Source organism: Epinephelus lanceolatus, chromosome 3, assembly GCF_041903045.1.
Source record: "Epinephelus lanceolatus isolate andai-2023 chromosome 3, ASM4190304v1, whole genome shotgun sequence".
Classification (NCBI taxonomy): domain Eukaryota; kingdom Metazoa; phylum Chordata; class Actinopteri; order Perciformes; family Serranidae; genus Epinephelus; species Epinephelus lanceolatus.
This window is the reverse complement of record NC_135736.1, coordinates 33,482,956-33,627,134: the sequence shown is the minus strand read 5'-3', so window position 1 is coordinate 33,627,134 and position 144,179 is coordinate 33,482,956. Positions and strand designations below refer to the sequence as shown.

The following is a 144,179-nucleotide window of genomic DNA, read 5'->3' as shown; positions in this document are numbered from 1 at the left end:
GTAGCTCACACAAAATCCCCAAAACACAAAAACGTGAATAGCCCTGTCTAGAGCCAGTGTTTGATATGTCTGTCCTGGGCTACAGAACACCATAGCGATCTCCATGGGAGAAGACCCGCTCCGTATGTAAATAAACAGCTCATTCTCAGGCAATCAAAACACTATTGTTCTCATTTTCAGGTGATTAAACATTAATTAAAACATAGTCATGAAAATCATTTACCATTCCTGCCAATAGATGCACCTAACTCCTATACACTGGACCTTAAAGTATTCCAGTTTTTAATTAGTAATTGGATTTGTTCAGAATGCACTAGTACTCCTTTAGAGGTCAAGAAAGCTCATCAAGAGCTTTCATTACATATGTTAAGAGAAAGGTTAAGCTGCATCTCTTTCACACATAATATTTTGACTCATCATAGCAGGAAAACCACAGATGTTACTAATAACTTAAATGATGGCTGGAATGCCTCAATTAGCCCTGACCATGTGATAGTGACAAGACAATGAAAGTAATACAGCTATCATGTATTCTTTTATTTGCACCTTTGCTTTTCCTACTGTGTCATTTCAACATGTCTGATGTTTAAATTGCCTATTTTAGCGGACCACTAGATTTTAAGCAGCTGCAGCTTCAGGTTCTCCAAACATGGAAAAAAGTACAAGAAACCTTTGATCTTTATACTTTACGTCAGGTGGGCTCATGTGGAGCTTCTGCACAAAATGAACAGTGTAAGTGCCTTTTACTTAAGATCAGTGTCTCAATTCATGAGGTCAATGATAATGCCTGGCATTTATGTGTGTGCGTCTGTGTTGTGTGTTGACAAAGGATACACAGAGAAAATGTTGTACCAGCTCTACTCTACTGTACAGTCAGCTCAGCTTTACGGCTTCTCTGCTCTACATCACCGTACCCTTTTTACTTTTATGCTTCATTTTAATGGACCCCTGGAATTAGCAACAGCCTCAGTGGAAGCTGATGGGGATCCTTTAAACAATAAACAATTAAGCACACTCTATTTTACTCTACTCTAGCGAACAGAGTTGCTTTACTTTGCCATTTTTTCACATTTTTACATCTTCTGTGTTGTGATGAGCTGCAAACACTGCAAAAACTTTGAACAAAAACCGCATTTAAAGGAATACTTCATCCACAAAATGACCATTTGTGTACCAATTAGTTACACTGTGCTGCCTTTAATTTTTAAAGAGAACTCAAGGCAAATGGGGAACATATCCTCCTGAGTCCTGAACTTTTGCTTGGTATACATTTTTAATTTCTCCTAGCTGTTTGGGATCAGTAGGACCCGATAAGTATAAAAACCTAAACATTGTCAACGATAATAAAGTCCCAGTGTCCTCAAACGAGTACTTAAAAGTGTCTTAGCTTGTAACTGTTGCTAAAATTGGTCAAATGTGTCACCATATCAAACTACAAACAAAATGAATACATTTCAACCATACAATGTGATCAGATTTTGGACCTTGTCCACTTTTGTGTCGGGATCGGCTGCAGACTGACTTGGCAAAGATGGCTGCCATCTTGGTTTTACATGGATTGGTGTAATGTGTTCTTACTATCACTAGATGGCACAAAAAGTGTCCACGAATGGGGACGACAGGTGTAAGTTAAGTAGAATGAAAAATAAGGTCAAATGTTAAGTAAACCTAAAATGTGATGTCCACACATGAGGACACACGGGTCGCAGGAGGATATTGATTTGTTGATTGATTGGGGACAGTGTTTAACAGCACTAAAACCTTTAAAACTGAACTGAAAGTGAAACTTATCGATGCCTTTTTCAAAGACACTGTACTGTTTGTCTGTGTTTTTATTGTATGCAGCGCATGAGTCCAAGACAAATTTCCCTATGGGACAATAAAGTGTATTGTATCGTATCGTATCGTATCGTATCGTATCGTATCGTATTGTATCGTATCGTATAGATAGGCAGAAAGATTATTTTTTGGGCTTTTGCCTCTAATTGATAGAACAGTCTTGTAGTGCAGGATGGCACGCAGCAAAGGGCCACAGGCTGGAATCAAGCACATGGCTGCTGCGGCAAGGATGCTGCCCCTGAACATGGGACACCCGCACCATCCACTGAGCCACCAGTGCCCCAATACTACAGTTTTTATAGCGAAAATGCATGTGTTTGTGAAGTACTGAGCATATGACTGGATAAAAATGAGACTTGGATTATACTGCACAAGTTGTGTGAGAGTTGTTTTCTTTATGAATATACGATAACACAGCGTGACTAATTCATTTACAAATGGTCATTTTGTGGGTGAAGTATTCCTTTAAAGACAAATCTGTATTGTGTGTGTGTGTGTGTGTGTGTGTGTGTGTGTGTGTGCGTACCACATGGAGAGAATCATCATGTGATTAACAGGCCACCCAACACGGCTGAGTTTCTGCACTCTTTTCCTGGTTGTCACAACTTCTGACGAGCTCAGTGAGAAAAGTGGCTTTCACACACACACACACACACACACACACACACACACACACACACACACACATACTGCTAAGCTTATAACACACACTTCATTTGCGCTCTGACAGCTCAGTACATGTTCTAGATGAAAGAATTGACAGTTCAAGGTGGCGGCTACCTCCAATCAATCCAGTGTTGCGCTGTGTGATGTGAACTTTGTGTACAGGATTTGTGTGTTTGTGTGTGTGTGTGTGTGTGTGTGTGTGTGTGTGTGAGCACACATGTGTATGTCTCCTCTTTTGTAGTGTTGGTAGGTAGGGGGTAGCTGACAGGTGTCCCTTCTTCTTAGCCATGCAATTTATCACCCCACTGGTGGTAGGGACCTTTGCTAGATTCCAGTGCCCATAGAACAAAATGCTCTTTCTCCCTCCTCCTCTCCCTCAATAACTAAACAAGTAAAACAAGCAAAGATCAAATAATTCAAACCAAAGCCTTACAAATATGATAATATGACTCTGTTATAACATGACATATTCCTCTGCCTGTCTTCTCTTCTCCCTCTCTCATTATCCATACACTGACAATGGCAGCGAATATATTCTAACCAGAAAAAAAAAGTCAAGGCATGCTGAGCAGCCATGGAGATTTTAAATCTTTTGTTCTTTCTGGCTTAATAATAAAAAGGGTTTCAGGGCTCGGTAGGAGCCAGCTGTCAGAAATAAACCATGGCTATCAATATAACTCCCCAGATATCATTATTTTAGTTCTTTTCAATTAATTATGAGAGCGTGGTGAGACGGTACTTTAGATCTCATTTCAGGGCGTAAATTGGTTTGTGAGCATAAAAACCTTTATTGTGTATGCCCTCTGGCACACACACACACCCTCAGACGCGTACACACAAGAAATGGCGTGGCGAGTTTGGATATGGAAGTTAGATGTATAATTTTGTTGCAACATTTTGCTGGATATCGACCAGCTCATCATCAAGCTTTTATTGGAGGTAAAAATCTCTCTCTTGATAGTTTGTTCCGCTGGATGATTTTTTTTTTCTATTGAAATGCACATTCCTCCACTCTCTCCTTGGTAACAGTAGCTTTCTCTGTTGGGGGCCCCCTTACCAACACCCCACCCACACCCACCCCCAACACCCCTCCTATTCTATTCATCCACTGCTGCTGTACCGAATCAGCTGGGGGTGAGGGCTTTAGGGAGGAGCAGGGGGTGGGCATCAGGGTTATGAGGGAAGCATGAAGCATGGTGAACAACACAAGCATAAAGACAGGCCTTAAAGCTGAGATACAGATTTAATTCCTTGTTGTTTTTTTTCACCCTCTCTTCTATTTCTATTGCTCTAGCCTTGCTGTCTTCATCTGCCCCATCTCTCTCTCCCTCCCTCTCTCCTTGGCAGTGGACGGAGGGAGTCAGGGTGATAAATAGGTGGTGTCCGATGTGCTTCTCCTCTCCTGTCGTTCTTTCTCTCCTTCTCTTCCACTCTCCTCCTCCCCGGTCTCGGCTCACCGCACTCCCAGCCCAACAGCGTGTTCATTCCTGTCAGCAAAAAGAGAATCACTGGAACAACCAGATCTACGGCACACATGCGTGCACACACACACACACACACACACACACACACATACACACACACACACACGTTTGTACTTGTGCACACATGCACACATGCACATCACTACAGACAACATAGCAGGGTTGACAAAATAGGGCGGTGGTGGTATGTTGGTGTGTAAAATGCACTCTGAGATTCACAGTGAGCCACAGTCGCTCACTGAGCTTACAGTACATGCACAAACACACTCACAGCCAGAGTCTATTAGTGTTCACAATGCACACAGTCTGGATGAATTAACATCAGTGGTCACCAACATCGACACCGCGCACACACTTATTTATCACAGCCACTTTCTCCGTCCTTACTTCTGTGTGTGTGAATGTGTGACTGTGTTTGGGCGATGTGGTTGGAAAAAAATCCCAATTTATAAAAAAGAAAGAGGGACAGAAAGAAAGACGGACTGAAGGAAAGACGGAAAAGAGGAAAGATGGGAAGAAGCAAAGAAAGATAAATAGATGGAAAGAGACAGAAGGAAAGATGGACAGGAAGATGTAAAGAAAGAAAGACTGAGGGAAAGGTGGAAAAAAATTACCAAAAAGACAGAAAGATAGAAAGAATAAAGGTGAGAAAGACAGAAAGAAACAATGATGGAAATACAGGAAGCGAGATGGAAAGAAAGACAGAAAGAAAGAAAGACAGAAGTAAAGATTGGACAGAAGAACTGAAAAAACTGGATAAAAAAGACGGACAGAAAGATGGAATGAACAAAGCTGGAAAGAAAGGAGGAAAATCAGAAAGAAAAAATGGAAAGATGGAAAGACAGAAGACGAAAAGAAAGATGGAAAGAAACAATGATGGAAATAAGTATGGAAATACAGAAAGCAAGATGGAAAGAAATATGGTAAGAAAGAAAGATAGAAAGCAAGAAGGAAAGACAGGAAGAAATACGCAACGATACAAAGATGGAAAGACAGAAGACGGAAAAAAGTTGGAGAGAAGATGGAAATAAAGATGGAAATACAGAAAGCAAGATGGAAAGAGATTGGAGGAGAGATAGAAAGAATGACTAGAGAGATAGGAAAAAGAAAGATCGAGGGAAAGATGTAAAAACGAAAGTTGGGATGAAAGAAGGAAAGATGGGAGAAAGGAAACAAAGAAATATGGATTGACAGACAGATGGAACGACAGAAGACGAAAAGAAAAATGGAGAGAAAGATGGAAAGAAACAATGGAAATAAAGAGCGACAATTACAGAAAGCAAGGTGGAAAGAAAGATGGAAAGAAAGAAGGAGAGATGGAAGGAAAGAAAGAAATACAGAACAATCTATCTAAAGATAGAAAGACATAAGATGAGAGAAAGATGGAAAGAAAGATGGAAAGAAAGACAAAAAGAAAGAAAAAGATGGAAAGAAAGACAAAGAAAGAAAGATGGATGGATAGATAGACAGATGGAAAGAGAGACCGATAGACATGGAAAGAGAGATGACAGAAGGAATGATGTAAGAAAGAAGAACAGAAGGAAAAACATACATAGAGATGGATAGACAGAAAAAGGGATGGAAGGAAAAAAAGAAAGGAGGAGAAGGAATCCTTAGTAGGAGGAAAGTGGTCAATACCTACCTCAGCCATGATGGATGGAGGCCCTGCAGTTAAAGCTGAATGTAGCTTTATTCCTCCTCCTACCCTCTAGTGACATGTGTCCTCACAGAGAACCATTATCAAAGTAAATGCCTGTATCTCAAGCAGCACCATATATTTAAGCCTATAAGAGCTGGAAATAGAGCAGAGCTCCCTCATCCGTTTCTAAAATCTCTTGAAACGGCCACCTGTCCAGATCTTATCAGTATATCTCAAACGGGAGCAACACATCATACACTGCATTCAAGCTTATAATAACATAGCCCGCAGCGTCAGTTCCCCCTCTCAAAACATTCCCAGCATAGTGCACTTCCCTTGACCCCTCGCTAGGTAAGTGAGTGTGTCACCGGAGCTTTATTGAGGAACAATTGGTGTAAGCATCCCCTCAATGCTGCCATGCATCACCTGTTGTATAATTGAAGAGGCTGAGTGCCTGTTAATGATCCTCTGCTTGACCCTGGGCCTGTATTTGCATTGTTTTTAGCTTAGCACATGGCTAATAGCTAGCCTGAAGGCACGCCGGCCTTGCTCAGGATCGAACACCAATTTCCTCCGTGCCAAGGGCGAACTTACCACATCATTTGGAACACAAGGGGGAGAAAAAAAAAGGCGCATGCCTGCACACAAACACAGCCGCTCGTTCTCTGTATTTCCTGCCTCCCGCAACACAGAGTGTCATGCACACATGCACACAAACACACTGTATAACTGAACCTATATGGCCAGGGGGTGCTTTGAATAGGAACAGTGAAAGGTGCTATTTATTTAGCTGATGAGAGTGAACCTGTTAGCAGAGGGGCTGTGAGGGGGAGGCGCTAACACCTCCAGAGAACTGGCTCCTTCCTTAACCCGGGGAGGCGCTTTTAAAGAGGTCACAGAGGGTGAAGAGCGAGAGACAACATGCTACAAAGAAAATTGAGCCTAAATGGAACACACTGGCAAACAGACCCACCCCACACACCCCGTCATTTTTCTGAACATGCCTTTAAATTGGGTTGTAAAAGTGTGTATCTCTCGGGTTTATACGAGAATCCAATCTGCAACGAGGAGGGGATGAGCAACAGAGCAAGTGATAAAAACAAATAAATCAATTTAGTTGCCGGGTTTATTTTCCGATCACAGAGAGCAGTGAGTAATAAAAACTGTATTACACCAATGCTAAGCTTCGCTTGCATTTTTCATTTACATGCATAGCATTTGCTTGTGTGTGTGTGTGTGTGTGTGTGTGTGTGTGTGTGTGTGTGTGTGTGTGTGCGTGTGTGAATATATTTGTGCAAGACAGTTGCCTTCGTCAGCGACAACAGCACTTTTGTGTGTGTACTTGTGACAGAAATGTGAGTTTCTATTCACCTAGCAGATGCACAATGTCATAACCAATACACAGTAAAAGCCCACTGGGTTCCATTTAACAACACAGAAATATCTACTATGGTATGTGCACGGATATCAACAATGTTATAGCCTCATCCCTGGCCCACTGCTGTCCTTATGCTGTGTCTATACTTCACTCTCTTTATGGCACTTATTATTGGAAAGTCAACAGACATAAAAGACTCAGTGTGAGTAGAAAAGCCCAGCCAATGTTTTGGAGTGTCATTTGGCAGGTCTAGTGGGGAGGATATTGGGAGAAGGGCAGCAAAATTGCCTCAAATCGAAAAACTATACAGGAAATAATTTACTTGGACTGTATGTCTCTAGGCACTCAACATTTAGAATGGGCTCTGCTACTTTAATTGAAAGGGAAAGAGAGACAGGGAAAGAGAGAGGAAAGCTGTTACAAACAAGAGCATGATTTATGAAATCCACCCCTCTGTTCGTCAGAGCGAGCTCATTATGTATGCGCAACAGTGAGAGTGTGAGAAGACGGATGAGTCGTCCCGGTGGCGGAGGAAGAGGAATGGCGGCGCTAAACTCCGCCGGTAATCAACTGGTGAAATTAAACATCAAAAAAACAGGAATGATTGTGTGCGGCAAAGCGATTTGTCTGCAATTAGCGACCGGTCGCATAACTCACACACAGGCACACATAAACACACTCACGCTTAATGGAACAAGACGTGTCACTGGATGTGTATTTGTGTGTGTATGCAGAAATACGGCACAGGATAACCATTAAAACAGTAAGTTAATAAACTTGAGGGACATTAACAGGACCTGGGGCAATTGGTGAACAGCTACTTCATTTGTCAACAGCTCTTATTGAACGTTTTCTGAGAGGTAGCTGCTTGTATTTATAGCCTTGTCTGTGTCATTTGTTTATGCTAGTTTAGTTAATGTGTGTGAGAGAGTGGGAGTGGAAAAGGCCAAGGAGGAGAAAAGAGACATTTTTGTTTGCATGATATTTATAGTTTATTTTCAGTATTTTTAGTGGGGTATCACAGCTACTTCCATGACCTTCAGTACATAAGATATTGCACACCCTCACCTTGGCAGGATGAGACATCTCTGGTGTGTACAAACAAAAACACACAATGCACTCAAGGAACGCAGTGTGTCAGTTTTCTCATATTAACTCCTGATAAAGCAAAGAGTATCAGGTCTGGACATTGTCTGGAGTTTGTTTGTCTGTGTCAGAAGTGTTCTCGCCTACTGGAAATACTCTGTTTGGTTTAGGCGATGGGTGGCACCTGGGCAGAGCATGCCGGAGATAGGACTTGACATGGATTACACCACGAGCACATAGCCTGTTTGTAATTTGGTCATAAACAACAAAGTCTGTTGCTGTTCCTTCAATTTGTCGTATAATTTCGTTCCCAAATCTCGTCATCTCTTCAGTAAAACATTGTCACTGACATCTTTGTGTAAATGACCCTTCTTCTTTACTTCAGATGTTTGTTTTCTTCCACTTTCAGGGAGCCTCATGATACAAACGTCATCAACACGCCAACTCGCTTGTTATGAATTCAGTTCTCTTCACACATGGGCTCAATCGGACATTACATGGGCTTTGAACTAGGGAGCTGGAAAGATAAGTTTGTTTATAGTCTGGTTCAACTGATTTAAACATTAGCATTCTCACACACATCTCCTCTGGGCAATGGCTAGATAATTTCAGGTTTGCAGTGCATGTGTGAGAAGGGCTAATGTCTCAGTTTTTCTGCAACCCGGTCTCACTCCAAAGTCGTCGAAATCCGATGCTTGGGCAGTGACTTGCGGCGTCAGACCGTTAACATTGGTATGATACACAGCCAGTTGCCATTATAGTTTAATGGTGCTTGGCAGTGTCGGGGGAAATGCGGTGGGACAAGAAAGTTAAGGTGGCAAAAGTCCAACTAGGGTGGGTGGGGGGTTTGGTGGATGAGTCCAACAAACACCAGCTTTCACTGCATGGGGAGAACGTTCGTGTTCGTGTCCCATAAGATTATAAAACCAAACCCTGTTCTTTTTTTCCTAAACTATGTGCTTTTGTTGCCTCAACCCAACCACGTGCATTAGTTTTTGGAGAAAATTGACATTGTTGTACTGATATAGTGCTTATATTTTGAAAGAGACTGTATGTAAACAGTAAGGGCCCTATTTAGATGGTCTAAAGCGCAAAGCGCCAGGCATGCGGCGCATGGGCGTGTCCCAATCACTTGCTAGTTAGACAGCACGTTTTCAGACTGTGCGCCATGGCGGAGAGTCTAAAAGGGTTGGACTTACTCTGTGAATTAGTCATGGGTGTGTTTTGGGCGTATCATTCAGTAAGCCAATCAGGGTATCACCTCTCATTCCCTTTAACAGAGGCGTGATTGGAGCGCACGGCGGAGAGCTAGTTAGATGGCGCACCAACTGGAAAGAGTGAGCGTTTTACAGCTGAGGAGACGATAACTGTATCTCTATATCGACTGTCCCGTCACATCTGATGACAGATCAAAGGGGATTGGCACCGTTTGGCACGTTTGGCACGCGTAATGGAAACCCAACCTGATTTGATTAACACAGCTGCAAACTAATAAGTTCACATCCCTCTTAGCCAGCCACAAACAGCCACAGCATCAGATAGGGAGTATATATTCAGCATCTGTCATCTTAGAAAAGTCAAAAGAAAAGAAACAGAGTGAGACTGCGAGAGAGAAAGAGAGAGCGCGCGCGCGCATGAGAGAAACGCTGTCAACAAATTGTACGTTATTCAATTTTATTTTAACCCGGAGGTTAGAGAGCCCAGCTCCCTCTCCAGCATCCTGAACCCCCCTGCCTGAAGGTGCAGGCCGGGCTGGTCCTGTGGCTGCACCCAGGCCGTCTGGTCTGGTGCGCGGGCTGCGGAGCTTCCCCCGGGTGCCCCCGGCTGTGCGGCGGGCTGTGCGGCCGCTGTGCATCCTCCTCCTCCTCCTCCTCCTGACAAGATGATCTTCAGTTTTACGTTCTAAAAGCTTTTTTTTAAAAATATACATTTGTACTTGTAGGGCTATAAGTTTATGTTTTTAGTTCACAGAAGCTGGTTATTGTTGTGTTTATGTCAAAATAAAGTTTATGAAACGTTTTCACATCTTTGATTTTGTGATTTAAATGCCAAAATGATCACAATTCATTTGGGAAAGACAAGTTCATTTTACAGGCTATGCATCATCAGCCCGTGGAGGTCTGCTCGCAGTTCCGTATATTCGGACACTATTATTATTACTGCGATTAGATCATTCTGATTAATGACTGACCATTAAGACGTGTTTCTGATAAATATTGTAATGTGCACAATAATAATCGTTCACATTGTAATCATATTTTTATTTGTTATCTTTTGCATACAGTACAGGCCAAAAGTTTGGACACACCTTCTCATTCAATGCGTTTTCTTTATTTTCATGACTATTTACATTGTAGATTCTCACTGAAGGCATCAAAACTATGAATGAACACATGTGGAGTTATGTACTTAACAAAAAAGGTGAAATAACTGAAAACATGTTTTATATTCTAGTTTCTTCAAAATAGCCACCCTTTGCTCTGATTACTGCTTTGCACACTCTTGGCATTCTCTCCATGAGCTTCAAGAGGTAGTCACCTGAAATGGTTTCCACTTCACAGGTGTGCCTTATCAGGGTTAATTAGTGGAATTTCTTGCTTTATCAATGGGGTTGGGACCATCAGTTGTGTTGTGCAGAAGTCAGGTTAATACACAGCCGACAGCCCTATTGGACAACTGTTAAAATTCATATTATGGCAAGAACCAATCAGCTAACTAAAGAAAAACAAGTGGCCATCATTACTTTAAGAAATGAAGGTCAGTCAGTCTGGAAAATTGCAAAAACTTTAAATGTGTCCCCAAGTGGAGTCGCAAAAACCATCAAGCGCTACAACGAAACTGGCACACATGAGGACCGACCCAGGAAAGGAAGACCAAGAGTCACCTCTGCTTCTGAAGATAAGTTCATCCGAGTCACCAGCCTCAGAAATCGCAAGTTAACAGCAGCTCAGATCAGAGACCAGATGAATGCCACACAGAATTCTAGCAGCAGACCCATCTCTAGAACAACTGTTAAGAGGAGACTGCGCGAATCAGGCCTTCATGGTCAAATAGCTGCTAGGAAACCACTGCTAAGGAGAGGCAACAAGCAGAAGAGATTTGTTTGGGCCAAGAAACACAAGGAATGGACATTAGACCAGTGGAAATCTGTGCTTTGGTCTGATGAGTCCAAATTTGAGATCTTTGGTTCCAACCGCCGTGTCTTTGTGAGACGCAGAAAAGGTGAACGGATGGATTCCACATGCCTGGTTCCCACTGTGAAGCATGGAGGAGGAGGTGTGATGGTGTGGGGGTGTTTTGCTGGTGACACTGTTGGGGGTTTATTCAAAATTGAAGGCACACTGAACAGCATGGCTACCACAGCATCCTGCAGCGACATGCCATCCCATCCGGTTTGCGTTTAGTTGGACGATCATTTATTTTTCAACAGGACAATGACCCCAAACACACCTCCAGGCTGTGTAAGGGCTATTTGACCAAGAAGGAGAGTGATGGAGTGCTGCGGCAGATGACCTGGCCTCCACAGTCACTGGACCTGAACCCAATCGAGATGGTTTGGGGTGAGCTGGACCGCAGAGTTAAGGCAAAGGGGCCAACAAGTGCTAAACACCTCTGGGAACTCCTTCAAGACTGTTGGAAAACCATTTCAGGTGACTACCTCTTGAAGCTCATGGAGAGAATGCCAAGAGTGTGCAAAGCAGTAATCAGAGCAAAGGGTGGCTATTTTGAAGAAACTAGAATATAAAACATGTTTTCAGTTATTTCACCTTTTTTTGTTAAGTACATAACTCCACATGTGTTCATTCATAGTTTTGATGCCTTCAGTGAGAATCTACAATGTAAATAGTCATGAAAATAAAGAAAACGCATTGAATGAGGTGTGTCCAAACTTTTGGCCTGTACTGTATGTGTGGCTGCTCTGTGTGTGTCTGAGCAGAGTGCACGTGCGTTGTGCACCCACCTAGAGACGCATATTACTAACTTGTTTAACAGCGAAATATTGCGGCGTTGACTTTAGACCAGGTTTTTGTTGGTCACTGGTGCATTTGCTTTTTACTAGTCATCTAACTAGCAACGCGCCATGACTGCGCCTGACCACTCCTCATTTTTAGACCAACACACCCAGAGAAGCGCAAATTCATTTGCTAGTTAGACGACGAGGGCGCAGGGCATGAAAATGACAACTGCGCCTGCATCTAAATAGCAATGACACTTGCGCCATGGATTATGCGCCGTCCGCCGTCCGCTTTAGACCATCTAAATAAGGCCCTAAATTTCCTGTGAAAATGGAACTGTATTTTGAAAGGAGACAATGTATGTAACAGCCAGAACTTGACATGGCGTCCCAGAATGTCATCAACCAATGCACCCAGGGTACCTTTCATGTCATATCAGGATGTGGAAGGTCCATGACCAAACGCCGATATGTGAAGAGGTCGGGATGACAATGTGTTGTTTTCTGCAATGGAGAGACAAAAGGAATGCTTACCTCAGCCTCAGAGCAAAATATAGAGCTTGAATTTCAGTTTGGACATTTTGTGAACGCTGCCAGTAGTGTTTACCACAGTAGGGGCGTCACACAGCAAACACCCAATGTCAGTGCTGAAAGTGTTGCAGGATTGCAAAGATTTTTACTGGTCCTTTCTCAGTAGCTAAGAAGCTCTTCTCATATGTCTTTCCTTCTGTCTAATTGAATTCCCTGTGCATCACAGGATTACTAGCTGCCTGAGCTTAAGCTTGTACTTTTCTTAATCTTTAACATGATTGCCTGTGGTTGTCTCAGCTGACAGAATAACCTGCGCCATGAAAACCCAGTAGCCGCACACATCTACTTGTGTAGGATTTAGCAATGCAGATTACTGCGCAGATGTGTTCACTGTAAACAGTCTAATAAATGAGCGATTGAGAGAGCTTAGGATGTTTTGTCATTTTATTCAATAGAGGTTCATTAGACAGGGGTAAAGTCTGTCAGAGTGAACAAGTTTTTTAAGTGCTTGCTAAGTGCCAGTTAGCAAGCTCGTTAGCTCAGTAGAGGAGCATATCTATGATCACGGGGTCCTATGTTCCCCAGCTCAGTATCTTATTATAACTCATTAAGGAGACCCTTCAAAGGTCTTTATGTTCTTAGTATTTTTCCCTATGTCAAATGGTCAATGTATGTTTCCCATGGTCATTATGCTGGAATCACCCACCTACAGCTTATAGCCTACTGATGTTATACTCCTTGAAACCTATGTCCTCAACTTTGTGGGCAAGACCATTTTCTTGACTTTATGCATTGATGTCTCTGCAGTGGCTGAAGGGATTTTACCATTCAAAGTGCATTTGAAACGTCTGTATCCCTTACCAGTCTCTTACAATAACCACCTTCACATCTTACACTGCAGACTTGAAATCATCTAGACATCACCTGGAGGAGCTGTGAACACAAATGTCCGAATCAGATGGACTGAAACAGACTTTATCCTGCCAACTTCATAGGGTAAAGTCCATGTTATATACAATTCAGACCGTGTGTAAATAGAGGAGGTCATTTTCCTGGAGAATTCAAAGTGAGCGAGTGGGCATGTTGATGAAGTTTATATGATTCACGCAAAACTGGAAGAAAACAAACACCTGAGGGTGAAGGAGAAGGGTCATTTACACAAAGTTGACAAGAAAATGTCTAACTGGAGAAATGAAGTTTTTGGAACTTCTGCCGGTAAGGGCCAAAGTTGAAGTCATCCAACAAATTCAAGGAAAGACAATAGCAACACATTCTCACTCTGGTCTGATCTAATATTGACGTTTGATCATGGACCTTCCACATCCTGATACAACGTGAAAGGCACCCTTGGTGCATTAGTTGTTGAGGTTCTGGGACCTTGGTCAAGTTCTGCCTGTTACATGTATTGTCCTCTTTCAAAATACACTTCTGTTTTCACAGGAAATTTACCATTTTCATACAGTCTCTTTCAAAACCAATGCTCTACATCAGTACAACAACGCGAATTGACTTTTTTTTTCTCCTTCCAACAACAATACATGGTTGGGTTTAGGAAAAGAACAGTTCACAGGACATGAACAGTGCTCTCCCAGGTGAAAGTTGGTGTTTGTTGGACTCATCCACAACCCCTACCGCCCGCCCTACTCAGACCTTTGCCACCTTAACTTTCTTGTCCCACCATGTTTCCCATTGATGTTGCTGAGCACCGTTAAATTATAATCGTAATCAGCCGCATATCATAACAGTGTTAAAGGATGGCTTTTATTCATCAGTGTCTGAAGTCACTGCCCAAGGGCCAGATTTTGACGACTTCGGAGTAAGACAAGGTTGGCAAGAGACGCTGGTGTCCATGACCAAATTATGAACTGGCAACAAGACTTAGATGTAGTCCACGTCATGTCCTGCCTCCTGCACGCTCTACCCAGATGCCACCACTCACCAGAACCAAAGAGTATTTCCAATTGGTAAGAACGTTTCTGATACAGACAATCTTCTGTTGAATGCTACATGTATATGAAAGAGGACATCTGCACGATGTCCAGACCTGATTCTCTGGACATCGTGCAGAGTTCATCTGAGAAAATGACTAATGGTAGTTTATATCAAGAGACATGGGACTCTGGGAACATGGGAATAACCCCATCAGGAGATGGCTAGACAATATGTTCTCATGGTTTATTCAAAGCACATGTTTTGCTCTTTTGTGGAGCAGTTTAAGAGGTTAAATAAAAGTGCAATTTGAAACACAGCTAATAAGCTATGATGGCTCCCTCCATTTTGGACTCTCTGGTCACCAAAGTTGACCTTCATGTTAAATTGCACACATTTGCTTTGTCTGCAAATCTTCAAAAGTGTTTGTGGCAGTGCCATCACAATTATATAATTGTGCCATTTTAAATGCTGGTGTGACCAGTTCATATAACCATAATTTAAAATGAAACAAGACTGGACCACTTCTGACCAAAGTCCCATGATTGAACATCCTAGTTGTCCACCAGTGACTCCATTTCATTTGCAGAGAGAGCAAAAGCTTAGCCTTTTCTTTAGATTTTTTTTGCACAAAACAATATAACAGAATTACAACAACAAATGAAGAACAAGTTGTGCAGGTGCAGATTTAAAAAAAAACAACCTTGGGGCTTATGAAGAATCTTACCTCAGTAAGCACAGTGAGCAACAAAAATCATGTAATCAAGAAAAGCCTCCAGCCCTACGAGTCAGATTAAGACTGTCTGCCAAATGAGTAAAGCATCATAGTGAGTCCCTTTACTGAGATCTGAAATCTGTTTTCTTTGCTCTCCTCTGTCCTCTGAACAGAAAATTGCCTTGGTGCAGCTCACTGGGAGGCTGGGCTGGGGTTGGATCAGGGGGGCTTTAGCTTCAAATGATTTGTGTGAATTGCTCACACACCATATGTTGGCCTTTCACCTCGTGCCACCAAGCAGGTGAAATAGGGTTGACCCTAACCCTGCATTTTCGCAGCATGCAAAGGGAAATGGGATCTGATCTGATACATACGCTTTGATAGGGTTCATCGGATCACACAAACTTTAAGGGCCAAATATGAAATCCACATGTTCTTTTGTCTCTTTTTGGACAATGCTCACCCCTCTCGATCTTTATGCCCCCCTGCAGTCTTCAATCTATCTTTTCCTCTTTACCTCTGACCTTTTCATTTTTGAGTTCCTCCATACCAATCTGCTCCTCCATCTTGTCGTCTACACTCTCTCTCAATCCTGCCATGCTACTGACCTTTCAGTTTCATTCTTCCTTCATTTCTCTACCTCTCCTCTCCTTCTGGTCTGGGCTGTAATTCAGCTTGTTTCAGGGCCAGTTAGGCAGCCAGTGGAGTTAATCTGTCTTTTCAGGTCATAAATCACTGCCTGGCATCTCTCTCTCACTCTCTCTCTCTCTCTCTCTCTCTCTCTCTCTCTCTCTCTCTCTCTCTCTCCTTCTCTTTTTCTATCTCTTTCCCCCTTTCTCTTCTCTCTCTCCCCCCCCTTGCTCTTACCTGCCGCATGGACACAGAGCATACTTTGAGGTGATTGCGTCTGACAGTTAATGCTGGTGTTCTTTGCATGCGTGTTTGTGTGCGCATATGTGAGTTTGTGTGTGGTTATCACAGCCTTAACACCCAACAGATAGGGAGTGAAACTGCATACTCTTGAAGTGCCACAGCCAATAAGGAAAGATTGTTGAAATGTCAAGACCAATCAGGAGTGATGCATCTCTCTGTGGTGCAGTTTGGATCTCTCTGTCTCTGTGTCTCGGCCTTTCACGAACACAACAATGGCTGTGGGTAAAATTCATCCACAAGATGAGCAGATTCTTTCAACTTTTAGAGGCTTCAATTAACTTTGTGCCTGTATATGTGTGCGTGCATGTGTGTGCATTCTGACATATCTACGACCTGGCAGGTGCATGGGAAACTGTTGGCCCCCGCAGCAGACAAAACCACATCAGGAACTAGAAAGGCAAAATTGACGGGGGGAGAAATACAGAAGAAAGAAGGGGAAGGAGAGAAAACAGCTTAGCGTAGCAGGAGGGAGGAGAGAGAAAGAGGGAGAGCGCGGGAGGAGAGTAAGGTTGAATAGCAGGAGGGCGGGAGTGGGAGAGCCGGTGAATGAATGTGTTGTGGATCTATTGTGCCCGGCTCCTGAATGGAGTGTTAGTAAGCTAAGTAGTAACTGGTGATTTACAGCTCCGAGGCCATATCAGCTGAAGTGGGCAAACAATACCCTTTCATAAGTGAAATTCAGCAGCTAGAGGAACCATGTAGAACTGTGCTATTCTGGATCTAAAGTGGAGTGAAGTGCTTTGGAAGTCTGTGGTTACATGCGAGAAGACACTTCAGCAGAGAGGAAGAAGAGAGATGGGGGAGAAGCTTGTGAGCGGCAAACACAGCTTGAGAGAGAGAAAGAGAGTGATATCTGAACATAATTTTGATACCAATGTGTTAATTGAGTCTTGTGTTGTCTCTGTTACAAAGGATGCTACATGATGTTTTCATCAAACAATAAAGAGGAGGGCATTATCAGCTGTGTTCAAATTCATCACAGAGCTGTGGTTTTTGCAAGTGTGGATGTTTGTGTGTGTGTGTTTGGGGGTTGGGGTAGTATTGTATATAATCTCCACGCTCTCTCTGCTGGCTGCAGGTTTCCAGAGATTAACTTTCCTTCCCCCCCTGAGCTTTGCACTATGTTCAGCACCTTGAAGGTCCACTGTGTAGGATTAAGTGAGATATATTGGCAAAAATTAAATATATAATATAATACGTATGTTTTCTTTGGTGTATAATCACCTGAAAATAAGAATAGTGTTTTTGTTACCTTAAAATAAAGAATAAGCCATTTACACTCACTGGCCACTTTATTAGGTACGCCTGTTCAACTGCTGGTTAAGGCAAATAGCCGATCACGTGTAAGTAACTCAGTGCATTTAGGCATGTAGACATGGTCAAGATGATCTGCTGATGTTCAAACCGAGCATCTGAATCGGGAAAAAATGTTGATTTTAAGTGACTTTGAACGTGGCATCGTTGTTGGTGCCAAACGTGCTGGTCGGAGTATTTCAGAAACTGCTGATCTACTGGGATTAAAAATATCCAGTGAGCGGCAGTGAGCGGCAGTTCTCTCTGCGAAAATGCCTTGTTGATGCCAGAGGTCAGAGGAGAATGGCCAGACTGGTTCAAGATGATAGAAAGGCAACAGGAACTCAAATAACCACTCGTTACAACCAAGGTCTACAGAAGACCATCTCTGAACCAACAACATGTCCAACCTTGAAGCAGATGGGCTACAGCAGCTGAAGACCACACCAGGTGCCACTCCTGTCAGCTAACAACAGGAAACTGAGGCTACAATCTGCACAGCCTCACCAAAACTGGACAATAGAAGATTGGAAAAACGTTGCCTGGTCTGATGAGTCTGGATTTCACAGGGAACCCTAACCTGGAGACATTTCAGCTGGTTGCAATCTGCATTCCACACCACTAGATGCCACTAAATCCCCCTAAACTTTACACACTGTTCCTTTAAAAGCACCTCCCAACAACTTCAAATGTAAAGACAGACAATAACTTCACTGCTGCTTTGATAACAAGAAGCTGCATCAGCTACAAAATTTGTGACCGTTTGTGTTTGCTAAATATGTTTTCAACCATTTTCCTTCCATCAACGTCTAACCGTCAGTCTATTCCCCCACAGTTGGTGAGAAATGTTGAGACGCCAGTCATTATGAGCAGAGCCGCCCAGCATGGGGACCCTGAACGCAGACCTATCCACGGCATTAGAACAACAAGCTCTGTGACGAATGGGAGAAAATAGAGGAGTCGCGCTGTGTGTGTGTGTGTGTGTGTGTGCGCGAGCGTGTGAGTGTGTGTGTACCCGCAGCTACACGTTTGCCATCCTGATTTGTTGAAAAAGAGAGAGATCCAGGCGGCCATTCTGACTGTATTGCGCTGCAGAATTGTGATAAGGGCCACACACACACACACACACACACACACACACACATGGACACACACAATCATTCACCTAATCAGCAACTGCATTCCATACTGCAGTGCCCATTCTGCTCTGCATATAGATTGCAAGGGAGATAGTCCGTTTTGCGGAAGTGTCATGGGAGAGGGACACTCACAAAAACACATACACACACACTTGCACGTGCACTCTGAAAAGAAACACACACACAAGTGCTGCAGGAGCAACAGTTGGCTCTTGCTCGGCTCCCCAAACCCACGAGACCTCCTTTCAGAGACCCCAGAGACCTCAGCCTCCCTCCTAATGCTCCTCCATCCCTTTCCAATTCATCCTCTCCTCTGTTCCGTTCCTCCCCCTCCTCTGCCCTTCCCGCCCCAGAGAGTTCTCAGTTCTGACAGAACAGTTAATCATATACTCTCTGCAGGTCTCATCCTATGTGTGTGTTTGTGCGCATGTGCACGTGTGTGTGTGCGGCAGGGTGTGCACGCGTGTGTCCAGATGTACACCTTCATTTTCAACAAGACAGAGGATCTATCTCTCTCAGCTCCATTTTTCACTCATTTCTTTGCACTTTTTTTCAACTCTTCTTTGCCTGCCCTTCATCTCTCATCTTAGCCATCTGAGTATTAAAAACACAAACAAGTACATAAAGTAAAAGACATTCTTTAATATTGAATCCCCAGTGCATGGTCGGTGTAGTTTGGGATGACACAGTAATGTAAAGCTTTTGTTGTCTGCTTCATCTACCTCTATTTTGGTACATTTCTTCCCCGTGTGATGGAAGTGACACCAATTAAAGACGTATTCCAGAAATTCAAAGGATAGGTTCACAATTCTTAAAGTCTTGCTTAAAACATTTTTCTGGTGCCTATTTAAACACTGAAACGGGTTTTGCTCTGTGTAATAATTCCTCTTTTTCACACTGGCAATTAAAGGGGAACTGCGCCCCTTTTCAAAATCCAACACATTATTTCTATGGTCTAAGACAGTCCCGGAATATTAGCAAACATGGATAACTCTCTCCCAAATCCATAAACTGGAGTGCTAAAACTCAAACTTGTGATGTCATAGGCTATAAAGTCTGGAGCTTCTTCATAGAAAATGAATTGGGAAAGATGTAAAAGATGACACTGAGAGCACCCAGGGGAATGTTCTGAGTATATGGGTACGTTTCCTGTTTTAGTACTGAGAACACTACAATAGAGGTCATTTGGTTAAAAAAAAAAAAAAAAAATTCTCTGGGTCCACAAAACCAGTCTATGGAGCAGCTCCAGACTTCATAATTGATGACATCACAAGTCTGAGACTTATGGTGTATTCCATATGCACAAATTGGAAATTGGAATTTCCAAATTCAGAGTCGGAAATTTAATCTGGAACACCCAGGCTGCCAAGAATGCTGCTCAGCTACGCAGCCAGTTTTTCCCAGTGGCCACTCATGGTATTGCAGCAAAAAAATCTCCTGCGACCCAAAAAGCATTTTCCCCATAGACCGTCATTGTAAAAGAGGCATCTGTTAAACTGTTGAAAGGACACTTCAAACTGCAAACAAAGCCAATTGTGTCTCTTTCTATTATGAATTTTTGATCCGTGGAGGTTTTATATTTGTAAAACGTTCCTGGAGATGAGAAAAGTGATTCAGCATTTGTATGTGGTTTATAAATTAGCTTAAAAAAATGGTCCCTGTAGGGGATCGTCCACAGGTTCCATATTGGCCACATAGGTGGGTTTACCCAAGTGGGCCGAACATGGGTTATATTACAGCTACCTGGGTACCAAGTGGCTATGGGCCCCAAATGGGCATCTTATCTTGAGCCCACTTGAGTAAAAACACCCATGTGGGCATTTGGCATTGGGCCATTATGGAGCCCTTGAACAATCCCACATAGAGCCCATTTTTCAGCTCATTTACTCCCCACGTGGGCCCCACATACAAATGTTGGCAGGGATGTAAAGTCTATGAGCTGAATGGGAACTTGCGGGCGGAACCAGTGGGAAAAATACTGCTGTGCATATTCAGTGGGCCACATACTGCAAAAGTAAACCTGGAAGCTAGCAACTTTTTTTGGTGTTTGGATGGCAAGATGGTGCCTTTTTATTCCAATGGAGTTGCTCATCTAGCACAGTGTCTATGTATTACTATAGATCAATGGAAACAACCCCTGAAGTCAGATTTCTGTCTCGGAAAGTCATAAGAACCTCACCACCTTTGACCTTAAAATCCAATATGGCTGCTCTGTGCATCAACACTAGTGAAAACTGTAGTGATACACTGATTATTAGCACGTCTGTCCTATTTGTGTCTCAGTAAAACAGTCAGTACTGTCCAGCTTCTATCTGTGGACATGCTGCTGCAATGTTTGAATGCACAACTGCTAAAATGACTAACCTGTCTTGAACTGGTATATCAACATCTTGGTTTTGTGTCTTGTTTTACTGAAACGCAATAGACTCTGGTGTAATGTCATTCCCAGCTCTGACATTCTTAACTCTGGCGTCCGAAGGAAATGAAACACAGCATTACTCTTCTGGTTTCTGGCTCTAAGAGAGTAGCTCATGTTCACCAATGTTGATTGAGCTTTACTAGGCCATGGAAATAACATATTGGAGTTCTTAATTTGATGGCATTCCCCTTTAAAAGATCCCTTCCTAACTTACTTACATTCAGGAAGTTGGGGGATTCACAAGGGTTGTATTTCTAAGGAAGAAGATGAATGGTCAGAATCAATGCAACAGAGGCCCCTGACTTTTAATCCCTACTATCGGCCAAGATCCAAAAAAAGCCGGATCCAGCAATTCCCATTATGCAACTTACTAACATCATTAGTTCGACTCTTCCTGCAGCTCCCCAAAACTCCCACATCTTTCAAGTTCCTGCCCATAGTTTGCAACACAGGCTTTTTGATAAGAATTTGTAGTCTCCGTGCCCAAAACTGAGATAAGCCACAGAGGACATTACACAGCTGTTTTTCACAGGCTGAGTAGTACTCCCCATGGCAAGTAATCTGGTCCAAATATGTAAAATCGGTGGAGCGGCCTCTTTAATCAGAAGTAAAACTCAGGTCCGTGGAGGCTGCTGTTGGTAATTCTGTGTCTGCTATGGGGTATTTCTCCCTCTATACCTATTGTCAGTGGAGAAAGAACCCCTGTTTAAAGCTGAAATCTGTAACTTTCCGCATGTTGTCGCCTTCGCCTGTGGTGAGAGGTCTCCAGCAAAGATGGCCGAGTTGTTACGGGGAGGTTGTGTGGAATCAGCCATTGCAAGACTTGGAAAAATATCTCAGCTAGTGAAGTGTGAACCTACTGGGGCTTATGCTTCATTTTGATGCGTGAAACTACAAATGTGGTGCGAAATGTGCCGCTTTCAGTATGCTGGCTCAGTTTTAAGTGGACTTTATCGGCGCTGTCAGCCAGGACAGGAGCCATGATCAACTCACTTGTGGACTACAGAGTCTCTGTCCAGTTAATGTGCTGATTTGTGAGTTTTACGCTACATCATACAAAATTAATATCTTAACAAATTATGATTTTCAAAGCATTATGGAAATTGGATCGTGTTTTAGAGACAGAAACAACTTTAAAGGTACATTTTAAATCATGAGCCCCAAATCCACACACACACAGAACATGTTAGTTTTTGATTTTTTGGCCTATTCCAGATGTATCTACAGCTGCAACAAGCAATTCAAGAAAGCGATAGAAAGAGAAAACACTTATCTAAGTGGGCAGGAAACACTCTCTGCAACTCTTTGTCATTTCCCTGAGCAAGCAAAAGAGTTGCTAAAGAACATGTTGCTGCTTTGTGCAGTAATGTTAGTATTAGTGACGATTATATGATAATAACCTGCAACCTTCCTCGCATATGAAAAATTCAGGAACCGATTGAGGTCAGTTCAGGTAAATTTAAAAAGAAAATCACACGCCCACTCACCAACCTGACCTCCCAAACCATACTTTTCCATCTCCGACAAAAGCTCCTCTTTTTCATGCTCTGGCATCGAAAGTTGGCACCGAAGGTTAATTACAAAGTGGTTATTTCTGGGAAAGTTTATATTGGAAATTGCTCTGACTGGGTGTATATACTGTATTTCTTCCACTATAGATGAAATACAAGGTAGAAATCACCCAGAGAACCACAAGATCACAGCCTCCAGACATCAAGGACAATTCCAGCATTTTTATACAGACCCAGCCCCCTCCTGCTGCCTCATCTTTGTTTGCAGATTGAGATTCAGGAACAGTTTTGTCCCTGGAGTCATCACCTGTCTGCCCACCGCCGCTAAGTCTCACCACATCTGCCACGCAGACATGCGCTGCCGGACTCAAGTACTACCTGTTACTATTTCATACACAGCAGTCTCTTTTGTTCTCCAGTGGTCAGCTATGTCAAATATACTGTGCATATGATTTAACAATAAATATGACATAAGCAACAATAAGCTGCAGTGTTTGTCTTGCATCTCTTAACATTTGTTTGCCCGAGTCCTTCTTAAACTATCATGATTTTTGTGTCCCTATCAGAAATAAGAAAAATAAAAACACGCTTCTTTACTTTGTCACACTTATTTGACACAAAATAATATGTACAAAAATTAAATGATAGATCAGTTGTTATTTTTATAATACAAACAATGGTATTTTATGTGTTTGTTGCTATATTTAAATTCAACCCTGTTTAATTTCAAATTCTCTAATCAGTCACACACCAATCACAGCCCATTACCTCAACAAGGCGGTCCATTTAAATATGGCCTCCTACTCCCTGATACATACACTAATGCTACCACACACCACTTCTGCTGCTGCATGCTGCTACCAAAGCTTGCCTCCTCCACTCCAGCCTCCACTTTTCTAATTCAGAGTCCTACCATGGCTTAAAGTTTAAAAGGGTACTTTATGTCTTGCTTTTGGGCCCCACTCTTGCACACCCTGGGGGTTTCTGCATTGCACTCCCTGTATTGGTTTAGCATGCTGCTTGTCTGATCCAGGGAGCATCTTCAGAGCGGAGCCATCAGCGCCAAGTGTAACTGTAACTGTATTTCTTTTTGATGCAATAAATGGTTACATATATAACAAGAGTGCTCCTGACTGAATATTAACTTTTCATACAAATGACACATTATTACAATTTTAATAAAATGTGCTGTACAGTATATTAGGATTTTATGTTTTTTTTTTGTTTGTTTTTTTAATAAAAAGAACAACTGTCACTTGGGGTTATTGTCATTTGCACCACACAAAAATATATAAAATGTAAATTAAGAAAGGGTTTTCTTTCTTTCTTTCTTTCTTTCTTTCTTTCTTTCTTTCTTTTCCCAGTATTTTTTCAGTTTTTTTTTCACATCAATTTTGCCATGACATAGAGACAGTTAGCTTCTGAAATAATAAGAAATGAAGGTAAATTTTTGTTAAATCAAGAATGCGTTTATTTACCATAATTTCCAAACAGCTTATACTATTACTTAAAAATAGCATTTTATGTTGTATATTTTGTGTATCTTTAGTTATAATGCTAATATGAACATTAGCATGCTAACATCAATTTGATTTCTTTTTTCTTTTCTTTTCAATGTGGCAAAATGTCATTTCCACAATAGTTTCCTATCACTTTGTTCATTGTGATATGGTTAAGGAAATGACAAAGCGAGCTGCATTCCTCTGTAACACGTGTTTATTGTAGCGTATTATTTTTTGTTGAGTCTTAGTCTGACTGTACAACACTTTGGTCAACTGCTGTTGTTTTTAAATGTGCTCTATAAATAAATTTTGATTGACTGACTGATTGAAAGCCAGTGTTATATTACTGAAATTTCTGTACCAATACATATCTTTAAATATGTGTTACATTTTATAAAAGTTTCCAGACCAAAGTATAGTTGAAGAATGACCCATACAACTGTTGTTTATATGCACCAGATAGAAAGATATTACTCAAATATGTCCTTCTTTGTAAATGTTTTTTAAGTCAAATATGAAGATATGTAACCTTTTTGTACTTAGTTGTTTTTATTGGGAAATAAAAGACTGGGTGTAATAATTGTGTTGATCTCTGCTGTTTAAAAGTAATTTTACAAGTTGTTGTTTTTTCTCCTTTAACTTGTAAATGAGTGTGTGACATGATATAAAGAAAATAAGGAATATAACGTGTGTAAGAGACTTTGAATCACAACCCTAACTTGCAGCAACACCCTATTTTGTAATTTAGAGAAAAAAAAGTTTTTAAGTCAAATATGAAAATATGGAACCTTATTTTCTACTTATTTCTTCATTTATTTGTTTATTATGAAATAAACAACTGGGTCTAATAATTGTGATCATCGCTGTTGTTTAAAAGTATTTATGAGGTTTATTTATTTATTTCTCTTTAAGTTGTTAATGAGGTTCTGGTTAGGCTAGGTTGGGGCATATATATATGTGTAAGAGACTTTGGATTACACCCCTCACGTGTTAGAACACACCTCTGTTCACATTCTCATGTTACACATTTTTCTATAAGTCAAACCATCCTTGTTCTCCCTCATGCTGATATGTTATAGCGACGGACACTGGTACTATCCTTCTCATACACACACACACACACACACACACACACACACACACACCCATCAAGAGCACATGGAAGTGTGGTGGGTGCGAGAGAATATTACAAGTCAGCAATTTTGAGGTGTGAAAATTGCTCTTGCTCTCCGGGATATTTTTAATTTCCTATTAAACATCACTGCACTCGCATGATTATGCATTGAAACCACACCCATGCACACGCACACCTGCACACACACACAGACACACAACTACACACACATATACGCACCGTCTCTCTCTCTGTCAAAGACAAACTCGCCAAGTTCACACTGCGTGACTGCCCATGTGATGCTCATCCTTGTCCACCATTTCATTAGACAGGGGGGCCGAGCGAGCTATTCTGGGAGAGAACGGTAACTCTTTGTTGGTTGCTCAGCTGAAGAGACGTCTCCAATAGCAACTGAGACCTTTGGCCTCCCCCCTGTGGCGTCCAGCTCTCATACTTGTGGTTGTGAGTGTCCATGTCTGTCTGTGTGTGTGTGTATATGTGTGTGGATGTGTGTGTTTGCATGAGTTCAGCCCCCGTGTGTGTTCAGCCTTTTAAGTGTGTACCTGTGTTTTGCATGTGTGTTTGTGTGTGTACGGGCGAAACAGGATGCGATCTATCACTTGTGGATCTATAACAGTGGCACACAGCGAGGGATGAACACGTTAGTGTCAGTTGCAGACGAGGGAGACGAGCAGAGGAGAGGAGTGATGTGACTGTTATCGATCTTGCCTGGTAATTACAGCACGATTTATTACCAGAGAGAGAGGAGGGAGAGACAGAGAGAGAAGGTATCATATTTAGTTTGGGGTTGTAAGTCAGGTTTTTGGCGAGAGGGAACAAGGTCAGAGAGAGACAGAGACAGATCACTTTACCCCTCCCTCCCTTGAGTGCTGTGCGATCTGATCACTGTTGTGCTTCCTGACATCCTCCCCCGTCCTCTCTCTCCCCACTCATTCCTATTTTCTTTTGTTTTTCTTAAATCATCACATCACCATATGATGCAGTGAGCGCTTCTGTTCAACACATACAGACTCATGTTCGTTTTCTTAAACACTCTTGCTTACATTTAGCCGTTCCATGCATGGTGCCTTCTTGCCTGTCAGGAGCATCACGTGTAATCTGTGCAGAGATGAAGTGTTGATATGATATGAAGTGAAGGTGCGCTCTGTCACTCTCACAACAAGCCTGCCAGTGTTTGTGGCTTGTAAAAGTGTGGGAGTCTTGGGTTGTTTACAGAGATGTGTGGGCGTTAAGCATGATCTTGTGGGTATGTGTGCGCATTTATGTGTGTTTCTGTTTGTGTGGAGGCAATATTGTTCCTGAATATGTCAAAAAGCTATGTTCTTATTGGTGTACCACATCCTGTCTTTCAATGAGTCACACAGAACACACACGTACCCGAACGCTTTACTACAATCCTACTCACGTATATGTTTGTTTGAACTGCAGATAGGTGGTGACTTTTTTTTTTTCTGTCCTGACCACTAAGTGTTTTGTAAATATTACACCAGACGCTGTTCTGGCCTAAATAGCGTTGATGTCATTGTATTACAGCAACGAACAGTCATTACACACTAATTTTTTTTTTTTTTTTTTGCTTTCATTGTGGCACCAAAGCCATTTGTGTGTGAAAGTGAAAATAAAAATATATTGACATACTTTCTGTGGAGACACACACACATGTAGGAAGACAAAAATATGAACAGAAAGAGAAGAGAGAGCATCGTGTAGTAACTTTTCACACTAACTAGATGGAAAACAAATGCTCTGTGTCTGTCATAGTTACAGTGGCACCCCAAGGAGGTACAGGGCAGCATCCTGATGCAATTGCCCCTCTGCACTTGCCCCCCGCAGCGAAAATTACTGGAGCAGGGGTGGAAATATAGACAGTGCAGGCAGGGGGCCCATAGAGAGCGGGCACTCTAACTATTTCCCTTTTTCCACTGTCACTTTTGGCTGTACAGAGTCAAGCCATGCACGCAAATTTGCGTTTCCATTATCAGTTTAGATGCACCTTGCCAAGCCACGCTGCTCCAGAGATGGATCTTTTTTGGAGCAGGTCCAAAAGCCAGGCCGCCTGCCCTCAAGCAGGTAGTGGTGACGTCTCACCAACTGCAGCCAACCTCCAATGACCCCACTTCCGAGCCTCTACTCACCTCTGTCTGCAGGAGATCAGGTAGAAAGGTGTTTTTAAAGTCTCTGTGTGTTCAGCTCTCAGTACTTTTGTATCCTCTAACTGAATCTCTGTGGTTTGGAGTTTAGTTTCTCTCCTGCATCCTGTTGGTTGTGTGAACTTGCTGCTCGAAAACTCAAGATTTCCTTATTTTGCTGCTTCACAATAAGAGTTTTTACATCACAAAATAACATGGGACTTTTATTGTGAAGAATCTATAGGAAATTAAATGCGTTTGTCAGTGAATTAGCGGAACTTTGTTAGCGTCTTTTCTTCAATAAAGCAAGTCTAATGATATAACAGAATGTTAATGAAGAGCTGCACGACGGGCTCTTACTGCACCTCTGCAAACCGCTCACCTCCAACAGGTAAACTTCTTCTCCCTGCCCTGCTGTGTGAAGGAAAAACTTTGGATCAGCACTCTGCTTTTAAACATCATCATCACACAAGACAAGCATCATCGGTTTAAGACACACCTTCAAGAAGGTAGTCCTGTTGTGATGGAAATGCAAATCCCTGCTGTGCTGGGCTGATGGCCCAAGCCAAGCCAAGCCAAGCCAAGCCAAGCCAAGCCCATGACTGTCGAAAAGGGGATATATGTTAGAAGGAAAATAGGCCCTTGTGAGTAATTTAGATTGCAACCTTAGAAATATGTCTGTGTTCAAAGAAAAGCTCACATTTAATTAAAATGGTGCCTTGTGCTTTATATGCCTTTGAAAAGGCAAACCCATCTCCACCAAGGTTTTCTTTCTTTTCTTTTCTTTTCTTTTTGTTTTTGGTAAAAAAAAAAGCCAGTAGCAATCTATAACAAAATTTTAAAAAATATACAATATATGTTTCCTCCATATGACCTATAAATAAGATATAAAAACTATTCAATTAAATGATTAATTCCTTATTTTCTTTGGTATTTTTGGCCTATACATACATGCAGTGATGATGTCTGGGTGACACCTCTGACCTCAAGATATCTGAATGACAATGGACTCTAAGGGTTCCCAGGAGTCGGAATGTTTTGTTCCTTACAATCAATGTACTCCTTCAAATTAAAGCACTATATTTGTCTTTTTAAGGAAAAGGGTTACCAACCATCGCCTACACACACATGCACCACAACATAAATGACACTTTAAAAATCATTTTACATACTTTTCCATTTATAAAACATCTGAAAGCAATGAAATACAGAGACAGTACAGTGTTTTGTTAATTTATTTATTATTATGATTATTTATGAACGATTATTTCAAGCATCAGTGTGGGGTTGCCTGTTGTAGCATAGCAACTTTTTTTAATTAGTATTTTTAATCAATATATTACTGAAGGGACATTTTGAGCATATCTGAATACTGAGTAGGATGTATCCCAGGTAGGTCCCAGTGCATACTTTAATTACTGCCTTGGATTATATACCTCAACACATCATCAAATTTCTTAAATTCCCTTATGACTTATGATTTTCTGTGGCCACCCCAAAGAAAAAAAATCCAAAAATTAGATTGTTCATTCTTTTAATAGTTTGTCTTCTTCTTATTATTACTGTAGAGATTATTTCATGTGTAACTCTTCCTACATTACATGCTGATAAAATCCAGGCTCCACTTTACTGTGAATGTTTTTTTTTTCTTTGTATCAAAGCCACACATACAGGGCTGCTATAGGCGTGTCATGTTATACTGGATTAGTTTAAAATTAGGACTTCATCTGGAGCTGCTAAATAAAGACTTGATTTGATATTATTCATAACAGAGTATAGTTTGCTGGTGTATGTTGCTATGGTAATCCTGCTATTGGCAGCATTCCAGTAATAGATTGATTTGGGTCTGGTTATTCTATACACTACTCTCTTTTTCTGCGTGTGCGTGTACATGTGTGTGCTGCCGTGCACGTTCATCTCTGTCTTATCAATCTGCGAGCGCTATATATTGATTGGCCAAAAGATATTTCCTCTAATGTGCTTGGGGGGGATGAGGAGTAGGGGAGGGTAGTTGGGGGGGGGGGGGGGGGGGGGGGGGGGGGTGACAGCTTTCACTTAGCCTCCGAGCTCTTAAGAGAATATCTATCAACATTTCCAGGCATGGGGACGGGTCAGGAGCAGGTAGGTGGTTCGATTACACACACACACACAGACACACACACTCACACACACACACACACACAGAGGAGAAGCAGCAGGAATCATTAAAATAGCAACAGCATCAAGCAGCAAACACACCTAAGCAAAGCTCGAGCTTGTTGTTGTTTACACTGTGGGAGGCAAAGAGCTGATGCATCTCAGAGAGCTGCTAGTTTAAGCAATAGATCCTGCTCTTTGTGGGAACAGCCAGGAGAGAAGAGTATCATTATTAGTGCCAGGGCATCGGGGTCTAGTATGTGTTCGGTGCGAGCATGCAACAATCTGTCCAATGTTTTGTTTTGTTTTTAATTAGGGGGGGTTAAAGCGTGAACGCTGCACTGTCTGCACGCCTCCTGCCCCGGCTCCTGGGATGATGTGATGCATCGTGATGATAATGCCTTTCCCTGTTTTTACACTCGAGCTCCATTTGCTCTCTTCAGGCCTCGAACAGGGGCGAGAGACTAACAGAGCCACCATTAAACTCTCAGCAGGGAGAGAGGAGAGGGGGGGAATCAGTCGCTCCTCCTCTCTTATCTCTCACTTAACAAAAGCCTCTGATGAAGACAACAAGCATTCTCCCGCTCTCTGTCTCTCTCTCTCTTCTTCTCTCTCATTTGTCTCTTGCTCTCCTCTGTTTAACTGTCAGAGTGCTAGTTGAACGTGGCAGCTCAGACACCTTTCACATCTCTAGTCCTTTTGTTGTGTGTGCTCTCACATGTGTGTGTGAGCGGCTGCATCCTTGCTTGTGTCTCTGCAATGTTTGTGCTTCCTATACTCGCACCTTGTGCCAGCACGTGAGTTTGACCGACCATGCGCTTGCATGTGTGCATCCTCTCTCAGAAGCTACTGTTGCCTGGTGGTGGACGTCTCCGTAATTATCTTTAGAGGTGAACACAAACATGCATGGCGACACATAGCCTACAATGGAGTCCACGCGCAGCTGTCTAGTTTTCATTTCTGGCTTATTGTCTCCAACTAGCACAATAGCAGAAGTGGTTCTTAGCTTGCAATGTGGAGGAAATGGGTGAAGAGCCTCTCTAATTACACTTCACCCACTGACACTAATTTACATACAAACACAATCGCACTCCAATCCAAACCTTCATTATCTCTGGATTCCATTCTGTAGGGCATGATATTCTGGCTGTTATATTTCATTCAAGCTCTGTGTCTCAGCACCACTGCTTAGTCATTACACTAACTGAGAGGCATAGGGTTTCCAGCGAGACTGCAAATTTGTCAAACCAAGTAAAGGGTAAGTAAAAGGAACATGATACTAGTGTGAAAATGAGCTCTTTCCAAATGCTCTGTGCTCAGAAAGTGCACCATCTCTGAGTGTTTTCATGTGTTTGTCCGGGGCCTGGTGTTGTATGTACACCACAGTCCGCCCAGACGTCACCCTGCGAGAGCTGACAGCACAACTGCGTGTCTGTCTTTCCCCGGGTTCATGCATTTTCCTCGCACTTCAGACTTGTGTTCGCTCTCTGCACACACACTCTCTCTCTCTCTCTCACACACACACACACACGCTAAATAAGCTCCATTGTAGGGCCATTACAATGTGAATGAGGGGCCCACCAGCTCCATTGAGATGTGTGTGAGTGAGTGTGTGTCAGTGCAAATAGGTTAGGGAGATTGATGAACTAGTGGGAAGGGAGAAGGGAACACCTAATCAAGTTAAAAACTGTGTGATAGACATGCTGCGCCTGGTTGATTGACATTCTACACAAGTGGGCCTAATGGGGCTGATTCACACGTGGGTGAACATGCATGAATGAGTGTATTTTGAATAGTGAATACCAAAAATGTCTTATTCATCCGCATGATTGATACCATTTTTGATGATGTGAAAATGCTTTTTTTGCACACCACCTATAGTCTAAGTGTCCCTCTTGCTTCCTGTTCTTTCTTATTCTTGAGTACTACAACTTGTGCAAGGAGCGAGAGGGAATCAGCAAGGCGCGCCATTAACTTGCACTGGTGCGTATCCGTGCGTGACATCCCTCATCCGACTAACACCAACTAACGGGCCGTGAGCTTTTACCGGGGCCCGTGATCGCTGATGCCCGCGAAAAAGGCTGTTTGTGTCAATCACACCGAGCCCCCTCCCCTTCTTTCCTTCCTACCTCACTCTCTTTCTCTCTCTCGCTCCCTCGATCGCCTCCACTTGTGTAGGCGCTCTTAAACCGGAGCGTTTACGCACGGCAGTCAGTCGTTAACGGGCAACCTGATATCGGTGCTCCTCCGTCCGTCTCCTCTGCTGGCTAATCTCCACCTCATAGAGCAGAGATTAAGAGAGAAGTGAGCATAGCGGGAGAGAGGAGAGGACCGCGGGGGAGACGAGAGTAAGAGAAAGAGAAGAATGATGAAAAGGGGGAGGAGGAGAGCCGATCATTCCGGCTGCCCGCATCTGCTGCTGCTCTAGTGGAGGGTAAAGAGAGAGAGAGTGTGTGTGTGTGTGTGTGAGTGTGAGTGTGTGTGAAAGGGGAGATGGCACAACGCTTCAGCATCCAAAACATACGGGAGTGGTGCGCCACCGAGACCGGAGCCCCGGACCCACCCGAAGCAGCAGCAGCAGCAGCAGCAGCAGCAGCACACTCACCGCTCTCCCGTCACGCCTCTTCCCCGCACGGCAGCGCCTCAGCTTCGGCGAGAGGTAGGTGGGCGAGTCGGTGCTCGTTGTTAACAGAAACTTCAGCGGCAGGAAGCGGGATGGGGAAACTCTCAGGGATCATCTGCTGTTAGTTTGAGTTAATCTTTCAGTGTGGGGATGTTTATGCTGCGGGTTGCTTTCTCTTTTCATCAGAGATTTAACCACTCAAACAGAATAGTTGACTAGATTTATTAACATTTCAGTGTTTTCCTCCAGTTTTTTTTAAGTGTTTATCCTCAACTAACACCCTCAATTCACTGCTCAGATTTGATTAAATTAAAACTGGATGATTTTGTGGCTTTCAAAATGCACTTAAAACTAACAACCATCATTTTGAACTGTTTTAAATACAGAAAATGCACTATTATGTTGAATTTAAGTGCATTTTGTTGTAAAATTTGAATTTGAAAATGGTTCAAAACTTTTTTTTTTTCATGCAGCATTTCACAAAATCCATAAAAAACAGCTCCCAAACCAAGAAGTATATTTAGCTTCTTGCATACTGCATGAATAACCAGTGGGAGTTTTAGCTATTAAAATGACAAGAGGAAAACTTCCATGTGAAGTCTCTCACATTATTAATCCAATTCCAGCGCCCTCATGTGGCTCCTAATAGTGAAACACATGCATACCTCCAGTAACAGGTTAAGCTCACCTATAGTTGTCAGATTTTATTCCTCCTTTTGAATCTCAAAGCACCAGCTTGAATTACTCCAAGACTGAGTAAGTGTGCCCTACTTTTCTTGGTACAAGAGACAATTTCCTCCACATTTTTCTGGCGTGTAATAAAACTCAGATACGCTATCTAACAGAATTAGTGTAGTCATTCAAGTACCAATTAAGATGACACACATTTCCTTTAACGAAAAATGACTACTTTCTGCTCGGTGTTGGCTGTAAAGAAAACTGTTAAGAGTTATTTCATTTTCTGGTTTCATACTTAAGGACTTCATCCTCTATGACCTTCTCTTCGCGTGTGTTCTCCAAAGGCAAGGAACAAGGAGAGAAGGATGGGGAACGTGAGGGAAGACTATTGATATTCAAACAGACAGAAGGAGAGAAAGAGGGGGTGTAGAAAGACAGGGAGAGGGGGAGAGTGAGGCACAGAGAGAGAAAAGAGAGAGAAAGAGATGCTGTGGGATCTTTTCTTCTCCCTGGCTCCCGGCACATACATTAAGATGCTAATCCTGGTCTTTTTTGTCTCTTTCTATAATTCATTGCATTTTGTTCCTCTCTCTGCTCTGTCTCTCTTATTCTTGCACTTTCCTCTTGCTCTCCATTTCCTCTGTACTGTCATGGGCTCCCCCCAGATTAGTGCTCCTGGCGAAAGGATTCCAGCTCTAATTTTGTGGTATTTCAGATGATTAGGTTCAGAAATAGGACAGAAGTGCACCGAGTTTGGCGCAATTAGAGGAATTCTCTGTAGAGCTTCATGGGACTGATTAGTTGAGCTCCCATCCACCTCCCCACACTGCCACATTAACACACAACCAGCTGTTGTTTATTTGTGAGGCTTGACTTTTGTGTTGTGTTTGTGCTTTTAACTGTGATGTCACTTTGTGTGTGTGTGTGCCAGAGGTTGGATAAGCCCTAAGGATGCAAGTTGTTTTCAATCAGCTCTGTAGTTACCAGCTGTGCCCTCGCATTCCCCAGGGTGGCACAACCTAGGTACGCGCACACCCGCGAGCACGTTCGCGGAGCACTAATGCATACTATTCAACCTTGCCCAACAAATTCACTCTTTCTTCTTTTCTCCTTGTCCCCTTTCTCTGCAGGCATTAATCATCTCTCCCTCCGTCTCTGCATGTGATTCCTCCGTGAGGACTGGAAGGAGAGTACCTCGACTGCGTTTCCCTCAATGAAGACCTTTGTTCCCCAGCATCCGGCACAGCTCCCCTCTCCACCTGCCATGGTGACATGACACACCCTTGAGTGGCTTTGCTCCTTTCTCGCACTCATAGGCAATCTCGTGAGCTCCTCAAACCCCCAAACTCGTGCTCTCTAGGCTCCGGCAAACTAAAAACGAAAGACACCTCCTCCTACGCACAACACCTCCTTACATCGCGATGACCGTGGCCGTGCGATTCCGCCGCCACTTACGCAGGCTCCTGCTCCTGCTGGCCTCTTGCTGCCTCCTCTCCCTTCTCCTCTCTGCCTACTTTCTGTTTACGAACTCCTCCCCTTCCATGCAGCTTGGACAATCCCCCGAACCTGCCTGCTCCCAGCCGCTCTCCCCATACCATCAACTTCCATACCCGTACCCTCCTAACCCACCTCACACACATGTCCACACTGACCCGGTTGTGCTTGTGCTGGTGGAGTCCCAATACTCCCAGCTGGGTCAGGACATTGTGGCTATATTGGAGTCGGCACACTTCCAGTTTCGCATGGAGATCGCCTCAGGGAAGGGCGACCTTCCGCCGCTGACAGAGAAAGGCCGCGGACGATATTCACTCATCATTTATGAAAACCTACTAAAGTATGCACATGCAGACACATGGAACAGGCAGTTGTTGCATCAATACTGCACTGAGTACAGAGTGGGCATCATAGGTTTCTACCGCTCCACTGAGAACTCCCCACCTCTCCTCAAACTCCGAGGCCTCCCGCTGGTGCTAAGGACCAACCAGGCACTTTGGGACTGCTGTGTGGTGTCTAGCTCACCTCTCCTCCATCTGACCAAGCCCGGCACAGATCGAGGGGCTTTACCCGGGGAGGACTGGACCTCTTTTTCCTCTAATCACTCCACCTACCAGGCTGTGCTGCATGCACGGGCCAAGGAGGGGGCAGGGGCAGGTAGTGGCGATAATCCAGGGCCTGGTTTTAGTTTAGGCCTCCAAGCCACTGTGGTGCAAGACATGGGGCTTTATGATGGGGTGAGGAGGGTACTGTTTGGCCAGGGACTGGGCTACTGGCTCCACAGACTCATCTTGGTGGATGCCATCTCCTACCTCACGGACAGGAAGCTTACTTTGGGTCTGGACCGGCACATACTGGTGGATATAGACGACATTTTCGTGGGGAAGGAAGGGACACGCATGAACGCCAAGGATGTGAAGGTATTGGGGGTGATGGGTGTGTGATAATGTGCATTAGAGAGTGGTGTTTTCATTCTGCTGTCAATTACTAAAAAAAACAGTAATTCATGGCAGAGCAGCGATGAAAATAAGGAATGTTTACTTACTGCTGTGAAAGACACCTCAGCAAAAGATTTTACCTGGAGTGTATTTCTGATTATTTTAGTTCGGGCGTGGGTGCACTGAGAGGGTATTTGAGAAATCTCATGCGTGTGTGTGTGTGTGTGTGTGTGTCTGTGTGTGTTGTGTACCAAGTGCATATGTGTTGGGGTACAGCGAGAGGGTATTTATCTCAAATGGAGGTTTAGCCAGAAGTAAAGAGGCCATTTAAGGGAACAAAGACGTGGAGTGAAAGAGAGAAAGCGAGGTAGTGAATGAGCCAGTGAAAAGATGAATGGCACTTATTCCTCTTTTCCCACGTTCCTCCTCTTAGGGAAACTAAAGGAGAGTCAGCCATGCAGCCCGCCTCTCAAGACAGCCATTGTTTCAACACACACGCTTGCATGAGCAAACACACACACACACACACACACACATGCATACACATGTATACTGAGGCGTGCACCTCCGCTGATATTTGTGCACACGCTCCCATGCATATAAACCCTAATATTTGTAGGAATGTAATATTTTTTAAAAGAGAGGGGAACAAAACTTCTCAGGTTTGATGGAGTGTGGATAAAACGCCTCCGCGAGAGGAATTTCGTTTGAAGCCGGTGGTCACATTCTCCCACTGCGTCCTCACTCAGGACCATTCAAGGGAAACAAATTGTGTTTGGTGGGTTTTCATGTGTGGGAGTGTGTGGCTGTGTGGGACTTTTAAGACAGGTGAGATTTATGCCGCTCTGCGCTGATGTGCATGAGCTAATCCCGTCTGCCCGTCTCACTGCAGCCACAGGATATACATGACAGGAGTGTGTGTGTGTGTGTGTGTGTGTGTGTGTGTGTGTATATGTGTGTCTGAGCGTGGGTGTTTTCTGAATCACTACTTTAGATTAGAATGTCACTTCCCGTCAATGGTTGACACCTGTCCCGTCAGGCGCTTGGAAAAAAAGAAGAAAAAAAAAGCGAGCCACCTGTCCGTGGCTGAAACGTGGGGAGGAGATGAGAGGAATGGGGAGGCTGAGAAAACAGGAGGGCAGTGGGTGGTGAAGTTGAGAGGAATTCCAACCCTTGAATATAAAAAAGATGCTTGAATCCAGAAAGGATAAAAGAGTGCATATTCACACACACATACACACATGCAGAGCAAGAGATAGAGTGCACACACACACAGACACACACACACACACACACACACACACACACCCGTGCACGTACACATTCACAAAATGAGCACACAAGCGCTCTCTAGTTGGAGTTTTCATTTTAAGTCTGCCTGACTCTTCAGCTTTGTAGCATAAATATACATGAGGATGAACCAGTGCCATAACAGAAGGACAGGGAGATGGGGATGGAGGAAAAGGTGGAGAGAGGGAGATGGAGAGATAGAGAGAGACAGACAGAGGGGAGGGGGCAGAGAAAAAGAGAGAGTGATGCCATTTGAAACACTCGCACTCCTTCCACATTTCGTCTCTCCCCTTCAGGATAGTTGGCAATCACAGAGAGGAAGACTGGAGGAAAAGTGGGGGGGGGGGTGGGGGCGGGGGGTTGGTAGGGAGAATGGGAGGGAGGGGAAGGTGGGGTATTGCGCCTAGGGGAAGAGCTAGCAGCTAACTTTGCGATTTCAGAGAAACAAAATGCTGAAGGGAAATGGGGAAGCAGAGGAGGGGAGCAGGAATATGGTGATTTGTAGCAGCCCTCCCCTCAGAGATGGAGAGCCTCAGGTAGAGTTGTCAGACTACAGTTTGAACAAGGCTTATTTTAAGTGACAACTGTGTAACGCGTGCATGTTCGTAATCATGTGCAGCAGCTAATTTATTTCAGTGTTGTCTAAATGTCTCACTTTGTCATGAGGTCAGTCCTTTTTGTTAGTTTGCAGCTGGACTCATAAATGGAAGTGTTTCTCTCAAAGCAAAGTGTCATTGAAAAGCTGTTGAAAGGGTGACTCATATTAGATGACGGTGTGTCAGATATATAGCTTCGGGTTGAAGGTGACAGCTGAAAAGATGTTTCTTCATTTTGTTAAAAAAATGATGAATGCATGTGGAATCCGGGGAATTATTCAATCATAGAAGCAGAGTGTTTGCACAGACTAAATTTGAGGTTGTGTTGTGATGTGTTGTTAAGTCCTCGGTGAGCTCATCTTTTTCTTTATCGAGACATCTAAGAATAGTTCATTTTCAGTATTGAAGCGCTGCAAAAATGATTCCTCAGGAAGCGAATACCAGTTACAAGACACCGCGGCATCTCGGTGAATCATTATGAATGACACACAAACTATGTGAAAATGTAAATCCTGTCTCATCCCTGGTGCTTTAAAAACAGCTTATGTCTAACACTCCATCAAAGTATGTAACAGGATATGTTATTGACCAATTAGTAAGACAAAACGTTGGCAGTGCCAGTGTTAGAAATTCCCTCTTACCTCCTGAGAGAAGAGGAGAGAGGTGCAGCTCGGCCACCAGGATAAAATGTTGACATTGTATGCTATTGCAAACCATGGATACGCTGCATTTGTATGTTTCATATGTGTCATATCAAGGTTTCTAAGGTGACGTAGTTCGGATTACATATGAGCCGACTTTGTCATCTGGAGGGTGGAAGGGATGGTGGACGGCGTGACACCTACGTGAGATGGCTGTCAAACTGCAGACCAATGCAGACCCCTGTTTGAGACCAACAAACAAATCAGTGGTCCAGCACTGATTGTTCCACCAAAACTGGGTGTTTTTCAGAGCCATTTCTGACGGTGGTGGTTCGACCAAAAATGGGTGTTTTCAGCGAGACATTGGTGCCATTTTGAGCAGTGACTGTTCCACCATAACTGGGTGTTTTTCGCACGCACTTCTGGCGGTGGTGGTTCGACCAAAAATGGGTGTTTTATAGCAAGACATTGGCAGCATTTCTAGTGGCAACTGTGTCACCAAGACTGGGTATTTTAAGCCAAAACAAAATCTTTTCCTGATCATAACTACTTGGTATTTGCGCCTAAACATAAACACACATTAATCACACATAAAGTTTAACATATCCACAAGATAATAATGTACAAATGTTACATATCCGCGGTTTCCACAAGTGTACAATGCCAACATTTATTCTGGCGATTGGGTTGAAGAGTGAGACAAAGAGAGAACGAGAGAGAGGCCAATTAAAATACCTCCCTCCTTCTCTCTGCACTCTTCATTAGTCTCACCCCACGAGTTCATCTGGTGACAAACAATACCTACACCCCCTCCTGTCTGCACACACACTCACACACACAGCTGTATTTCCTCCATTAAAATGATTCACAGGGAGGCACCCCACGGATGACATTTCTCAAAATGAGGGATGATGCCAGTCAAAAACTGCCATCAATGAATCGCGCGTGCCGGTGCTTGTGTTTTTTAATTCATGCCTGCAGGTTTCGCTCCTCTTCTCCGCCGCCTCAGAGTGGTCGTTAGGGAGGTGTCCGACTCCCGTCTTCAGATCCCTCTTTATCACCTCGCTCCTCCTCCTCCTCTTCCACTCACCTTCTTCCTCACCCCCTCCTCGCCTGAGTCATTGATCACTATCACTAGCCTATTTGTATTCCTCCCTAAACCTCTCTCTCAACTCCTCTCCACTCTTTACCTCCCCAAGGTGCTTTCTGAATCTAAGTTGAGGGGACACACACATGGGAACACAAGTACTGTACATGAACTCAGAGGCCAAGACCCACACACACTTGAGCTGGATTAACTGACTGGGTAGTTTTATGTATCTGAAAGAAGGTAGTGGCTCAGTGAAAGGCACTTAGGACATTTCTGTGTAGCTTTGCTGTATGCAAATTTACCTCATATTTGTGTGGGTGCACGGTAGTTAGATTGTCCTGTGATGGACTGTCATCGTGTCAGAGGAAATCCCTTGCATTCTGCGTATTTTCTGTCGTTGCAGTCAGTCTCTTGTACTCCTGAAAGGGAATAATTGGCTAAAACAGATAAAAACAAGTTTCCAGAGACACAGTCGGGCAGTTGCTGCACTTTCATTACTTTGTTTAATTTGGCAAGACAAATAATTACCACTTTCATGTGGCCTAATAAGCCGTAAAGTGCCATTTTGCCTTTAGGACTGAACAGAAAACCTGTTTTAACATTGCATCCAGCTAGAAGGTTGTTATTCTACACATTACTGCATTTCACTGAGGCGAGCCAATAATGGTGTAGGGGCGTTTGAAATGCAAAGAATACATGTCAAGGCTGAAGTGCTTTTTCAGGTCTTCATGATCACTTTGGTCTGGCACCGGCATGAAATTGAAAACAAAACAAAAAAAGGAGTTTTACCAAATGGGCAATAATCAGACGTCAATTAAGTTTTTTGGCGTAGCAGTGTTTAATTTATTGTGCAGTCCTACTTAGAGTTAATCTTTAGACTGATTAAGTATGATGCCACTTAAGTCAATGGAACTGAGCTCACTCCATATCAGTTTATTACTTTGCCAAATGCTATTACATAAGTAATGAATAAAAGACATAAACAGTGGAGAAAAGATTAGAAAACTACCAGAGGCAGACAAGGAAATGTGAGAAACGGAGACTGCTTTTGGGCTTTTGTTCCACGAGGCAGACAAATTTCTTTCTCTTTTTAATCTGGCAGGCGGCATTCATTTAATACGTGGCAAAGGTCGGCCACCCTTGCCGGAGAATCTTAGGTGTTCGGTCTTAATGGCTTTTAAAGCGACAAAAGTTGCAGGTGGGAAAGGGAGAAAAGGAGAGGACATAGAAGACGGCAGAAGGGAACAGGATATTGCTTCCAGCATGATGCGTCCTGACATCTGCTCTCATTCGCCCCCCTGATCTGGACAAGTGAAATGATCACAGTCAGCCCTGCAGGGGAAGAGAAGTTTTACAGTTGCACTATTGGAAAGAGAAAAGGGATGTTATATGTTTATGCATCAGGGGTTATCATATCCAACATACAGTGCAAAAAAAAGAAGCCCATCATGGCAGTGTCATTATAATAAATGCACTGAAGAAAGCATCTGTCAACAAGAGAATTATCTTAATAACTTTTTTTGTTTAATTAAATTTTTTTGTCAGTGCTCTTGTTTTTACTCCAAATTAACTCGGAGGATGTGGCAGTGTGCCATGCATTTTCTTCCACCAAAATGAGGCAGGTTTTTGCGGTCACAGCAATCACTGAAACTCAAAATCCTTGAGGGGCTGCCAAGTAGAATTTAGTGTAAGTATAGCGATGCCAAAGCAATCACAAGTACCTTGGATCCGTAAATGCAAGTGAATAGATGATTTTGTAAAATGCTTCAATATAAAAAAAAAAAGCTACACTGAGGCTGACAAGCGAGACTGGAAGTGAGACAGAAGAAGGGAAGAGTAAGCAGAAGGAAGACTGGCATTAACTGGTAAAGTGCTCTTCCTGCTCATCAAATAGAGATGACTGACCCAGTTAAATTTGCTGGTCTAGTGTTCGCATTACATGCACAGATACACACACACATAAACACATGCGCTTGTGTAGATGAATCAAGAACTTTGGCTGGCTTTTGCAGAAGAATCCAACCTCGTAAATGTGTCTAACTTTCTTGTTCCCCTCAACACACCTTCAAATCTGTTTGCACATAAAATCCCACTTGTAAATAAGTTCTTTCATAATTACTTTTATTTTAGATCTCCCAGCCAGGCTTAAGGCTGTGAAAAGAAAAGAGAGGAAACAGTGCAAAGGCGAGAATGACAGAATAGGGATACGGTGGGGAGGTGGTTGGTGTAAAGGGGTTGTGAAAGGCAGTGAATGCCAGCTGTCCAGATGCCTGTCTCCCATCTGTTTGAACCCCAACATCTAGCTGGCACCTCTTCTAGTGCTTACCACGCACACATGCAAGAACACACACAAACACACACACCCACTGTCGCTCTCACGTACACAGAAACAAACTGGCATTGCTTCTGACACTAGCAGTGTTAGGCAGCTGTGGGATTGGGCACAGAAATGAGGGCTATCGCTAACCGCTAATCCATTTGTGTGTTTACCTTCATCACTAGGATTGTCAAGATCTCTCACATGCTACATAGTCCCACCTCCTGCTAATCCAAATCCCCCCTTCTTTCTTATAAAGTATCTCTTATGGCCCATTTTAAAACCATCTCCAGCTTTGAGCTCAGTATCCAGCAGACAGATTGGCTCCATATTGCACAAAGCTCTCCATTCTCCCGGATCTGCTGCCGTTACCCTCAAAAAAACAGCAGGGGGGACCTCATGTGTCCCTCAGAGCCAGAGGTAGGGTTTTGTCATATGCTCAGTGCGAGTGTTTCGGTCCAAGAAGTGCACTCCTTCATAATGCTGGGCATAGTTTGTACCCATAGTTCTGCCTCCTCATGATCAACAGTAGTCCTCCTATTGCTTTCTTTCTTGAAAGTTAAGTTTCTGAGAACAACACTCAGGGGCGAATTCACAAAGAATGGATTGTGGCCCCTGATAGAACCATTACTTGAAACCACTATCTGCCCTGTCTCAAAGTCCAATTCACAAAAGGTATTACAAGCGCACACACAGCCATAAGTTTTGCAGCTGAGTGCAATATGCTCTTTTTTTTTAACATCTGATTGCAAATCATTCTTGTGGCGAAGTATAAATGTTTTTATCCTTGCGCCAAAAACACAGAAGGCAGAGCAATGGCCTGCTGACAACACCTGACAACCCAGTCTCATTCTGAAGTTGTTGGGTACTGACACTTGGGCAATGACTTCCGGCATCAGACACTGATGAAAAAAGCCGTCGTTTCCCATTGGCATGATACGCGTCCAGTTGTTGTTATTGTGTAAAGGTGCCCAGCGGCATTGGGGGGAAATGGGGCCACACAACAACAAAAGTTAAGGGGTGAAAAGTCCAAGTAGGGGAGTGGTGGTGGATGAGTCCAGCAACCACCGACTATCACCTGGAAGGCTGATGTTCACTTTCTGTGTAACTGTAAAGCCAAACCGATGTACCAATGTAGTCCATTTTTTTGAAAGAGACAGTATACAAACTGTACATTTCCTGTGAAAACAGAAGTGTATTCTGAGAAACACAATGCATGAAACAGGCTGAAGTTGACATGGCATCCAAACACGTCAACAACAGATGCACCCAGGGTACCTTGCACATCATATGCCGATGTGGAAAGTCCATGACCGAGCGTCAATATGTGACGAGGTTGGAGTGAGAACTTATGAGGTGCGGAGGCATTCCTCATAACTTTAGCAGACAGAGAGAAACTATATTTGGGATTTAATACCTGTCTGCCAGTGCACTTTGTTACCACCAATCCTCTGAAGATACTAATATTTTCACTGTAGCTGCGTGTGGCTGTTAACACTGATCTTTGTGAATTGGAAATGAGGCTTATTTGCATAGCAAAGGTCCAATTTTGCACCAAATATATGCATTCTACCTAATTCAAATATGTGCAAATAGCACAGGGGCACCAAAGCTGTAAAAGCTGCACAATCTTTTTATAAATTCTCCCATCAGGTCTTTAGTTTGAGGGCAATGGGCTGTCACAGTTTACCCAGCACAATGCTTTTGGTCCACTCAGGTGTTAACAAACAGTCTCCAGTGGTATCCTGATGTGGTTGTGTTGTGAATATTGCTGATAATGTGCAGGCTTTACTACTCTGTGACTGCCAGTGACACACAGCTGGCAAACAAACTTAACTCCTGTTGTCTGGAGGACCTCTTTATAGGACATACATACAGAGTCGCCGAAATAAAATGTTGTGAAAGCAGGGAGGTTAGGCTACCACACAAATCACAAAGGCCCTTAAGATGCCAGTGTACTTCTCCAGAAGTGCTTTGGAACCCACCTCTCCCGTCACTTTCCCAACATCGGACATTCACACCCACTTCATGCAGTGATTCGGCAGCTGTGCAAAGGTGATGATCTCTTCCTCGCTCTCTATGTTTATTGTTTAAGCCACTATTTCTGTCATCTCCCCCAGAGACTGTCTGAACCTGTCTGCCATTATTCCTACATTTAAACAACATCACGGTCCCTCCCCACCTCCCTGTGTGAATGTGGCCTTATCGATCCAAGTATAAACAGTGATTTTCAGTGTGGTCAGACAGCCCATCTTACAAACTAGTTTTGTTTGAGACAGGTGAGAGTTCATCCCAGAATCAAAAATTTGTATTTCTCCTCTGACCTGTACCGCTAACCATCAGTCTAGAATGTATTTGTCTGAATTGTTGAGCTGTGGAGATATCGGCTACGGAGATAATACAGTTAACTGCTGTGATTTGGTGGAGAGAAAATAGTTTCTACATGAAACTGCTCACAACAAGGTCTGTGGATTATCTTGAGTAGCTGGGTCAAGCACCACACAACAAGTGACATCTGTTTCCATTATGTTGGAGAGAAGGCAGACATCTCTATGGCCAATGTCTCCAGCTATCTGAAACTGTCCCTTTAAGAGACAGATACGTTATTTGTCTTTGAGGAGGACATTCTTTTCCACTGCAGGTGGATACAAAAGTACAAACAGGTAATACATACAGAATAAATATACAAGAGACAAAAACATGTTTTGTATTTGAGACACCACAGACTGAAAAGGTTACTTATGTAGAGCCTGAATAGCTGTGGGATCAAAGCTCTTCCTGAAACGAGCCCTTCTGTTGATGGGTAGTCTATACCAGTGGTTCCCAGCTGGTGGGTCATGGCCCAAAAATGGGTCCCGGGTCCATTCTGAATGGACTGCAAGTGACTTACAAACATATTTAATATGAAAAAAACACACTGTATTTTAAAGTACAGCGAATTTCTGGCACAGAGTTTTTATTTTGAAGTGCAGTTTCCTGCTAGCCTGGAAATCCAGACTCAAATCTAGAAAGAATTTGAGTCTGGCCCTCAACGATACACCCTTCCTACCCAAGGGGCGGCACTAACTGGGGCATATTAAATGCCGCCGCACGCAATTGGATAGCATGATAGTCAATCAGAGCAAAAACAAGGTGATGTATTCATTGCAGTTAGCCCCCTTGGTTTGCTGACCAGTGGGGCTTACTGATATATTATCATTTTATCTATTTTGCCGTATCCCGTCTGCAAAATGGCAAAAACGTCCTTCCTGGAAGCGAAGGCTTCTAGGGCAGTCTTCTGTTCCTCCCTCAAGGAAAAAGATAGGTGTTCTTCCAAAGCTAAATTGAATGGACGCGGCCCTTCGGCAGCTGCCATCTTGGCTGTTTACTTTTCGACTCCTATGGCACTGCGCTGTCCTCATAATGTTACGCCTGCCCAGAGCCCGCCTCTGTCAGATAGACTGATCTGATTAGTCCGATGGCGGTTCAATGGGCTCTGCTTGTCGGGGCCAGATCACCGTGCAGAGCAAATTCGAATTTGCTAGGGGCGGGGCATCTGGATTTCCAGCTTAGTTTCCTGCTGTAGAGTGAGGGAACAACGAACAGCTATTTGACGACATGGCCAAATGCAAGTATGATGCTGAATGTGTTAAACTGTGTGGACCTTGAACTAATGACTAAGGAGAAATCTGGACCTGTGGCTAGACCAGTTGGGAACCAATGGTCTACACCTACATCCAGAGGGAAGGGGAATAAAGTACTGGTTGAGTGGATCATCTGGGTCATGAGTGACTATGAGTGCTTTGCGGATCACAGATGAAGTGATACAGTCAGATAGGTTAGGAGTAGGGATACCTGTTAGTTTGCAGGCTAAATGAGTTATCTTTAGAAGTTTAGTTTAAAAGTTGAAAGAAAAGAAAATTTAAAGTTAATTTAAGTCCCTCTTCACCACCACAGCCCTAGAGTAACACAAAACAAATATCAAACAGGCTTTCAAAAGGTTAAATTAATCAAAGTGTTGAGAATGAAAAAGTTATTATGAAATTTTACAATAGGTTACTCGTCAGTAGTGTCTGCTTCATCATCTCCCCCATCATTATACTTGTCAGTCAAACTGAAATAGAACAACTATGAAGTTTATCTTTTAAATGTGGCCTATTACATCTTTGAGTGGTTTTGAAAACCACTTTGCAGAGACTTGAAACAAGCTTGAGAAAGCTGATCCATCACCGTGTGCAATTTGTTGCCTGTGAAAGTTTCATAATCAGTGCTGCAGTTGCAAACAGATAGTGTTTTTGAAATTCTCCTTGAATTGTTTGTGTGTTCTCTGTAAGATTTGGCAGCTGAACAACAACTTCTTAAGTGCGAGAATTGGCCGAGTTCACACATTGCCCCTTTTTAATGTTTGCTTTTTGGTGTTCAGGATTTGTCAGCAAGGAGAGCTTTAAAAATGGCTCTCTGCTCACGGTGGCATTACTGCACAATGAAAACAAAACTTTCCCAAGAAAGACATAAAAGTGACAAAATGCTCGCTGTGATAGTAAAAATGCTAAAACATGCAAAAGCAGCTGTAGGGTCATTTGTGGCTTTTAGTTTCACTGACGCATCACAAAAATTGGTCATTTGCGGAGCTCCTCTCTTTTCTGCTATGGATGTTAGGTAGCAGAATACAAATGAGGTGTTTAAACTAATATATTGCACACTTGGACACACACCTCCGCCGACTCTCACAGATACCAACACACACGTTAATAATGCATTTCGACCAAGTGCATCGGGGAGTGTATATTGAGTTACAATGCAAAGCACTCAGCTACAAACTTAATTTAATTTTTAAGTCTTTGTATCCACATGTTTGTGTACGTGTGTGTGTGTGTGTGTGTGTGTGTGTGTGTGTGTGTGTGTGCGTGTGTGTGTGTGTGTCTGTGAAAGATGTAGAGCATGTCATAACAGAGGAGACAGGGGATCAGATTAGGGAGCTGTGCACATCTGTCAGCATGCAGCCATCTTCAACACCATTAGATTAGAGCTAATGAAGACACTGTGTGCATGTGTCTGTGTATTTGTTAGTTTGGGACACACACACACACAAACATGCACACAGACAAGCAGTGTTCCAAGTGGAAATAAACAAGGACCGGTGCTCCCCTTATGCACATGTTGGTGTGTGTATCAGGGTGGGGGTGGGAACCAAAAGGAGTCAGTTTGCTAGTGGCAGATAAACTACTCTTAAAAGAACTTAAGAGAAATGGTCATCTCATCACTGACATGCAGGTTTTGCTGAAGCTAACATTACATCAACGGTCTCTTCACTGCTAAAAGGTGCATCGTGGCCTGTGTTTAGCAACGTAGGATTTGACTGTTAAAGTTCTGTTGTGTCTAATAAACTATTCAAGTAATTCAAATAGTGTATGTGATAACTGCAGGTTTTTGGAAACCAGGGCTGCCCCCGACTAAGAATTTTCCTAGTCGACCAATAGTCGTCATTTAGGGCCATTAGTTGACTAGTCACCTGCATGTTTACGATATTAATTTAATTATTAAATGATATATTTTGGGCGGGGCAACACAATGGTTTGAGTTGAAGGTGTGAGAAAGAATAGTATCAGTAACATTGTTAACACTGTGCTACATTACAGAGAAATACAAAACCGTACTAATGAACCTTCATTAATATAGGCCTATATTTTATCTACAAGTGCACGTCACACACTGAGCGAGCCGCCTGTTAATGACGTCATGTTTGTAGTCGACCAGTGAAGATGAGTTTACATATCACCTTGGGTTCGTCCTTCACCTTCTCAAAATGATCCCACACTTTGGATTTCCTGCCCGACATGTTATTGACTAGCCTGTGGAATAACCGCAGGTACCAGCCCTGGAAATTAGGGGCTGTACACATGCCGTGTCTTTAACCCCATGGAAACGTGAGGTTGGGCGCTGGGCGCTACTCCTTTTTTGAGGCAGGTGTCAGGTTGCAGAGTGCAGAGCTGATCTTCTTCCAGGTGCTGTTTATAAGTGTGTAGGCCTATCGTCCGTGGGACAGATGTAAAGCAGAGAAGGGACATAAATCAGTCGACTGTGATTGTTTTGTAAAGTGGCAACTTAATGTGTCTGTCCTTTTAGATTAAATTCCCACATGGTCCACTCACATAGGTTTTGATTTATTTTGACAAGGTACAGCGCCTACAATTTGGTCAACTTACGTTTGGTCGACTATTAGGGGGCAACCCTTGTGTTAATGAGAGATTTTGAGCAGATTTTTTCCTGTGATTACTGCATCAGAGATGAGTTTTTCTGATATTTTTATGAACTTGTATATGCTTATCTGTCATTTATTTTTTAACAATCACGTGGTAGTCTTCTTTTTTGACTAATTCAGTGTTTATATCTCCCCGACACTTGGCCATTGCTCTGTTAGCTATTTGGTTGTTTTAACTCCGTACTTTTCTAATGCAGGATGAGGCTGTTTAGCAGAGAGTGGAAGCCCTGTTAATACAGCTTGTGTTGTGCAGGTCTTCACTGTGCCCTTATCCTGAGAGATTTTTTTTTTAAGTTTATAGTATTATTATATTATATTTTGAAGTACAGTGAATTTCCAGCACAAAGCTCATATTTTCAAGTCCATTTCCTGCAGTAGAGTGAGTGGATAACGGACAGCTACTTCACAGAGACAGCAAACTAGCTTGACGCCATGGCCAAAAGCAGTTATGATGCTGTATGTGTTAAACTGTGTGGACTTTGAACCAGTGACTAAGAAATCTGGACCCTATGGCTGGACCAGTTGGGAACCACTGTCCTACATAATAATCTTAACTTTAGAAATTTTATTCAGTTTTCTCCACAGAAAAATGAATCAAATGCTGACACACAGCTCTATTGCATACATATGTCTATATACACAATATGCAACCCTCAGTGGAGCCTTTGCAACCCCTAATGGGAGTTGGGACCCCCAGGTTGGTAACCAGTGGACACACCGATAAACAGAGAGGAGCAGGCAGGCAAGAACGGAAACAGTTGAGAATCACGTACTGCTGCCTGGGTAGCCTACCTAGTGCTCCCAGTGCCTCCTGGGTAATGCAGTTTGTTTAGGATCACTATGAATCACCCAGAGAACCTGATATGCTGAGGGCATTAAAGAGTAACGGCAGAGAAGTGCCGGTACACAGGAAAAAGTTCTGGTACACCAAGGAGTGAAATGTATAAGTGTCAGTACAGAGTACCAGTGAGTACCGGCCCACTTTGAGCACTGCACACAGGAGGAGAGAGGGTGAAGAGAGACAGAGAGAGAAAGAGAGAGACTGCCTGGAACTGATTCCTTGCTCTGACATCAGCTGCTCAGGTCTCGTAAATCACGCAGGGTTCCTGGGGATCGATTAAAAGCAGCATGGCAAAGATTGGTAATGGAGACGTGGCGTGCAGCCCGATAGAAAGACCCAGTAGACTGAAATATACAGGGAATTATAACTTTCATAAATAAACAGAATATTAGTGTGGGAGCAAACGGTGAGAAGTGCAACTATGGCAAGAAGACGGGGTGGGAGAGTGCAAGAGAAAGAGCAAGGGGAGAGTGTTATAGAAAGGGAGAGAGAGCGATCTTTCCTCCATGCTGCTTCAGCCTTCCTTTCAAATTAGAACAGCCCCGTCTCCTGAGAATGTGACATTTTCACGGAGCAAGCGAGGGAGAGATGGAGGTTCAGAGAAGGGTGGGGGGCGGGGGGGGGAGGTGGAAGACAAATGGGGAAGGGGGGCAGAGAGGCGACTGCAGGTTCTCAGAAGCGGTAAGATGGAAGAATAGAGGGAGAATCAGAAAGAAAGGAGGCGGCGAGTGCGAAAGAGAGGGAGAGTCTGGATGCAGGGCTTCACTCGGTACTGTTAGGGATGGATGGAGAGAATGATGAGAAGGGAGGAGTGTGTGCGGGGGTTATTAGTCCACCCTCCAGAGGCTACTAATGCACTGACCTTCATTAACTCGCATTACTGTCGGTGTGTGTGACTGCGTGTGCGAGTGTGCAACTCTCTTTAGTTAACACTCATTACAGAGTCTTTGTTTAAAGGCCAGTAAACTAATGAAGTCATTAAATAAGTGGAGAAAATCCTGATTCAAGCATTGAAACCAGAGACTGAGGTAACTTTAAGGACAGGAACAGCCACTGGAACACTTAGTACACGGGGAAAAACAGAACAAACTAATGAACGCGCTGTAACAGCATGTTGCCGACTGCCATTGTCGAGCCATAGGATGAGCACTGATGAGTACACGCAGCACTCATGATAGTTCTCCGAGGAACCAGAGTTCACCTCAATATACAGCAGAGAGACATGAGAGCTGAAGCAGAGACAGCAGCTGTTTATCTGTACACATGCAGGCTGGGGATAGACATACCTGATACACTGATTCTGTCACTAATGTTCTTATCTATCTATCTATCTATCTATCTATCTATCTATGTATCTATCTAACTGTCAGTCTGTGTGTCTGCAGGCTCTCCTCGATACTCAGAAACAGCTTCGTTCTCAGATCTCCAACTTTACCTTCAACCTCGGCTTCTCTGGGAAGTTCTACCACACAGGTGTGTTTTATTTATTACGCTTTCCATTCAAACATGCATACCAGTGCCAGGCATACACAGTACTATAACAAATATAAATAACTTGACTTGTTTTAATAATCTAGACTGATGTTTTGTATGAATGATTCAGACATCACATATTTAATTCCATTGGGTTTGTGTAGATGCTTAAAATGCCAGTTCTTAAAATGTGCTTTTGGGGTAATGTTGTTAAGAGCTATATTTATTTATTTATTTATTTATTGTTCACACATAAGACTGCATAAAATCCAGGTGATGGAAGACTGTGGTAGCCAGTGGCTTATACGACGGGCCGCCCCTCAACTTAAGGCGAAAAACAAACAGTAACAAAGGAAGGAAGGAAGAAAAAAATAAACCAAGCTAACATAACATAATTTAGAAAAATACAGCGAGAAGCACACAAAATGAGAATCAGAAAAAAATATACATGTATACATACATATATATGTATGTACCTACACAACCATGTCAAGAAATAATTAGACATCTTGAATCTAAATGTAATGATGAATGGTAATTATAATTTCCTTTTATAATTAAAAGGATAATGAGCTCTTGATAAGGAGTGCCTTGGCATTCCATATCTGCACCGACGATATCGTAGGTAGTGCAGGTTGTGTTTCACCAAGCTATATGTGTGTGTCTCAAAAAAGTGAACGTTAGTTAAATGTTTTTTTCACTTAAACCTTTGACATGCCAAAGGTCATGCACAAATCTTGTGGATCTAAACATCCTCAAGTGTTGTTTTTTGGTTTTGTGATGAAGTGTAAGGATGATGCAACTATTTTTTTTAATATAATTCAGGTTTTCATTGGTTTGAAAGGCTCGCAACATGGTGTACGTATATTCTTTTCCAGGGATACAAGAATGCAAAGCACATATTTTTTTTATAATGTGGAGGTGGACTCCAGTACATAAAGAAAAACTAACAAATAAGTTCAGAAGGACTCTACAGGGTCACATAATCATATAATAAATTCATGATTATATAGGCTTATCTTCCATTCAGACATGAATCCCAAGGTGATACTCCTTTCTCCTGATCGCCATTTATTCTACTTCATAAGGTGCTATTTCCACCATTTCATTAACCCATTATTTCAATTCTGGGGCCTTTGTTGTCTTCCTGTGTTTTAGAATAACTCGACAGACGGCTATAAGATCCGCGATTAAGCTAGGTTTTAAAAATTTCACATTAACATTTGTTTGCAGCTAGCACAATCCATCAACTAAAAAATAATGGTCATACAAATCAATTAACATAATATAACATGATCTTTTTGATTTATATTCAGATGCCAGTGTCAGTGTCAGTGTCAGTCTGAGTAAACAAGATTAGCTTATTGTTACTACATTATGATTAAATCTAAATTATTACCTTAGGGCTGGGCGAAATACAGATATATTGACATTGTGATATGAGACTAGATACTTAGAGTCTTAGATTTTGTACCAAAAATATTTTTAAAAGACTATTGCACGCAAAGTCAGCAGCAAATAAACGACCAAATATAATTTAATAAAGAAAGGATGAACTTGCAGCACAGTGGTCATCACTGAAAAGAATATTTTTATCTCATACAATCTGTAGATACTTAGTTATGGAGTGATATTAATCAAGGCATATATGTGTGATATGGTGACATAGCGCTGTGCGTTGAGCTCTGTTGTGGTTCCAAGGGTGTATTTTATTGATTTTCTAGTTAAACTGTATAAATCTGCAGCCAGAGAACAAAGGAACACTGAAAGGAAAAACATGTGGTGGGACTGAACCTAATTATAATTACAAGACATCTGATGCAGAATAGAACATAATTTACCACAGCATCTATTATTGCTATGTACGACTTTCCATCACCATGGTATCAGACTGCCATCTTATTTAGCAACGTGACCTTAAAACAACCTAGTTGCTTGGCGATACTCTTACCTTAATTGGGCGAGAAGTTTTATAAAGCAACAATTTTCAAATGTACTCTGAATCCTCATGAAGCATCCAGTTATACATGTTGTTTCCTTGTCCTTTTGTCCTTGTGTGTGCGCGCGGGTGTGTGTGTTTTTGTGCGTGCAGGCACGGTGGAGGAGGACGAGGGAGACGATTTACTACTTAAGTATGTGGATGAGTTCTGGTGGTTCCCCCACATGTGGAGCCACATGCAGCCTCACCTCTTCCACAACGAGTCCTCACTGCTGGAGCAGATGGTCCTCAACAAGGAGTTCGCCCTGGTGAGATGGATGCACACGCATGCACCGCACGCATGCACACACGTTTCTTGCAGCTGCCTGTTCTGCTTTAGCTTTTTTCTTCTTGTGTGTCCTTTTAATCATGCTCGCTTCCCGTGATTGCATTTTCTTCAAGGACGTCTGTTACTGTTAGTGATTGTTATTTCTTTTGCCGCAGCAGATTGCACGCATGGTGTTTGCAGGTCAAAGCGCTAGAGTAGAATAATACAACACAAAGAACATGCTTTACAGGAAACAAAATGTCTGCATTGTTTGCCTTGTTACGCTTATTTAAAACATTTGTGTGACTTTCCGCCACCACAGGAAGTAGATACTGTAAGGCGGGATAATGTCATTTGTCTTTCATGTTGTTCGGTTTAAAGGTATACTATGCAGGATTGTTGGTTACTGTTTGTAAAGGCACTTGCCAACAGAAGTCAAAGTTACATCCAACCCCAGATTCACTCTTCTTTGGCTTTTTGTTTCACTATATTTGTTCCGAACACAAAAAACAAGAAGATATTAAGAAAATACAGGCAGAGGGCGGAGTCTCATAAATGATAATTAAATGACAATCTTAGCCCCTGACTAAGAATTTTCCTAGTTGACCAATAGTCGTCATTTAGGGCCATTAGTCGACTAGTCGCCTGCATGTTTACGATATTAATGTAATTATTAAATGATATATTTTGAGCGGGGCAACACAATGGTTTGAGTTGAAGGTGTGAGAAAGAATAGTATCAGTAACATTGTTAACACTGTGCTACATTACAGAGAAATACAAAACCGTACTAATGAACCTTCATTAATATAGGCCTATATTTTATCTACAAGTGCACGTCACACACTGAGCGAGCCGCCTGTTAATGACGCTATGGGCTAATGGGCATGTAGCTACTTCCATGTTTCAGATGATACGTCATGTTTGTAGTCGACCAATGAATTTGAGTTTACATATCACCTTGGGTTCGTCCTTCACCTTCTCAAAATGATCCCACACTTTGGATTTCCTGCCCGACATGTTATTAACTAGCCTGTGGAATAACCGCAGGTACCAGCCCTGGAAATTAGGGGCCGTACATGTACCATGTCTTTAACCTCCTGGAAAACAAGAGGTCAGGCGCTACTCTTGTGCAGAGCTGATCTTCTTCCAGGTGTTGTTTATAAGTGTGTAGGCCTATTGTCCGTGGGACAGATGTAAAGCTCTGGGTAGCCCTGCACTAACATGATCAACTTTTCCGTGTTTATCAGACTGAATATCTACAGAAGAAGGGAAAGATATCTGTCTGACTGCTGAGCATGGCCTCTTCCTCTTTCTGTCCTTTTAAATTAAATTCCTACATGGTCCAGTCATATAGGTTTTGATTTATTTTTTACAAAGTGCAGCTCCTAATAGAATTCCATGTTTGCTTTTTTTTTTTTTTTTTTTTTTTTTTTTGTGCGACTAAGCGACCAAGTAATCTTGCCAACTAATGACCTTTCTGGTCAACTATTAAAGGGCAGCCCATAGAAAATCTGAAAACTTTTTTTGAGGCTAAGGTAGAGTGTCTTGCTCTCATCTGTCATCTCCTCCGATACAGTTTTGTATGGCAGTAATAGACACACACACACTGTTGTAGTTGCTAGCCAGTTATTGCGCCACAACATCACCTCAGCTGAGTGTGTATATCATGACAGCCCTGTGACAGATGTTGACAGTGAGTGTTTTACAGATGTGCTCAATATGAATATGTTTTTGTTATGTTAATTGAAAACATAATCAGGGTAAAATTATACTTCCTGCAGAACATATTCGTGAGGGCTAATTACATGCATATGAACATATTTTTAAGAGGCAGGGTTGGGAGAATAGTTGTACCACTTATGTCAGCATGAGCAATAAGAATGCTTTAACAAAATTTACCCTCATGTACTCATTTTCTAAAACCAAACATCCCTGTTGGGGAGTGATGCACTTATTTTGATGGGCACACCTGAGCCCTCTTTAATGTCTTTGGATTAATCTGAAGTCCACAAGGTTGAGCGCTTTTGTTGCCCTGCTCTGCCTTGTTTTCCTGTTTTGTTAGTACGTGTGTGTGTTGAAATGATTTGTATGAGCCTACTGGAGTGCCGTGTCCCACATACAATACGGCGAGGAGAGCTGGTTCATGTTGTTGAAGGTGAATGTGATCATAAAGTGTGATCCCTCACCTCTGTTGTACACACACATATACATACTCCACTCCCTCATCCCCTGACCGCTGATGCTTAGCTTTGACAGTGTGTGTAGGTGTGTGTCAGAGCGAAGGACAACACCATCAGTCTGCAAGATGCACCCAGCAACCATCCACCCTCACATGCTCACACAAACTTTTTTTTTTTTCCTCATTTCCAACCCGAAGGCCAGCATCGTAACAAACACAGCGCAAACCGTGCACTTCTTCGACAAGGTCAGCCTGGTGGGCTTTGTGTGTTTATGTCCTACCGGGTCCTTTGTCAGAGCTGTAAACGTATATATACGCTATAACTTCTGTTTATGTACATAACCCTCACACATGTGTCTGCCATGTGTATGTATGTCCTCCATCTCCAGGAGCACAACATCCCAGTGGACATGGGCTACGCCGTGGCCCCTCACCACTCAGGCGTCTACCCAGTTCACCTGCAGCTATACAAGGCTTGGAGACGTGTGTGGAACATCCAGGTCACCAGCACTGAGGAGTACCCACACCTGAAGCCTGCCCGCTACCGCAAGGGCTTTATCCACAACAACATCATGGTGAGGAGACGACTTCCTTGATGACATGTCTGTGAAAAGCCTCAGGGTTGCATAAGCAATGCCGCAAGAGCACACATGCATAAATGTGCTCATCCACATGCACATCCATAAATGCACTTTGATCAGTCGACACGTTTCTGCACAGACATGAAATCAATTAGTATAGTGTAACATCTGACGAGTTGATCTTACTTAGAACAATCAAGGAAACAGATTGCCTTGAAAAAGGTAAGTAAACATAACTATTAATCTTAAGCTATTTTTACTTCGTAACTAATTATTAAATTTACTTAAAAATCAGCCGTATTTACTTAATTTTGTGAAGTTGTGGCAACTTAAGTGACAAGTGAAAATAACTTAATCTTTCTAAGTATTAGTAACATCAGTATATCAAGTTTACTTTGCTATATATCTGTATTCTGCTGGTTGCAAAGTAGTCAGCCATATTTGTATATTCTTTAACATGTTAACGAAACAGAACTTGTCCTAACTCCATCGTATGCAAAATCCTCTTTGCTGTGATCAAGTTAAATTAGACTAGCTTGGTTTACTGAAGTTGCTGACACTTAGAGAAAATGAGTTAATTGTACTTGTCATTTTCAAGTTTCAGTGACTTACAAAATTAAATTAACACAACTAAATTTTAAGTCAGCTTATCAATTAGACATAACTTAAGATCAATAGTTATCGTTACTTTAGTTTCTCAGATGTTTTTGAGTAAGATCAACTTGTTAAGCCATGTCTCCACCAAACACTTTCGGTATGGTACCTTTGGAACCAGAAGTAACCCTTCAGACATGGTACCTAGACCCTAGCGTTTCCACTGCAAACAGCACTCTTAAATGTGGGCAGGGTTGTTGTCACTCACTGCTCTGTCCAGCACTCACTGTATTTCCTCCTTTATCAATCTGCACCTTGTTTATCATCTGCAGAATGAGGAAGCCCAAACACAGTAATAAACATACAAACAAAATAAAACAGGCTGCAGTGAGAATCTCTCTCGATGGGATATTTAAAAATAGCAGGTTTGTGCATTTAGTCCTTCTCAGGCAAGCTCTGGGGTTAAGTGTTGCTGGAGCACACAGGAGCGACGCTCCACGATGCTTTCTTTTTTCTTTATAAAAAACACAATCCGGTCGATATTAATATATATTTTTGAATGCTTCAAGATCCATTCATTATTAAAAGTGTGTGTCATCTAAGAGAGACTATAAAAACTTAAGTAATGGTCAAAGTTGTCATGTTGAAATTTAAGGTGTGTCGATGGATTCACATCGTCAACTCATGCATTGAGCAACATAACAAGTTAACGTTCCACCTTAAAAGTTGCTTGCAGTCGGCCTAGTGAAATATTTTTCTCAGACTGCAGCTGCTGCAAGAGTCAGCAAAACCTCCTTTCATTTTATCGTTTCAGTCTACTGATATATTTAAAAGTCTCCACAGTATGAACACTGGTTACATGAGCCTCAAAACCAGCCACAGCTCAGCCCTGAGCAGAGAGACCATTCGCTGTCAACCAATCAACAGACTGCAGTGTTCACAGCTCCACCTTTTAGTACCAGATCTGTGTGCTAGGTACCCCAACAGAGGGGGGACCACCAAAAATGGGGACAGTACAGAACGGTTCCATTGGTACCATCCACAACTTTTCACAGTGGAAACAGGAAAAAAAAAGCGTACCGAACTGAACGGTACTGCTTGGTGGGAACAGGGCTTTAGATTTACAGTGCACCTTTGGGTGTTCATGATTTAACACCTTTTTCTGGTGTTGTTGTTTAGCTGAATGCCAACATGTCTAATTTCCAAACACATTCTCTGGGCAAACATTTCCGTGATTGTTTAATATTTTTTCCTCACTATTTTGTCATTTTCATTTTTTCCCTTCTTTTTATCTTGCATACAGCCAGATTAGCTCGTGTTTCCACAGCTGGTGGTTGTGGTCCCTAGATAGTCGGTGCTGGCACTGTGTGTAGACATATAAAATATGTTGGCCTGGCAGACAAAGCATAGATGTGTATGTTTGACAAAAGGAGGTGAGTCAGGTTCGTCTGATAAACGTGATGAATACCACAACAAAGGGCACATTTAGGGATTCCTGTGTGTTATCATGTGCTTTTCTTACAACACACACATTGATCATGCAGAGGTTAATGGTCAAATCTAACTCTTATGTTATATAGTGTCTTTACCTGTATCTTTGTTATATAGCATCTTTGCTTAATTCATCAGACTTTAATTAAACCATGAATTGTAAATTCTAAGACACTGAATCAATGCTTCAACGCAGAATTATTTAGTCACAAGAGTCTGTTTAGATTCTTTTATCTCACTTTGAAAAACTGTTTTTATCTACCGTCTCTGCGTTCAAATAAGTGTTTGCTGAATAGTAAATTGTGTGCTGATTGTTTCTTGCGGTCTTAAACAGAAAATCGATGATGCTGCGCGTGGTGTGTAACCTCTGTGCGTGCACGCATATGTGTGTGCGTGTGTGCAATATGTATTCTTTGACCTCGTCTCACCACAGCTCTATGTTGATTTAATTTTTAATGGCTTCCCAAGGCGGCTAAAGGGGGTTAGCTTTTCTGTGTGTATGAGTCCGTGTGCATTTCTATGTTTGTATATGTGCAGGATGTGTACCATAGAATAAGAATCGAGTAATGAGAGTATTTTTACACTTTCATGCTGCGATAAATAATTCATCAGTCACTGTTTGAGACAGCGGTAGAATAAAACTCCTGTCGCCCATTCCACCTAAGCAAGTTGTCTTCGTCCCTCCCTCTGTCTCTCCTCCTCCTCCTCCTCCTCCTCATTCACTTGTCAGTCAGGCTCTTTGTCAGTGTGCACAACTGCTCCCTTATTGACAAAAGAACCAATCACATCTGACACCAAAATTACCAGTCCATGTTGTTCCGCCGTATTTGGCTCTCGAGCAAACAATTTGAACCGACAGCAATGTCAATTTCCTAATCAGTCCTACAAGTCTGCTTTTATATCTTGACATCTTGTCACAGCGTCATAAAAGACAGCCACTTAATGCTACATCCTTTCAATACAATAACAAGCTGACGCTTTGACAGGCTATAATGTGTTATTATACATTATCACTGGTAAGGTACTGAGAAGCATCAGTGAATCGCTGAATTAGATAACAAGCCATTGAAAAAGAATGCATATTCAACATTGTGCATCACAAAGGAAGACAAAAAACAGGAGAGACAAAGTGGCAGAAAATCAAAAATAAATCTAATTTTTTGTTTTATACAAGAGAGGAAGCTTTTTGGGAAGAAAAAAAAAGCTGAAGAGGAAACAGAGGCTGAAATAAAATTAAATCCCTAGCAAAAAATTACTCTCAAGCTTACCATCAACCCAAATGATGGATGCAGCAGTTCTCCGAACATTGCTTTTGAAACTTTTGTTCTTATTGTCTTTCAAATAAAACTTCAGACAGTAGTTCATATTGGATGGAATATACTTATTGTTGGAAATTTTGCCCGTGCACTAAAGTCACACTGATAGGGGAGCACAGACATGCAAAATCAGATCTCATAGATTGAGCTTCTCTCAGCTTGGCTCTGCTCTGGTGCGAGATTGTTTAGATGTTTAGTAAAGAGATCACATGGAACACTGTTCAGTACAGTTATTGAATTCTCTGAGCAAAATGTTGTGATGAAATGACCTCCAGGAAGCACAGCTGGACTTCAGGTCTATGAATCAGAATTAGCTACCACTGGTGGCCTGAGAGATATCCAGTGTATGTTGCATCTAATTCACTCTCCCCTCCAACAGTGTCCCTCAACAACAGTGCAACAACAGATGGAGGTGCCCAGCGATTCTGTTTATTCAAACTTTCATGTCTCCATGTGTGTGCTTTTTGAACTTCTTGTCTACATTAAAAGCAGTCTTTGTCCTCATCCACAGCAGATGAAGATTATGTGATATGATCAAAAGCTCCAGAACAGCCACTAAATGGACCTTGGGATTAGATTTTTATTTATATATATATATATTGAGAATGAACTTCAAAACTCAACTTAAAGGTTTAGCGTGTAAGATTTAGTGTGATTTAGTGGCATCTAGTGGTGAGGATTGCACATTGCAACCAGCTGAAACTCCTCCCAGTTGGATTTCCTCCAGTGTTCATTGTTCAGAAGGTTTTTACCAGGGGCCAAATTATCCGGTGACTATCCAGACCAGGTGACTGAAACCAGTTAAAAAACTGAATAAAGCAGTTTCATGTTACAAATCAGTGTCTCTCCTATGCTGTTTGGCACGTATAGCTATTTCTATATAGTGTATATCCATATCTTTAGGAAACTGTCTCCGGGTCCGCCCCTGGTCGCTTCCAGGACGAAGCGATTTATGGCACTCAGACGGCACACTTCATCTTACCTAGCTGCTTACATTTATAGTGACTCTTTATTAATAGTCGCTATTCCTCCTCCTCGACCCAACGTCCGCGGGGAGTTAAAATAGCAGCAATCATCAGGTAAAAGTTCTGTGAAAGCACTGGACTCACCAACAGTCAGCCACGTCTCAGTCACACAGAGAAAATCCAATCCTTGGGAAGTCAGGAAATCCTTCAGGATAAACGTTTTGTTCGCTAGCGATCTAGCATTTACCAGCCCAATCCTGTCAGGAGCCGGCGGGTCCACGGCATTAGCTGTTCGGGGAGCCACACACAGAGGCCGCAGGTTGCGCAGATTCACCCCGCGCCAGCGGGGACGAGGAGAGCAGGGGCCGCGGGGCTGGAACACCTCATGTGGGCCGACGACAGGTACCAGCCAGGCGTTGACAGGGTCCAGCGAGTGCCAAGAAATAAAGAGGCGAGACACTGCTCCATACTCAGTCCAAGAAGCCGTGGAAGTGCTCGCCAAACAGGCCTTCAGCCTTACCAGCCGACCGCTGCGTTTACCCGGCGGTGGTGGCGCTTACGCCGGAGAGGTGGAGCTGGGGTGCGGCAGAGGTGAGGTGGGATCCCCGATAGGAGCGGGGGCAAAGTTTTCCCGTCTTGTTGTTTCATTCATCCCCAAAACAAACACATGCACGAGCCAGGTAAGCATCTTTACGACAATACGCGCTAGAGCTCATGGGAAATGTAGGCTTCATTCCAGCAAAACACTACCGCTTTTGTCCACAGGGTCACCAAAATCAACTCAAAATGAAAGTTCCTTGTAGGGGCTTTAAGTTCCAGAAGTTCCACACAAATTATCGGTAGAGGTGTCTTCCTCTCCAAAACAAACAGACTAGGTAATTTTAACCGGTAAAAACACCAAATAAAGAAAAAAAATCTGTGTCTTTCCGACACTCATCGCAGAGATGCAGAAACAAAATGACCGTATTTAGAGGTAGTGTTCGGTTTGTCTGTTCTGGGCTACTGTAGAAACATGGAGGTGCAACATGGTGGACTCCGTAGATGATGACCCGCTCCCTATTTTGATATAAAAAGCTCATTCTAAGGTAACAAAAAACTCAACGAGTGTTTCTCTCAGGTGACTAGACACTAAAGAAAACATGCTTTTTGTATTATATACAATTCCTGCCACTATCTTCCTAAATCCTACACACTGGACCTTTTAAGGGAATGTGAAGCAACAGCCTGTTCTCTGAGTGAGTATCAAGATGATGTGAGTTCAGAGTCAAACTCCTCTCTGGAGAAAATTTTACCATCCTAAGGTAACAAAAACACAATTCTTCTTTTCAGGTGATTGTACACTAAAGAAAAAAATAGCTATTAACTTATAGGCCTAAAGTGTACGATTTCATAACATCTCAGGAGACGCCATCTGCTGATGAAGATCATGTGATATGATGATGACTCAGTGGACCTAAGGGTGACAATGTTCTGTCAAATTCTATTTACAAACTGTAGAAATACGCACTATTATTAGCAACTGTTAAATAAAAACTGCGGAGCAATGTGAAAACAGAGTAGGAAGACAGTGAAGAGGTCCATCTCTTGCTCCGAGACATTGCATACTGAACTGACTGAACAGCAAAGGGAGGCTAGGAAAAAGAGAAAACAAACTTGAAATGGATGGCGAACATTTTTCTGAGAGGCAGTTTATTTTGTGGTGTGTGTGTGTGTGTGTGTGTGCACCTGCTTGCAGAATTTAAATTTTAAATAATTTCACCACAACCCAGCTGGCGAGCTTTCGCCTTGTGATAATTTCAACGAGCCTCCTGACCTCTCGTAAAGTTACTGCGACACATCACTCACAACCGTCCCATTTTCCTCACCTTTCACATTTCTTCACTTCCAATTTTTCTTGCAATTTCTGTCTATTAATCTCTTTCCCCTCTGCCCCTTGCTCCATCTTTGTTTGCTCCGAGGAGGACAGGAAGTTGTCTTAAGGCTGTAAAATTGGTGTTTGTGTGTCTCTGTCAGCAGATTGAGAGCCACCCACTGGACCCACAGTATCAGAACAAATCAGACTGAGATATGGGATTGTGTTGTGTGTGTGTGTGTGTGTGTGTGTGTGTGCGCGTGCGCTCACTCACAAACATGCATACGTGTGTGTATGTGTGTGTGTGTGTGTGTGTATTTCTTTTTAAAATGTACTATATCAGTTTGAGCTATAGCTCTGTGGATAATTGGTTTGGTGAAATAGTGCTGAGTGTCTGTGGCTCTGGTGGCCTTCTCTCTCTCTCTCTCTCTCTCTCCCTCTCTCTCCTTCTCTCCTTCTCTCTCTCTCTTTCCCGAGTGTGTGTGAGTGTGTGTGTGTGTGTGTGTGTGTCAACGAGTCTGCAGTGTTTTATAGATAAACCAATATCTGCTCTTCCAGCCTTTACTCTCTATTTCACACGGAGAAGTGCTCCACAAGGACTTCACAATAAAGACCTTCTTCTTCTCTGCTCTTCATTTAAGTCATTTAATGACCTAATGAAAAGAAGATTAATTCATCAGCTGTTAAACACTTGATCCAGCACTCTGTTAGTCTTGTGTGCTTGTTTTTTTGTGCACATCATTTTAGTTAATTAAATATTTATGCCGGCCAAAAAGACTTTGTCAGATCTTTGACAAATGTGAATGTTACAGCGGAGGTAAGCTGTGCAGAGTCCCTAAGCCCAAAACATGTCATGTCATCACAATCAATTGTTGCTGTCACTTTTAAAACCTTGACCAACTATGACGTTGTTAGATTTACAAAAAGCAATCAAGAGAATCTGGGAAACCGACATGTGAGACCCTGCTTTCTTCAATCAAAGCATGAGTATGTAACTCACACAGGGTGTGTCAGTGTTTCGTGGCCAAGGGTGCACAGTGCACCTGCTCGAGGCGGGATTAAAAGTAATCCATTATTATCTCCCTCCGCTTCGGTAAACAAGGAGTCACCAAAATACCAAACAGGTGTAGGTGAGGAGAGAAACTGAACAGTGCCCCAGGAAGACTTAACTTCACCGGTGCAATTCATGCACTTGCAGGAAAATGAAGGGTCTCTACTGCTGTAGTGGAGAAATCTCAGCTGGACACCTCTTCAGGACTCATGGCTGTAGCACAGCAGTAAATGGTGTGTCCACGGACAACCCTAATTTGACTCTTACAGACCTTTTTTCCCCACAGCAGACTTGTTGACTTGTCATTACAGGAAAAGGCACAAGTGGAACTAATAACATTTAATGATGTCTCCATTCTATTTGAGTGTGCCTGTAAGCTGTGTCAGTGAGCCAGCATGCACGATACCGGAGAACCCGAACACCTAAATGGAAAAGCGCCATTATTTATGTTATTAATTACACCTGTGCTTTTAATCTTATGACAAGTTAAAATGACAGCTGTGAAAAACTGTTTGATACCCCTACAAGAATGTGACTTGAACCATCTGTAGAATTGGCACCTGTGCTTCTCCGGTGGGATAGGTAACATTACCATATGCTGGATGACACAACACATCAGAATATCCCTGACCTGCTCGGCTGTCTGCTTTTCATATTTAGAAACTGCCAAGTAGACAAGCTTGACTCTATAGCTGTACATTTCATCCATACACCTGTCATCTTTTATGCTGCTGGCTGAATTATTTTTTTGTTATTTGAAGTCATGTTGGTACCTGGTGTGTTTGTGCTTTGGCCCTGAAATGGGTGAATGATCAGCAGTTTTTAAACCTCACACAGAACTGGCTGTTTTAGTTTCCTGTGTAATCTCAAATAATTGTATCACAGCTGTTTCATTATGCCACTTAAAGGGGAACATCAAAGTGTGTTTTCAGGTCTTGGGAGCACTATAGCATATGTGAAACAAGTTGTGGAAAGCCTTTCGTGGCTCCGCCGGGACTTAAGCCAAATCTGATAAATGTGCTAGAGCCCTTTAAGTGATTAAAAACTTTAAGTTTGAAAGTGAAGAAAATCTGAGGGTGTGGAGTTAGAAAGAAGTGAGCTTACCAGACTTCTGCAGCTCGCTCCTCACCTCTGCTTGAGGGTAGGCGGCTAGAGGCTGCAATAGCTGCTACTAGCGTAAGAGTATGATCACACCTGAGCTAAATTAACACTGACGAATATTCGCTTCCTGTTCACTTCCATTCAATGCGAGCAGAGGGCGAATAAAACATTCGCTCCTGGTTGTAAAGCAAATTTGAATCTTCACATAGCGTGGAGTTTAACTCTGGTGAACTGTGATCCATGCAGTCCCAGCCTCAACCAATACCAAAGAAGCATGTGTGCAGGAGAGGATGGTTTCTTGTTTAACCAGCCGATACTGTATGATAATAGCCATGAAAAACACAAACTGCCCACATGTAAGGAGCTGCCTGGCTGGCAGTGAGTCAAGAGACAGGCATTAAACATAAGAAAATGTAAAATAATTGAAAATTTGCCATTACCATTATATTGTGCGATATTTATTAGCAAGCTAGCTAACATTAGCTAGCAAACTTGCTTTCCATGTCTGTCGCATCAGGAACTGCCCACATTCAGCATGAATATCGCAATAGTCACTCGCCTGTGTTTGCTCACATGCGACAATGCCCTAAAAGCCCAGATGCACCAAACCAACTTCAGAGAACTAGCAGTGAAGAAAACGTGTGCCTCACGGAGAGCCCATGTGGGCCGGCAGCTGCATGCAGCTTCTTCTCATTGGCTGGGGGGGAATGCTAGTGCGGGTGACAATCAATCATGCGGGACATGGTCTCAATTTGCGTGACGCGTGAAAAGAGACAGAAATGCTGTGCAGTCCTGTGCAACGCGGGACATCTGGTCACCTTACGTTGCCTGTATCTCGGCTAAAAAGTTGCACATGAACACACCCCAAAGACTATAGCCGATGGCCAACAAGCACATCGGGGAAATACCTCTCCACACCAGCAAATAGTGGTAGTCTATATTCCTTATTCAAAAGGGGAAACTGGAAGACTGTCTTGAAGCTAGTTAGCCAGTTAGCACATTAACAACACAATCCAGTGTTTAAAGAACAAAGCATATTTGACGTGCACCAGTGAACAACAGCACAAACCATTACGAAAGGTTTCTGCTGAAGTGCTCAGTGGCTAAAAAAATGATCTTACCTCATGTAACAAGTTTATTTCGATCTCACTCCCTCTTGACTTTAGCTGTTTGTTTACTTTCCTCACTTCCATTTTTATTCCTGTGTGCTGAGCCAAATTGCCAATGACAGTGAGTTCAATCACTGATGGGCTGTGCTGTCACTGAATTGGCCAAAAAAAAAAGTGAACAGACATTCAACAACAGCCCAACATTGACCGACAGCCGACTGTTGCCTTGGTGTGTCAGGGCTTTAACACACCTGAATCTCCAACCAAACTGTCAGAGGGGTTGCGGTTGAGTTGCACTGTGGGTAATGCAGGTTTTGACAAGAAAGAAGAAGGTGTGAAACTGCTTCTGCTGCATTGATTTTGATCCTTTATTCATCATCTATCAAGAGTCCCACAGTATTGTAAGAGTGCAATATAAAGTCAGTGGAGTGCTCTTTGATGGGCCATTAAAAACAACAAATTGTCATGTTTTTGCCATTCATATTTTTTTAGTCTTAGAAGTTAGTACCTGCTGATCATACTTGGCTCAGCCGACTGTACACTATTTGTTCAGTTGCACTTCCTGTGTGAACTGAAGCTATGAATGATAATAACAGCTCCTCCTTTTATGTGTATGTGTGTGTGTAGGTGCTGCCCCGCCAGACGTGTGGCTTGTTTACTCACACCATCTACTATAAGGAATACCCTGGCGGACCTAAAGAACTGGACAAAAGCATCCGTGGGGGAGAGCTGTTTCTCACCGTGCTCCTCAACCCAGTGAGTCAGAGAAACCACACACAAACACGCACACACACACACACACACACACACACACACACACACAATCAAACACACACTCACGTATGGAAACGGATATGGGGAGTGAGAAACAGGGAGGCCTGTTACTTTCTATTTTGATTTTTGCACCTTAAAGAGGCACCAACTGGGCTTCCCGCTCTCTCTGTAAAGGTAACTTCCTCTCTGTCTGGTTCATTCTTTTTCATTTTTGCTGTTTGTGTGTGTGTGTGTGTGTGTGTGTGTGTGTGTCTCTTTTCCTGTCAGGGGCTGCTTCTCACTGTGGAGCTGTGTTCATCTCCCCACTTTAAATTGGGTCACACCACAGGGGGAGTTGCTGTCACACATTCACACACACACACACCCTCACACACACACACATCCTCCCCGTCTCGTTTACCCCTGCTGTGTATGTCAGCTCAACTCGATTCTGCTTTGAATTAAGGAACAGAATTAGGTTTTGGTGGCAGTTAAGATGCCCGCGCACGTGCTCGCGGGCGCATGCACGCATACAACCAAAGGTAGAAATTCCCAGGAATTATCTCCAAACAATCTCTGTCTGATTTAAACCACACACATGCACAGACACACACACACACAGATGCTCATAGACCAGCAGTAGGCTGTATTGAAGTGTCAGGTAGGGGAGTGCTGAACTAGAGGAGCTGTCAGAACTCGGCGAACATCACAGAGTCAAGAGCGCTTCGCACAACAATCCAATCTAGTCCTTTCTTCTCTCTCTGCTCCACTTTGTCTCTGTCTTTCTGTCTTTTTGTTATTCTTTCTCTCCCTGACATCCTTCTTTTGTTTCGTTGCGTCTTTCTTTTGTCTTCCATTCCTCACTGTTTTATTTATTCAGATGTTTTCTTTTTCTTTCGCGCTGTCTGTCTTCTGTGTCCCTGCATGTCAGTGCACTCTCGTGTCTTCCTTTGAGCGCAATGTTTTCACTGTGTTAAAATGATAATGACGCATGACAGAAATACTCTATGAGATTGTTGTTCTGTTGTCAATTGGCAGTTGATACAACAAAAGAGTTAATTGCTCAGTTTTTCTGTTCCTAACTTTTATGTCTCAGATACCACTTAACATGGGAAAAAAGGCTTTGGAACAAATTAGGTGAAGTGTTTCACATTTCCTCTAGCTGGGGCAGTTGTTTTCTAATTATAGACAAAGAACTGGGTGGTTGGCATGAAGTAAAAAACTAAAGGGAACAGTAGTTTAGCTTTTCCTATTCAAGGGGTTGGAGTGATTTATATGAACACAAGGACTCAACAGGGAAACTGCACCAGACAAATGGTCACCTACACCTGTTAAAGTCATTCTCACAGCCATTTTGAACATCAAATGAATCATGATCGGGGCTAATAACTACGTGGCCTTTAGAGCTCTGTAGTTAGCATAAGCAGCGCAAGTCAACATGGCTAAACAAACACTGAGGAAGACCAGTAGTTTAGCTCTGGATTGAAGATACCAGACGTAAAAACTTCCTGGAGTGCCTTGTTAAAAGGAAATGCCAAGGTTTTCAATTCTGAAAGGGCACCATAAACTAGGGTTATTATTTTTTTACTGGAGATTTAACAGGAGGTACATTAAAAGATGCCAGAATCTTTACGGGCATGGAAGCGTGCAGTCCGTAAAAATTACTCACATGGCCAGTTTGAATGGGATAAAATCAGGGACTTGCTCTTATAAAATGTACACTGGGGCACCCTGGTATCGCTCACCTGGAAGTGTGTGTTCCCCACTAAAAAGCTCAGCCCTTTGTTGCATGTCACCCCCTGTTCCTCTCTCCTTTCTCGTCTATTTTGAGCTGCACAAAGCCCCCAAAATATAATCTGAAATAAAAACAGTGCATTAACCCACATCCTCCTTTAAAATGTCTCCTGCATCAATAACCACACAGTGATCACAGGCTGAGTTTTGGTTTCTAAAATCACCAGGAAGGACCAACTTGAGACTTAAAAGCATTTTTGCAAACATACACATGTCATGATCCTGGGTTTTCTGTCATGTCATTCATTCATGTTTAATCTGCTTCCTGTTTTATTTTGTAGATTCTCTCCTCATGTGTTGTGTCTGGTTTTACTTCCTGCCTTTGTGTTTTCCGCCTGTTTTCTGTCACACCTGTCTCGTTAGTCCTTCCCTGTTCCCAGAGTCTTCCCTTCACACCTGTTCTGAATTAGTCTTGTTTGCTCCACCCTAGTCTTCCCAACCACACCCTTGTTCTTAGCCAGTCTCCATCTCCCTCCTTTTGCCTGTGTCCTCCTACTCCAGCTGTGTCTCATTCTCGTGATTATTTCTGTGTATATATACCTGTGTGTTTCAGTTTCTCCTGTGCTTATCCCTGGAGTTTTGTTTCTGCTTTCATCTGGACTTACATGCTTGTTCTGCATGTGTTTTATCAGCTGCATTAAAGCTCACTTTTTGTTTTTCTGCACTTGGCTCCTCCCTGAACTGACTCATGACAACATGAAGTCAAAATATTTAAACACCGACAAGCGCCGAACTTACTGGCAGGTGAAATCATTTTACGAAGGACAGCAAACACATCACTTACAACACGGTGAAACCTTTCTCACATAATTCTCCAGCAGACAATGCGGTGCTAAAGATGTACTAATGGTGATGGTAGTATTGATGGCACAGGTAATGATAACAATAAACTGACATACTGTGGTTTTAAGCACAGCGATTATACTTTAAAGTTTGGTGCGGCTGATTATAATTATAGCAGTGTAATGCGATAAAAGCATTATATAGCAATAATGACAAACGAACCAAGTTTTCTGAACTTTGTTGCAATTAAAAAACAACAGATTTACTGTACTGTACTATGTAAAAAAATATAAATAATCCAAGTTCTGTATCATTACATTAGTCAGTTAAAGTAATTTGAAACGGTAGAACAAAAGAAAATTATAGGGTGGTATAAAAGCATTGTTGTGTAATAATAGTCGTATGATATTGCAATACCCTGTATGTTTTCCACCACTTAATACGCCTGGCTCGAGTCGAAGCAGTTTGTTCTAATTTTTTAGCTCATTACATTGTTATCATTATATTTTGGTTGTGACTGAGCTGTGTGTTCCCGAGGTGTTGATTAGCACTAGAAATATTTTTATAGGCAATTAAATTGTGTGTGTGTGTGTGTGTGTGTGTGTGTGTGTGTGTGTGTGTGTGTGTGTGTGTGTGTCACATCAGTGTAGGTGTGTGTGTTGTTAGCTGCTCAAAGGACAAAGAACCTAACAACCTTTTTTGCGCACATCACCACTGATGTCATCACAACATGAGCCCTCAAATCAACAGAGATGCCTCTGCACGCTCACTGTCTCCCTCTCTGTCCTTCTCTGTCTCTTTCACAAACACACACACACACACACACTCATATATATTACATAAGGGTTTGAAATTCCTCCTAAAAGCCAGAAACACAGAAGCTAATTACATTTTTTCCCCTCTGCTTCCACAATCTTTTGTCCTTCTCTCCCACTTCCTCCCTCTCTTAATGAGTGTAATAAGAGATGAAACTCTCCTCTTGTTGTATCTCTTAATGAAGAGACCTAACTCTGCCATGACGTACATCCGCGCACACACACATGCTCACACGCACATAAAGACTGACGATTTATTTTTGCTTCCCCCTGCTATGTTTCCATTTGCAGACGCAGAAAGCTTTCATTAGTGTGTGCACTTTGCTCGTATAATCAATAGTGTTCTGTAGCTCACTGCTTTAGTCCCCGGGGGGTTTCCTATTGTTTGATGATCTGCACATTGGTAACATTGTCACTTCCCATTCAGTGACTTTAAATCACATTTTGGCCCGTGGTGGCAGTTCACCACTGACAGACACCAACATATTGAATGTGTGTGTGCGTCTACTGTATGTGTGCGCATGCGTTTGGATACTTTTGCATCATTCGGGGCTGCATCAGCGATCATTGAGCTCCCCCGTCTCGCATAAGCTCGACAATCGATTGGACGACCTAGACTCTGCAAACAGCCAATAGGGCACAAGTCATTCCCCGATAAATGGCCAGAGAGGGGTGAGAGGGAGAGGAGAGGGAGAGGACAGAGAGACGAGGATGAAGGGGGGGGGGGGGGGGGGGGGGGGGGGCAGAGAGACGGGGAGAGCAGGGTGAGAAGGTGGCAGACAGATTGAGATTTAATTTTCAGGTCACGGCATCTTGTGTCACTTGAGAATCCAGACACATACAGAGAGGAAGTGATGCACATACAGCCACACACACACAAATGCACACAAGCACACACCAGTGCATATGTTCGTGTCACCACCCAAGTATCTGCGTATGCGTGCATGTGTATGTTTGTATAAGTGTGTGTATAGCTGACATAAGCAGAGCTGTAGACATATATCAGGGCTGACATTTAGCGCTTAGCTCTGCCACTAAGCTTATTAGCCAAACACCGAATATCAGCACAATCTCCCTCCCTCCTAGCCCTCTGTTTCACCCAGCACTCACCCGCACATCCTACACCTCTACACCGTCTTTCTTTCTCCATCTTATTTCTCGTTTTCGACCCGCTTGTGTTGACTTTGCTCACACACACATGAATCTTTCCACACTTGTTTTTTTCTTTATCTCATTTCCACTCCTTCCTTCCCTTTCTCTGAAGTCCTGCTGATTGCTACTGAAGGTTTTGGCAGCTCATCAACACATACAGGCTCTCAAACACACACACTCTCCCAGTCACATGCACACACACACACACACACAATATGCTCCAATCCAAACAGGAGGACAAATTACGAAGTTAGGGTAAAGCAGTCAAAGATGGCAGAATGGAAAGGGCCAGAAGATGTTGACTGGAGCAGGCAGAATAAATTGAATCGAAATCATTTGCTGTTTTGACGTTCAGCTTTCAATTAGACAGAGACAGCGAGATGGACTGCTAGAAAGGGAGACGGAGAGAGATATGCTGCAAGAGCAGGAAGGGGAGAGAGGACGACGGCGGTGAAGGAGAGAGGGGAAGGGGAAGTGGGGGGGGGGGGGGGTGTAGGCTTCTTTTTAGTAGCAATAACAATTCAATCAGGGAGAAATGTATGTGGAACTAAGTGCTCTGTAATGGGAAACAGGCTGCTACAGCTACACATTGAAGGAGAGAGAAAGCAGCTGAGAAGGCAGAGACGGACGGCAGTAGGCAAGAGGCAAAAGGACGGACGGATAGAAACAGACAGATGGACAGAAGAGTGGGGGTAAAAAAAACAAAAACAAAATCCACCCTCAACCAAAGGCTGGTAAAACAAGTAATTTCTTCAAAAATGCAATCATGTCAGAGTGGATTGAAGCATGTCACAAACTCAAATACACGACTGGTGTTCTCTTAATCTTCCGAGACATGGCATTTGTGTGTGTTTGTGCGCCTGTGTGTTCGCGCACGCGTGGATTTTGAAGAACATCGCTCCATGTTGGACTGACATGCTTCATCAGAGCATCTAGGTCACCATGAGATCGGAGAGAGAAGAGAGACAGAGTGAGAGAGGAGAGAGAGAGAGAGAAAAAAAAACACATAAAGTGACTTTTTGGAGCAGACGAGAGTGAGTGAGAGCAAGACATTAAAAGGATGAGAGAAGAGGGAGGAAATGAAGCTGCGTAGGAGCAATGAGAGGAGAAGACAAGGGACAAAGATTAAAAGAGGGAAGCTGCAGGGTTGGGTTTAGTTCTCTCATTTCTTGATTTTTTTTACACTTCTCTCCCAGTCCAGTTCCAAGTATGATTTGAGCCCAATTCTGGTGTTAAATTATTAGCGCAGTATTCTTTATTAAAGGCACATAGGGGACTCAAAGCAATCCAATATTCAGGAAATGAGACGTGGCACCAGATGCGGAGAAAAGGTTTATACGGTTCAGTTAATTGAATTCTTACCTACGGTGAGTTCTTCCACCAAAAGGGATCGGGGCTCGCACTGTGTCAGGAGATTAACACTCTCTCAAGTGGCTTTTTTTTTTTGTTTTTTAATTCACACTCACCTGCCAAGGTTACTCTCTTTGTCTTTCTCTGACTTTTTCTTTTTTTTTTTTTTGTCGTTTTCTGGAGCTCTCCAATTACAAACACAAATCATCTTCTTGCTCCCTCTTTTGTTTAATTTGGCAGCCAGTGCTTAAGCTCCATAATGAATGTTTCCATGTTCAATAACGCTCAGATTCTCCCTCTCCCTCTCTCTCTCTCTCTCTCTCTCTCTCCCTGTGTATCATGCACACACACTCACATACAGTACGCTTCGTCCCCGCACAGCCTGGGCCAGATATCATAGGGTATTGAGTGGTTTGAAGGGAACATAAATCACTTTTTGATCACCTTGCCTGCTTTCAAAAAACAAGCACAAAACAACACAAAAAGGGGAGAGGCGGTTTATAGCCTCTTATTTACTCAGGTCAGATTTGTCTGCATTCACTGTGTAGCAGTCCAAAACCTTTTCATTTATAATATTCACACCCCCCCCCCCCCCGCCGTCTTCAACCACTGCAGCATGCCGTGGGGAAATACTCCCTCTCAATCCCAAATGTGAATAGATGTTTCCGGTGAGACGCTGTCGAATTTAATTTTACACGTTTCTAAGAGCAGTGCTCGAAGTTCTCCACGCGTGCTTCGAAGAAGGGAGGTTTTTCTGGGTTTTGACATTACGAATCATTGCAGAGCGGGAGCAAGCAAACATTTCTTACTGGCTCGTGTTTCTGTTGTTCCTGGTTGAGTGCTTGGTGATGCCTTTTTGGCAGCGGTTCCACATTGTTGCCCTAACATCAACCAGACTGATATGAAGCATGCTGGATGGTGCGCTGCTTGGTTTTGCTTAGAGTGAGTGCGAGATAAGAGGATGGTGGCAGATGCACACAATCACGCCGGCATACACAAATGCATAAACAATTATGCTGACACACACACACACACACACATACAAGTGAAAAATGACTCTGACATGCATACCCTTGCTCCTCTCTGTTCTTTCTGTGTTGCCTTCTTTGTCACAAAGACACACACAACTAGCCACACAACATGTCTGGTTCCTCTTTCTCCCTCCCACAGTCTCTCTCTCACACACACACACACACACACACACACATCAGTATTCGGGGGCGATCAGTATTCTGAACAGCTTTCCAGGTCGGCCGGACGCTGATCCATCAAACCCCGACACTGTGTCGCTTTGTATCTGCGGCAACCTTCAGCGTTAAAGAGGAGCACCGACAGTCCTCTGTCACCAGGAAATTCAATGTGTATGCATGTGTGTGTCTTACCGTGTATATGTGTGTTCACATTCATGGACATTCACCCAAATACACTGACACACGATCATCCATGCACACACACAGACACACACATGCTCACATCCACCAAATAATTCATATCTTAATGGCTGATGTTACCGTTTCATCCAGACACTTCACGTTCCCAAGCTCCCTCCAATCACAAAAGAAGTGTGTGTGCGTGCGCGAGTGTGTGTGCATTTGTCTGTAGCAGCTATCTTAGCTTGTCTCTTTGATCAGCCTATAAAAGCACCGAGGCGTGGACAGATAGCCTGGACCAACACACTATCGCTCCTTCACTCCCTCTGAGTCTCTCCTTTTCCCTCACACACATTAACCACCGTGAACACACACCGACACACTCGGAAACACTTTCCCCGTGTGTAGCTGCATCTCTCCCATCACCCAGTGGCTATGAGAAGTATTGTGCTGCCTCCTCAGCTTTATCTATCAGGAGTGGTGAATACATCAGTTTCGGTTTATCTGTCCCCCCCACCTCCCCTTTACACTTGAAACTGTATTGCTCTGAAAGTTAATGTACAATCTTACATAACAAAAGTGAGTGTGTCTCTTTGCAAAGTGATAGCAAATATTGATACCCGCCAGACAGCTGCTCTGTTAGTGACTTTAAAACCATCACACACTGAGAAATAATCTGTTTGCTTTCCACTGCAGTCACAACAACAGTAATTAGATTTACCGCGCTGCCTCAGTTTTTCACAAACATGGGAACTTGGGAAATGAGATTTTGACTTTATCACAATTTGGCACAATCCAATAAGTATGTATTTCCTTCTCTCCATTCGTTTCCCTTTTCCTCCCTACCCCCTCCCCCCCCCCACCCCCACTCTGTCTCTGTTTCTCCACTCTAGATCAGTATATTCATGACCCACCTGTCTAACTACGGCAACGATCGGCTGGGTCTTTACACGTTTGTCCACCTGGCCTCCTTCCTTCGCTCGTGGACCAACTTGAGACTCCACACGCTCCCACCTCTGCAGCTCGCGCACAAGTACTTCCAGCTTTTCCCCGAACAAAGGAACCCGCTCTGGCAGGTGTGTTTGCGTGGGTATTTGCCCGCATGTATGGGCTTGTGTGTTTCTGCACTCGTGTATATTTTAACTGTTCATTTCTGCGTAAAAAAAACTGTCTTGTTATTCTAATTTTTATGTGTGATTCAGTTGTATTCAGGAGGAAAACAGTTTGTATGAGCTGTTCTCTTGTACCCACATTCTTTTGTGTTGCATGACGAGTTAATTTTCCACCGCTGACTTTGTATCAAAAGCCTGGAAAAGAAGGCGAGGTGAACTATTTCAAGGGTGGGTCCATCTGTTTTGTTTTTCGTGATTTTCAAATTGAAACTCCCACTCAGCCATCAGTAAAAAGCGCTAACGTAGGTTACAGTGCTGATTCCACCACCCCTCTCACATGTGGTGCACTGACAATGTAAGCATGGAGAGTTAGAGAAGTGTTAGCTTGGATGGTGAGCGCTGGAAGGTGGAACATGATGCTTTTAAACCTTTATTCAACCAGGTGAAGACACATTGAGATTCAAGATAATAGTGAATTGGTGTTGTTTAAACAGTTTAATAGACTCAAAGTCAGTGTATAACCAACAGTTGATGCAGTCATCACACTCCTAGTGGCACAGAACCAAGCACTAGCCTACTGCTGTGGACGTCAAGTTGGTTCGGGTCCGAAAGTCGGCTTTACCTTGCCGTCAGACAGCTCTTTCCAACGGGGAACTGAAGTCGTTATCTATGCTCTTTTCAAAGCCACTAGACTCCATTGACAGAAACAGTAATTTTGCCTCACAGCACAAAGGTGTTGCTGGGCTACTGCCAGGCTGATTGTTAAGTGTGGTTGTTATTTGTGATTTTCAGAGCCAAGCTAATGTTGCATTCACAGCAGTTTGTGAGTTTATATGTGGCAAGGGCATTGTGCAGAAACTGACGTCACGTCATGTGGGAAAAAAAAGCTTTTAGAAGGGCTTAGGTAAAATGGCATCTTAAGGCTAAAGCATACATACTCAAACTTTAGGGCCTTAAACTACCTACCTAAAATTAATTTAGGGCCATTAGTCGACTAGTCACCTGCATGTTTATAATATCAATGTAATTATTAAATGATATATTTTGGGCGGGGCAACACAATGGTTTGAGTTGAAGGTGTGAGAAAGAATAGCATCAGTAACATTGTTAACACTGTGCTACATTACAGAGAAATACAAAACCGTACTAATGAACCTTCATTAATATAGGCCTATATTTTATCTACAAGTGCACGTCACACACTGAGCGAGCCGCCTGTTAATGACGCTGTGGGCAAAGCAGTAATGATTGTGCTAAGTGGCTAATGGGCATGTAGCTACTTCCATGTTTCAGATGATACGTCATGTTTGTAGTCGACCAATGAAGATGAGTTTACATATCACCTTGGGTTCGTCCTTCACCTTCTCAAAATGATCCCACACTTTGGATTCCCTGCCCGACATGTTTTTAACTAGCCTGTGGAATAACCGCAGGTACCAGCCCTGGAAATTAGGGGCCGTACACATGCAGTGTCTTTAACCACCTGGAAAATGTGAGGTCGGGTGCTGGGCTCTAATCATGTGCTTTTTTTGTGGCAGCTTTCAAGAGCGCGGCAGCAGGTTGCGCCTGAGGTTGCTAAGCAGCCTTAACAAGCACTGCATAGCCTATTTACCTGAAATCCTGAGTGCAGAGCTGATCTTCTTCCAGGTGCTGTTTATAAGTGTGTAGACCTGTCGTCTGTGGGACAGATGTAAAGCTCTGGGTAGCCCTGCACTAACATGATCAACTTTTCCGTATTTATCAGACTGAATATTTACAGAAGAAGGGAAAGATATCTGTCGGCTGTGATTGGTTTGTAACTTGACTCCTGTCTGACTGCTGAGCGTGGCCTCTTCCTGTGTCTGTCCTTTCAAATTAAATTCCCACATGGTCCAGTCATGAAGGTTTTGATTTATTTTGACAAGACATAGCTACTAATAGAGTTTCACTTTTTATTTTTCAAGCGACTGATGAAATCTTGCGGATTAAATGACCTTTCTGGTAGACTAACGTTTGGTCGAGGGCAGCCCTAGCTGGGACACAACTGAGAAACAGAATGACATAAACCCCCCAAAACAAAAAAAAAATAATGAAGCTCTTAGCTTTTTTACTAGTATTTACTTTAATTATTACGGTAAAAAAAAAAATGGTTTATGAACTTTGTTTTGTATGTTTTTTAAACTTTCTATAGTATTTGAAAAAGTGTGTCAGCATTCAACACAAGAAGTTTGTGCTCTAGGTAAAGGATCAGTGCTCAGTGAATAACCTCCTAAGCCCTATGATAAACTATTATGGCAAGGCTTAACTATACAGACCATTGAGCAGTGATAACTAACACGTCTTTGGGGTCATCAGGTGGGAACCTCCTATCACCAGTGTTTCATCTAGTTGGTCCCACGACACTTCCAGGAGGCTAGACAGAGATCTCTTGCTTGTTCTTTTTTAAATTAATATGTAGTGTCTTGTTAGCCTGTTACACCTGGATATACTTGTGTGCATGAGACAGTAACTACAAACATCATTCAGTCATTCTGTGTAGTAAATCCTCCATGCACTGGAGTATGTTTTTGTATGTATTATGTGCACGATTACTTTAACCTCCAGTCCTTTGTCTGTGCCTTTTTAGAACCCATGCGATGACAAACGACATAAAGACATCTGGTCTAAAGAGAAAACCTGCGACAGGTTACCCAAGTTCATGGTCATAGGCCCACAGAAAACAGGTAAGCTGCACACAAACACAAACTCAGGCATGCACATACAACAGACAGACTCCTTCTGTGTGCCCAGGTGTTGAGATCCTCAACATCAGAGCCCATTCATCTAATCCCCCAAGCTCCTTTGGCCCTGTCAGAGCGAGACAAAGGAGGAGGCTCTTACCTCCTTTCTTCCACCCACATACTATCTACTTTAGATGCATAGAGATACAGTACTGAGCAACTACCCTCTCCTTTTCTGACTTTCTGTCTGTGGAAAAAAAAAAAGGAGATTATTAAAAATCTGTATTCGCTGCTTGGATCCAAAGTGTTGCCTTCGTGTGATTTCAGGAATTCTAATTGCTGGTGTTTGATGTGAGAGGTGAGGAGGTCCAGTAATGCTGGCTAATTAACCAGGTGATAATTTACTAAATGGGAGGAGGGGGTCACCATAGCAACATTAGCGGCGCGACAACAACTACAGTACAATGAATTATTTTTTTATTGCAGGGTATGTATGCCTCGCATGTCAGAGATATTAGCGCAAATAGGAAACAGGGTGAGGAGGGGGTGGAACAGGATGCGTGGGACTAAGTGTTAGGGGAGCAGGGTGAAAAGAGAGCTGCTGAGGGTGAGACAGAGGGCACGACCAGAGCCCCAGTGCTGATTGGTGTCAAATGGTTTTGAATCATTTGATGGGGAGGCGTGTGATCATTGCGGGCACACACACACGTAGTGTACTCTCAGCAAGATATAAATCTTGTGGAAGGAAAAAAATCATCCAGTATGGATCAGTGGATGACAGCTCACACACACACACATACACACACACACAGACTACTCTCTGCTGAGCTGAATTAACGAGCCGGTTATGAATTATGCCCTTTCTTCCAGGAACGACAGCACTTTATCTCTTCCTACTCATGCATCCCTCCATCTCCAGTAACTTCCCCAGTCCAAAGACTTATGAGGAGGTCCAGTTCTTCAACACCAATAACTACCACAAAGGAATTGACTGGTAGGAACACAAACACACACACCCTTATCTTTCATTCTCTCTCTCCGTGACTTTTTACGAGTCGAAACCTGAGGTGAAAAGAAAGATTATAAACAACCTCCTTTCATTTTTGCAAGGTTGTCGTAGACTGTAATGTGTATTGCAGACTTTAATTATACATTAAGCAGTTCAAAACAGTTCAAAAACATCCTCAAAATGATCTTTTAAGCCCGTAAACATAAGCCAACAGACATATGGCTGCCTAAATTGACCCATAAATGGGTTACTTAGCTGACAGAGACACAGCTGGTGCAGCCTCCGAAGTCATCCAGAAAAGACTTAACTCTGGAAATTTGTCATTTAACGCTGTTAAAATTATATTGTCAAATTCATTTAAGGCTTGTTGTCTAAGCGCAGATTAAGGCCGTAACTTTGTGGCTGTGTCTGACTTTGGAAAAATGTGTAAAAATTCATACTCCAGGTGACTCCAGGAGTTTGCAGCATTGCTTCGGTGCCTGTGTATGTGGAGTTTATCATTATTTTGTGCATGTGTATTTGCATTTCCTCTCAAATCTCTGTGCCTCTGTTGCCTCAGGTACATGGAGTTTTTCCCCGTGCCCTCTAATGTTAGCACCGACTTCCTGTTTGAGAAGAGCGCTAACTACTTCCCCTCAGAGGAGTCCCCTCGGCGAGCTGCTGCCCTGCTGCCCAAGGCCAAGATCATAACCCTGCTCATCAACCCCTCTGACAGGGCCTACAGCTGGTATCAGGTACAAACACACAGAATATATTAGATGCCACTGTCTGGCTGCACATGTATTATTTTAAACCCTCTAAAGTTGCCTGCTTCTTCACATGGCATCACCTCTGTGCTGACTTCTTTTTCCAAGATTGTGTTTGGAGTCTGATTTCTCTCTGTGAGCGTAGAGTTAATGAGCCTGATTTATCCATACGTCTCAGTGTGGTAAATGTCACCAGATCCTAAAATCTTCTGCTTAAGTCTGTTTGATTAATGAGACATGAATGTCAACAACGTGCCAACTCAAATGTTATGTCATTGTCGACAATAAAAATGGTCTTTCATGCAAAGCCGTGAATGTAATGCTGGATGTTAAAGAAGAGGGAACGAGAATACAATGGAGTCAGTTAAAGCTTATGTGGCTGCATCTGCTCAACTCCCCAGCATCAAAGAGCTCACGAGGACCACGCAGCCCTGCGGTTCACCTTCTATGATGTCATTAGTGCAAGACCAGGAGCTCCGGCTGAGCTCCGCTCCCTGCAGAACCGCTGTCTCATCCCCGGTCTTTACTCGTTACATCTTGAGAGGTGGCTCACCTACTACCCTGCTAACCAGGTATGTGCAGGCAGGCACGGACACAGATGCACTCAATTGCACTGTGATAGCGAACACAAGCACAGATCATACAGTGTGTAAAGTTAAAGCCTTTGGTTTTGTAAGATGAGATTTGTTGTTCACAACATTTGAAGAAAGTTATGAAAGATTTAAATGTACTAATTTTTAATGTGATCAGGAACATACCGTAAAACTATGTCAATGAAATCAGCAGGCCTATATTTGGGACTAGACTCACAAGTCAGTCTTTAGACGCTTTGCTTAACTAAAGACTGATGACTTTCTCCCTGATTTTGTGTTTAGCTGGGTGGATATAATTTCAGAGTTTAAAAAAACTGCTGCTGTAAGTCCTTCATTTCCACAATCTTGTGGACTGAGCACACGTTTGATAAAACAGAGTTAAATCTCTTGTCATCCATTTTCAAGCTCTCTGTGTGTTTGTTTCCTTGCAGATGAGAAAAGGGGGAGCGCACATTTCTGGGAGGGCGTGTCCTTTTCAAAAATGCAAGAGGCGTTGCTTTGTTGCCAGCTGTTTTCGCTGGTGTGTTAAACACACTTTAGAAAGGAGTGTCCCCAGACTATGAGAAGGCGGAGATCTCTGATTGTCTGGTGGCGAGACTAATTTGGGACAGGCCTTTAATTCCATTCGTACAAAAGTGTTGCTCAGCAAAGATCGGAAATACAATCAAATTGTTAATTGAAGCAAGTATGAATATTACTTGCATACAAATTTGACTTCAGGTAATATATCAATTATGAATCATTTATGTGATCTAGCTCCGACTAACAGGGCATCAGAGAGAAAGAGTTACGGCACATGAGAATTACGGCGTCCGATATACCGACGCAACCTCACTTTATCCTGATAAAACAATACTCACAACTTGAGGACCTTCACAGATTAAAGGAATATGAATAACTTACAGGGTACATGAGAAATTGACACCTAATTTGAGGTAGCCAACAACCTGAAGAGCATCTATAAAAAAAAATTAACTGCTTGGCAACCAGACCAGGCATCTAACTGAGACAGGGGTTTCTTTGTCAAAATGTGTAGCCACACCAGACTAGTAAAAGAGACTAGGCGTTTAACTGGGACTTGGCTTTTAATTGAAGTTTTATGGTAATAGAGGGAATGGTACCATTATGTATTTTTCATTGTTTAAAATGTCCTTATTTCTGTGTTTAGATGAGAATGACATAATTAGTTGTGCTAAGTGTAGTGCAATGACATAACGTTACATAGCACCTAATTATTAGTGGAATAAGAAGAAATAGATAATAGAATAGAAAAAGAGTAAATAGATATATAACATGTTGGGTTGTCCCAAATGCTTCAAAGCTTCAAACGTTGCTATAGTAATGACATCCCATTCTGATCCTATATATTAGATCTGTGATGTTCATTATGCATTAACATTAATTATTCTCACACAAGGACATCATTTAAATGCTGTGATAGCTTTGTGACTCCGACTCGCTCTCGTTTGATGTCAGTCACCAGCAGAGCAGTCCAGCACTTCTGAAACTGGGACAGTTTGACCACACGTGACAGGCTTACAGATCCACTAGCAAGATGTTGAAAAAGTCAATCGTCTGGAATAGTTTCAAAATTTGCAAAGATGACCCCCAGAAGCCGAGTGCCTGATTCGCCAAAGGAAACTGGCATTTCTCAGATCTACAACGACCTTGTCAAACCACTTATACATCTTGCAAAGTATTTCTTTATCTGGCTATAGACCTTTTTTTCACAGCAGACATTTTGACATGTAGGAAAAGCACAGGTGTATTCAATAGCATTAATGATAGCTGTGTTTCACTCATGGGGGAATGCAGGAGGGTAATGTGCATGTTGGCTCACTTGAATAGCTTACTGGGACACTTAATGGACCTGAGCCATTGTAAGTGTTATCAGTTTGACCTGTGCTTTTCCTACTATGACAAGTCAAAATGTCTGCTGTGAAAATAGGTCCATTTTGGGTAAGGTAACTGTGACTTGCATGCTAACAACGTGGCTAATTGTGTTGTTATTTTAGGTGCATTGACTGAGAACTGATGTTTCAAAAGAGTCCGTCTTATGTCCTTGTCTCTTATTACCCCAACCCCGATCATAGCTTTGATTAATCACAGATATTTCTCACTGATGTTTCAATGCCCAAAACTGGTATTCAGGACAGCCCTAATCACATCTGCCTGCTTGAGTTCTGTTTTCCAACATTTTTGGTGTCATCAAAGTAGATCAAGTTGCACTAAAGAAGCTGCCCACATGCTTTTACTTCGACCAGTACCTAAATAATGCACCAGCTAGTTACCCAGTGTTACAGTATGAGTGTATCTGTGTGTAGGTGATGATCATTGACGGCCATCAGCTGAGAACTGACCCCGCGGCAGTGATGGATGAGGTCCAGAAGTTCCTGGGAGTCACTCCTCACTTCAACTACTCCCAGGCCCTTACGTAAGTCTCTCTTGCTTTGCTTACTTTCTCTTTTCAGTCTCTGACATTCCTGGCATCCCGGAGTCAGGGTGCCTTTCACCTGGCAGGCACTGTGATAGAAATGATAGCACAAGCTGTAAGGATGAGACTCCAAACCCAAATCTGCATGAAGCCTGACATCTACTGGTGAACAGCGGGGCACTAAACTGGCCATCTCCTCTTTGCCAGTCTCTGGTGCCAGGTGGTGTCATTCTCTGAAAACTCCAGATGACAGAGACAGTGACATCACCTGGCACCAGAGATCAGCCAATAGCAGGTGGTCAGTTTGCTGCTTGCTTTGAGCTATTACATTTCTGCCTTTACAGATTAAGGTGTGGGCTGTTGCAGGAGAGATGGAATGTACTGGATGGTCCCGATGGAGAGAACAAAGGGAATATTGGTTTAAGATGAGCCAGAGATGATAAGACAAAAAGAGAAAAGAAACATCAAGGAATTTGTCACATTTTAATATAGAGGATGTGGCAGAAATTCTTAGCTTTAATGGCAAATTAACAAAACAAGGTTGTAAAAAGGAGTGATTTATTAGTGTCACGAAACGTAGCAGGTAATTTAATGTAATGCATAACTTTTATTGACACACTTTTATTATCCTGACTGCAGGGAATCAATGACAGACGCTTACATCTCCTCACACTCAAATTTCAGGCATCATTTCCAAACATTTAAGGAGCATTAACATCTGATTACATTGCTTTGCAATTTAAGAGTGCGTGAATTATGTTTGTACTGCGCATTAAACACATGACTTTGTTCTAGCAATCAAAAATTTGATGCCTATTCTTGCCAAAAGACAGTTAAGTGGTGAAGTCTCAGCCCCGTGAGCTGCTGGCCTGGGATCAAATCCCCAAAGAGTGTCGACTGTCTCGCTTACACTGCCTGCCTGTCTGTGTGACAGCTGTCTGAATAAATAAAAGTACGAAAAGGTTAGTGCACTGCACAGTGTCAATCTGAAAGAACTAAAACAGACACCAGTAGCTCTAACCAAGATAAATAACTAATGCAACCTCTATGCTACGAACTAAGCATAGTCTTTGTAGTCGTTCATAACAGATCAAAAAGACATGTGCAAAAAGGAGAAATAATACAGATATAATGAACTGTGCATCCAATGTGTGCAGATATTAATATGTCTAATATGTTGACCCAAAATATGCATGTCAACTAAACTCTCTCGAGTTTTAATACAACTCGAGAGAATTAGCTTTGGCCTCTTGACGCTCTGTTTCAACTCATTCTCCATTAGAGATTTTACATGTGACCTTTAAGTTTTGGAGGAGTGGAAAACGGTTTATTTATCTCAAGCACCACTCATCAGAATGCAATCTGCCTCCAAGCCCTCAAATCTCCAGACAGGGACATCTAAAATTTGTAGCTCAGATTGGGACAGAGAGTGCCTCTGTCTTGAGTGCCTCTGTCTTGAATCACAAGCCCACATGCATACAAATAATTTGTAAAGAGATGCATTTTGACAGAATAATAAGGAAGCTGTATGTGTGTGTGTGTGTGTGTGTGTGTGTGTGTGTGAGTGTGTGTGTGTGTGTGTGTGTGTGTGTGTGTGTTTTGGTTGAAGACCGAGTTACACAAAAGCCTAATCTTTCTTTTCTCCTTCTCATTCTTTTGACATGGCAGCGGTCTGACAGATCCTCAACACTGGAGCCTATTTATTTAATCCCCCTCTCCTTTCTTCCTCCTGTTCTGTCAGAGGAAAACTGAAGGAGAACCACTTAACTCTTTTTTTCCTCTTTTATTCACCCACTGATGCATGCAGATAAAGAACAATATTTGCATCTTTCAGTCACATCCACATTAGCCTTTATACTCTGCATAAATGTATACATGCATAGGAATGAGTAAGAAGTCTGCATTATATATGCACAACATACATGTGCATGCAGATCCATAAATACTGTTTACACTTAAAGGAGCAGTGTGTAGAATTTAACGGCACCTAGTGGTGAAGTTGCAAATTGCAACCAATTTAATAACCCTTCCTTCACCCCTTCCTTCCCAAGCCTGTAGGAGAACCTATGAGCACCATTACTTAAACATACACATGAAGAGGCCTCTCTAGAGTCAGTGTGCTACCATTGAAAGCGGGATTCATACTTGTGCATCAGCGCTATGCAGAGCCTATGCCGTTGCCTAAGCATGTGGCCTGCACCGTTGTGAGCATTTATACTGTGTGTCTGTGTCACTCTGCAGTGTCATCTCCAAAACACTAGTCAGCGTCGGGGTTTCTGTGAAATGCTGTAAAGTTTAGTTGATTCAAAACACATCCCAAAACACTTTTTAAATGTCTTAATAGAGACAATTTCAAACACAAGTACACAAATCGGCTTCATTATAACTCACAGCATTCACAGACAAAGCCTTTGTCTTTTGCCGGACACATTTTCCCCACAAATGCAACCTGCTAATGTTTTTAGCACAAGCCTATAGCATTTTACATTGTGCAAATTAGCCTAGCAGCTAGTGGACTGTTTCTGTGCGCATATGAAGCCAGGGACAACAGCAACATTTAACAAAGGTAGCGATACAAAATTCGGCTCCATTACAACTCACAAGGTTCACCAACGAAACAACCGTCTTATACTAAACACGTTATCCAAACAAATATAGCATGCTAATGTTATTAGCACAAGCCTATGGCATTTTACACTGTATAAATTAGCCTAGCGACAACCAGCTAACATTTAGAAATTAGGCTCCATTACAACTCACAAGGTTCACCGACAAAACAACTGTCTTATACTAAACACGTTTTCCAAACAAATAAAACATGCTAACGTTATTAGCACAAGTCCATGGCATTTTACACTGTATAAATTAGCCTGCCAATGAGCAGAGATTTCCTCTACTCATATGAAGCCAGGATAAATCACACACAAGACTTATAATGCTATTTTTTGGAGGCTTTACTGTCTTCACAATTTATTGTTTCTTATCTGTGAAATTAAAGTAAATAAAAGCTTCCACTGAGGAAAATGGTGTCAGCTTGCAAAAATAGACAGGAGGTCTGCGTCGCCGCGACGTGTAGTTATATTTTTGGGGAGCCAATGGAAACACAAATGATTCTTAGTTTCAGGTGATTATACACTAATGAAAACATAATTATAAATATAATATTCAATTTCTGCCAATACATCCACCTAAATCCTACACACTACTCCTTTAAGTTAGATATACATGTCCATGCATAAATCTATATATGTGAATATGCACTCATGCATATACTCTATACACGTGACAACAAGCACATGTTTTTTCCAGGGCACTTTGCTTTAAAAGTCACCTACCGTCTCCTCGCCTGATGACAGGTTGTCACATAACATGCTGCTGGGGTGTAATAGTCTTTGCACTCTGCTAATAAGAGAGGCAGTTTGGCTTTACAGCAGATGCTCGTGGAGCCAATATGGGAATGTTATGGAGACATCAAATTTATTATAATATTTCTCCCTCACATTCATGCTTTTTTTTTTACATTCATTCAGTAATGAATTGAAGTTTCATCTCAGGCACATACTTACATCCCCCAGCGATTATTATGTTATCTCTTTTATCTCATTGTTATTATCTCTGCCAGCTCAATCCAATAGCGAAGTTGTGATTACTGTTGTTACTTGGTCATTTGCCTGTAAACTACGGCAGTCAGATAATCTTCCACTGTGTTTAACTTTTTGTACCTCTGCGTTGGAGGCATGATGTTTTCTGTACGTCTCGTTCTTGTGAAGAGCCTTGAGGGAGTTTCCTCAGATTTGGCATAAATGTCCACTTGTACTCAACAATTAACTGATTAGAATTTGGTGGCCAAAGGTCAGTGTGGCCTCACAAGATGTGTTTTTGGCCTTACATTTATAAATGCATACTTACATTTGAATAAAAATTGAAAGCAGCAATTTAATAAATATTTTAATACATGTATTAAAATTAAAACAAACACAGAAAACAGCGATAACCAGAGTGTTTTGGTGCCCCTGCACCCATTGGAACTCTTGGAGGGGAAAAGAAGTAATTTTAAAAGGAGAAAAAAAATCAATCATTGGCAGTTTGTAGCATAAAGAATCCAAATTCCAAGCAGTCAACTGGATAGCTGAAAATAAAAAAGCCTTTAATAAATATGGACTAGTACATAGTAAAAATATGCCAACTGGTATTGGCAGAGTTGCATTCCTCAGGGTGTTGTTACACACAATGAACCCAAACCAATAAGTGAAGTAATCACTTTTTTAAATTAGATTAGATGGGAGTAAACAAAACAAACTATGGCCTATGCATATTTCTAATTCTGTTTAAGCATCTCATAAAGAATATAGTAATCCATTACTGTTGGATTACTGCATTAAACAGCCAATAAAGTATACTTGTGATTACTGTGCGTCTGCATTGAGAGGAACAGAGAGGAGAGGAATGGAAAGGGAGGCAGATAGAGACAGAGATGAAACAAGACAGTGCGACAGTCAGAGAGACACCGGCAACACGCTAGCAAAAGAGTACGAGACAGACAGAGAGTGTGTTGAATGCGTAGTGACATTTGTGTCTCGTCCGTGAGTGTAAAATGGGCCGACTTTTTCAGCTGTAATTTCCCAAAAGAAGAAACACTGCTTTATATTTCAGACTGAACTTACTATTCATTTGAATGTTTTATTGAAAGTTCTCCTCTGTCCGTCTCTCTCTGTCTCTCCTCTTGCAGGTTTGACCCTCAGAAGGGCTTTTGGTGCCAGCTCCTCGAGGGAGGGAAGACAAAATGTTTGGGAAAAAGCAAAGGGAGAAAGTACCCTCCTATGGAGCCAGAGGTAAACAAATACATTTTAATTAGAATAGATTTCCGCTCGGTGACAAAATAAATGATATACGCACTGAATGAAATGTTAGAGAAAGAGACATATAGGAAAGAAAAAGCATCAGCCTGACTGACAGTGATACACAGTCCCCTCCATTGCTGTGGCAAAATTTCCCACAGGACTCAGCGTCGGGGTGGAAACTGTCAGCCAATCAGATCCAGCCAGAAAGTTACAACCTAATTATGAGGACTCAATAGTGACACAACACCCGTGAGGGAGAGGGTCGCGGGTGGTGGTGGGGATTAGGATGGAGGGAGAAAGGTAGAAGGAGAAAATCCAATCCATAAATCTTTGTCCTGGCTACTGATTCCACAGAGGAGAGACCAGACCTGCCGACAATGAATCACACATTTGCTCTCACATGAAGACAAACACACGTAGATACAATTTGTCTTCCCTCATGTGCTCACACACGGCTAATGGCTGCGCCTCAGTGTCACTTGTAATTAAACTGTGTTTGAGTTTCCACTGTGGGGGGGGGGGGTCAAATGAGGGGGAGGAAATGGAGGGAACACCAGGGAGGAGAGACATGAGAGTGGGAGAAGAGGGGTGCGCACAGGAGGGAGAGAGATAATGGATCTCATACATCCTTCATGCAATTTTCTCCCCCTCTCTGCCTCTCTTTTCTTAGCTTCGTTCATACCACTCGGCACTTAGTGGCCCTAAAGTCCTATTGAGGAGAAATAAACTAATCTAAAGATGGTGGCACATCATTAATCTCTCTCAATTTCTTGTTTGCCCCCTACTCCCATGCTGTCTTTTTATTTTCTCCTCTAAATATCCCTCCCGCCAACCCTTTTACCACTCCCTGCACTTCTCACCTTTTCTGTCTCCTTTGATCCTTCCTTTGTTTTTTCCTTCTCATGCCTGTCCCCCATTTCCTGCCTGTTTCCATATGTCTTACTATACTTTCTGTGTTCCCTATCTACCACTTATCGAATCCTGACTCGCCAACTCGTATTCTTTCCTTATTTCCTCACTCCATCTCCCTTACTTCCTCATCTACGCCTGCTCATCTTCTTTCCCATTTTTTGCTCTTACCCTTCCTCTTCTCTCTGCAGGCACATGCATATCTCTCCAGGTACTACAGGGAACACAACGTCGAGCTGTCAAAGCTGCTGCATCGTCTCGGACAGCCCCTTCCCTCCTGGCTAAGAGAGGAGCTGCAGAAGGTCAGCAGCATTGAACTCTGTGACACTCTGCTTATAAATTTCATATCCTAGGTATTTCTTTTGTGAGTAAATAAGCAACAATCAGAGTTAAAGTTAAAAAAAAACGTTCGTAGTTATTATTCCTTAAGCGTCTGACTCTCAAGAACTCAACATGACTGGGACCAGTTTCAAAAAATATTGTCGACTGGTCTGTGCTGTAGACCAGCTGTAATTTTTCTCTTAGATCAGCTTATTTTAAGTTTCACAAAAATACACAATGACATATTTTAAGCCAAAAAAATTTAGCCACCCTACCCCCCAGGCTAACTCATATTTCCATGGTAACAATCTGACCAGTGGCAAAGAGGAAAACATGGCTTATAATTTCTTTGCCAGCATTGTTGTGAAGCCAGCAATATGGAGGAAAAGAGTTTTTGGGGGGGGCTGCAGAAGTACTGCGCCCTGTCATATTAAGAAGACGCATCTCAGGTCTCCAGCACGTCTGCCTTGTGTTGAGATTTTAAAGGGACCCCAACCTGTCTCCTATCGTCCTAAATTTGTTTAAGTGACTAGTGACATAAAAATAATAGTTAGCATGTTAGCCGTTAGCCTAGATACAGCCGGGGCACATCCACAAAGACTACTTTGTGGAAAAAAAGCTTGTTTAGTGGACTAACTTTGCACATGCACGGATAGCATGCTTATCTCCTGGACTGATACTATCACAATACTTGGGTTTGTATTAGATTTCAATTAATTGTATTAGATTTGAGTATTGTGCTTCTACAAACTGTTGACTTTTATAACACTAGACCAAAGGGAAAAGTTAAATCATACACTTCCAGACACTGTTTATCATGAAGCATTGGAGAAAAAAAAAAAAAAAGTCTTTCTGACTTTTTTTTTTCCAGCAGCATCATACTGCATAGAAATGTGGTAAATGACACATACGTGTACAACAGAATGAATGAAAAAATATATAGCCCCAAGGTAAACTGTTACATTTAGCTGTTCCTACTAATCAAGCTAGGGCACTGTTTCCCATACAATCTCCGCCTCACTCCCCACCACTAAGAGACCACTTTGCCAGAAGAATAGCAGACAGTAAACGGTCCTGAAGTTAGGCTGTAGTAACTTGAATTATGCCCAGCGCTGGGGGTCACAGCAGACTGGTTGCCAGAGGCAGTGCTGGGTCTCTCCTGCGTTACAGCAGCAACAGAAAGTTTGCTGAACTGGGGGGAGTCTTGGCAGTCTGGGATCAGAACCCAGGGGCTGGGGTTTGTGCTGACAGAATTCAAGTTGCTTTAGCCAGTAACTTAAAGTCTTTGTCCTCTGACCATCTGCCATTTTCTACTGTATCGCTTTAGCATTGCATTTCTTGAAACAGATGTGACGACATGTAACTCATAGATTAATTCAATTCAATTCAATTTTATTTATAAAGCCCAATATCACAAATCACAATTTGCCTCAGAGGGCTTTACAAGCATACGACATCCCTTTGTCCTTGGACCCTCACAGTGGATAAGAGACCCAGGCACAAACGCAATCTGTGGGAACGTGCGAGACAAGGGAGCACAGAGGATCCAGGGAAAAAGCCAAGTTAGTAACATGCATTAATGGGACATGAATGTTTGCAAATGGAGAGAGAGAAAAGGAGAAAGGAGCTCAGTGTATCATAGGAAGTCCCTGGCAACAATAAAAGCTGTAACTTCTTTCCACCTCCACATGGACTAAAATGAAGCAGTTGAATTTGAATTATACTGATTCAGTCATTTTTGCCACACCTAAAACTTTCCAAGTAAAACGTTGTATGTAACAGTTACATTTTTCCAGAATGTTTTTTTTCTTCGTATGTAGTCGGACAGGTTTTTTTTTGTTTGAAAACATTAAATATATGTTCAATTTGTTGCAAATTGATCAGCAATGGATGAATTAAGACTAATATCTGAAGTCTGACGATTGGTTGGATCTAAGCCATAATCAGTCTATCTTTGTGAAACAGGGCCCAGATTTGACTGACTGTGCCAGAAGCATAGGCATACAATCCCTCAACAGTCATTAGATTGTCATTCAAATACTACTAGGTGCTTGGAAGTATGTGTTATCACCCTTTTAACAGAGCCCTGCCCTCTTCGAACCAGTGAGAAAGGAAAGCTTTTATGTTCATGTAGGACTCCGTCGCTCATTGTAAAAATTTGTTTTATAGAATATGTTCAAAGGGCCTTTAAGCCAGCGAGCAACAAAAGCAAAATGTTCAGTGGTTGAGTCAAAATACAAAGAAAACACACGAAACTGGCTTCTAAGAAATAAAAAGGCATCTTTTGAACTTGATTACCTTCTAATCCTGCCAATGTATTCAAAGCATGCACTTAAATGAGGCTTCCTGTTGTAAGTGCTGCTGCTGACAGTCGCCTCACCTTGATCTCTGCACAGCCCTCTCTCTGCTGCAGTGCTCGACGCTGTTTGTCTTTTGTCTGCGGATTTGTTTGTGCTACTGTTTGTCACTGTTTATGAATGAGGGAGCAGCTTGACAAGTGCACTTAAGTTTCCTGGCCCATTCGTGGCAGTCACAGCATGTTTCCTTTCTTTTTTTTATGGCTGGCATTTGAAAAGTAAACAGATGTTAAGAATTAAATTACCTTGTTCCTCTCTCTTTTCCCTCTCCACCCCCCCTTTCTCTCTTTACCCCTTTCTGAAGGTTAGATAACCTTTGCATCCATGAACCAGGGTTAAAGGTCAAAGGGGTTGAAGACCAGGAAGTGGCCAGGAGCACCTGACCTTCAGATGCACTGTCTGTGGCCTTTTAGTGAACCCTGAGGTGAAGGCAAGGACGGGATGCCTTGTTTCACCTGGGAGCTATGGTGACACTGCTGATGGGAGCAGAGGTCATGAAAGCGCAAAGAAAATCTGGAGGGCTGAAACTGAACTCAGTTTGGATGGATGGATGGATGGATGGATGGATGGATGAGAGTTTCAGGTGACCGTCAGCTCTGAAGAAAGTGGGACTAAAAGGAAGAGCCACACCATAAGTGTGAAGAGAATTATGGGGGACAAGGAGCATTTTGCAAGTCTTTGATGCCCGCACCCTGTTCTGAACTGTGGTGAACTCTCATGCAGACCCGCAGTGACTTTGATGGTTATTACTCTTTGTTTTATTTTCACCTTTAATTTATGATGCCAGAGCAGCGCTGGTCAGCTGTGCGTGGTTCCCATAGAGATGACTTTGCACTAAGTTCTGTTCCATGTTTCTCCAAGACAAAAAAACAACACACCCTTTGTGGTTTTATTTTACTATTCTTTAGGTTTTTTTTGTCACATTGAGAGTGAATATAAGCAGGGAGGATAAGTGCATAGACTCAGGGTGAGTGACAGGCTGTTACTTTCCATGATAGGTTCTCATTGTTTTGTGAGTTAATTTTTTTAAAGTGAAGCTAGTTCCTGGTAGATCTGGTAGCCTTGTTCACCATTAGAGATGTCACTTGAGGCTTTCTCTGGAAAAGTATGGACTGGAAATGAGTCACTGAAGCAAGATGCATCGCCCGCTCATTATTTTCCCGTGACAAGCCATGCGGAAGAACGCCGTGTCCATTTAGCAGAGCACGAGCACTGATGATTTCAGCGCCAAGGACTGAGGGGACATGAGATTGTGGGGGAAGAAAACTTACCAAAATGAGCCTAATGGATGTGACACTTAATTCCAAGACTCTTTAAGTAGCTACTGTAACCGCAGGCAGTTTTTTTTGTTTTGTCAGTGTCTCATTTAAGTCTCAACCTCCTTTTCTTTTTCCTTTTTACAACCAGTGGCCTACGTTGTTGAGCTTCAATTTGAATGCAAAAAAACCCCTAAATGTCAAACACAGAAACCAAAATTAAAGAAATGGATATGACTGACAGCATAAGATGTTTTATTTTATTTTCCTTGTGTTCAACAACATAACAGCTGTAATACATCCAGAGTGGAGCATCAAAATACAAAAATTTGCATGTTGTCCATTCAGATAGTGTCTAAGAAGAGGTATGTTCTCTGGGACTACCCCGAAAATTGCAGTTAGTGGGGATGGGGTAAATTTGACTCCCAAAACCACAGAAATTGTATTAAATATCAGTGTCCAATTTTTATTAAGATTTGGACAAGTCCAGAAAGTATGAATGAGGGATCCTGTTACTGTTCTGCATCTGTTGCATCAGGGATCTGTCCCCGGATAAATCACGGCTAACTTTTCGTTTGATAGATTTTTTTTAATGACAAAGCAATCCCAATGAACCATATTGTGCACACCTGCACACATACTTGTGAAGTCACATAATCTTTGACCTGACTGGTTGACAATAGACCCTTTGTCCTCTAAGGTAAGTGAATGACAGTTTGATGTTCGAGGAATTTAAGCCTGTCAGGTATTGCATCCATCACCATTAACTAACATACCATACAATAATGTTTAGTGTTTATACAACATGGTTATTTTACTTTTCCTGTTTTTAGAAGATAATACACAAATGCACAAACTGCACAACATCAAACCAGACTGCAAAACAACACAATTAAAGATAGAAAATAAGAATAAATGAAACAAAAGCCAACATGGACAAACGGCAAAACAGCCAACACTCCCACCAGTCCTATTTATTTCACCATCATTTTAACCCCACTATAACACAACTAAAATGAACCCAGTCATTCAAACTTCTTTGTCTTTCAAAATAAAAGTTATTAGAGGCCTTGGTCTCAATACAACCCCCTGTCAAAATAAAAGCTGAATAAATGTAATTCAAATTTAGATTTCTTTCAGTTTGCACATAATGTAAAATGGATTGTCTTTACATGAAACTTTGAACACCACATGCTGAAGGCAGTTACAGCACATGTGCTATGCGCAGGGCTCACAGGCATGTAACAGGAGGAGCAAAGATCTGGTACATTCCTGTTTGTGTTTGGGAGCAAAGGCAACACCTTTTTTGAGATTGTCCAGCCGAGCGGTAGGCGTTGAAAGCAGTAGGTGGAGTTTTCTTGAAATGATCAATTTGACAGACACAAAACATTTTATCATGAATGATGTAAAGTATTTCTGACTTTGAACATTATCTCACCCCATTGAAGAGCAGTGTTTGAGGTCATCAGCCGAGCACATGAGGAAATCTGTCTCTGCTGTCTATGTCTGTCTTCTTCAAAATGACTGACCACTATAACCTCCCCTGATAGTGAGTGAGTTTTAAATAGGATCCATGGCATACATAAACTCATTTTAGAAAAACTGCACAGGAAGAATGAGGTGCATTTGACTGGGGCCCCCTGGGTACCCAGTACCTTAGGGTGCTTCCACAACTGCCCTGTTTGGTTCGATTCAATAGAATTCAAGTTTGTTTGCCCCCTAAGTACGGTCTGTTTGGGCAGGTGTGAACACAGCAATCACACTCGGGTGGGCGCCAAAAAAAACAAACCAAGACCTTCTTGAAGAGGTGGTCTCGGTCCGGTTACAAACAAACTCTGGTGCGGTTCATTTGTGGTGAGAACGTGTTCCGACCTCGATCTGAACCAACTGCAGTCGCATGACATATTGTTTGGGTTAAACATGAGCATGTTACAGTCCTGGAGGATTATTAATGTGCACCTCCTCCTGTACTGCCTTAATATGCACATTCAGCACATCCAATGCATCAGAATATTGTTTTCAAGTTGGAGCCGCGCCTCATTTTCAAACTGTATGGTTTGACTAAAATGAACAATGACAGCAATATAGTCCACGATGACCAGCGCTAAAATCAACCTGCGTAGTTGTCCCTCCATTGTGACATTAGAAAGTGTCACATTTATCTTGCAAGTGTACTCTTCAATGTTTTGTTTACTTCCTGGATTTTTCCAGCATTGAAATTCTGACCAATCAAGAGCAGCTTTCTCACACAAGGCATTTGATCTGGTCCTCTCGTAAATGCTGCCGTGAGAACACGAACCAACTCTAGGCAATTATACAACTTTGTGACAAAGTTAGTCCCAGATTTGAACCAAAGCAAGACGACTCTAGGTCTGAAAGCACCTCTAAAAAGCACTAAAACAGGAAACGATGATACGAAGCTTTAAGGAACAAAGTGACTGACAAAGTAATGAAGAATTGGAAGAATAGAATAAAGCACCTGTGAGATATGATGAAAAGTATACCTTTGGGGTCTGTGGGTAAACCAGTAGGAAGGATGAGGGTTACAAAACTGTAACTTGAAGATATCCACTTGACGTACTCATACTGATGAAGCCGTCTTTGTGTGTCTTTGCTCAAAACAAGAACAATAGATTTTGTAACAGGAAGTGCATTACAAAATGATTTTTTAATGGCAAGTGTGAGGAACGCGAGGAATGTTTACAGCAAGCAAAACCTGTTTGAATCAACATAGGAGAACAGACTTGAGACAATGTGGACCTGTCCTTCAAGGCACAACATGGTAATAACACATCAGTCAGTGTTCAAAGGCGGGGTAAGTGTTTTGATATATGACAGCGCAGGTTGCCAGGTGAGATTGTATTTGTCAATCTGTTGTTGAGCTATTTTTCTTTTATCTGTGGTCATAAAAGATTTTGCAGTAAACCTTGAATGTGATGAAGGGCTTTGACATTACCGAAGCAACAGGAAACAAGGTTTAGCCATGAAGTCACAAAAGGCAGCTGCCTTCAGATTAATGTCTTTTGAGTCTAAACACTCTACTGTCCAAACAGGTCTGGAAGATCAGAATGAAAGGCTGTACTGTGGGAGAACTCAATTAAAACATGTGTTACCGGTGAAGCGGGAGTGAAGGACATACAGAAGAGAACATACAGCCTATGTTTGAAAAAGCCAAGACACTTTTCAAGCAACTCTTCAACTGATGTTAACACTCACAGAACCCCTTTATGGCAAATATGGATAAAAGTATGGCTTTCCATACATCATGATGTTTATCTACAGTAGCTCCATCCCTGGAGTAGCCCACTGTGTTTGCAAGGAGCCAGAACTGACTGTGTGAAAGGGCTGAAACAATTTCAGGTGTTCCAGTTACGGCTCATTAACAGTTCAATCTTTATTGCAGAGTTTACAGGGGCGGGTAGCAGCAGGAAGCAGCTGGTGTTTTTACCTAATAAGTCTCTGTTCTGCATATTGTATGCTAGAAAAAGTACCTTTTTGAACAAGATATCATGGTTGTAATGTTGTTCAAAAAGGTACTTTTTCTAGCATACAATATGCTAGAAAAAGTACCTTTTTGAACAAGATATCATGGTTGTAATGTTTCTTTTATTATTATTTGTTTGTTACCACAAAGATTAGACAGGTGGGTTCATAAAGAAAGGAGAAAAAAGTGTGCATCAGTGTGACCAGTTGAGAACATCAGAACATCAGAGAATATGAATATCAATTACTCACCCTGTGTTAGGTTAAATATGTGAGGAAAACTGTTTTTCTCGAATGCCTTGGTGAACGAAGAATCAAGAAACAGAAAAAATTCTTTATAAATTGAAGTCATAGTCAAGACTTGCATGAGAGTGTTCGCACCGGCGTGTTTTACATTGTAATGTTTTAGCAAAAATGCATGTGTTTGGGAAGTACTGAGCATACAACTTGATATATGAGACTTTGATTATAGTGCACGAGTTGTGTGAGCATGAATGGATGACTGACAGGGCCTTCTGGGCGGAGGCCCAGGGGCCCAAGACGTCAGGGAAGGACCCTGGCCTTTTCTTGCCAAATGTCACCAAACTGAAATGTACCAACCGAGAAGAGAGTAAAAAAGACCTCAAAAAGATGCAAAGGAACAACAAAACAAACTCAAAGATACGCAAAACCAACCCGGTCTCACTCCAAAGTCATTGAAATCCAGCACTGGAGCAGTGACTTGTAGCATCAGACACTGACGAAAAGCTGTCCTTTAATGTCAGCATGATACGCAGCCTGTTGCCATTATAGTTTAACACCACTAGGCGGCGTCGGGGGGAACCCATGAGTGACAAGAACCAAAGTTAAGGCAGTAAAAGTCCGAGTTGTGGGTGTGGGAGGGGTGGTGGATGGGTCCAAGAAACACTGGCTTTCACAAGGTAGAACTGTGTTAATGTCCCCTAAGAATCTAAAGCCAAGCCCTGTTGTTTTTTCCTAACCCTAATCACGTGTGTTAGTTGTTCACGGAACACAAACGTCAATTTGCGTTGCTGTACCAACATAGTGCATTTATTTTGAAAGAGACTGTATGTAAAAGTTAAATTTCCTGTGAAAATGGAAGTGTATGTTGAAAGAAGACAATGCATGTGACAGGCAGAACTTGACACAGTGTCCTAGAATGTCAACAACCAATGCACCCACAGTACCTTTCGCGTTGTTTCTAGATGTGGAAGGACCATGACCAAACGTCAATATGTTGGAGTGAGAATGTGTTGGCAAAACAACCATGAGGAGACACAAATTGTCCACAGAGAAAAATACAAAACCACAAAAAGTAAAGACTGAAACCTACAAATGGAGAAGAGGTGGTGGGGCCTTTTGCATATCTGTGACCAGGGGCCATTTTCAGATTCTTCATTTACCGAGTCATGCGAGAAAAAAGGTTTCTTCAAAAATTGTTACACTGGTTGAGTATTTGTCATTTTGTAGTTAAGGTATCCCTTTAGCTACATCATTGCTGATAAAACCAAAGGCTTATGATGGGAATATGAAAAAGGGAATTTATTTACAGCTACTGCAAAGCAGAAGTTGCAGCCCAGTAATATGCCACCCTAAGATTTAGGTTTGTGGATATTCTCATTTATCCAGGTCAATTCCATTCTGGCAACAATTAACTCGTAGGCAACTGGACTTTGATTTTGTCTAGAAGACGTTTCGCCTCTTATCCAAGCGGCTTCATCAGTTCTCAACGCATCAGTCTGACTAGTCCTCACTAGTCTGACAAACAGTGGAGTACTCCACTGTTTGTCAGACTAGTGAGGACTAGTCAGACCACCCCTCCCACACCCACAACTTGGACTTTTACTGCCCAGACTAGTGAGGACTAGTCAGACTGATGCGTTGAGAACTGATGAAGCCGCTTGGATAAGAGGCGAAACGTCTTCTAGACAAAATCAAAGTCCAGTTGCCTACGATTTAATTGTTGCCAGAAAAGATTTAGGTTGTTGTATTATCTTTTTCAATAGGTGAGTTGATGTCTTGCCCCAAACAGTTTTTTATTTTTAGATTATAGTTTCAAAGATTAACATTTAAAAAGAAAGGTAAAGGAATTGCTGCAGATCTAAATATAATCGGTCTAAAAGTAGCACAGATCCCAAACCTATAAACATATTTACAGCCACCTTCAAAAGCAGCTAGTCGAGGAGGGAGTTACCTAACAGCCGATCTGATGTGCACCAGATCACGCCTATTCAGGTTTAATCATTATCCTCAGATCTTTCCCAACTGGTTTTCCCAAGTGTTGCCAGACTTTAAGGGATGGAAACAGATATGAGTGGAAATAAATTATCCGTGTATAATGAGACCTTCTGTTCTGCACCACCTCTGGTGACATCTAATATAAGCTCATTAGTGCAGAGAGCTATAGCTAGAGGTTGAGAGGGAGCAGCAAGGAGAAGAAAACAACAAAGGGCAGTGCTGTCTGGTTCCACTATTCGTCATTATATTTGATTGTTTATGCATGATAGTTTGACTCTGATTTTTGTATGTTGAATGATTTGAATAGAACTGAAGCATGGCGGGGTTGAAAAAATAAAATCAATAGACATTATAAAAGATTGTGCAAGATATTCAGCATCTAACAACACAGCCAACACAAGAACATTATGAAAACTAAAAGGAAATGAAAGAAGAAAAGAAATGTCAAAATCCAGATTAAAAAGACACTGCCACAACCGTTTTATAATTGACATTATGAGCATTGTAAATCCACTTTTACTTAATTAACATCTATAATTTGTGTGGCAATTGTTTATTCATGAGTGTGATTTTTTTTTTTCATTTATATGTTTATTTTTGTATTATTTATGTCAGCCCAAAGAAAAAAAGGACACACAAACACTTAAAAAATTAGCACCAATTTTTCTGTTTAATTATGTTTTAAAATGCCATCATACTCATAGAGCATTACAGTGTCTTTATAGACTTTTTATGCTTGATTTTCCATAAAATTAACCATGATTAAATGAGCTCCAATGTTTTGTAATTTGTGTTAATGACCACAGGAGGGTGCTCTCAGACAATCAGGACAACTGTGCTCTAGCTGAGAGCTGTTGTTCCAGTTCAGGCAATCAATTCAGCAGATGTAAAACAAGATGAATTATAATGGAGATGCACGTTTACTCCCACAGACATTCCCCCTGCAGCATGCTGTGCCTTCTGGGCTTATTAGTTAAATGAACTATCTGTCACTGTGTTCGCGTGTGTGTAAAATACCTTTGCATAACTACCAGTGTGCAACCATCGCGTCTGGTGACACATAATTCAATTTTGATTAAAAAACTGTTGTGTAACCTGACTTTGCTTCATCAAAAGTCTATGAGGATGACAAAGGAAAGGTTCAGACATACAAAGGCAGTAATGCATGATGGCATTTGCATTTAATTTTAAGCAACGTGCCTCATAAATAGCTCATTAAGTCAGTGTATTAAAATCAAGAAAAAGCTTATCTAAAAGCAGAGCCAAGGCAGAATTCCCATTAGTCACCACTTTTAGAGGCAGACTGCTTCATTGTTTTTATGCCGATGAGCATCATTTAAGGCAGTGGTTCCCAACTGGTGGGTCAAGGTCCATTCTGAATGAATAACTTTAGTTTTGAAGAACAGTGACTTTCTGGCACAAGCTTTTATTTAGAAGTGCCTTTTCCTCCTGTAGAGTGAGTGAGTTGTAGACAGCTACTTAGAGACAGCAAAATACCTCGACGACATGGCAGAACGCAAGTATGAAGCTGAATATATTAAACTTTGTGGACCTTGTGTAACCGGTGGACTCTAATGATGTCTGTGTTTTGTTGATGTGAAGAGGCCCAGACCATGGATAGCTTTGGAGGCAATCTTCGTTTATTCCTGACAGCAAGTGGCAAAAACAAAATCCTCCGTCAAACACAACTATACAAACTCCAACCCCTACACAAATTAAGTGACACAAGAAAATGAACTTTCCGCGCTAAAACACAGAATTTACTATGAGAGGAATGTTGCTTACCTCTCCCATGGAGCACAACAGCAAAAGGGGAGAGGCAAAGTGGGAGGCACACCTTTATAGGTGGGGTACCCTCAGAGGTCAATGTAGGGCTACAGAAACTGAGTATCAAACGTTCCACATATTGACTTTGGAGGCCTAAGCGTGTCAGGTAGTGTCAGATAACATCCATCCATCCATCCATTTTCTAACTGCTTATCCTCTTGAGGGTCGTGGGGGGCTGGAGCCTATCCCAGCTGACAATGGGTGAGAGGCAGGGTACACCCTGGACAGGTCGCCAGACTATTGCAGGGCTGACATGTAGAGACATAAAACCATTCACACTCACACCTACGGACAATTTAGAGTCACCAATTAACCTATCCCCAATCTGAACATGTAAACTCCGCACAGAAGGGATCCCACACCTGGGATTGAACCTCTTGCTGTGAGGCGACAGTGTTAACCACCACACCACCATGCCGCCCAGGTAATAACAACTGAAACAAATTTTGTGTAATTATAATACTTAATATTACAAATGTATATTTCACTTTGTTACATGTTACTGCTGAATAATTGACCCTGTTATACTTGAACTAATGTCTGAGGAACAATCTGGACCCCATGGCTGGACCATTTGGGAACCACTGATTTAAGGCACTGTCTTGGCTTATGGTCTTGTATGTATTTTGGTTCTAAAATGCTTTTTGACAACATATAATAAATTAGTATTTGTCTCAGTTAGGTCTATAAGTAAACATAAATCATGCAAAGACAAATATATAGAGAATTTTCACTTTTGCGGAAAGCTGTGCAATTGAAATTGCCATCCAAACAAAACTGTGGCATGCAGGTTAGTGTAATGGGTTGACCACAAGGTGGTGCTATTTTGTTGGATAATAAAACCTGCTGTGCCAATACAAACACTGTGACAAGAAGGTGTTTTGCTTTTAAGGATAAAAAACATTCAGTAAATGCATGACAAATTAAGCTTTGATACAAGAAGCAAAATTATAACAATAAGTATTCAAAAGGTTAAGAAATTGCACTTGGTGTACTTCTGAAGCACATGAGGGAAAAAAGCAAATGTTTAAAAGATGAGATTTTTATTTATGTTGCCAAGATTTCATGCAATCTCCCACTGTAGCAGTTGGTCCGAGTTCTTGTACGGGTGTTAAGTCAACATGACGTGTTTGCCTTGTAAATGAGGACAACTCAGAAAATGGCTGCCGTTCCTGTCGACACTGTGTGACAAAGCAGCGACAGTGTGTGTGGGTGTGTGTGCGTACACATTGTCTGACATGGTGGTGCTCACTTTGACAGTTTGCAGTCAGAAACAAACCTGAAAGAGCTCTCTTGTTCCAGCGGCTGTCACATTTCAGATATGTGGGGATGACATGTACATGTAACATAAAGTGCAACAATGACACAGAAACAGAATACGGCCATTATCACTTAACTAAACACAAACAACAAACTCACGTTGTTTTCTTTTTTACAAAATCTACTTTTATAAAGAAATGTTACAGTACATGAAAACATAACACAAAGTCAGTAAACACCAAATAAGAAGGCAGTGTAGTTTTTCAAGTGTACCAGATTGTCTCCATTCAGTGTTGTCAGGACCTCGACAACACTTGACCATCCCACCAGAACAAAAGGACATGAATTAATAGTGTCGATATGACAGATCAGTACTTAGAAATGCTGTTATGTGCTTTCATTCTGAAAAACTTTAATCCCTTCCTTTCTCCGCAAGCATCGAGCAGCACTGAGGACGAATACTGACTGGATGTAAAGAATAAATGCCTGAGTAATAACTAAGACCTGATCTGCTTTTCACACAGTAAAACAAAGAGCACAGTGGAGAAACATCACATTAACAATCATAAAGTGAGGTTGAGAGACATATTTCAATTTGGCAAATGTCAATATGACGAGAGAAAGCACTGCATGCATTAAGTATCTAAAGGGGGCATCTTAGTGCAAGTCTGCAAATGCCTGCATGTATACTATGTTTATTCTTTCACTATGGTCCCTTTTCAACATGTTTAATCACGTATTTAATATCATAAATTACAATACAACTTTAAAAAGCAAGCACAGAAAACATTATTTCAGAAAATAAGAATACAATTAAGTGTACAAGTAATATGCAATGTCACAAGGAACAAAAAGACATTTAAGTTACAGAGTTGCATGTTCTTGCGTGAACACCATACAAAATCTTGCATGTCAAGAGCATATTAAATCTTTAAAATAAGTGCTAATGACTTAGATGAGAGAAAAGACTCCTCAAAAAATATAAAAAAGTTTATAGGTGGAAAAAGACCAGCGTTGCCTTGTGCTCTCCATTTGAAGGTCAGGTTGTCACTGACATTACTGATAATCAGGTCATAACATCAGTTATTCATGACTGATATATAGTGTTGCGTCAGCTGTCACTTGACCAATCCAGTAAGTCTTGAGTGTTATTCTCTCTGATCAAGAGGTCAGCTGTTTCAGACTGTCTTTCACCATTTCATCGCCTTTTCTCCTGTCTGTCGTCATGTCCGATCACCTTGTGTATCCAGGAGCTGAAGGCAGAGACTTTGGTGTAGACGCCAGGGGACTGCTGTGTCCTGCAGGCATGACCCCAAGATGTGACCCCGTAAACCACCCAACCCCCTCCTGGACGCTCGCACACCAATGGACCTCCGCTGTCACCACGGCAACTGTCCACACGCCTCTCCGATTGGATGCTGCCTGCGCAGAGCATGCGGCTCGTAAAGGCGCTGTGGAAGTGGTGCTGGCAGTGACGACGGGGGAGTAAGGAGAGAGGTGCCTGCTGAAGGGTCTTTGAGTATGAGCGACCTGAGAAAGAGGAAACGCATGAGAGTTTAGAATAAGAGCAACATATTTGTGTTTTAGCCAGTGTCTGCCCATCAATTTGATCCTCTAGCACCACCAGCAGGTTGACAGGTTTGGTTCTGTGTGAAAAGTCTGGATTGAGCTATTAGACAGATTGCCATGATATTTGTTACAGACATTCATGGCCCCGAGAGGATGAATTCTACACACTTTGAGCCCCTTACCTTTCAACAAGTCCCACCATCTGATCAAAATGTATCCAAACAATTTGGTTTATGACTAAACTGCAAAACTAATGACATTCCCATCAGCCTCAGCTGTGCTTTGTCTTTAGTACTAATTAGCAGGTGTTTGTATGCTGACACTCTAAGCTGAGCATTGTCATTGTGAGCATGTTGACTCGTAAGGCACATAAACATGCTACGTTTTTTGTGCCTGTAGATCCATGGTTTTCAATGTAGACATGTGGAAGGTGCACTCAAAAGTTAGAGAGATGCTGTCATAGCACAGAAGCACCTGCTTGTAGGGCACAACAGCAACACCCTGAGATAACAAAAGTGAAGTTTTAGAAGGCAGCATCACCTGGAAGAGGAGTCTGAACTCTAGATTTCTGATAAGTAGGCAATGATATGATGTTGGTTATGGTTCCTTAGCAATATCGCAGCAACCTACCTCTTTTAAAGTTTGCCTGTCCATGCCAGCGGGCAACAGACTCCACTTTATTCAACCTCTCACAATGTTATCAAAAGCCCTCTGAATTTAATGACATAAGAGGCACATACATCCCAGCAGAGTCTAAGAGAAGCTGTTTATTATTATTATCATTATTATTATTGTAATTATTATTTTATGACAAACTATACTATGACTTTTTTTAAAAAACATTTTTATGACGTACTATAACTGTGATTTTTTTTTAAAATTTATGACATACTATTCTATGACTTTTTAATTTTTTATGACATACTATACTATTACTTTCGTTTTTTTTTTTTTTTTTTTACATTTTTCATGACATATTATGCTGTGACTTTTTTTTTTTTTTTTTTCTTTTACATTTTTTTTATGACTTTTTTTTTTAATTAATTTAATTTAATTTTTTAATTTTATATACAATTACACACAGGTCCAAACACACACATGCACAAACAGGACCTATACATGCACTAAGTGGAGAGATGTCAGAGTGGGGCTGCCCATTACAGGTACTCCGGGCGGTTGGGGGGTTCGGTGCCTTGCTCAAGGGCACCTCGGCAGTGCCCAGGAGGACTTGAACAGGGACCCTCCGGTTCCCAACCCAGGTCCCTGTGGACTGAGCTACTGCCGCCCCACATACTATATTATGGCTTTTTACAATTTTTTTTATTATATACTACACTGTGACTTTATTTTTTATGTATCTTTCTCTATATCTCTTTAAAATATCGATTCCCTTCCATGCATACTCTGTCACTGTTGGCCTGTTGGAGAAATTTGCTCCCTCTAATACACACGCCTTGTTCAGCTACCAGCAAGTAACTCCACCCTATAGCCCTGTAGCCAAAATGTGTGAGGTTCAATCTATCCCCCAATATCCTCCCCCTTCTACTCAACCCTCCCTCCTGACACCTCAAACAACCAGTAACAACAAGGACATGATCCCTCCATGGCTCTCTACACGAGAACATTGTCACTCATGACCAAACTCAAGGAAACCACTGACGAAAACTGAACCCAAGCCTGTGTGTGTCTGTGTGTGATATCAGAGTGGCAGAGAGCCAAATGCAAACAGCTGTACAAAGCAGACATCTTGCCTTAAGGTAAACAGCCATTGCTGGCGTCACGCACTCTAAAATAGCCCGTGTTGTCATCACACTGAAGTAAACTAATAAAAACACCCTCTCCGCCACTCGCGCTCACAAATGAACTTGAAAGACATACAAACCCCTCAACGGGGAGTGCATGTTTTTGCATATGTGTGCACTGAGACCCTCTGTAGCCCTTAGTGACTAAGTTGCTATGATTAATGACATCAGCATGTAATTTAAAGATCACTAACAGATGTGTGTCGGTGTATACAGTCAAGTGTATGGACAGATACAGAGCATGAAGTCAATTGGAGAGCAATTACTGGTGGAGGATACACTTCTACTTTATATGCATTTGCAGTTGACCTTTAAAATGACTAACATATGGTAGGAATACTGCGGTTACTGCAGACGATAGGACCCTGAGTAGCTAGTCCCTCTGTGATATCATTTTCTTTTGTCCTTCATCAACGTTTAACATCACTGAGTTGTTTATTGGTTGATTTCCAGTGCTTTTAAAAACTGTAACATATCTTGTAGAATCCAATTGACCTGGTAAATATTTCAAATTAAATGTTGTGTATTATAAGAGCATCTTATTCAGTCTGCATTCATTCAAAGATATACTATGCAGGATTTTCTTAGAACACATGAGGAAGCTAAAAAAATCGCAGACACAGCACCAAAAGAAAAAAAAAAAGATATAAAGAGGCAAAATCGCTAAGCAGGCAATCCTTATTCCTACATGCGACTGAATCTGGGATTAGCTTTCACTCATAGAATGTACAAAATAATGGAAGTCATTATCGTGATTTCATCTGTTGGTTTGTGGACTGTTGTTTTGGAGCCTTGAGTTCGGCATTTCCAATTTTTTGGAGCCAGATATGACCATATTTGAAAGAGCTGTGGAGGGGTGGATCTGAATTATAGACTATAATGGATAAAAATGTAAATTGATGAGTTATATAAAAATTCACCTCATACAGTTGTCATGATTGTTAAAACTAGCTATGACGATGAAAATTTTTTTTTGTACCAGGCTGTTAACGTTTATTTTGTGCTGCAAAGTCAGGCATTTTAATATAGGGGTCTATGGGGATTGACTTGCTTCAGGATTCAGCCTCTAGTGGCCATTTAAGGACCTGCAGTTTTTGGCACTTCGACATTGGCTTCATTTTTCAGCCCTGGAGGCTGCCACTTGCTATCACTTTCACTTTCACTGGTGAAGACTGAGGGAGAGGATGGGGATAAAGAGCAACATAGAGATGGCCCATGCTAGCAGTTAGCTCAGTTAGCTTGTCAATTTAACGTTCCTACAGTAGTAGCTTGCAGTGTATGTACAAGCAGAAAGGAGGTGCAAGTAACAAACAATTCCTGCATAGTACACCTTCAAAGACAGAATTAAAAGTCACTTGATTTGACAGGTGTGACTGCCTCAAGTAAGTGGAATGAACAAACACTAGCCCCTTTTACACTGCCAGATTTTCGGCGAATGTTGGGCCATTTTGCCGGCAAGCTGTGAGCATCTAGACACACAGAGCTGCATTGGCGAGTTGATCTGAGGTGCCCAATTTTCCGCCTCGTAGGGTAGACACATTGGCGGAACCTTTCTGGTTTAAAAAGAACGAGGCGCCCTTCCGCCACGGGAGGGGCTGTTGAAGACTCTGTGGGAGGAGCTGTTGATGACGTCGCACGTGCGACCCACTGGCGGTGGATAAACAGGAAACAGCTGATAACAGGAATTAGCAAGCAGCTAGTAGCAAGAGGGAAACGCAAACCTGACAGACGCTGTAAAGATGAACAACTGGGGAGACAAGGAATTGCGCGCCCTCCTTGCACTCGCAAACGAAGAGGCCATTAACCGCCAGATGACGGGGACGGTGAGGAACGGGCCAACTTATGAGAGAATCGAACACGCTGAGCTACACGTTTTGTTACTTGCTCACGCCCCCCATTGCCCCGAAAAAGGCACATTCTGTATGAAGTAGGTAGGGGGCGTTTTGCTGCACTCCCCGATTTTTTTTTTATACTGCCAATGCTGAAAGAAGACTGATTGGGCTTTCCTGCCAATTTGCACAATTCCTATTTAAAAATGGCTACTGAAATATATCCCTGGTCATGGCACATGCTTGTAAAAATGTTAAATGCAACATTATTGAGATTACAAAAGGTGGAAATAAGCACCAACTCAAATTACACTGAATCTGGCTTTTAGAGTCACCTCTTTTTGTGGACTGTCCCTTCAAAGAAGTTAAAGCTGTAAAGGTCCAACACCTCTCCATATACAGTGCTGCTGACATGTTAAATACAAGAATGAAATGAGCTGATATTATATTTTTGCACCTCAGGGCCACCATACCCACCTCCCCTCCACACACAAACACACACCCTCACCCGTATCACCCCAGCCGGTAATGTGACAGTTGCTGGCTTGTTTGAGCACTCTCTCTTTCCTCATGGGCAGACAGGCGGGAAGAACATGACGGCTGAATGACACACACTCTCCCGGCATCTGGCCCACTGCCCCGGGTGACAGACGAACCAAGGCCAGGTCGTAATCGTTGCTATGGGAGTGGTAGCTTGGGTGGAGGACGATCTGATCGACGCCGTACTCCTCTTCGTATTCCTCAGGGACGAGGGAGTGGTAGTCGCCCACTCTAACTTTATACTGCTTGGTGCTGTTTCCGTACCTGCAGAGAGAGAAAGAGGGATGGACCAAAATGGGCCATTAGAGAAAGAGGGTGTGCATGTGTGAGCAGTCCCACTGCTGCTGATACATAAACCATGAGCAATAAAATCATGAGCTCTGGTTGGGGTTACCTCAGCAGTAGTTCATGTAGAGTTGGAAAAAGTACAAGCATGTTACACACAGTCATAAAGTCTGCACTAGTTGCCTATGAGCTGCAGAATAAATTTTAAGGTTTTTCCATATGTGTAAGACTTTATAGTTTTACTATTCCCCCTGCAATATTTTGGACATGTTACCCCTAACCCCTATGAGACACTGCACATGCAGGACTCTCATGGTTGTTCCACCAACCTGCCTGACTTTCAAGGGTGATTTTGGCACAGGTCACTTTGGTTTTATCTTTTTAAGTCTCCTGTTGAAGTACGTATGCGTGTATGCATATGAAGACACTTTTTAGCTTTATCTTTTCTGTCAATAATCTACTATTTTTATACCCTTATTTAATTTCATCTTGTTAATTTTGAGCTACATTTTCTATTATGTATTGTGTTTGTGTTGCCCCGGAGGCTTATAAATATTTCATATAAATCAGACAGTCATAAAAGCTTTTTTTCAAGTGATTAATCAGCTCCATGGCCTCTCTTTTTCTCTGCTGCACCTCCTTCTTCAACACAGCATTGTTGTAGTGCTTTTAAAGCTTTAATCAAGTCACTATAAATCATGACTCCTCACACCTGGCATTAGAATGCGTCTCCACATGCGTCTCAAGTGACTGCTTGCGATCAGAGCTCACTTACTCGCTTTGTATGCTAATAAACATGTACATCATTTCATTCACGGTCAGGGTTGCACACTTGCACTACTTTTATGGGCTTCACAGATGAAAACTTGGGACAGAGAATGAGCACAGGCAAGAATGATAACAATAGATCTGTCACTCTGTCTCTGTGTTTATGCTTCAAACTGACTCATAGGTTGACATAATGAAGTGTTTTCCTCACTTTCCATTTACTTGTTGGAGATGTTTGGCCTTTTTGAAATGAAGTGAGAGAGAAAGAGAGGAGAGGAGTTGAGGGACAGTGAGGAGGGGGACGAGAAGGATGAGGAGAGGAGTGAAGGGGGGGGGGTCTTTCAATTGAGCCAAGTCTCTGTGTCCAGTTAAAACTGGTAGAGTGTTTCCGGAAAGATCTCCTGACCTGGGAATGCCACGGCGTTCCTGGCAGAGCAGAGACACTGCTGACCAGTCAGCTACGTACAGTACATACCAACCCTTGAGGCGAAATCTCAGGATTAGAATGGAGTTTGAACGTGATGTCGGAGTTACCTTTCACACATTGTTGTTGCTGCTAAAAGCGGTTACAAATACACTGGAGTTGTGTTACTGTTGGCGAGCCCCCAGCTGTACAGCTACAAGGTATAAATAGGGTTAATACATTGACAACATGTGACCGCTGACCTGGGGTCAGTTTCTATGAACATACTAATCGGTAAACAGTAGTGACAGGGATAAGGTAACATGCTCGTGTGAGTTACATGTGGTAGTTGCACCTTAACATGTCATTATAAAATCAGCTGTGCTTGTGCGCACATTAGAGTGAGCAGAAGTGGGTATGCCAGCTTGTTTTGTATTGTATTTTCTGTGTATTGTGCAACTGCATGGGTGTACTTGTTGGTTTGTTTGTTGCCGTGCGTGCTTGTGTATGTATCACCCTATTTTGGTTACCATATGTGAAAGGAGACACTAGCAAGTCGGAAGTCCCTATCTTGGTCCGCATGCTCTGGCTTGCATTCAGTGAATTACTCTTCAAAGCTGTCATGGCTGAAGCTAACAGCTTGGAGCACTGAAGACTGATACGTGATTAGGCAGGCAGGAGAAATAGTTTTGTAGCGTCTGACCTTTCTTGTCTGTTTCCAGTGTCTATGACAACAAATATCTTATGTACAGCTAAAAATACTTTCCACAATTTCTGTCATGGAAAGTTGTGGTATTTGGGTGTGCACTTTGGAACAACAATAAACATGTATCAAACATAAATAACTATTAAACCACTATACTGCTGGAGATGTTGCTGCACTGACTTTGTGCTAACCTGCAGCAGTCAGCAGAAACTTGCTGTAGTAGCAATGTCATCAATTTGCACCTGATAGATGAATTCCACAAGAAACGATCAATTATTAAAACCCATTCACTACAAAAAGCATAGCCTGCGGGAGGAGGTGAGTGAGCACCAACGTCATTAAGCACACACTGACATTTAATTAATTTGCTTGGATAAAGCCTATTATTTATTTACTCTTGCACAAGCATGCTACGGCATTCAACCACAAGAACAATCTGTTCGAGGCAGATTGTCTGTTATGTTTGAGGCTATCTCTGCCTACTGTGCAGCTTTAAAGAATTATCATTGTTAGTAGAGAGTCGGAGTAAAATTTGTTATTCCGATCTGTGATTACACTGGTGGTGAACTGACTGTACTGTTTGCATTAATCAGTCCGAGAAGTCCTGATTGCTGCAGCCCAACTGGTCTTAATTTGCAGCCCAGCACAGCTGTATGTTTCCTATGTGTGTCATTTAAAGGAAGTGGATGTAGGAGTCTCATCACAAAGTATTGGTTCCTGAAACTGGAGTAAAACTCTGGCAGTAGAAAGGGCCTGGGAATGGCTGGAGAAATGGCACTGGAAAGGATTTAGTGAAGAACCTCTTCCTCCCTTTAATGTGGAAACATCAGGATTTATAGTGGTAGAGCTGCTGGGGCCAGTAGACTTCTGGATTTCTTACCAAAACCCAAACATTGGATTAATACGCACTAATGCAGCTGAAATATATTGTTCTCAAAATACAGTCTGAAACATGTACTGTTCAAATATCAAATGCAGACTCTAGGGTTAGTGCCCTCACAACCCTCAACTTTCTCAGCTCTAGTCTCTTTGTTCAAATCTCTTGCTATTCTTCCCACTGCCTTCTCTGCTGTATGCATTAGATGACGGTGCCATGTGGAGGCCCCCAGACCAGAAGTGTTGAGATGAAATGACTCTGGTGGTCTCCCTGCTGCCTGCACCACAGCCAAACCAAACCACTGATCACTGCTCACATCTCTGAGGTTCTTATTACTCCGTCAGACTTAAATATACTGAAGATGTTGATAAGTTGTGTAGCTTGGGTGAAGCTCAAGCTGCAGTAAATGTATGCATAAGCACACCCACCTTTCCATGAATAAAGATAAATTCCATCATGTTCTGAAAATCCAATCAAACGACGTAAAAGGCAGATGTGTCACATAAAAACATTTGGACATGGACGTTCCATGTCGAGATATGACGTGCAAGGTAGCCCAGGTGCGTTAGTTGCCGATATTCTTGGATGCCGTGTCAACGTCTGCCTGTTGCATGCATTGTCTGTTTTCAAAATTCACTTCTGTTTTAACAGGAAATGTACATTTTGCATATAGCCTCCTTCAAAATAATCACACTACGTTGGTACAACACTGCAAACTGATGTTTTTTTTCCTTCAACAACAAACGCACGTGGTTACATTTTGCCAAGATACGTACATGGTTGGGTTTTGGAAAAAAAAAACAGGGTTTTGCTTTAACAACCATACAGGAAGTGAACACTGGCCTCCTGGGTGACAGTCGGTGGTTGTTGGAACCATCCACCATTCTTCCTGCCCACCCTCCTCAGACTTCCACCACCTTAACTTTCATTGTTGTTCCACTGCATTTCCCCCTGAAGCCACTGGGGGCCGTTAAATGATAATGGTGCCCAACTGCATATCATGCCGTTATGAAAGGACAGCCTTTTTTGTTGGTATCTGAAGCTGGAAGTCACAGACCGAGCACCGGTTTCTGACTAAATCAGAGTGAAACAGGGTTGACCAATCATTGAGGCTGACAGGAGGAAAGGCCGACTGACCAGTGTTGTGGATGCATGGAAAAGAACAATGGCCAGGATGAGAGGCAAGGTGTTTGCCGCATGTTGTGAGAGGCCTGTAAACAGATATTGCGAAGGTACGTTATTGTTTCCTGACCTCCATACTGAACCTAACAATTGGATCTAAAAGATTTAACTCAAACCTTCAAACTGTGACACATACATATGTGTATGTGAGTAGATGTCAGTGTGTGTGCTTGACCTCTTGAAGCAGTGAGCCGACGTGAGAACCCAGCAGGTGTCAATGAGAGTCGCTCCACACACCAACCTCCCGTCTCCTCGAGATCCTCGCAGACGAACCGCGGCCTGCCATGGCCAGCCACCCCTATGGACACACAATCACACACCACACAGACACACACACACACACACACACAAGCAATTATAAAAGTGCACATTCCACATGTATATTCTAACCTAATATGATTTATGAGTTTTTTATTGGAGGACACTTAACATTAGCACACCTGACAAAATGAGTTTACATCAGCTACACAAAGTGTAAACATGCAGGGTGTCATCTAAACATGCACACACACATATATAAACACACAAGTAAATACTCAGTATGAAAAACTTTATTTGGTTTCCCATCTACCCATAAATGTGACCCCACGCACTCGGTTGCATACAAACACATATAAATATTGGTTTTCCTCTCTGTTTATCCCAACCTCTTTCCATCTCTCTAGCTCTTTCTCACACTCAACACAAACACACACACAAAAAGACAGAGAAAGTCAGAACCACAGGATTCTCTTGTTAAATTCCAGCACGTTTTTCTGCGCGTCTGTTCTTCTTTTATGTAAATCATTGTAGATGAAAATCTCATATTTACATTCTTATTCGCTTTCATGCTTCTACTTGCCCAGATACAGTTTGTGTTTGGAAGCAGACACAACTGGATACTTCTTTGCCTGTAGCTTCAGATCAGCTGTTTCCCATCAAAGACTCGTTGACTTGAAAATGTGTCCAATATTCTTTGTTCTATAGGTCATTGGCAGGCGTTCTCTGCGCTGCCATTAATCCCTCCTGTTCCTTCAAGCTTACCTCAGAGAGTTTTCTCCTCCTATGATTCGGCGCTGGCGAGTGTGTACGAGCCGCAGACCACAAATTGAGCTGACAGGATCTGACAGAGACAAAAGAGGAACCATTGAGTGCATATATGTGAGAGTGTGTGGGAGAGCAATGATTGTTAAACCATACATTTGGGCTCAGATGTTGCTCTTATTAAATATTTAGACGGATCGAAAAAATAATAATGTTTGACATTCGTCTTTCACTACTGAAAATGAACCTGAGGTAAAGTAAATTAAATAAATGAGAGATCATTTTCATACTGTGTGTGTATGTGATCTTAAAATCAACAAATATAGGTAGCAGGCTATTTCAGGAGGTGTAATTTATCATACTGAAGAGACAAAACACCCTCCTGCACAAGTTTGACTTTCCACAGTATGTGCACGTGAGAAATGGAAGTGATAGCATATGTGCAGGTAACTGATAGCATTGCGTGAGTCTGCCCTGATGTGTGACAGACAGGGTGAAGCAATAACACTGCGCTCTCCATTTTACCATCTGGACACACACACACTAAAGTCCTGCCCGCTTTCCTCTCAGAAACTTACCTCCTAACTTGTAGTCATTTATTTGTCATTAGTTTTTCAATGTGTACAACATATTGGAAATGTTTGCTAAACACACCAGAGTCTCATGCGTGCTAAATGCAAACTTATGCCACAAAAAAATCACAAGAGCTCCATTTATTTTGAGTAAAAAAAAACACACCTGACTGACCTTTGACCTCTTTGGAGCTTGGCTGCGTTTCACCATAGTCACAGATGACTCCAGCGTCCTCACTATGGCGACAGTTGTGTGTGCCGGGTGCCTGTTTGATGCAGTCTGCCAGCGAACGCTCCTCGCCGCTGCACTTCACATTGTCCACGTGGATGGGCCCTGTCCCCTCCCCGAAGTATGCCATCACACGGGCCTTTGCCACCCCACTGTGGAGGATGGACAGGACACAGAACACAGACATGTCATTGTCATTATTTAGTTTAATTATATTAAACTGGAAAACAGTTTTAACTGTCAAATAGGTAGTTCCTATTGAGACTGGAGATAAAACCAACTGCAACAAAATATAAAAAAGTCACAATAAAAGCATGGAATGGCATGGTGGTGCAGTGGTTAGCATTGTCGCCTCACAGCAAGCGGGTTCTTGGTTCGAACCCAGAGCAGGGGAGCCCTTCTGTGCGGAGTTTGCATGTTCTATCTGTGTCAACGTGGGTATTCTCTGGGTACTCCAGCTTCCTCCCACAGTCCAAAGACATGCAGGTTAATTGGTGACTCTAAATTGCCCGTAGGTGTGAATGTGAGCGTGAATGATTGTCTGTCTCTATGTGTCAGTCCTGTGATAGTCTGGCGACCTGTCCAGGGTGCACCCTGCTTCTTGCCAACCCGACCCCTCACAGGATAAGTGGTTACAGAAAAAATGAATGAAACAGATAGGCTATAACAATAAAAAAGAGCAAAACATCAGTTAAGAAAAACTGACGGCGTATAAGTAAGCTTTTAAAAAAGACTCAGTGTAATTGAATGTTCTATTGTTACAGTAAGAGGTAAAGGGGCTCAGGCACCACATGCTTGATCTCCCTTCATTTTCAGCTTAGGTCTGGGAACATTTAATAGACACTGGTTAGCCAACCGCCAAATTACTATATGGACAACAATTCAAAAAAGTGCTTGGGCTTCACCGAGAGCCTGATAGGTAATAAGTAAAACTCCACTGCCAGTTAATGGAAAGAGGCCACCACTGAAGAAATGTGCTCCCTGCACTTTGTTTTTGTTAGAAGACAAGCGGCAGAATTTTGAACCATTTCCAGATGCGTTGTAGCTCCTGTCAGACTTGGAAATGTAGCAATGTTTGTTTTGTGCAACAGGCTGATGAGATTTTAAAAATGTAGCATGTGTAGGACAGATTTATTATCTCTTTTTTGTTTTGTCAATTTGCTTTAAAAAAAAAACTCTTTTTTATATACATTAATTTATTATTTAATTCTATATATATTTTCCAAACTATCTTTATACATGTCACAAACAGAAACATTCAGGAGTTGAAAGCTTGGCTGCCACATCTTTCTGTCAATGTGTGTGTGTGTATAAGTGTATAGGCGGTGATGATGTGTTAGTAAAGATGTTATGGTTCGACATTCTCTGGCTGTGACGTAAACCAGGTCAAACCACTTCTACAATCTGATAACAGTATTTGTATCACTTTCTCACCTCTGACTTTAATTAGCAAACAGCTAACACGCAAAGGCCTTTAGGTTGTGGATGTGTGTGTGTGTGCCTGTATAGGCTGTAACTGTGATTTTAATTAAGACTGATAGATAACCGACTGAGAGGATCTCATGTTACGTCCCTGGGGTTTGATGGGTGGCAGGTCTTGCGTCTCCAAAGGGAATCTCATGTCTCTTATTGAGACATCTAGCATTGTGTCTGTGTCTCCAATAGCTCCCTGAGCAGTACTTAGCAGGCAAAGGGGGAACCTCCAAGTCACTTGGAGCTAAGCCGAGAGCCTGACATCAAGCCTGCTTAGTGTGTTTCTGTGGCAACACACAGTCACACAACATCAGTCAAACACAAACTGCTCTGGATACTAAATGCTCGAGTTAGAAGGAAAAACAAAGTGTTTTCACAGAAGCATTTTTCATGTACTCTCCATGTATGAAATATCTTTAAAATTTTAAACATATTTCTTGACTTGGCTGCCTTTTTGTTGGATCAGTTTTGAATATTTGCAAGGGGGTATGGAAGAAGTGATGCAGTGACTTGAACAGAGCCAGGCACTTAATGCAGTTTGGACGAAATTCAAAAAGGTCCTCAAGCAAAGCAAAACCTCTTACTGTTCCTTTGTTATCACAAGGCAACACATTCACAGTGTGGTTTTAAAGGCACGCTTACAGCAAGCATTTATTATTGTCTGCTGCCCTATAATTTCACATCTGTTATTCTTTCTTTGTCATTTTTTTGTCTTTGTGTTTTTACTTTCATATTATGATTGCCTTTCTTTACAGCAAAGCTCAAACATCAAGGCTTTCACATGCTTGCCCAGCTTCTTTTTGGACACCTATGTGACAATCTCCACCATCGTCAGGTCCAGTCTCCTTTTGAGTTTGGCAGCAGGCATGAAGAAAAAATAGAGCGTGGACAGTCACTGAGAAAGCATGGTCATCTCCAACCTATGTAATCCAGGAACTGTCGGAGTGTCATCTCCTCCAAATTGTGCTGCAACCCTTTGACCTAAAAACGGTCCCACAATGTCCAATCAGTGTCATAGTACTTGTGTGTGGGGGAGCAGCAATGGGCTCAGAGAAGGCAAAGAAAAAACTCAACCAGTGTTGCGTTAAATTTGTGAAGAAACTGTCGATGAATTGAAGTCATAGTGGTCTGTGTTTAAGTACAGCAATACTAGGCTATATTAAAGCATCTCTTTACAAACTCTCACACAACATGCAATATTACTCAAGGCTTACTTATCCAACTATATGCTCAGTTCTTCCCAAACAGACAGCCCTTTCCAAGGACAAACTGAACTTAAAGTTAAACTTATCTATGCTCTCTCAAAAAGCCAGCCAGACTCCACTGACAGAAGCAGTGGGTCTCATTAATGAAATGTTAGTAAACCTGTGAGTAGATCTGCAGATAAAAACCTACACTGGATTCATGACGCCACAGAAAACAAGGAAAAGATCGTAGGCAAGTGCGTATGTTCATGAATGTCGATCAATCGGAAAACTGCCCATGAATAGCAGGTGACCACCATATAAGGAGGTGATAATTACTAGGTGCATCCTGTCTTCCTCATCTGCCGTTAAGTTTAACAAGTAGTCTGGTGTAAAACCACACAGTCTCCCTCCATCTCTTGCAGGTGTAGACTTTAGCCCTTTTTAAATAGGAATTGTGCAAGTTTGCAGGAAAGCCCAATCAGTCTTTTTTCAGCATTGGCAGTATAAAAACAAAATCAGGGAGTGCGGCAAAATGCCGCCTACCTACTTTTTCTTATACAGAATGTGCCTTTTTCAGGGCAATGGGGGGGCGTGAGCAAGTAACAAAACGTGTAGCTAAACGTGTGACATAAACAGTGATGTGGGAGGGAAGCCGCGGCTAGACAGTCCTTCAGCGATTCTCTCGTAAGTCTGCCCATTCTTCGCCGTCCCCATCATCTGACGGTTAATGGCCTCTTCGATTGTGAGGACAAAGAGGGTGCGCAATTCCTTGTCTCCCCAGTTGCTCATCTTTACAGTGTCTGTCAGGTTTGCGTTTCCCTCTTGCTACTAGCTGCTCACTAATTCCTGCTATCAGCTGTTTCTTGTTTATCCACCGCCAGTGGCTTGCACGTGCGGCGTCATCAACAGCTCCTCCCACAAGTCTTCAACAGCCCCTGTCGTTGCCGTTGGTCTTTTTAAATGAAAAGGGTTCCACCAATATGACTATCCTACGAGGCGGAAAATTGGGCACCTCGGATCAACTCGCCTTTCCGCCTCTGTGTCTAAACGCTCGCAGCTTGCCGGCAAAACAGCTCAACATTCGCCAAAAATCTGGCAGTGTAAAATGGGCTTTTGTTAGTACGTACAAAAAGATTGGAGCTACTAACATTGATGAATGCGAACTGTTTACACACAAATTCGTTCTGCTCATGTGTAATAAATGAGACCCAATAATTTTACCTCACTGAACATGGGAGCTGCTGGTCTACTGCTGCCTCTGTGGTTACTTTCCTTGTGTTATTGGGTGACTTTGGTGTTTGAAAGGGTTAGTTTGGATTTACCAAAGTAACATAGAGGGAGAAAGGCTGTCTGTTTGGGAAGATGAGCATATGACTGGATGAATGAGACTTGGATTATACTGCAAGAGTTGTACACTTTCAAAGGCAGACTCCTATGACTTCAATTCACTTAGAATTTTCTCTGTTTTAGCGTTCTACGTTCACTGTGGAGCCATGCAAGATAAACACTGTCTTCATAAATTCAACATAACGCAAGTGAGCTCCATTAGTTTTTTTTTTTAAAAGAAGTAGTATAAAATAGAGGCTGGTTCAGTTCAAGTCAGTCCACATTACAGGCTTTATTTAGACAACTAGCTAATTAGATTAATGCTGGCAAACCTTTCCCTTGTCTGTGTGTGTGTGTATTGTCCAGTTTCATGTAGGTTCTTATTGAAGGTGACTCTGGGTCAAACTGTTGACTTTAAATATAATTTGTGTGAAAGTTTCTGTGAGTGTGTGTGACTGCATATATTTAGTTTTATCACTCCCAGAGCAACCTCTAACGCTTGGGGACCTGTTGTGCATGTAATGACCTTTCACCACACCCTGTGCGAGACAGAATGATGATCCTAACACGGATTTAACACGCCTCCAACACGCTTCCTCTCTCTCTCTCACACTTATGCGCTCCAGATGTGGCTTTTATCTGCACGCGGATGTGTCACCGAAAACTGGGTGGCTAAGGGATGATGATGGTGTCCCAGGCTGAGCAGTGATGAGAGAGAAAATGAAGACAGTTTGTTATGGTACACTTTTCCACTGTCATCCTATTGCCATTGTTTTGGAAAATGAGCCAGTGTCTCAGAGGGAAGAGCTAATAGGACACAGAGAGGATGGGGTGAGGTAGTTTGCTTCGCTTCAACATATCTGTCACTGTGAATGTGTCATATGCACAACCGGCCTGCCCTTTAATTGGATGTTTATCTTGGCTCTGCAAAAGGGCAAAGCTAAAACCCCTAATAAAAGCAGCTGGCAGCACACCAGAAGCTCTTAAGAAGTGCTCAAAAACTTAAGTGCACAATTTGTAAAGATCAAGTAATGAAATAAATGATTCAAAGCATACTGTAGTTTTTCCATTGTAGGTTAGCCTGAAACTTGAGACATGCGTGATGAGGTGCAAACTGAAAACAGAGAAGGGCTAAGAGATGGAGAGATGAAAGACAGACAAAGAAAGTAGGCGCGAGTGTAAGACAGATGCCAGGTCTAAGAAGTGGTGATTGATTTTGCAAACAGAGCAGGCAGTCTGGATTCACTTAAGTGTGGGTAATGTATAGAATGATCACATTTCAATGCCACAGCTCAAAACCGAGCCTTTCTTCAACACGTTACCTCTACTCCAACATCCTGACCTGGGTCAAATATGAAATAACCTTTTCATCATTTAAATTTCTAAAAAAAATCCCCAACTTCATCACTTTCTCAAAAGTGAATATTTGCAGGTTTTCTTAGCTTTCTATTATCGTAAACTGAACATCGTTGGGTTGTTGGACTTTTGGGAATTGATGGGCATTTTAGAGCAGAATAGAATAGATCACCTTTATTGTCTGTTCAAACAGTGACAGAAAGTCTCCTTTGACAGGGCTCAACAATACACATGATTCACATTCAAAACAAATATATATGAGAACAATGACTATTAAAACAGCAACTGGTAAAAGCATGTTAAAGTGCAGTGTCTATTTGAGGTTGTTTGGGGTGGTTATTGCAGAGGGACTGAGGGATTTCTTGTAGATGTGGGACTGGTGAGAAGGGTCCTTAGTGATCAGGGTGGCTTTCCTGATCAGGATCCATTGCAGTTATACAGTTCAGATAGAGGAGTCTGGGGTGAGCCAGTTATTTTGAGAGTTTTTTTTGTGTTTGGTGGTGAGTGAGTTGTACCAGGATAAAATGTTGAAGGTGAGAATGGATTCAACGCTTGTACGATAAAATGCCCTTGCTGACAAGAAAAGTTCTAAGTTTCCTCAGCTTTAGTCAAAGCAAACTTTATTTCCATTTGCAGTAGTATACTTGGTGGTATGGCTCTGTTTTGGGGCCTCTCTGCCTTTCCTCTGGTCAAAGCAAAAACCCTCTTCCATACGCCTGCGTGGAAAGACTAAAGGCAGAGAGAGCACACCTCTCTGCCCTTCCACGTGCAGACGAGGAAAGCCTGAGGCAGATAGAGCAAAGTCTCTGCCCTCTCAGCCTAGCATCAAAAAGAGCCAGCATCAATGACAAACATAGATGACACCAATGAGTCATAAACAACATAAAAAGGAGGAGCTGGGGTGGAGGCAGCTTGCAAAGCGGCTTGCAGAGGAAACAGCAACAGTAGGCAGGCCAAAGCAGTTTAAACAGGGCTCCCTTACTGAGATTCCCTATGCTCAATTTTATTTCTAACATTTGCCATATTAACCAAAAGATTTGTTAAACCTATGGGAAATCAAATGCACCCATCTCTCCAAACTTCATAGGTAATCCTTCCCCCTACTAACTGAATCTACATCAGTAAGATGTGCATGGAATTACCCTCTTACTACAGTTTGCCCATATGGCAAGCAAAACATTCTTTTACCTCATGCTCCACGTGAGTCATTTTTTTTTATCATGTTACTGTGAAACACATGGCTAACAAACAGGCTATTTCAACACACTTGCACATGCAAACATACCTGTATCCCAACTGTCGGCACACCACCTCAGCGTCTCGATCAGTCCATCCATCATCACACACCGTCCCCCATTGTCCAGACAGATAGAGCTCCACCCGGCCTTCCCTTGGGCTCTCTCCTCCCACAAGTCTCACTGGCACACCTGAAGAACACAATCGACCACACAGACTCATCCTGCTTGCAAAAATGTATTCCTGTTCTCTGAAGTTACCCCAAACCCCAGAGTGAAGAAATACTCAAAGACATTTACACACACATTCCCTCTCAAACCTGATCCTCCGGGCAAACGTGTCTGGTGAATAGGGCATGTGCACTCATGCTCCCTGCAAAGGAAGTAGCCTGAACACCTGTCAGTTTTCATGCACGTAACCAGTTGTGCGTCCAGAAGGGGAAATTGTGAGATTCCATTGCCTCTCTGGTTTTCACACGCTCCCTCTCTTGTTCTTTCTCTCTCCCAAATTGTATTCACTCACACTGTTAATCAAATCAGTCTGGGCTTTAGGTTTAAACATCCATCATCATTTGTCTGCGCACAGATGCTCAGGCGTGCACACACCAACACACATACACACACTAATCTCATTTATGTGAATGCCAATGCCTTTTGCATGTGTGGATAGTTTCAGGATCAGTTTACACTCTTGTCAAGTGTCAGGTATTTTTATAATATGATATATATAGTTAGCTGTAGTGTTTCATAGCTCAAACACTGCTGACAGTAATGAAATAATTTTGTAAATAGGAAATCCTAAAATTACTTCAGCAGTGGCCAGTTTATCCCGAAATAGTTCTTTGTCACTGGAGTGAGTTGAATGGCATTCAAACATTGTGTGTGTGGCACGTAAGAACTGTAGGAGGGGGTGATTAAGGTAGGGAGAGTTAATTGTGGGAATGTTTACTTCTTTGTTGGTGTTGGCTATTGAGGAAATGCATCGTTGTACTCTCCCTTAGAAATACAAACACTGTTCTTCCCTGTCTCAGCACACACACACACACACACACGCACTGCTGCTCTGATACAACCCTAATGTGATGGTCTACAGAGGGAGACAGTTCAAAGCATAGCCGGGCTTATCTGCTTTTTCTCCTTTTCCAAAAACAACATAAACCAATCTGCCTGTGGCATGTTGAGCGGGAAGGAGGGATTTGCACACACACATAAACACCCAAACCAATGCACACAAACAAACACATACACACAAGCACTATGTGGTAATGACACAGTTCTTTGGTGGGTGTTTGCAGGGTGACAGTGTCCCTCAGGCTCTTGCCAAAAAACATAAGCTACTAACATAAGCCCAACTTATGTGACATTCACCAGACTAATCAGACTTATATCTGGTACATTCAACATTAAGACAGATGGCAGAGAATAGAACAGTATACAGACCTCAAATATAGTATGAGGTGAAACCTGAGCCACTACTGGTTCCATCCAGCACCTTTATTGGTGTCTGGAGGCTACAGACATGAGCTTGATTAATGGCGCTATTATTCAACCCTCCCTCCCTCTTTCAGCAAGTGTCAACACCACTGAATCCTCCTGTCTCCTCTTATAAAAGAGGTAAGAAGTGCAGTGTTGTGTGGCAAGATATCAACCAACTGCTGCCAGATAGCTCTGATTCAGAAACAGTGGCATGAGGGGGACTTATTTTAGGTAAAGGTTTGCATTAGGTCCATTTAATCATGATGACTTTACAAGTGGCCCACTTATTAAGGCAGGACAAGCCAACTAACAGCTGTGCCTATTAGAGCTAGCATGACTTACATCATTCTCTATCTGTCTCTTGAAAAATGTTGGCTTCCCTCTTCTGGGTAAGATGAAATCAAATTGACTGCAGGTTGGCTGAGATCTTAGAAACAAATCTCAGATCAGCTTGCACTTCCATTAACCGGTTTTATGAAGTGACGGGAAATTACATAGAAGCTTTCATCATTTGGTTCCCTGTTCTTCACTGCCTATAAGGTACATGTGCTCTGAGTGCAAAGTTTAGCTTCTTCAATCCTTGTTTAAGCTCACATTATTATGTGATACGGATATTAATGTCAATATGTGTTATCTCTAATCTTAACTCATACGTATCCTTTCTCTTTTTATTACAAAAAAGCTTTACAAAAAGTAAGATTCAGAAAGTGTATAGATCAAAGGGAATAAAAATATAAAAGTACAGGATTAATTTCAGTAAAAGTGTTAAAATCATATGTTCTTAAAGGGGATTATAAACAACATTTAAAACAACTTGCCAGCCCGATCTCATCCAGCTAGTCATTCCAGAGTTGAGAGGCCCAGATGGCAAACGCTGATAGTTTTTTAGCCTCCACCTGGGAGCCAATAAAAAGGAACAGCCAGAGGATCTCAGGCAGAACTCAGCTAATGGGGGAATAAAAGGTCAGTAGTCAGGAACTAACCCCATATGAGCTATAAAAGTGATTAAAATGCAAATTAAAGTCAACTCTGGAATGCATGGGTAACCAGTGTAGACATGCTTTTACAGTGGTTTATTTATGGGCTGCAGCATCCTCAAGTATTACGAAGATTACATTGATTTAAACAGGAATATATAGACTTTTAATTTCATTCATTCATTCATCTTCTAACCGCTTCATCCTCTTGAGGGTCGCGGGGGGGCTGGAGCCTATCCCAGCTGACATCGGGCGAGAGGCAGGGTACACCCTGGACAGGTCACCAGACTATCGCAGGGCTGACACATAGAGACAAATAACCATTCACGCTCACATTCACATCTACGGACAATTTAGAGTTATCAGTTAACCTAGTCCCCAATCTGCATGTCTTTGGACTGTGGGAGGAAGCCGGAGTGCCTGGAGAGAACCCACGCTGACATGGGGAGAACATGCAAACTCCGCACAGAAGGGCTCCCACGCCCGGGATCGAACCGGCAACCCTCTTGCTGTGAGGCGAGAGTGCTAACCACCACACCACCGTGCCGCCCAACTTTTAATTTATCCACATTAAATCGATCAGATCTTGTCATTTTACGTCGCTGCACTGAATTACTGATTTCATGTGCAAAAAAAAAACAAAAAAAAACTGTTGGTATAGTGGTTGGTATTGTTACCTCTCAGCAAGAGGGTTCCTGGTACAAACCCGTATTCTGTGCATAGTTTGCATGTTCTCCCAGTGTCAGCGTGGGTTTTTTCTGGGTACTCCGGCTTCCTCCCACAGTCCAAAGACATGCAGGTTAATTGGTGACTCTAAATTGGCCATAGGTGTGAATGTGAGCGGTGTGAATGATTGTCTGTCTCTATGTGTCAGCCTTGTGGTAGTCTGGCGACCTGTCCAGGGTGTACCCTGCCTCTCGCCCAGTGTCAGCTAGGATAGGCTCCAGCCCCCCTGTGACCCCCAACAGGATAAGCGGCTATGGAGATTGAATGAATGAATATTAGAAAAGACTAAACCAACATGGAGAAGATTCTGCCTCTGGACCGATGATAATGCAATCTGATTTCTTTGTTAACCAAAGAAGTTGTCAGACGTCATCATATTCAGTGCTAAATGGCACTGAAATTTTGTCTCGACAGGTTGAGGACGGAACCTGAGGCACCCCTTAATTCAAAGAAGATGAATGATTTGTATTCAACAAAGGCAACAAAATAGAGAGATAAGAGTGAAACCGATGTAAAGCAAAACCACCCACAATGTTAAAAATCAAATGATCAACAATATCAAACTAAGCAAAAGAAAGGATCGCTACAAGACCATAAACAGCATTGCGAGTGCAGTTTCTTTGTCATGACCAACTGTAAAACCAGAAAGGAATTTTTGAGAAAGACCGTTACCATTTATGCAGACAAATACCTCCATTTGAAGTGATTTTCCTAAAACACTGGCCAGTTTAGAGATTGCCCACTTATTTGCTTTGCCAATTTGCAAACCTCCCACCTCCTACCTCTAACCTCGAACACCCCCCTACAGAGAGCACATTCAAGGTTTCTATGCAATCTGTAACCCTTCAAGGCATTACAGGACAATAGGATTCTGTCTTACTCATTGGAAGACTCTCTCCATTGCGATCAGGGCTGCATGCAATGTTAACATCTTCATGGTGTGTGCAGTCATGACGGAGCCACTCCTTTCTTTTGCACAGCAGCAGGCTGGGCTCCTTTCCTGTGCAGCTCACATCGTCCAAAAGAATGGGACCTGACCCCACTCCGAAGCGTGGGACTGGGGTGATGTCCAGTCCTTCAGAAAGGAGAGTCTCGCCTAATCTGCAACGTAGACATGTACACACACACACAAAGACACCTGTTTTAAACGTATTAATACGCACTAAGAATGCTCGTGTTTGTACATGTCGGGGGCATGAATACTTCACATTACCTGTAACCTAGTTGTCGGCACACGACTTGCGTGTTAGAGTCTGTCCAGCCGTCATCACACACTGTCCCCCACTGACCATGGTAAAATATCTCTAAACGTCCCTCATTGCTGCTGATGCCCCCCACCAGCCTCGCAGAACCATCTGGAGAGATAGAGAAAGACAGGTAAGATAGGCAAAGAGTTAGGTGATGCCCTCGCTAATGAGGATACATTTGAAGATATGTATCTGTCAGACATGGGGGAAAGTCACACATGTGCAAGTCACAAGTCTTTACCTTCAAGTCTCAAGCAAGTCCCAAGTTAGTTGTGGTGAGAATCAAGCAAGTCAAGTGAAGTCCCTGCTATAGGTCAAACAAGTCAAGTCGAGTCATTGCTCAGGTCAAGCAAGTCACAAGTCAAGTCATATGTCACATACAGCAAATCACGATCTGCTAGCTACATGTCCTCTGAATATGCTGTGCAAAAGTCTGGTCTCTGAAGGCAGCCCAGGCTCCGCAAATGGCAACAAAAACATTTGGGTACAGGCTGCACCAACCAGCGAGCGCAAGACCAGCGAAAGCAAGCACACACACATGAACGCAGTGCCCATGTCTCACGGTCTCGGGAAAGCGTGCACACGTGAACTTGGTGCCCAGAGAGGCAGTTAGAGCTACAGGCTACAATGAGGCTAAAAACAGAGTTCAAATGACGTTTTTCCAAACGACTTTTTATGTCGGGGCTTCAGGACACTTGGATCACTACGGACGAGCAGTATGGAGATATTTTGTGGTTTCAATTATGTGTTTTTGGACATTTGAATCTGGGGCGCCGTAAGCCTCCATTAGGTGGAGTTGTGTTGCTACCTCCTCTCCCCTTGGATCTCCGCAAGTGTTGTGAGGACTCTAAAACTTCACCTGAGCCTCCATCGAGGGTGAGTAGATAATGGCTGAATTTTCATGTTGGGTGCACTATCCCTTGAACAGTTGTGTAAATCCAGGGTAACTAGCAGCTATCGCTCCTTCATGACAGAGTCACGGAGGACGAGGGGGTCATCAAGTCATCTGTCTCAAGTCAAAGTCAAATTTCAAGTCATGAATACAAAGTCTTTTATCAACGTTAGTCAAGCAAGCCTCAAGTCATCATATTTGCGACTCGAGTCTGACTGAAGCCAAGTCATGTGACTTGAGTCCCCCATCTCTGGTATCTGTATTAAACAAGCTTTAAAAAAAAATCAAAAAAATGTATAGTTTCTTGTGGCTTTGAATGTTTTGACTTATTCTAATTGATCACAACATAGCAACAAAAAATGCAGTCATTTTTGGCTGTAGTAAGGACAAAAAAAGCTCTGGGAGATCCTGTTTAGACCTAATAGTTAGTGTCTGTAGTCAGGACTCAGTCCTTAAGACTTCTGCCTTCACATGTTGGTCACCTGGCAACACCCACCCTCGTACTCCTCTGCTTGTGTGTGGTGAAACCTTTCCTACATTGTTTGCTCAGGCTGAGCAATAGCTATCCTCCTTGGTCTGGCCACCATGAGCTCTCCTTGTTTGACTAATCAAAATGTCTGCCTTGTGAAAGCACTACCGTCTCCGGCAACAAAGCTTTAGGGGTCATAGGTACATGAAAACCCTTTGTGGAGAGCCTTATCTTTATATGTAAATATGTGCATTTCATTTGCATATCTTTCTGAATATTATGGACTGCTAATGCTGAGTCAGGTGTTGTTCTACCTGTGAGAGGGCTGCAGGACACTCCTGCATCCTCAGAGTGCAGACAGTTGTGCTCCCCCCAGGCACTCTTTGGACACTGCTCCAGTGTGAGCTCATTGCCCGTGCAGCGCACCTCATCCAGCCACACACGGCCTGAACGCTTGCCAAAATGTGCCTGGCCCCACGCCCTCGCCACACCGCTACAAAGAAAAGAGAGGGTACAGAAGAAGAGAGGGTTTAGTTTTCAGTGATACTGATGCAAATTAAAAACAGATGTACTGAATGGTCCTGACTGACTAACAAAACCAAGGGTAAAGGATGCAGTATTTGTTTAATCTGGACATTGATTGTATTTCAACTTAAGTTTTGAGAAACTGCTTGTCGCGCATATCTGTGCCTCCATAAACATTGCAACACCAACACCACAGTGGCACACACAAAAAAACTGCACACACGGACATTTGCGGAGAGTGCAGTGTAGCTAAATATGCATATCTCTGTGGTACTAGATTCATGCAGGAACAATGAGCCTGATTCATTATCTGACCCCCAGATGTTCTTTACTGCTCGCTCCTCTCTCTGTGTGTGTCCGAATGGAAAGAATACTTCTCATAGTTTTGGAGACAGAGGGAGAGAAAGACGGCTGAACACCCACATCTACTCATCTCTTGCTTCCTAGTCTGTCTTTCAGTCACACTTTACCCTCTTTTCCCTTTCCTTTTCCTTCTTACTCACAATGTATTTCCTTTATGCTAATAAGTGGTTGGAATTAATGTGAATATGATGTTATTTTGTGTGTGTGGGTGTATGTGGGTGCCCCTTCACCTCAGCCCCAGTTGTCGACACACCACCTCTGCATCGCTGTCGTCCCATTGGTCATCACACACGGAGCCCCACTGCCCTGCATGGAAGACTTCCACTGTGCCCTCTGACCCCGACCGACCTCCCACCAGCCGTACAGGGAGCGTCACAACTGCTGAAACTAACAGAGGCACAAACACACACATTTTCACATGGTCTGCTTAAAGAATCTATGCAGGCTGCTGGAGATTTATCAGATCTCATATCATCCATATCCAAACCTCTATCCATCCATCACAGACATGTAATTCCTCATGAGGAGTGCCTACCTTGCTTCTGTGTGCAAGTGATGGCTGCAGCCTGGGAACATTCCCCTCCATTCCAGGTGGTCTTAGGACACTGGAGCAGGTCTGGCTCCTCTCCCTGGCAATGGACCGCCCTCCAATGGAGCTTGGCCATGCTTGGACGAAACAGGGGAACTGCACGTGCACGACCTGAGATCCTGGAAGGGGATCAATAAGCAAACAAGTTACTTTTCCTAATCTGAAAGAATTTTTTAACTCACAACTAACACACAACAGATCCAGTCTCATCTGATAAGAGGTGTTTGTTAAAATAAAGTAATGTGAACATTATGTCAACATGTCATTTGAGATAAATCCTGCAGCCAGGCTGAGGAGAAAAGTACAGAAGCCTTTTTAACCTGGTAGCAGTAACCTTGAGCCATCTGTATGTTCATGATTTGCCATTCCAGGGCCAACACGGTCAGCAGTTTTACACCCAACAGCTTCAATATCTGGCCACGTGAAAGTCATCACCAACGATTCCAGCTGACATATGGCTGACATTTGCCCTCTTTTCCGTTCCACTGTGGACTTTCATTGACTCCTGTGTGAATATGCACACACAGGCATGTGTTCGCGTCAGCATGCGTGCCAGTGCTGGTGTTAGTGTCAACATGTGTAGTGAGTGCACAGAACGCCTCTGTTCTCCAGGGAAATAAGACGCTTTCTCAGCTGACTACACCCCAGCTTATGAATACTGTCGATATGTATGATCCGTCTACAGGCTCCCTCGGGACCCGGCGTATCAGTGGCTGTTCTAGCAAGCAAGCCTCTCAAAGACCTTAAGACACAGTCGCACATCATGAGCATGTGAGTGAGAAACAGGGACAGAGGCAAAGAGAGAGCTGGTAACAAGGTAAATAGCTGAGCACTGAAGGTATTTAAATACCTCTGGGAAATGGGGGGTTGGAATGCAAGGGTCACAGGAGAAAAGTACAAAGACTGTGGCAAGAGCACATGCATGTGTATGTCTCAAGTGTTGTGAATTTCCCACTCTCCCATCAAACTTCCATCACTCACTTACCACATGTCAGACCTCTGCAGGCAATTTCACATTGTGAGTTTATATGGCACATGGTGAGTGTGCTTGCACCTGTGTCCGAATACGTATGTAAGAAGGACAGAGCAGTAAAAAGTGCATGTCTGAGCGCATGTGTGTGCATGTGTGCTCTCTCACCCCCTGCCCAGCTGTCTGCAGACCACTGCAGCGTCTTCATCGCCCCAGTCATCGCTACAGACAGACCCCCACACCCCTCCAAGATAGACTTCCACCCTGCCGTCTAGCTTGGAGCGACCTCCTTGCAGACGTACAGAGCCTGGGATGGAAAGAGAGGTGGAGAACAGTAGATATTTAATACTACAACACTTGAAATAGTGGATAAAAGATGATACAAAAGAGATCTGTCACACCATATCAAAATCTAAAAGTAGGGCATCGAGAAAAACAGATAGCAGCATGAAAGACAAGAAAAAGAGGGGTCAGAGGTGGGTGCAAAACTGGGAGGCAAAAAAGACAACAAGGCGAAAAAGAAGAGAAAAAAGAAGGCAAGCTGTATTTAATTTTGGAAAGACAACAGGGGAGCACATATACATTTCACAACTGTCTTATAAGTGATCCAAGTAATCTCTCAGCATCAAAGCGGCTGCGTGTAGAAATGCACTTCAGTTCATTAATGTTTCATGTGTGTCACATCACAACTAGTCTATAAAAAGAAAGGAAACAACAATAAAGAGCTAGAGCTTTTAAGAATAGTACATACAGTATAAGACAGTAAAGCGGCTGTTTGACTGTTTGACTTTGTCCTTCTGGTTGTCCTTTTTATTGTCGCAGCAAGTGACAGATTGAGTGATCCAGGAAGCAGAGAATAAAACATCTTTCTCTTTGTGTGGTCCACTGCCATACAACTGATGCTACCACTGATTAAAATCTAGCCACAACCTAATTAGAATTGACCGTTTTACAGATGTGTGTGTTTTCAAGTTTCCCCATGGTTACAGTGTGTGTGGGTGCATGTTTTAAGTCTTGGAGTAACCTAATTGTTTTATGTGTATCTATATGATATATTTGGGTTATTATGGCAACAGAGAATGACTCTTACTGCCATCAGCATATCTGAACTTAAAGGTCCAGTGTGTAGGATTTAGGGGGATATATTGGCAGAAATGGAATATAACATAATAGGTATGTTTTCTTCAGTGTAAAATCATCTGAAAATAAGAACCGTTGTGTATTTGTTACCATAGAATGAGCCTGGTCATATCTATTGAGCTGCACCTCATCCACTGAGTTGGTTATGTTGCACTACCATGTTTCTACAGTAGCCCAGAGTGGACAAACCAAACACTGGCTCCAGCTAGGATCATTAGTGTTTCCACATTGGCCACCAAAGTTCACAGCCCCTCCGAGATGAGAGTATCGGAAAAACATTGATTTTTTTGTAACTTTATTCAGTGTTTTTTCTGGTTTAAATCACTGGGTCTCTTTGTTTTGGAGAAGAAGAGACCTCCGGGGATAATTTGGCTCATGGTAAATACCTCCTGAATGTCTGGATCAGAAATAAGGTGAGCAAACATCAGCAGGTGCTGGGACACGCATAGGAGAAACACTAATATTTAACGTGAAACTGCTTTATTCAGTGTTTTTAATTGTTTTAATCACCTGGTTGGTTTGTTTTGGAGAAGAAGAGACTTCTGCAGATGATTCGGTTCCTGGTAAAAATCTCCTGAACAATCACAAGTTTCAGTTGGTTGCAATCTGCAATCCTCACCACTAGATGGCACTAAAGTCCTCTAAGTCTTACACACATACCTTTAAAATTAGACATTCATCTATGTGGCTGTCTGTTTCCTCACCAACAGTCACAAACACAGAAAGAATTGAACTTGGACTCCAAATGTGGCCACCTTTCCTAAACATGTACAAACACCTTTAATAATTGGACCAATGTTTGGCAATTCCATGTATCAATTACTGGAAGATAATTTACCCACACTGGGCCAGCACACTACAAGACTAAAAATACCACAGGCTGCTTGTCTTGTGCCAGATGGAAATCACACACTCTATCTCTTTCACCACTCCCTCACTCTACCTTCTCTACCTTTCATCAATCCAGAGATGTAGGGCCCTCTTCTCCCTCACTTTTCATTTTAGCAACACTTAGTAGCTCAAGTCTGAATACTTGATGGGCACTGATGATGTGGTGCTCCCCATGTCAAACTATTTTAATGGGAGAAGAGAGGTTTCACGTCACCTACTCACTTTAACACTGGTGATCCCTGTGACTGTGTAATTCCCAAGCACACAATATAAGCAAATACCTGTGCACCCATTACAGCACAAATGTGCTTAGACTTGCCAACTGCGTGCACTGCACTCACACCTGGGACAATGAAGGTGTGTCCTGTGCTGTCTAATTACTTCAGCATGAGCTGCCTGAGTTGAACACAACTGGAGCAGGACAGTTTTTAACACAGCTGCACACCAAAGCCAGAATTTCTGCAGAGGTTTCTCTTCATCAGATGGAATAAAAAATTGAAATAGTAGCTATGTAATAAGTTACTTGGAATTAGTGTATGCCTGCACTGATTTTTAAATTATCATTCAGTGTATTTGGAGATCTCATTTCCTCTGTGTCCAGCTCATTTTTTCGACATGTTTCTACAGTATGAATCCCTATAGAATACAGTAGCCCATTACAGTGTGTCTATAGGCCTGCGTGTTTACCTTGTTTACAGTCGCAGTACCCCCAGTCCACTCTGCCTTTGTGGTTCCTAAAAAAGCACCAGGGTCGGATCCTGCCATCCGGGTTGCGACAGTGATTGTGCTCTCCTATTCCTTTGCCCGGGTAGCGCTCCTTGAAGCCGGACACCTCGGTCCAGTTCATGCACTGGGTGCCGGACTCGGTGACGTCTATCGCTCCCTGGTAGAAGCCGTCTTTGCCGCGGCTCTGGACGCAGTCAGTGAACGGCAGGATGAATGAAGGGACGCTGCTGGAATAACTGGAGCCGCTATTCGAAGCCAAAAGCGCGGCTGTTAGAGCGAGAAATGCCAAATTCATGTTAGGTCTCTGGTGGTAGGCAGCTGAAACCAGGAGCTTCTATCATCAGTGGCTTTTATCATCAGCTGAGGAGACGGGTTTCAGTCAGCCTCATCGTCCTGCCGTGGGACCAGAGTGTGAACCGGGAGAGGAGAAACGACGCGGATCAATGAAACTCCTATTTGCGTGGGCTAATGGGCAGGCAGCCCCCTAACGCAAATTCTATCACATATAGGCTATGCTGGAAGTCTTTTTCAACTACTGAAGTATTAGTGGCGATTTTATATGATTTAATAAACAGAATCAAATAGGCTAATTATAAACTGTGGTAAATGTACAGGGAACAGAGGGGGACCCATCCTGTATAATGTGATTATTAGGACAATAGTAGGCAAGTTATTCCCTATAAGACTAGCCTTACATTAGCCTTATTATATATAGCCTAATCAGCCAGTGGGGTTTCCTATTATGACTACTGGCAATTTCTTTCAATACTAACCTATCCATTCCTATATATTTATATATCTATATATATATATATATATATAGGCCTATAGATATAGATATTTTTATGTATCTATCTATCTATATCTATATATATATATATATATATATATATATATATATATATATATATATATATACATATAGTGTATATATGTATATATATATATATGCCAACCGTAAAACTTCAATTAATAGCCCGGGCTACTATTTGCTTTAATCACTTACTTTAATCAACAGGCCTATAATTGGGACAGGCGTCTATACGGGACAGGCCTTCCTTTCACACAAAACTGTTGCTCAGCAAAGATCTGAAATACAATTGTTCATTCAAACCAAAATGTATATTAATTGTGTCCATATTAAATAGAGAGAAAGTTATGGCACTTAAGGATTATGGCATCAGGCATACTGACACAACACCACTTAATCCTGTTTAAACAATATTTATAACTTGGATCCATTTTTATGAAAATCCTTTTTATATCTTTTGATTTGAGGACCCTTACAGACTAAATGTATATGAATAACTTGCAGGGTGATTAAGGAATGGACTTTGAGGTAGCCAACAGCCTGCTTTTATAGAAAAAAAAGAAAGAAAGAAATTAACATCTTGGCAACCAGACCAGGCATCTAATTGAGACAGGCCTTTATTTGTAAAATTTGTAGCCACACCAGGCTAGTAAAAGGGACTGGGCTTTTAATTGAAGTTTTGCAGTACATATATATTCCCATATTCATCCTCTCTTATCATAGCCACTATGATCCACTCAGACAGATCTATAATTAAGTTTGTAATAAAAAAAAGGCCTTAGTTTTAGGCTGATTAAGAGGGATCATGTAACAACTCAGAAGCTGCAGTTTGATGATGCAGAATGGTGGTGGATGGTGAATGATTTAACATGAGTTAAATCACTTTCTGTCCCTCTATCTGATGACAGGCAGTGTGCTGTTTTTTTAAAGGTCTTCATGAAACAATCACAAACTAAACATGTATAGGCCAAGTGCTAATAATTAATGACAATAAAACAAGAAAAGAGAAACAGAAATGCCAGGGGACGGTATGGCTATACTAATACAAACCCAGAAGACAATATTCATTCATACAAATACATTAAAGAAGGTGTACAAATTCATTGTCTTAATAGCCTTCTTGTTTCTGGAGGAGAAAAATGGTTTTCCAGTAGCCTATTGTATGATTCAAATTTCAAATGTAATAAATAATGGTTTAAAGTTAAACTTCGATTTGCTGATATGAGATCTATCTATGAGCCAAAAATAATGTTTAGATTAATAATGTAATGTTCTTTGTTTTATTGGCATTACATTTAGTAAAACCAATGAAAACATTCTCTCAGCATAAAGTGAAATCGGAGTTAATATTATCAGTAATAAATCTACTCAAGTCCTTCCATAGCCTTTCAGTACGGGCACAGTGCAAACATAGGTGTTTCTGTGTGTACTACACAGAATGAACTTTTACACTGATATCCTTATTCAGCTTGATAAGATGATAATTATCTGGGTATTATCTTTAAAAGACAGTTCCCTTATTTTATCAGTCAACAAATACTGGCAGACTAAAATGTGCTACATAGCGCCTCTAGTGTCGACAATACGGTATTCTGTGATTGGAGGAGATTGGACGTGTGTTAACGTCAAACACAAGCGTGACATCATCACACTGCGTCCATTCAATCTCAAACGTGTGCGCTCTATATAATCGGGCGTACGCCGATATCACTGAAATGGGGCGGAGTTGACTGGATGAACCGCCGGTTGACCCTCTCACAACCGGTTACCGAGACTAGTGCGGATGCAAAAAGCACCACAGTGTGTATAGATGGAACAACAGCTATTTATCAGTCGCACCCGGATGTCTTGAACACTTTATTTTAGCGGCTAACTCCAACGGCTAACTCAAACCGGAGCGCCCCGGTAAAAACACCGAGCACACCCATTGTGATTTTTAGCGGCTGTTCTCATTAGCCGTGTGTTGGTTACTATTATAGGTAGCTAATCACATTTTTGTATGAAACGGTTCGATGCAACAACGACCAAGGGTGTTATATTGTTAATTGGAAAACATTAAAGCTGAAGAAATGAACAGTCGACTGCAAGAGATTCGCGAGCGACAAAAACTTAGGCGGCAGCTTTTAGCTCAACAGGCAAGTGCACAGATAGCTTCCTGTTGTTGTTGTTAGCACGTAGCTAATGTTGCAAGTTTACCAGTTAGCTAACTCAAGTTATAAGGTTATTTATTGACCGTCCGTGGCGCTGCTACCTAACGAAATGTTGTATGGTAAACACATTGTCGACTGTGTGGTTAACAAGGACAGTGTTCTGTCCACGGGTGGTTGTAAGTTAGCTGACTTATGTCCGCCAAACATTTATATTGGTCGCCCTCGAGTGGACTGAAGGGGCAAATAACTTTATGTTGACATGTTGAAGCCTTTTGAGCCAATATAGTTAACATGGACACAGATGACATCTTTGCACGACATGTCAGTGAGAATACGCACAGGGAAAATCTGCCAGGGTTAATTTACACTACATATACAAACGGTATAACGGTTTTTATGGCGAGGGAAAGTGTTGAAGCTATATCCACATTACAGCAGGTCAAAACACCGAGATAGAAAACGTTAAGTACAGCAATGCATTATATAATAAATGAGACAATAACACAGTTTGAAAATATGTGACTTAACACTGACTTTCTCGTTGTTTTCTAACTGCAGTTGGGAGCTGAAAGTGCAGACAGTATCGGAGCTGTCCTTAACAGCAAAGATGAGCTAAAGGAGATTGAGGAGACAAGAGAAACATGCAGGTAAGAGATGATTGAACTGTGCAAGAAAGACTGCCCCAGCAGGTCAGCAATAACAGTGAAAAAGAAAAGGAGGGGTGCAGTTGAAAGCAAAGAGGTGCCAAGCATGTAATACATAGTTGCGCTACCAGTCTGTGCCCCATTTGGGTTCTCTGTGCCCCATTTGGGTTCTCTGTGCCACAAGGCTCGTTTCAAGATTATCTATGCCTTGCCTGGAAAGTGGACAAAATCAGGTGGCTGCAGCAGGTGGAGGTGACAAAAAGCTGCTGTGAAGTCGAACACTTTCCCGACAGTTTCCAGCAGCCTTCAGTCTGTACAGGAAGTCACAGAAACACTCACATCCTGTCAGATCTGATGCTGATTTATGAAACTATTATAAGACTCAAATATCAGTTTCTTCAGTTTAATTATGACAGAGTAGCCTATTAAAATGCTTTCCAGGAGATCTGTAATATATGTTCACAGTTCAACCTCCATTTTACATGAACTGTCATGTAAATCAGCATCACATCAGTTTACTGCTACAGAGCAGACCTGTCTCCCTCAACTACATAGGCTAAATTATTTGTAAGTAAGCAGAACTCCCTCTGCACAGCCAGTCTCAGGTATCAGGTGCTGGTCGGCCGCAGGAACATCTCAAATCTTAACAAAAATCATTGCACACTGAACTGAGTTACTGTGATTTTATTAAGAGCGAACAACGCGTTTTGCCAGTGGCTTCTTCAGGTCTGCTCAACAGAAACACAGGAGCACTCATAGGTGTGCTAAATACACATGGGTCACATGACCAATTATCAATCACAGTTATTTCATTTTTTTCATCTTTAACAACCTTCAAAAGCATTTTTCAGAAGAATTTTCAATTTATCCAAAAAGCATAACAAATCCATACAAAATTAGATAGATCAGAAAACTAAACAAGAGTCAAGGAGTTACAACTGTTACAAGAATAATATGCAACTTGACCTCATACCATTATGTATATGACTCTTGTTGAGGCTAAATTGATTGTGTTTGGCTATTAGATTAGTGTTTTCAGGGGAAAAAATACAAGACACAACTTTCATTAAAGATCAGTTGGATATAGTCAGGGTTTCACATCTGTGCAGATGTGATTTTAAGAATCCTTACGTCCCACTGACCACAAGTCTTTGTGTTGCTAAATACCTCAATAATTAAAACAGTCCAATGTTAATATACGCATAGTTTATGATGAATATATTTAGTCTGATTATGAGACGTCACCATCAGTCACACAACATGTTTTCTGTTAACCGAATAAACCTTCAGATCAGACAAATAAAATCAAACTCTCTCACATTCAACATAGATTAAGAATTTATATTAAATGTCATCTTGTTGAGTCAACATTGAAACCAGTCAGCTCTTCTATCAGGTGAGAGCCAGGTGTTTCCCATCATGCTCTGGGTCTTGCAGTCTGTGGAGACCAATTGCAGCGCCTGGATCTAAAACCTGCGCTGTCCATGTTTGTATTATGTCAGAGCAAGTCAGGATAAAGTTGGACACCAATCTAACTGGCATGCATTGTGCGCCAATCGCTGGTGATCGAATCTGCGCAGGCCTGGTACATCTTGAGATAATTTATTCCTTGTAACTGCACGTGTTGAACACATTAAATTCACTTACTTTTCTTCATTCAACAGCTCCTGTCCTTTCTTCTCTAACATATTTTTGTAAACATTTGTCCATCTTGCTTGATGTTTTTGTCTTGTCATTGTCAGTGCTTAAATGTCAATTTTGTGCTTAAGTGATACACAGAATCTTGAAATGTGTTGTTTGTGTTTTGCAGGTCTTCATTTGACAGTTTAGCTGTACCTTCCAAAAGGAAGGCACAGACAGAGGGAGAGGATACAGAGGAAGTTGTGGAAGAACAAAAGGTGAGCATTATGCATCTACATGAGTTAAATAAGCCTCCACCCTATTGTACATTGATAATAAACATGATTAAGATTCAAGAAGTTTATTGTCATGTGCACAGTAATAAACTCTGCGGTTTGCACTGTACAATGAAATATAACACTGTCAAAACAAATGTTACACTGACTACTGAAATCAGGACACGCCTGTGATTGAATAAGTATGGGTGGGTATTTTTAAAACTTACACAAACTGAACAAACTGCATCTTCTCAGGCAGGTTTTTCCCCAGGTCACCAGAAACAAAGATGTGCTCCCTCCTTGTCTTTTGTTTGGAAAGTGGGAATGTTTAGTGGGCACCTGCCTGAGGATTTCAGGCTGTGATTCTGCTCCTGTTGAACTAGTCCCAAAATTAGCGCTGAGATTTGTTTTTAATTATTTACTCCAAATATTGGCCAAATGACAGATTTATCTAATAAATATTTGTTTTGTAACGTCCTGTGTGCAGGTCACTGTGCGTGACTTTGCTCCATGTGGCACTGTGAGGTTGTAGCTGCAGGTAATGAATGGAAATTCAGCCACCACCCAAAACTTGTCCTTCTTGTTTCTTACCCAACAGAAGCTTTTATGACATTTTGATTGATTCTTTATAATTTTAGGGTGTGGGGTCAAGTAATTTAAATATTTCTGGACAGTGTAAAATATGAGGTTTACCGGTGAATATTATATGTAGGCAGAACAAGGGGGTTTTAAAGGCTTTGCTTTTTGTTTTTCATTGACTGATTTGAAAATGAGAATCTTGACTATTTTACTCTTAGCCTGTTAACACAGGTTATGTATTTCCCTCTCATTGTTATCCCAACATCTCTTCTTTTTAATTTTCCACGATGGGTAGTAACGTTATCATAATTATGCTTTCATTCATTGCTTTTATGGCCAGTTTCTTCTCAGTTGTGTTCATCTCCTAACCACAGTTACATCATGTGCAGATAAAGGTTCTGTTCATTGACAAAAATATGAACCTCGTTGTATTTTCCTGTTTTAGGATGAGGTGGAGGTGCAGCAGCCAGAGGACAGCAACCCATATGAGGAGGTGTACAAGGACTCAAGTACTTTCCTTAAGGTTGGAAAACTTACTGTCTCTTTCTTTCACACACACAATGTCTCTTTTAATATTTATTTTATATCTTGTTTCACTAATAGCTACATAACAGGGTCTCTACAGGTCCTTAAATAGTCTTGAAATGTCTTAAATTCAATGTCACATCAGTAAGGCCTTGAAAGTCATTAAATAGTCTTAAGTTTGAATTTGTGATTGCATTTCATCCAATTTCGTTTATCCATTTTTTAAGGTTCTATTTATGAAACTACTGTACTGTCATTACTGTCATTTTACTTAATACTTGCACTGACCTGCTGGCAAAATGTAGACTGACTTAACGCCCTCCAATAACCATATTCCTACATCACACTTACCTCTGCACAAGACCACAGATATATTACTTGCCTGCAATGCTTACCTGTGCTGCTTAAATAAATAAAACATGATTTGTCCAAAAATCTGTCCTAAATTTGGTTAAAATGTGTCCTGAACTGGTCTTAAAAATAAATAAATTTAACTGCCTGATACCTGTAGACACCCTGTATAAAATATCAACCAAAACTGATGGTAAAAATCCTTAAAGTGGTTAGTAATGGCCATTGCGGTGTTTCTGAGTTAGCAGTTGTTAGCCATGACTGGTAACATTTCTAGAAGAGTAGCAGGAAGAAGAGCCTCATAAATAGATAAATCTCACAAATGACCAGACTGGGTTACTCCCTGACACCTCAGTACATTCAAAGCATTTTTGGAACAGGAACAATGTGCTGCTGTCATATGTCCACCCACTGCTTTCACCTTGTAAATAATGATAGTAAACCAGAAAGTGAAATGTGGTTACGCCAAGGGAAATTAGGTCATAAACACACACTGCACATGTCCTTATTACTTTCACCAGCACCAACAGTATCAACCGCAGTGACTACTTAGAGTGAAACAATACATCCAGACTTTCCCACATTCACAAAATGCTCTGAATGGACCTGGTGGCGTGATACTATGGTGCAATATGAAGCCTGTTGGGACATTTGGCTGACTTAAAAGACTAAAAAAAAGCACTAGCATAAAGATAAAGTTTTTACCATGTTATTATAAAGTGTATGTATGAAGTAGCAGTCTGCTATCCACACCACAAACCACTGAACAGTAATATAAATAAGAGTTTGAAATTTTGGGTTCCAAAACTGGAAGGACAGGTTTTACATGGCAGACTTCTATCTAAGCTCGAGCATGTTAATGGAATGTTAGTCACAGGAGTCACCTGGCATAAACCTGTAATTTCAGACTGTACTGAGTGTCACAGCCTGTATATACTGGTTAGAAGCAGTTTAATAATGGACATGAGCCAGAGTGTGTGATTTCACTGTATGGAAACTATTCATGCCTAACCAGTGGTAATGGGTGACTAAAAGCCTCTGTCACAACGCACATACAAACACAGCATGTCATTACGGTACACATGATCTGCTTTTGTTGAAGTGAAGAGCATATGTACAATGTATTATTTTAAGTAGGGATCAAATTCGTCAGTCACACTGAGAAATAAAAGCAAGGTCTTCATTTAGAAAATCATTTTTTTCTCATATGAAAAAAAAGTTAGAAATTTCTTTAGATTTTGCAAAAAATATGTATGTATATTAGAAATGCAGTCATTCATTCATTTTCTGTAAATGCTTATCTTGTTGGGGGTCGTGGGGAGGCTGGAGCCTATCTCAGCTGACACTGAAGCCCTTTTTAAATAGGAATTGTGCAAATTTGCAGGAAAGCCCAATGAGTCTTCTTTCAGCATTGGCAATATAAAAACAAAATCGGGGAGTGCAGCAAAATGCCGCCTACCTGCTTTTGTTTATACAGAATGTGCCTTTTTCAGGGCAATGGGGGGGCGTGAGCAAGTAACAAAACGTGTAGCCTAAGCGTGTGACATAAACAGTGACGTGGGAGGGAAGCCGCGGCTGGTCAGTCCTTCTGCGATTCTCTCGTAAGTCGGCCCGTTCCTCACCGTTCCTGTCATTTGACGGTTAATGGGCTCTTCGTTTGCGAGGACAAGGAGGGCGCGCAGTTCCTTGTCTCCCCAGTTGCTCATCTTTACATTGTTTGTCAGGTTTGCGTTTCCCTCTTGCTACTTGCTGCTTGCTAATTCCTGCTATCAGCTGTTTGCTGTTAGCCCACCGCCAGTGGCTCACACGTGCGGCGTCATCAACAGCTCCTCCCACAAGTCATCAACAGCCCCTGCCGTGGCGGAAGGCCGCCTCGGTCTTTTAAACTAAAACGGTTCTGCCAATATGACTACCCTACGAGGCGGAAAATTGGGCACCTTGGATCAACTCGCCAATCCGGCTCTGTGTGTCTAAACACTCACAGCTTGCCGGCAAAACAGCCCAACATTCCATACACAGAAGGGCTGCCCCACCCTGTGTTCGAACCAAGAACTGTGAGGCAACAATGCTAACCACTGCATCACCATGTCACCTATATTAGAAATTGCAGTTTCTATTAAGATTTTTACAATCTCATGTATCAAATTTGTATTAAAATGCTAGAATAAATGTCCATGTATGTTGTCTCTGTTTATGCAGATATATATTTTTTTATTACCCTTTCTCCTGCTCATCCTGTTTATCTTATTTCAGTCATTAATTCATTCGTTTATTTTCAGGGCACCCAGAGTTTGAACCCTCACAATGATTACTGTCAGCACTTTGTTGACACAGGCCACAGGCCGCAAAACTTCATCAGAGATGTTGGTGAGTGTGTGCTCATGTGCAATTGTTTTATGTACATGTGCGTGCTCGTGTGTGGTCTTGACCTGGCTGTTTTCTGTGATTCAGGGTTGGCTGACCGATTTGAAGAATACCCCAAGCTTCGAGAGCTGATCAGACTAAAGGACGAGCTCATCTCCACCACCAACACCCCTCCCATGTATGTTAAATGATGACATGAATATTAGAGTGGATAGTTACATGAATGTCAACGTGATTACAGCCAGAGAAATATCTTGAATTCAAAAAACTATTTAAGGCGCGTGTGTCTGTGTGTCTGTGTGTCTGTGTGTTTAGGTACCTCCAGGCCGATCCAGAGCACTTTGACCTGCAGGATTTGAAGTGCAAGTTCGATGTAATTCTCCTCGAGCCACCTTTAGAAGAATACTACAGAGAATCGGGCATCAGCCACACTGAACGTTTCTGGACCTGGGATGATGTATGTTGACATGTTAGACTGGTTTTCATTGAGCAATACGCGAATAGCTTTGTTGGAGATTATCTCACGTTGCTCAGCTAAATGTCATTCTTGACCAGCTCTAATTCGGATTGTTGATATTTTTTCAAGCAGTGGTCACACTGAGAGACTCGCAACAAAAATATTAATAACTTAGGGAGAGCAAATAAATAGGAGTGTGCTGACTCTCTTTCAGTAGCGGGCGACAGTAGTCAATTGACCAGACGTTGCGCTAGACTTTTTCGTCTCCGGTCATTTTGACCAACAGGGTCATAAAAATCCGGTCATAATCTATTTTTACCGGTCATTTTAATTTTTCGTTTTTAAATGATAATAAAGATATTCAAAGACATTTAGTTTTCATTCATTCGTTTTTAATAAATCCAACAAGTAAGTTATAAAGTGTGCATTAATAAGGACATGAACGAAAAGATGAACAAACATCCACACACCCGAGCCATTAGGCTTCGCCCTGGACACACCGGACGGCACTAAGGCGTCACTAACGCATCCGGTGTGCCCAGGGCGTTATGTAGTTATGCCTGTAGGCTCGGTGACACAAAATTAAAATTGTAATGAAGTGATTATGGTATTGAAAAATGTGTTCGGTTATGCACTGTTGGGTTATTTTAAATTATAAACACGGTATTTTCTCCTCACGTTCCTCAGTGCGTGCTGTTGTTATTTTATTTTGAAAATTGGCTGCATTCTCTCGTCTTTTCTGTGTCCGACTTCCTGTTTGGTACGATCCGCACGATCCAGCTTGACAGAAGCGTTCGCGGCTCCCGTGAAAAATAGACCAGACGCCGAAGTGAAGCGCTGCCTCTACTCCGCGGGCGCTCCGCTCTGCTCAGCAGCCTGTGTGGACAGTCAGATAGGTTAACATGGGCGCTGACTGAAAACTGCCTCTGCTGCTGGGCGCCATGCCTCTGTTCCGCGTCCCGTGTGTCCAGGGCGTTATGTCAACAACGCTACATGAAGCAGATGAATGACCTTTTCTCTGCAGTGTGAAAACGGCAGCCACTTAAACCACTGACTGTGCACTCCGCCGCCAAGTGGGCAGGGGTGGTAATTGCAACCGGTCAAAATGACCGACGGCCTTCAGATTTTCCGGTCATTGTTGTTAAAAAACGGCCAATGACCGAGAATATCCGGTTAACGCGACCCCTGCAATTGACCCTGTCAATGTAAAGACATGACTGGAATCACCTGTCCTGTAGTTTCATGACAGGTGTGCCTAAGGGATAGAAAGTGACTCACGAGAGATGTATTCACTGTTACGGAATCCTGTCCCCCCCACCCCTCTTTTGCTTCTGCTCTTTGCCATTATAGATCATGAAGCTGGAAATTGAGGAGATATCGGCTCTGCGTTCCTTTGTCTTTCTCTGGTGTGGCTCTGGTGAAGGCCTGGACTTGGGCAGAATGGTAACATGACTCCTCATTTAGTCCAAATCACACATGAAATTACAAACTAACTCTGTTCTTTACTGGCTTCTGAATTTTTTGGAACTTAAGGCATGCGAGTTATTTTCAACAAAGCATTCTTTGAGTCATTCAGCAACTCACTGGTTCAGTGTCCAGCTGACATGTGAGTTAGGCATTGTGCGTATGTTATGACTTATGGCTTTGAAAGCCTTTTACGTCTGTTCATACCGCACTATTTGAGGCTAAAGCCCCTGCGCAGAGACATTCTAGTCCATGTTCACAAACCTGTTTGACAACGAGTGTTATTTACTTTATTAGAAGGTCGTCGTTGGTGTGACACATGTCCACTTTTAGCGTGTCAGAAACACTTAGTCACAGTCTGACTCACTGATAGAAAATGGATTTTGTTGTAGCATTTACCAGAGCAGGCTGTAGGCCCCATTCTTCGGGGTTCACAGGGGAAAAGGTCATTAAACCAAATATTGAAATTTCTATTGATGCAAAATAATGTCAAGTTTTAAACTGAGCTTTTATATATTGTTAACAGAGAAAGGTAGAGAAGATGTGTGACTGCGCCTAAAGACATTTTGATCTATGATAAAAAATTTTCTCTTGACATTATTAAAAGCACTAAAAAGCTAAGCATAGACAATTTTAAGAATGGATAGACTGATCTTGATTTTTGTAAGATAACAATGTGTTGACAGTGGTTTTTCTAGAATGGCTTCACAACAATTCTGTTATCTCGAATACCACTCAACTACTACAAAGAGAAAGCAACCAGCCAAACCAGCATGAAGGCGAAACATGATATCCTGTGCAGATAACCCAAAAATGTGGTGTCAGTAAAATTGAAAGAACCACAGGGTAGGTGATGCACTTTCCAGGAGTTTAAAAAACATATCCTTGGAAACACTGGATTTTCAAATTAAATTTATATTATTTGTGATTTCCTTCGTGATGTGCCACACAGTAGATGGGTCGGGGAAGCCCTACTGTGCCTGTGCTGTGTCTTACTAATGCATGACTCCTCTTAAATTAATCAAAAATATTAACATGCTAAATTCATTATAATACATACCCTTATCACACACATTTCAGTGTTTGAGGAAGTGGGGCTTTAGGAGATGTGAGGATATCTGTTGGATCAAGACCAACAAGAATAACCCAGGCAAGACCAAAGCGCTGGACCCAAAAGCAGTATTCCAAAGGACCAAGGTACAGCAGAAATGTGAAATAAATGTCAATGTTTACATGAATATTATAGAATCGTGTGCTTTGGGAATTTGTTTTCCTTTCATATCTGAAAATGTAATGTTAGGTACACAATTTCAAGTCTACAAAACTCCTCTGCACATGATGAAGTTAAAGTTAAACTAGCTTAAACTGTGTATTAAGATGTATACAATATATTCCTTCCAGGAACACTGCCTAATGGGAATCAAAGGAACAGTGCGAAGGAGCACTGACGGTGACTTCATCCATGCTAATGTGGACATTGACTTGATCATTACTGAGGAGCCTGAGATGGGAAATGTAGAGAAGCCTGTGGAGATCTTCCACATAATCGAGCATTTCTGTTTGGGCCGCAGGAGGCTGCACCTGTTTGGACGAGACTCGACCATCAGACCAGGTGAGATGGACACTCCTACTTGTTGTATGTTTGCTTTTAGTTTCTTAAGGTCTTTGCACACTGTCTGTTTTTTTTTTTTTTCCCTCCGAAATTTTTGCACGTCTAAATATAAATAAGACTTAAATATGTATCAATCATGTTTGCACACTGAGTCTGAAACCTTCGTCTGTCATGAACATTTTCAGGACAGGTTTGATTTTCTGTTTTTCACATCCGTCAGAAGCCTTTGACCAAGAATCAGTGAAGAAAATGTGGCGGCGGGACACATCTGCGACAAGACAGAGGAACAGGGCACACAGAATCATTTCATAACTCAGATAGTTCACTTTCAAAAGGTCAGATTATAACCCTCAGGTGGATGATGATGAAGAAGAGGAGAATGTAGACCGCACACAGACTGTGGAGACAGAGAGGGAGGACAGCTCGGCCCTTTCATGCAGCTGCAGGGCCAAATGCAAGACAGGGAGGGAGTGGTGACAGTCAGATAGGTAACTCCTGTGGAGAAGGAAAGGAGGAAATGTGTCTTTCGATTTTGTCACGTATTGCGAATTTTCACAATGAATAGAACAATAAAATTGATCAGAATCAGTGTGCAAGGTTCCTGTGCGTAATGTTTTTTTTCCAGATGACTGATTAAAAAAATGCATCTGAAAGAAAACAGACTCAGTGTGCAAAGGCCTTTAGTATCAAGTCTTCCTCTGTGCTTCTGCTCGATTCTCAGTACCCACGTTGATGCGTCTTTGTCTTCTTCTCTCTCTAGGCTGGCTGACCGTGGGTCCTACTTTAACAAACAGTAACTTTAACCCAGAGACCTACGCCTCATATTTTGTTAACTCCCACCTATCTGGCTGCACCGAGGACATAGAAAGGCTGCGGCCCAAATCTCCCCCGACTAAGCTGAAGTCGGACCGTGGTGGCGGAGCACCCAGAGGGGGACGTGGTGGGCCAAACGCAGGAAGAGGTGGAGACAGAGGTCGTGAAAGAAACCGGCCAAATTTCCGTGGGGACAGGGGAGGGTTCAGGGGCAGGGGAGGGCCACACAGGGGCTTCCCACCTCGCTAGGGCAAAAAGTTCATCCCAACCAGACTGATGCTATGAGTCCCCATCTGCAAATGGTATGGTATGATTAGTATGTGACACCTGAGAAGTTAGTGGATGTCAAGTCTTGAATCTTTTTGTTTTGTTTATACTTTTTCATGATTATACAAGTGTCGTCTGAATAAACATTCTTTTCACTATTTGTGTTTATATGTTGATTTTTGTATTATGTCTTGTTATGGAAGTAATGTCAATATTACAGGTAGCTAATATGTAGAGAGAGGGACTGAAAGTCATTAAGAGCAAATGGAAGCTAACACAAACACGATACTGTACTGATACAAGAACAGTTTCTCAAGTTTCTTCCTTAATATTGCTGTCATTTCCGAACAAACAAAATATGTAACTCAGCGTGCTGTTAAGCTGTCATTTTAACAAATACATGTTGTGCTGTCATGTTAAATAATGGTTGATTTTGATTGCTTGTCATATTCTCTAGATAAACAGCAAACTACTGAACCTCAGGGTCCTCTTATAAAACTCATTTATGGCCAAAATATTTGACATTTGCATAAGCATGAGCATCAGCCCTATGAGAGCTGATTGGCTGTTCTTTGTCCATGCTCTCCCTGCATGCTGTTGAGCATGTATGAAGAATGTGAATCAGGCAGAGTTAAGGATGGGTACCATCTGAGGAATGTATCTTCCTTAAATGCTACTTCAGTGTACGCACTCCTTTGAAGTGATCCCTGGGTGTGGGTCTGGTTTTATTGCTTAACATTCACCTCTTCAAAATGTAAAATGGCCTGAAGCAACGTGACGTCACGTAGAAGTGACCTATGATTACCTGTGACATATACATGTTGAGTGACGATGGTGTCCGCTGACTTTTTAATCTTGAATCGCACAGAGGCTGGACAGTTTAAAGTCTCAACAACTGTTTGACTGATTGTGTTGTAATGTGGTACAGACATGCAACAAGTTAAAATTGCCATTGTGAGCAAGTTGGCTTACTGTTGTTAATATTTAGGACCACTGTGCCAAGGTACAGCCTCGCAGAGCTTATTCACTTTTTGTGTGAAACATTTAGTTTTTTTTTATAAATGTGATCCACAAATTTGAGGTCTTGTTTTGCGTCATTATCAATACTGTATAGGAGTTTGCCAGATTAATCTCTCTCAGACTCTTTCAATAGTACGTGGGCTTTGGTGCTTTGCTTCCTCCAAACTGAACACAGGACAGAATAATTCAAAATACATTTTCATTTTCTCATTTGTCTGGGTCTCCTCTTGTGCGGCCTGTGCATATTCACTGTTTCTGAATGTTGTATATTAAATATGCACCAGTTTGCCTGAATTCACACAACTGAATTCTGAACTTTTGATAAAGCCTGGTTCAAATTCTTGTTTCATTTTGATGACATAATAAGAGCCAAAGGTTTTTATACAGGGAATTTGTTGTATATTTTTTATCTCCATAAATCAGAAAAAAAAACTGTCAACAGCCATTAAAAAAAACTATTTCTGCCATGGTTTTAGGAATAAAATAAAATGTTTGAGAAATCAAGCTATGAATGGTATATGAACAAACGCCTTGGTAAAAAACTTAAGAGTATAAAAAGGAATAAAACGGGTAAGTTTGGTGTATGTAAAACCTACTAAAGTGGAGATTTCTGGCTCAAAGTATGAGGAAGAAAAAAAACG

General features: G+C 42.2%; 3 protein-coding genes across 6 annotated transcripts; 2 read left to right on the top strand and 1 right to left on the bottom strand.

Moving 5' to 3' along the window:
• The first annotated feature begins 33,900 nt into the window (after window positions 1-33,900).
• ndst3 (N-deacetylase/N-sulfotransferase (heparan glucosaminyl) 3) lies at window positions 33,901-90,663 on the top strand. 2 transcript variants are annotated; one of them, XM_078166277.1, is made up of 14 exons: window positions 33,901-35,134; window positions 49,554-49,641; window positions 51,734-51,888; window positions 54,458-54,643; window positions 64,756-64,884; window positions 73,039-73,221; window positions 75,863-75,959; window positions 76,827-76,950; window positions 77,525-77,699; window positions 78,113-78,283; window positions 80,629-80,738; window positions 85,468-85,570; window positions 86,680-86,790; window positions 89,476-90,663. In XM_078166277.1, the coding sequence occupies exons 1-14, from the start codon at window positions 34,142-34,144 to the stop codon at window positions 89,503-89,505; spliced, it is 2,655 nt and encodes an 884-aa protein (XP_078022403.1). In that variant the 5' UTR covers window positions 33,901-34,141; the 3' UTR covers window positions 89,506-90,663. The 2 variants fall into 2 exon arrangements, with proteins under 2 accessions (XP_078022403.1, XP_078022404.1); XM_078166278.1 differs by having other exon boundaries at window positions 89,471-90,663.
• Window positions 90,664-99,010: 8,347 nt separating this feature from the next.
• prss12 (serine protease 12) lies at window positions 99,011-129,075 on the bottom strand. 3 transcript variants are annotated; one of them, XM_078166276.1, is made up of 13 exons: window positions 128,545-129,048; window positions 125,995-126,133; window positions 124,803-124,975; window positions 124,498-124,654; window positions 123,694-123,872; window positions 121,985-122,126; window positions 121,652-121,872; window positions 117,643-117,784; window positions 110,962-111,167; window positions 110,215-110,293; window positions 109,367-109,489; window positions 104,939-105,234; window positions 99,011-100,760 (listed from the first exon to the last, which is right to left on the bottom strand). In XM_078166276.1, exons 1-13 carry the CDS (start codon window positions 128,876-128,878, stop codon window positions 100,429-100,431), a joined length of 2,523 nt encoding a protein of 840 aa, XP_078022402.1. In that variant the 5' UTR covers window positions 128,879-129,048; the 3' UTR covers window positions 99,011-100,428. The 3 variants fall into 3 exon arrangements, 2 of the variants coding, with proteins under 2 accessions (XP_078022402.1, XP_033480995.2); XM_033625104.2 differs by having other exon boundaries at window positions 99,032-100,760; window positions 110,953-111,167; window positions 128,545-129,049; XR_013490767.1 differs by having other exon boundaries at window positions 100,620-100,760; window positions 109,308-109,489; window positions 110,953-111,167; window positions 128,545-129,075.
• Window positions 129,076-131,302: 2,227 nt separating this feature from the next.
• On the top strand, window positions 131,303-142,991 carry mettl14 (methyltransferase 14, N6-adenosine-methyltransferase non-catalytic subunit). Its single transcript, XM_033623208.2, has 11 exons — window positions 131,303-131,529; window positions 132,103-132,191; window positions 133,999-134,086; window positions 135,111-135,188; window positions 137,821-137,908; window positions 137,993-138,083; window positions 138,221-138,362; window positions 139,713-139,805; window positions 140,907-141,023; window positions 141,228-141,438; window positions 142,199-142,991. The coding sequence occupies exons 1-11, from the start codon at window positions 131,464-131,466 to the stop codon at window positions 142,498-142,500; spliced, it is 1,365 nt and encodes a 454-aa protein (XP_033479099.1). The 5' UTR covers window positions 131,303-131,463; the 3' UTR covers window positions 142,501-142,991.
• The last annotated feature ends 1,188 nt before the right edge of the window (window positions 142,992-144,179 follow it).

Coding starts and splice junctions, on each gene's coding strand:
- ndst3 (XM_078166277.1), top strand. CDS start 34,142: ATGACCGTGGCCGTGCGATTCCGCCGCCACTTACGCAGGCTCCTGCTC. Junction 77,700..78,112: donor GGGCCTACAGCTGGTATCAG/GTACAAACACAC, acceptor TCAACTCCCCAG/CATCAAAGAGCTCACGAGGA. Junction 85,571..86,679: donor ACCCTCCTATGGAGCCAGAG/GTAAACAAATAC, acceptor TTCTCTCTGCAG/GCACATGCATATCTCTCCAG.
- prss12 (XM_033625104.2), bottom strand. CDS start 128,878: ATGAATTTGGCATTTCTCGCTCTAACAGCCGCGCTTTTGGCTTCGAAT. Junction 126,134..128,544: donor GTACTGCGACTGTAAACAAG/GTAAACACGCAG, acceptor TTTCCATCCCAG/GCTCTGTACGTCTGCAAGGA. Junction 121,873..121,984: donor TGCCGACAACTAGGTTACAG/GTAATGTGAAGT, acceptor TCTACGTTGCAG/ATTAGGCGAGACTCTCCTTT.
- mettl14 (XM_033623208.2), top strand. CDS start 131,464: ATGAACAGTCGACTGCAAGAGATTCGCGAGCGACAAAAACTTAGGCGG. Junction 132,192..133,998: donor GAGACAAGAGAAACATGCAG/GTAAGAGATGAT, acceptor TGTGTTTTGCAG/GTCTTCATTTGACAGTTTAG. Junction 138,084..138,220: donor ACCACCAACACCCCTCCCAT/GTATGTTAAATG, acceptor CTGTGTGTTTAG/GTACCTCCAGGCCGATCCAG.